The 119933-nt window shown below is 39.5% G+C and overlaps 4 protein-coding genes across 9 annotated transcripts; 3 read left to right on the top strand and 1 right to left on the bottom strand.

Annotated features, from left to right (window-relative positions):
• Positions 1–49314: 49314 nt before the first annotated feature.
• On the top strand, positions 49315–52446 carry LOC131251641 (uncharacterized). 3 transcript variants are annotated; one of them, XM_058252490.1, is made up of 4 exons: positions 49315–49729; positions 50593–50678; positions 51052–51125; positions 51222–52446. In XM_058252490.1, the coding sequence occupies exons 1-4, from the start codon at positions 49397–49399 to the stop codon at positions 51953–51955; spliced, it is 1227 nt and encodes a 408-aa protein (XP_058108473.1). In that variant the 5' UTR covers positions 49315–49396; the 3' UTR covers positions 51956–52446. The 3 variants fall into 3 exon arrangements, with proteins under 3 accessions (XP_058108473.1, XP_058108472.1, XP_058108474.1); XM_058252489.1 differs by having other exon boundaries at positions 51219–52446; XM_058252491.1 differs by having other exon boundaries at positions 51052–51129; positions 51229–52446.
• A 14937-nt stretch (positions 52447–67383) lies between these two features.
• LOC131251636 (probable cyclic nucleotide-gated ion channel 20, chloroplastic) lies at positions 67384–113607 on the bottom strand. 4 transcript variants are annotated; one of them, XM_058252486.1, is made up of 13 exons: positions 113457–113607; positions 111151–111679; positions 109767–109958; positions 108889–108987; positions 108109–108246; positions 106979–107227; positions 104622–104897; positions 79464–79609; positions 78991–79068; positions 78599–78728; positions 74644–74887; positions 68505–68665; positions 67384–67753 (listed from the first exon to the last, which is right to left on the bottom strand). In XM_058252486.1, the coding sequence occupies exons 2-13, from the start codon at positions 111661–111663 to the stop codon at positions 67649–67651; spliced, it is 2331 nt and encodes a 776-aa protein (XP_058108469.1). In that variant the 5' UTR covers positions 111664–111679; positions 113457–113607; the 3' UTR covers positions 67384–67648. The 4 variants fall into 4 exon arrangements, with proteins under 4 accessions (XP_058108469.1, XP_058108466.1, XP_058108467.1 ...); XM_058252483.1 differs by lacking the exon at positions 104622–104897 and having other exon boundaries at positions 113457–113606; XM_058252484.1 differs by lacking the exon at positions 104622–104897 and having other exon boundaries at positions 111151–111673; positions 113457–113500.
• LOC131251637 (uncharacterized) lies at positions 69600–72436 on the top strand. The gene is made up of 2 exons (XM_058252487.1): positions 69600–70868; positions 71169–72436. The coding sequence occupies exons 1-2, from the start codon at positions 70256–70258 to the stop codon at positions 71201–71203; spliced, it is 648 nt and encodes a 215-aa protein (XP_058108470.1). The 5' UTR covers positions 69600–70255; the 3' UTR covers positions 71204–72436.
• On the top strand, positions 92223–93012 carry LOC131251639 (uncharacterized). The gene is made up of 2 exons (XM_058252488.1): positions 92223–92620; positions 92888–93012. The coding sequence occupies exons 1-2, from the start codon at positions 92272–92274 to the stop codon at positions 92920–92922; spliced, it is 384 nt and encodes a 127-aa protein (XP_058108471.1). The 5' UTR covers positions 92223–92271; the 3' UTR covers positions 92923–93012.
• Positions 113608–119933: the final 6326 nt, after the last annotated feature.

The following is a 119933-nucleotide window of genomic DNA, read 5'->3' as shown; positions in this document are numbered from 1 at the left end:
AACGTGGAAAATGATGGACGGAGTGGATGTTACACATACATCATGGTGGGTCCCACAGAGCTTTTTGCTGCACCGGCTCCCTTGGAAATTCGTGTGGGTCATCCGAGCCCTTCGGCGCCCAACATATTGGATATGTGAAAAATCCACTCCGTCTATCGGATGAAAATTACTATTATATCCGTACATACAAAATATCATCCACAAAAAAACTAATATGGTCCACACCAATGGGATCAATATAAAATTTCGCATAAAACCTCTTAAGTTTGAGTACTGTGCCTAGCCTGAGTTTTGGATCAAGCTGATTTTCGTACATTACATTCATCCTGGCGGATCACACCTGATGAACGGATTTGATGATAGATACACATAAACGTATGGTTAGCCTCCTTTCCTAGTGTTCTCTGTGGTGTGGCCCACCTGAGTTTGTGGATTGGATGATTCTTGGCCCCGGGTCTTAGCAGCAAGGATCTTACCCGATGGATGGAGTGGATTTCACGTATAGGATGTGAACATGGTGGGCCGAAAAGAGTTTCGGCGTTTTGCCCGCAGGTGTTACCGAGGTTCCAATCGATCCCCTAAACTTGTGGTGATTGGACACTTCCACTCATGGGGCCCATGATAGATGGGCCACAGCACAGAACTTTGTGCAAGCCGGATGATCTTTACCATTCAACTGTGATTCGAGAAAGGATGATCTTTACCGTTCAACGGTGATGATCGGACAATATGCTAATTTTTATTTGAGGGTGCGTTAGGTTGTACCAAATATCACGATATTTCATGAAATTTATCTTGATAATTGATGCAACCAAACGTACCCCTAACCATCAATTACATGTCACCCAAAGAACAAAGGGATCCATCGAATTCAACGGACAAAAAATCATCAATCGGAAGTTAAATCATCCAATATTCAACTTATTATAAATTTGTTTTTGATATTTAAATTGATCTTCATGCATGATCAACCGGTTCAACAAATGTTTCTTATACTGGCCCATGTAGTGCAAAATTTAGAACTTTGATTGTTGAGATCATCATCTAAGAAGTAATCGATCTAGGGCTAACCTGTCTTGCATGCTGTTGTGTGATAAGAGGCAGCGTAGTCAATCAAAACCCATACACTCATTTTTAAAATCAAGTCGGTGCAATTAGGAGTTGTTTAGATGCTGTAAAATCCTTAAGTTGTAAAGGGATTATAAGTAATCAAATTGTAAGGGCTGTTTAGATACTTGCATTTGCTTGTAAACACTTGCATCTTTTAGCTATAATGAAACCTGGCAAAACCCATGTTTCATATTACAATTAAATTCCTTACAACATTATACGTAATAGAACACAATAGTTGATACACACTTGTGATGTGTGGGGTTGGCCGTATTGTGTACGGTACAGTCAATCTATCTATCATGTGCTTCTCTTTTTCAAAAAAAAAACTCAATTGATAATCAAATTGACTACACAAGTGTGAAGAATGGATTACCTTCCATCATTAAAAAAATAAAAAAATAAAAAAATGATAGATTACTTTTGGGCCCCATTGTGATGGGATGACAATGCATGCATGTTTTGATGCTCTCCTCGGGCCTAAAGAAATCAAGCCCTTTTTTATATGATTTGTCAATTTTCGTGGGATTTATTGCCCCTAACTCTGTAGGGTATTAATACATATTTTATACATTAGAAATGCATTACAAGTTACCCAAACATATAATCATAGCGCTTATATCATATTGACGGTTGAAAAAATGTTTATCTTTTATCTTCTTCTTTTGTTACATGCTCTTCCCTGTGTCAATTTTAGACCTACATTGACTAGTTGTCAGGTTGAGAGAGGTCAGGTGGAATTTGTAAGATTCCATCAGATTGACTATCAAAGTCCTTTTCAATTTCATTTTTATTATTTATAGTAAGTTTTAGTTCAATCATAACTCTTGATCCTTGGGGCTTTAGTTAGGAGTTGTGCCCAACAAGAAAATGGCTTAGAAAATTTAGGAGAATAACATGGTCAGGCCAAATTGGACACTTACTATTTTTTGCAGAAAACCATGAAGTATAGAAGGAATCATGACCGTTTATAAAATAATAAGATTACTATTTATAGTAAGTCATGAATTTTTGGGAGTTTGATTCTAAAAAATTTTCCAATGTTTGGTATCACTATTTAAAAGGGTTGTAAATCATCAATCAATTAATTTTTGAATTTCTTATAATTTATTTTTATTTTCTTATTTTTCCTCATGGACTTGAGGAATCTCTATGAGGAGTCTAGAGAAGCTCCGTGAATTCAAAGTAATTATCCCTTGAGAAAGACAGTGATCGACCTCATCACGTCCATCCCTGTGTCATTGACCCAACCCCGGCCGGCCTAAATTCATATATACATGTGTTCTATCTCATGAATATGGCATTCCAATCCTTGGTCATGTATACAGGCCATTGCTTGTGTATTTTGCTAAATTATATCCATGTGAGGCCCACTTGATCAACAGATAAGTAAGTAATATTCACTTAAGAAGTAGGGATTTGATCAATTTCCAGGTCAGGCTAGCTGGAGCTTGGGCTCAACCCATTTTTTTTCCAGGCCTGAACTTGGGCCTTGTGTGCTAGGTTCATGTCAGGCTTGAGCCTTGGGATTTGGGACTTGGGCTTATAGTGTTGTGGCCAAAACCCGACCCATTGAAACCCATAGTGGGATGCCAAAAATCAGACTATCCCATAATTAGGTGGGCCACAACATACCAAACAAAGCTCCAAATTCATGTGGTGGGCTACATTATGGCTGGATCGGCCAGATATGGGGGGTGTCTAACTTTCATGGTGGGGCAATCCTGCCGAACAGATTGGATGCCGTACGCAGACCAGACCACTCTACATGGGCCCCACATGCAAGACTTGTGGAATAAGCTTATTCTACAACCACTTGTTGAGAAACTGCCATCTAGTTTATTATATTAGAAATACACATTCAAGGATATTTAAAAAAAGAAAATTCCATTCAAGGAATCAACTCTCACATTCAAACCATGCATCATTGGATCTTGAATACAATTCCAATGATATGGCTGTATTTTCAAAACCCAAAATCAAAATGATGGTAATTATAGAACAGTACAACTAGAAGTAGCTACCATCGGATTCCAGTGTCGTTGTGTTGCTGCTATGGTTGTTGAAGTTGCATGGTTCATTTGGCTCAGCAGGCTAATGATGGGTGGATCCTTTACCATTCCAAAGCCTCTTCATCACCTTCTTCTTCTTCTTCATCATCATCAATAGCTTCTCCACATCTTCTCCATCCACCTCTTGTTGCTCATAAGATAATGATAATAGCCAACATTCTCATTGCCATTGTTATCATCCTTCCATGTAATAACCACAGCGAAGGAACGGTTGCGGACACTGCTCATTCTCTACCTTCTCTTTCACGATTATTGCTTCTTCTTAGACCAATTCTTTCCCGATATCATTTTGGGATTATCACTAGTCCCCTGAGAGATAAATACCAAGATTTTAGGCCGCTTTCTGTTTGGTTGAGAAAATCCTGAGCAACAGCGCACCTACAAAATCTAGGAATGGAGAGTGCTTTCGTGCAATAGAAACCAAGGAGTAAAAAAAAAAAAACATAATCTCACTAAACTCAGCTCATAGAACATCCAACCACTGCGATTCCCAGCCTCATCGCACGTCTCGGATCACTCGACCTTGGTTTGTCATACTTCACATTGGAAGCTCTCTCTCTCTCTCTCTCTCTCTCTCTCTCTCTCTCTCTCTCTCTCTCTCTCTCTCACCTAGGCATATTACAGCTCAGGCTAAGCTTCTATTGCTACCATGGACCTGTGGGGAGCTATCTCTCTCTCTCTCTCTCTCTCTCTCTCTCTCTCTCTCTCTCTCTCTCAATTTCAACTGCCAACATCCACGACGAGAAAGACAAGAAGGTGGGCATCTCTGCTTTAGAAAAATAGGGCACCTTGATGAGGAGGAGACAGAGAAGCATTACACCTAGGCGTATTACAGCTCAGGCTAAGCCTCTAGTGCTAACATGCACCTGTGGGGGTCAGCTAACCCACAAGCCAAGAAATGTCTGCGTCCAGTCATTTATTAACTGCATGGGCCATAGATAAATGAAAAGATAGATGCACGTATTGCTCATGATTATGATAAGCATGGCATCCTATGATGGTGCAAGGCCCACATGCATACATACATGCAATATCATGAAAAAGTTGGGATTTTGCTTTGGGTGAATGAAATTGCTGTGTTACCGCTTTTTCTATTAAAAAAATAATAGTAATAACAGAAAAAGATGCAAGGAAAATAGGCACTTTATCTGCATCTTACCGTAGTTGCTGTTGTGGATGCCTTCGTCAATCCTTGTTATCTTCTCTTTATCCTCTTTAACTAATGAGTCTTAAAAAAACATGAAATTTTAGAAGGAAAACACTGAGATTAGGTGTATGTAAGGTGTCGTTGCACCCATATGGAGAAATGTAAGAAAAAACCTACTAAACAAATAAAAAACAAACAACCAAATTAGGTATATGCCTGTAGATCAACCTCTCTTTATCCTCTTTTCCTTATGAGCCTTTAAAAACATGAATTAGAGAAGGAAAACACTGAGATTAGGTGTATGTGAGAGGTTTCGTTGCACCTGTATGGAGAAAGATAAGAAAAAATCCTAGTAAATAAATAAAAGAAAAACACCCAAATTAGGTTTATGCCTATAGATCAACCTCTCTTTATTTTCTTTTCCTTATGAGCCTTAAAAAACATGAATTAGAGGAGAACACCGAGATTAGGTGTATGTGAGAGGTTTTGTTGCACCTATATGGAGGAAGACAAGAAAAAAGCCTACTAAATAAACAAAGGAAAAACACCCAAATCAGGTGTATGCCTGTAGATAAATCTCTCTTTATCCTCTTTTCCTTATGAGCCTTAAAAAACATGAATTAGAGAAGGAAAACACCGAGATTAGGTGTATGTGAGAGGTTTCGTTGCGCCCATATGGAGAAAGATAAGAAAAAAGTATACTAAAGAAACAAAGGGAAAACACCCAAATCAGGTTTATGACTGTAGATTAATTTCTCTGTCCTCTTTTCCTTATGAGCATTTAAAAACATGAATTAGAGAAGGAAAACACTGAGATTAGGTGTATGTGAGAGGTTTCGTTGCACCCATATAGAGAAAGATAAAGAAAAAATCTTACTAAATAAATGAAAGAAAAACACCCAAATTAGGTTTATGCCTGTAGATCAACCTCTCTTTATTCTCTTTTCCTTATGAGCCTTAAAAAACATGAATTAGAGAAGGAAAACACCGAGTTTAGGTGTATGTGAGAGGTTTCGTTGCGCCCATATGGAGAAAGATAAGAAAAAAGTATACCAAATAAACAAAGGAAAAATACCCAAATCAAGTGTATGACTGTAGATTAATCTCTCTTTGTCCTCTTTTCCTTATGAGCCTTTAAAAACATGAATTAGAGAAGGAAAACACTAAGATTAGGTGTATGTGAGAGGTTTCGTTGCACCCATATGGAGAAAGTTAAGAAAAAAGCCTACTAAATAAATAAATAAAAAAAAACACACACAAATTAGGTTTATGCCTGTAGATCAACCTATCTTTATCCTCTTTTCCCTATGAGCCTTAAAAAAACATGAAATTAGAGAAGGAAAACACTGAGATTAGGTGTATGTAAGGAGGTTTCGTTGCACCCATATGGAGAAAGGTAAGAAAAAAGCCTACACCCAAATTAGATGTATGTCTGTAGATCAACCGTTGCACTGAGTTGGAGAATATGTAGGGATTCTATTTGAAGATGATTGGATTGCAAAGAGATAAAGTTGGTTTTAAGAGTATAAATTCCATTTCTTTTCAATTTGAATCTGTACAGGAGATCAGACAGTGTAGATCGATCTTCTTCTTCTACTCTTCCTTCATTGAATTGATGGAGAGTGAATTTATGGGGATGTTGAGAATGATATACTCTTTTTAAGTGCAATCCTCGCACTTCACTTCCTCTTTTGCTCTAGCTGCTTCTTTTGTTGTTGTTGTTGTTATTGCAGCTGTTTGTTTAAACTGTTATTGTTGTCGTTGTTGTTGTTGATGTTGTTGACCGGGCATTATGTTCGAAGGAAGGGTTACTCTTTCGTGTGTGTGAGAGAGAGAGAGAGAGGCTTTATTTTGTTGTGGTTGTTGCAGGCCGGATGTAAGGGAATTGATATTTCCACCCATCATGAGGGGTACTTTCGTCACGAAGTAAAAATGCAGATCTCTCCGCCTATTTGCACTCGTGATGTATTTTCCCTTCATCTGGTGCTGCCCACCGCACACGTGTGCTATGGTTTGGTCATCGATTGGCCACACGTGTTAGGTGAATTCATGCGGATAAATGCTATGGCCGATAACGTAAGGTCACGTTTTTCACACGCGTGGCCTTCCTGATGCACTGGAATTATCTACAACAGGTGTTTTCAGCAGCCGCGTACAACACCCAACTCTGCGGGTCCCAACATTTTTATATGTAAATCCACTCCGTCCATCATGTGTGGACCACTACTTTAACCGTAAATACAGAGTATTATCTAGCTACAAAATTTGAGATGGGCCGCAACAATTTCTAAAATCTATTTAAGTTTCTGCCATGTGCTCAACCTGAGTCTTGGATCAGGCTGATTTTTGCATCTTCACTTCGTCCTGGTGAATTACACCTGATTAACGGGTCTGATTAAACACATACATCATGATGACCCCACGCACAAATCTATGGTTAGCATCCTATCCCTGTTGTGTGGTCCACCTGAGTTGCAGATCAGGATTATTTTTATCCAACTTGACTAAAGTCGATAATAGAACCTGATGGACGGAGTGGATTTCACATGTACAACCAGTAGTCCCCTCACAGCTTGGGCGTCATAGAGGATTCCGGTCCTTACCTGATGCTCTGACCAGCCTTTTCCTCGGCACCTCACATTCCAAGTGGGGCCCACCTGATGAACCGTCCACAGCTCAGTGATTATGACACGTCGGCATTTGTTCGAGAGTAGATTAGTCAGCCGATGGTAAAAGAGATTACTGTGACGAAATTACCCAATTAGGGTCAAATATCACATTTGACTATTTGAGAGTGGAAATCTTCAAATGTCATTTTTTTTCTCTTCAATATAAAGGATGCAGGTACAGACTCCAGGATGTCGGGTCTCGGGTGGCACGTGTGAACCCCGACCGGATACCGGTAGTCGTAGGTGGATGCGTACGGACAATGCCAGGGTGGTGGAGAGGTAATATCTGGCAAGTACTATTGACAGGACATTCGCGCGCGTTAGCTTGAGAAGAGTGGCTGCAGGATTTTTGCCAGCATGCGAGCGTGTGAGAGATCCGTGTCATTCATCAAGTTAGACGTTTGTAAGGACACTCTGAAACAATGATCTGACTCGTACATTGATCAGATGGATCAAAGGGATAAGAAGAAATGGACGGCTACAAAAGCAAATCCAAGCAGTCTGCATTCAGCATCAATGCATGGCCCATCTGATGGATGAACGAACCTGATGCTTGGGCAATGAAAAATCTACGATGGAGACCAGCTGTTGAGTGGACCCATTTGGTACACTTGTCACGATTACCCACGTGTGGGATCGCTTGCTTTTTCGATTAAGGAGATGCGCGTCTTCTTGTAGATTCTTCGTTGGCCAATGCGGAGAACTCCTTTTCTTCTATCTATTTCGGTGGGACCCACTGTACAATATGCTGCGCTTCCCTTCCGAGGTCTCTTTTCGGTCCCCACAATCTCCTACGACTATCAAAGGACAGAAAAGCAATTCGACACGTGTCAACCTGGCAAGGGCGGGAGATATCTCAGTCGTGCTATAAGCTATCTCCTACCCAACGTCAGCTCATGAAAGAAAAATGAGGGCTCAGCCGTCAGGAAGGCCACGGATGTGCATTGAATGTGGACCGTTAATTTTATTTTATTTTTGGGGTAGGGCTGGCCCACCTGATGAGTGGAACAGGCTATGTGGCATCTATTTGTCAAGTCTGCACGTGTGCCAAGGTGCGTGTGGGACTAAGAAGCATTGTAAATCGATGTGCCGGTCGTGTAGTAGCTCATTTTGCTCAAGCTAGCGAATCTGTGCATTTTGGGCCAAGATTTCGCGATCTAGACCGTTGATTTCGTAGTCCCTACCGTGGAACACGGACATGGCGCATACATTTTCGAGATTGGAAGATTCTATTCCTTGGATCAGTGGCCAGCAAATAGACGGTGTAGGAGAAGTTCAATAGGACCAAGAAAAGAAATAGAAGGTCAGGATCTTTCAACGAGTGAGACTTTTAGGGCATATCCCGTCCGTCTCATATATATGGGGCCAATGGTTCTGCAATACATACCATAGATCTAATGGACCCCACCGTAGACGCAGATGCCTCAAAATCATCCCTTCAATCAGTGGCCGAATAATAGACATTCAACGGTCCAAGAATAAGTCCAAAGATTGGACAGCTCCCAATTCATGAAACTTTAGTGGTGCGACCCATTCCTGCTGGGCCCCACTAAATCAACGGTCTAATTTGATCTTACTCACTAAATCATATTGTGATCAGAGGACCCCGAATCGCATCGATCAATAACAGGTGAATTCCATAGGAGGATTGAGAAAATTAAGGAGCCATGATGCATCTGGACTTGAATGGTGTACTCATGTGCCAGCCAATGCAAGTGGGCCCCATGTTTCAGTGATCTAATCCATTAATCTGGCAAGCTCCATCATTGGAGATGGAATGCCCCAAGTTTCTCCAGTGATGGAAGATCCTAACCCTTAACTCAATTACCTATAAATGGGGCATTAAGAAAAGGAAATGCTTCGTGAGATTTTGTATTCTTTCTGATCCCAATGAAGCTACTTAACTTGTAATCCAAACCATCCAAATTGTGGGCCCCATATCTTATAATCCAAAATTTGACACTAAACAATGACCATGACCACCCAATTTCTAGGACATATTCAACATATAAGAATCGATCAAAGGAGATTTAGGACCCTTCAGTCGATCTGATTTAGAACATATCCCATTTTATGTGTGGCCCACAGTTTGGACGGTTTAGATTCGCATGAATACATGAGGGGGAGCAGAATGGCTATGTGCATGAACATGGATTGTTACACTCTACAATAGTGTTAATCCTTTTCTACTTGAAGATAAGCTTGACGGCCAAATGCTCTTCTAAGTCCTGGATTTTTGTAGGGGAGCTGGTGGAAGTGGGCTGGCTAGAAAACTAACATTGGCTCTTCTTTCCCTTTTTAATACAGGAATCTTCCCTACTTTATAAGAATATTAATCTTGTTTTGGTGGAAATATAAAGTATTTAAAACATTCAAGTCTATTCACATGGTACTCTACTGTTTTACCCTTTTCTTTTATTACTAGGTAAATTTCTACCTGCAGTAAAAAATATTTTATAATTAAATAATATTATTGAATTATAATAAAATTATGACAGAACCGTTATAGTTAACTGCTAATGCAAAAGCAAAAAAGATTTAAAAAGAATGTTTACCATTGTAACCTATAATATATAAGAAAAGAATGTTTGTCCTTTAAAGGTGTTAGCCCTTTTATAACATAATACTCATTTAATACTCATTGAGTATGATACCCACTGCTACAGATGATATGGACTATGAGATGTGCTGAGTTGGCACATGTTAGATGGTTGGTTGCGACGAGATTAAAACAGCTCATAACATGGATGGCACAAGTTTCGGATGGTATTCAACTTGAATTGCATGATCTTGCAAATATGGGATATGTAAACTATTAAGTCACTTGGATATTTATGCGTTACCCATTTCACTTTAATAAGGGTTTGGGAAGAATATTTACAAGTAATTTCAAAGGTAGATGTCCTTTGAGATTTTTGTGTGGTTAGCACAGTAGTCTCTGTTTTAACATTGTTGAATAAATAAATGGTTGTTTGGTCACTACTTCAGTCACTACCACATTATAATTGGCATCATAATGATGCTTCAATTGACGAGTTTTTTCGTCTCATTCCGTCCTGAATAAGAGCTTCATATTGGGATACATTTCTTATTAAATCACAGAAGTTGGCAAAATATGTTCTAATGAATTTTTTACCGAGTTTAGATTCTACACCATCCTAGGCCAGTTGTACAAATTCAACCTTAGTTGTGACTACTTTGCATTGGTTTTTTTTTCTTAACAATATAATTTTTGACCAATTCTTCAAGTAATTGCCGAAACTAGGAAATATTAGCCATAGAAATTTACCTGTCCTTGTAAAAGAAATGGGCATGAAACTTCTACTCCATTTCTTACCATATTTAAACAGAATTTCGTAACAAACTCAGAGTATCAAGCGAAAGCCATTACAGTTAACGAATGACCAAACAATTGCAACTTGTAATAGTCATTGTTAGTAAGTTCGCTACACTATGTGGTAAATCAACCTATATATTCTATAGCCAATTGGTTAGTATGACTTGTAAATAGTGTAAAATCGGATCAGTAATTCGTTGGTAAAGGATATTGTTGATCGATCCACTCAGGATAGGGTTTGTGATAAACATGAGTAGTGGTTCAACTAAGAACATGACTTACCACTTTTTGGACCATTTGAAAATTCTCGTCATGGTCGACCTGGTGAGGTTCAGCCACAAGAGGTATCTTAGGACGTATCGAATATTGTTTCCCGTTATAAAGTTGATTTCTAGGGAAAGGTAACCCTATAAGTACTTGATTCATAACCTCTTGAATGAAATTCATGTTATCTCGTTCAAATCGTCTGGCCTTAGTAGGAGAAGGAATCATCCATGCTTTTTATACTAGAGGAGGTGTATTCCATCATAAAATAGGTGTTACCAATATTGTCTATGCTGAAGCCAAATTTCCGACAAAGCCTGCTTCAATAACAGATTGAGGCATAGTTTGCTGATGAACAGAAGGCATCCTTTCAACAATGATGGTCATCATCCTATTCATACTCTCGGCGTAACTAATCATCCATCTGTTGAAGGTTTCGGCTTGATTTCACGCAACCTAGTCAACATTATCTCGAGAGGATTAGTCTGAGATGTAGATGCCTTGTTCGGATTGGAATAACTGGGTGTCGAGTTTGGCAACAACTCAGGTGCTGGGTATGCCTGTAATTCCTCCTTGATTAGTGGAGGTTTATGAGCGGTAGAAGTATTACGACCACATCTTTGACTCATGTTTGGCAACACAATGACACTAAATATATTTTTAACAATCAAATAGTTTGTTATCTTACCAGGCATGCCAAAATTTGTTCATTTTGCATGACCAATGCAAAATAAATATTTATGACATCCAAGTAGTTTTTAGTTCAACTAGGCGTGTCAAAACTTGTTCGACACTTTTCTTAGTTTGAGTTTTTGTGGTCATATATGGTACGTGTAGGCGTGCTAGAATTGACTGTATGGCTCGATTCCAACCAAAAAACTTGACCTTAAGTGCCATTATAGGCAAATACGACGACTATGATCATATATGACTAATATCTGAGCGAATTGATCGCCTATTCAACCACTCGCAAATTGTTTTAGAGAATTATTAGGCGATAGTCGGAAGGTAGGGTTCTTCCTCTGAAGATAGGTTTAGCTTTGTCTTTCGTCAAAAAAAAAAAAAAAAAAGACTTTTTATATATAGGTATCGTCAAACTATAAGGAAACACTAACAGTCAGTCCAGACATAACTATAAGAAACCTTTCTAAATAAAGAACTACTTGTGTTGAGAACAGATAAAATCCAACATATGGGCATAGACTTGTATTACAAATAATCGATTACCGCTATTCCTTAGATAGAGCTAAGGCTTGAAAGATTATGCTAAGATAAGATAAGATAACTTTGGTTGGATTTGTTGAATAAGTATGAGATTGTATACTTTATGAATTTTCTTTGTTATTTATGAACTTCTCTACTACATAGATACTCTGTATGTATTTTTTCTCTTTACTTCAACTATTACGGTAGCTAAATCGTTGCCATGTCGGTCTTCTAAATTCTTCTATTTCTTTATATTCTTCGATCCATTTCACTTCTCTAGGTTACTTTCCATATTTTGAACTTTTCAATAATGCCCATCATTAAATGGCGTGTACTGCCAACTCAGTGTCGACTGTGCTTCTATAATAATAATAAAAATATTCCTAATATCTTTACAGATTTTTCTGTACAATTCTCTAGGTACAACAGCACGTATCATTCTCAATTGGTTAATCCAGTGATGGCTAGAAATAGGCCAAAACTAGGGTACAACACATATATAACTCTGACCATCACTATCTGTAGAAGAATTTCTAACAATTAAAAAGTTCAATGGCTAAAGTTCAACTCTTAAAATCAGAAGTGAGGATCATTATTAGATTGTGACTATAGATTAAAAGCTTATTAATTTATTTTACTAAAGAGAACATGGCCTTTTCAAGTAGGTGGCAACACAAAATCGATCCTGAGTTCCTCTCCTAAGTATAGGAGAAAGGGTTGGTTATTGTTTGTCACTGTCCATTAGAGGTGTAGATGAGTCGAACCAAGTCGAGCTTGGCACAGCTCAACTCAGCTCGGCCACTAGTTGACCCGAGCTCAAACTCGGCTCGGCTCGGTCCTCGAGCTTGACTAGCCAGCTCGGCTCGGATCCGTCCGTAGCTCGAGCCAATTCGAGCCAAGATCGAGCATGTGCGGCATTTTCACAAACACGTAGATTGCACTTTTAATTTCTTACTATATGTAAAACAGTAGTAGCTGTTTACATATTTCATCAAATACCTTGTAGGCAATATCAAAATCAAGGAAAAAAAGGGTATTTGTTTCCTATACATACCTTCCTTGTCACCAGCCGACACTTCATTGAGTCATCTCATCAAACACTTGGTGAGCAACATCAATATCAAAGTAACCGAGTCACCGAACTAGTTTGATCTGAGTTCGATTCGAGTTGGGGTTCGAGTCAAGTCAGGCTCGGGCAAACTCAAACTCGGTTCGAAATTTTTTTAAGGTAAAAAAATCAGCTTGACTCGGCTCGAACTCAGTTTCGTACCAAGCTGAATTGAACTTTTTCTAGTCAATTGAGCGGGCTAACCGAGCTAACTCGGTTCGTGTGCAGCACTGCCGACCATCCAATTAACCTTAGTGTGGATGGGAAATGGTTTAAAACACACTGATCTGATGATCGTAGCCCTCCGATCAGACTCCTTTAAAGAGATAGGGTCCACTGGATGAATGATGAATAGAACTGCTTATTACAGGATAATACGTCGGGCTTTAACGGTTGGATTGAGGGTCATAGTCAGTGATCCAAACCGTTGATCTGACGAAATACAACAATGAAGATAGCTATCCATGTCTATATCAAAGATTTCGGTTCAAGCCTTACTACAAGCTCGCCAAATGTACGGACGTTTTAGATATAACTCATACCTCGTGATGGGACCCACATAACTTCTTGACGTCAAAGCCAGGTAGGGGGTGTGTGTCCGCTTCCCGATTTCTCACGGTACACATTGGCAACGGATATGGCATTGTCCTCAGTACCCTTAACGTACTGAGTAAACTCTGTGACGCTCAAAATGATTTATATGTTCTATCCACTCCGTCCATCCATTTTATCAGATAATTTTAGGGCTTGAAACCAAAAATGAGATATATCAAAATATCAAAAGGACCACACCACAGGAAATAGTGTGAATTGAACTTCTTCTGTTAAAAATTTCTTGGGGGCCACATAAGTTTTGGATCAAGCTTATATTTGTGTTTTTCCTTCATCAATGTCTGTATGATCTTATTAACGTGTTAGATGACAAATAAACATCAATGTGGGGCCTAGAAAGGTTTCAACGGTAGAAAACGTTATTACCAATGTTTCCTGTTGTATGATATACTTGAGATTTGAATTTGCTTCAATTCTACGATCAACCACTTAAATGATCTGGAAAAACGGATGAACGGTCTGGATAGACCACATACATTCACGGTGGGCCCATCTGAGTTTACTTAGTACGATAAGAGCGTACTGCAATTTCGCATAGTCTGGAGCAGAGCACCTAGTCATAGGGGTCAAATGGACGGTTAGTAAGAAAATGACCGACGGCTTAGTTCAACGGTCAAAATCAATGGCAACGTCATTTGATCCACATATTTTATGGGATATTCTTCATCTACCAAGTGTGCAGAAATTGGATGGTCTAGATTAGCTAAGCAGGAAAACCAATGATGAGTTGCCACCCTTGAGAGGGAAGAGTCTAAGACCATCTATCTTCTAATCTCTATTACAAATTTACAAGTAGCCCGTGTAACCAAAAGCTCTGTGGGGTCATTAGGCGATGGAAATGCTGACCATTGAAATCTTCCTAAAGACCACATCCAACCTGTTCATTAGGCGATTCCGAACAGGATGTATCAAAAAGACAAATATCATCCTGACCCAAAAATACTGCGGTCCCAAATACGGTTTCAATTGTGGGTGTTTAATCTCCACTGTCTCTTGAGATGTGGCCCACTAGAATTTAGGCTCGGCTACCCTTTTTTTTTAAATTACATTCTAAAATGATCTGAAAAAATGATGAATGGAGTGGATATCACCCGTACATCCAGGTGGGGCCCATGAAGCTATGGGTTACATGGGCTCCTTGTAACAGTGGTTAAACGCAACTCATCCAAGGACTCTGAGGGGCCACCGTAATGTATTGGTTTTATCCACGCCGTTCATCAATTTTTTCATGAAATACAAGTCCAAAATTTAGGCAGATCTAAGGCTCGAGTGGACCACACCTCAGGAAGGAGCGGTGACATTGACACCCACTGTTGAAACCTTCTTAGGACCCACAGTGATAGTTCATTGCCATCCAACCCATTCATAAGTTCATGTAAACCTGGATGAACGGAGAACACAAATATCAGCTTCATCCAAAGCTTCCATGGCCTAAAAAAATTTCAACACTAGGTATTTAATACCCACTGTGTGATCTGCTCGAACCTCAGAACTGCCTAACTTTTTTGCCTCATACACTAAAATAATATAGTAAAATAAATGTACGGTGTGGATACAACACATACATCACAGTGGCCCGCAGAGGATTGAGTAGTACGGGCAGGGATTGGTACTACCCACCAGTACCTAACTAGAGACCGACGCCCACTCTGCGGGGCCAACGTTATATATGTGTTTTATCCAGGTCGTCCATCCATTTTAAAATATTATTTCAGGCATAAGTTGAAGTAGGCAGGTTGAAATCTCAAGTAGACCACACTACATGAAGCAGCGGTGACAATGACTTCCCACGTTATTTCAGCCTATTAACGAGGTCACATGAACCTGAGTAAAGGGAAAACATAAATATCAGCTTAATCCAAAACTACTGTGGTCCGGAAGAGGGTTTGGGTAGGCGTTTAGTACACTCGGTTTGCTATAATGTTGTGTACTGAAGTATTCAAACTGCCTCATTATGGCCTCATCACCTAAATTGATTTATGGACGGCCTGGATAAAAGCCCCAGAGAGGACCGTTCCGTAGTACCCGAGTCGTACCCAAGTACTGCCCTCATCTGGACAAGATGGGCGATAATATCAATTGCTTATTGGGCTCGTTTTCACTTCGTACGAGTCTACGTGCCCTTATAAATAGGTTGGTGGCTCGATGTTCATAGTTAATATTTTTGGGCATTTCTTTTTGGTACAGTGGTGTATGAATAAAGGTGAAATGGTCCTAAAAATAGGAAGAAAAAAGAAAAAAACCAACGTGAGAAATCCTAAAATGACAAAAAAAAAAAAAAAAAAAACCAACGTGAAAAATCAATGAGATCATATCAAATCTCATCAAATATAGAATGTAATTTGTTATACCATATTCCTAATCATTCTTAGAAAATCTAATTGGAAAGATAACGGAAATATATCGTAGACTAAAGATCTTTAAGAATCATTAGAGTGTTTTTTTATGAAATCAGAGCTTACGAGTGCTTTTTCATGGAATCACAATTAACAAGATGATAAGATAGGGAGTGATTGAAAGGATTTCAAAAGCAAACTAAAGAGCTGATAGTCATCTAAAAGATAAACCAAGCAGTCGATAGTCATCCATGAGTCGATCAAGTGACTGATATTATCTAAGAGTTCAATCAAGTAATCGATAGTAATCCAAAAGGTAAACCAAGTGGTCAATAGTCATCCAGAAGATCGATCAAGTAACTAATAGTCATTCAAGAGCTCAATTAAGCAGTTGATAGTCATCTAGGATATCAATCAAGTGGTTAATAGTCATCTACGAGACAAACCAAGCAGCCGATAGTCATCTAAGAGGTCGACCAAGCGCTGATAATCATCCATGAGCTGGACTGAGCGACTAACTGGAATGTAGTCAATTCAGTAAAGAGGCCCGAAAAGGTTACTAGGACAGGTGACAAGTTTAAAAGGAAGTCTCCAGAAGGTAATGTAGTGCTGAAACGGTTACAACAATCGTCAGAACATGAGAAACATCCAAAAAATTAGTAGTGTCAAAATGATTATAGCAACAGTTAGAATATGAGAGTACCCAAATTGTCCAATTGAGGCTATAAATAGCAAAGGATTTCAACAAAGTAAATTGTCTCATACCAACCAAATCAAACCCAATATATTTTTCAATTATCCTTTCAATTACCAATCAGTTACATTTCTTAGTGTAATCACTCTACTTTTCTGCAAATTAATTACATTTCTTAGTATAATCTTTTACTTTTTACCTATTCTTTACATTCCATAGTGTAATCTGTGGCATTAATCAAGTACTTGATAATCTTAGCTATAATTTGGATTTATGCTCATACGTTGGATTCAATTCTCCATTCAAGAAGGTGTTTTGCAGTTACTCTTTCGCAACCGACTGTAAGGTTTCCTTTCCTGTTTCTCTTTTATTTGTATTAAAAAATTCTTTCGTATGGAAGGCAGATGTGTCACTTATCATAAGAGGACGGACTCTACCCTTTAAATATCAGATGATCCTATTTACATACTGAGCGAGTGGCTAAGTAGGCGACTGATCTCATTTGATCTTGGTCATATAGTATGTATTTGCCTATCTTGATGCTTATGGTCATAGTTGTTCGATTTGAATTGAGCGTAAATTCAATTACGGCACGCCCGCACTTATCATGTGACTAGAACTGAAAACCAAAGAAACATCCAATAGGTTTTTGGCACACCCGATGGGACCTTGTCAAACGGAATTATGAATTGAATGAGTAATCGAATTGCTGTGGTCAAACCTCCACATCAACTGCATCACCTCTAATTGAGAACGTGCCAGTTTAAGCGGCCCCAGAATCTTTAAATTTGAATAGTAGTCTGATACTCGGTACCGGAAATCAAGAAATGGCCTCGACCTCTCGAATCGTTTCTCCCAAATAGATAATGGTCGCACTCTGAGATGTACAACTGAGTATTCAGCATGTTCAAGAATATGGGAGAACTTAGACCGAGCAATTCCATATTTAAACTAAGAACACTAACAGATACATGGCTAGCTAGACTACGGCCATACGTCAGTTGATTGCTATGATAGTCAAGAGAATGTTTATGGCAACATAGTATAATGTTTAAAGAAGCTCTATCGGTAATTCTTTGTGATGGAACAAAATATCGCGATTCAGCCGCCACCTATGCCTCTCCTATAGCAGAACTCACCGCCAATTCTAGTTCAGGAGATACGGAATGCTTTGTTACCCATTGAATTCAGACAACCAGAGTGGGAGGATAGGAATTTCATTCATGAAGTTTGGAAATAGGATTTGCCGGAAGAAAAAATTTTCTAGCAATTTTCTAGGAACTCGTTGTTCCATGAGGGACATAACCGAGTAGGTCCTGATCCAATGCCAATGGTTGAACCTCAACAAGTGGATGGCGACAAAATCATGCAGATGGTTCAAGAGGTAGTAGGCCAAGTCCTCGGCCACAATACCATCCCAGTCTACCATACGTCATATCTCAAATGGATTAACCAACGACACCCATTGGATTGGAACACCCTTCCTGTTACGATCTAGGATTGGAGGAATGCTCTACCACCGGTCAAATTTAGGCAACCAGAACGGTATATCAAAAATTTTATCCGTGAAAAAGGAAACCGGGATATACCTATAGGGTAACCCTTCTGTGGGAATCCACCGTATTATGGAAGACAAAACCAAGTAGGTCCTGAATTACCTCTAATGGCTAAATCACACCATTTGAATCGTGACCAAATTATTCAAATGGTTCATGAAGTAGTAGGACAAGTTTACGGCCGTATTACTAACTGAGTCAACCATAAGCCTTATTCGGAATGGATTGATCGACAAATTTCATTGTCACGGCCGAATTTACCAGTTTTTCGATCCTGATGACTGAGTTTGACTAGGACGACCAAATTTGTCATTTTTTATCATGATAGCCGAGTTTGACCATAATGGCCGAATTTACTGGTTTTCGATCAAAATGGTCAAATTTACTGTTTTTTTTATCAATATGGCTGAATTCGGCCAAGTCAGCCAAAACTAATGTTTTCCAATCAAGATGGTCGAGTTCGACTAAGATGACCGAACTTGATGTTTATACACAGCCGAACAATGACATTTATTGCGCCAAACAATGAATTAACATCGTATTCACCTTTTGCCAAAGGCCAATCAATGTGGGGGACAATATTATGCTATATTCCTGATCGTTCTTAGGAAACCCAATTAGAAAGGACACTTGTTATAGCAAGAGAAATATATTGCAGGCTAAAGATATTCAAGGATGCTTAGAGTGTTTTTTTACAGAATCATAGATGACAAAATGACAAGATATGGAGCAATTGAGAGGAATTCAAAAGTAAACCAAACAGTTGATATTCATCCAGGAGGCAAACCAAGTAACCAATAGTCATCCAGGAGTTCGATCAAGTGGCTAATAGGAGCTTGATCAAATGGTCGATAGTTATCTAAGATGTCGATCAACTGGCTGATAATCATCCATGAGGCAAACCAAGCAGTCGATAGTCATACAGGAGGTCGACCTAGCGACCGATAGTAATCCAGGGGATCGATCAAGCGGCCGATAGTCATCTAAAAGCTTGACTGAGTGGCAAAGTAGAATACGGTCAAGTCAACAAGAGGCCCAAAGTGGTTACTAGGACATGTGATGAGTTTAGAAAGAACTCGTTAGAAGGTCATATAATGCTGAAACGGTTATAACAATCATTCGAACATGGGAAGCATACAAAAGATCACTAGTGCTGAAACGATTATAGCAACCATCGGAACGTAGGAAGTATCTAGATGGCCAAATTTAGGCTATAAATAGCAAATGATTTCAGCAAAGCAAAATGTCTCATACCAACCCAACCAAACCCAAACAATATTATCTTTCAATTATTTTTTTCAATTACCTGTCATTTACATTTCTTAGTGTAATCACTCTACTTTTCTACCAATCAATTACATTTCTTAGTGCAATCATTTACTCTTTGCTTACTATCTACATTCCATAGTGTAATCCGTAATAGTAATCAAGTAGCTAATAATCTTAGTTCTAATTTGGGTCTATGCTCATAGTTGGATTTAGTTCTCCATATAAGATGGAGCTTTGTAGTTGCTCTCTGTGACCAACTATAAGAATACATTTTTCGATCTTTTATCTGTATTTGAAAAGTCCTTTCATATGGAAGGCAAAGGTATAACCCATCATCAGAGAACGAGCCATAGCCTCTGAATATCGCCTGATCTTGTTTACATATTGAGCGACTGGCTGAATAGACGACCAATCTCATTTGATCTCGGTCACTGATGTAGAGCGGGTTGCAGACACTTTCATGACCAAGATGGACCAGAGAAGGCCTGATCAGAGGCAGAAGTGATTAGGACCATCAGAACCCTAATGCAGGGGTATCTCGCAAATCGGATGAGTTATTCGACGTACAATATATGATTTTGGGGTAGGAGAAGCTAATTTAGCCAACCAACCCTATGTCGGGTTACCCACGTTGAATTTGTGAGATTCCATTAGATTGACGGTCAAAAGTCTATTTTAATTTCATTTTTACTATTTATAATAAGTTTTAGTTCGATTATAACTCTTGATCCTTTGAGCTTTAGGAGTTATGTCCAACATGAAAAGGGCTTAGAAAATTTAGGAGAATAACGTGGTTAGGCCAAATTGAACACTTACTATTTTTAGCCAAAAACCATAAAGTCTAGTAGAAATCATGACCATTTATAAATAGTAAGTTTACTATTTATAGTAAGTTACATTTTTAGGGAGTTTGAGTTGGAGTTTAATAATGAAACTTCTTCCTAGGTTTGATATTACTGCTTAAAGGATTGTAAAATCCTTTTTACGATGAATCAATTTAATTTTGCTTTTATTAGAATTTATTTCTTTTATTCCTTTGTGGATTCAAGGAATCTCTATGAGGATTTTAGAGAACTCCGTAGATTTAGAGTAATTATTCCTTGAGGAAGATGGTGATTGACCCCATCACATCCTTCCCTGTGTTAATCATATACTATGTATCTACCTCAAATTCAATTTTGGCATGCTTGCACTTGCCATGCGATTAGAACCAGAAATCTAACATCGATATGATTTAGCTGCAGTTAAATCATGAGAAGTAAACATCCTAGTGAGCCCTAAGAAATTTTCAACAATAAGAATTTAATCCCCATTGCTTCATGTGGTGTGGTCCACTTAGCCTTTGATTTGCTTCCTTTTTGGTCTCATTCCCTAAAATATCTGTCAAAATAGATGGACGACATAGATAAAACATACAAATCATGACAGGCACCACATAGCCCTTAACATGATTGTTCATCTCAAGCCAGGTTTTAGTGTGATAATACCTGTGTAACACCTCTAACTTTTTAAATACTTGAGTACTAAAAGTCTTTAGATGTTACCCTTAAAAGTCTCTGGATGTTACCATTAGAATTTAATTTAGAATGTAACGACAGGGTAGTTTGGTGCGTGCACAGACACTTACAATCATATGTGTGTAAGTCTATCAATCTAGCTAATTTTAACCGTTCATCTACATTCTAACATAAATCTAACTGTCAATGTAACTTTTCATCAATGGAGCAAACCATTCAATCATTGATTCTTAAGATGGACCATCACATCATCATAAAAATCAATGTTATATGCAATTTAAGCACTTTAGACCCTGATCATCAATGGATTCAAATATTATATCATGATCCTGATAAATAGATGAATGATTTATATGGTTGAAATCAAATTCAAAGGGTTGGAAATACACCATTCATCATCCATATTTTTCTATGGTGTACACATCCCGATATAACTCTAAATCTTAAAAAATCTATTTTTAAGAACCTGATGGCTGTGAAAATTTGCTCGGTAAGCTAAATTGAGCAGTACGGTATCGATGTCAGGACCTGAATGATAAATCTACTGTTCATCATGTCCATAGCATACAGTTGGATGATCCAATACTAAGCAAGAATTTGACAATGCGATTGTAAGATCAACATATAAAATCTATCTAGACACTCCAAAAAGGACTCTTAGGACCGTTGATGAACAGTCCTGAAGCCTAGGATGGTTGATGATCAGTTCTGAAGTAATCTAGCCTTTGAAATTCAAGATTATCAATTGGATCTTAAAATCAACGGTTGATTTAGAATTTTAACCCATCTAACAGAGAGGTTGGCCATCAACCCATCCAATGTGGGCAATGGAGTGTCCTGATCGCTAATCGGCCCAGAGTTCATAGCTGAAAAGTCTACATGTGCACCAATGCACATGCACCCACGTGGCACTAGACGGGGGATTTTAAAATCCCAACTCCCGCGAAAAACGGCTCAACTTGAGCCCGTCTTCTTCATCACGGGAGTGGTTTAGATGGGGTCCAAGATTGATCCAACTGTGATCAGAGGGGCCCATTGTTGATCGATCTGAACCGTCCGTATTGTGGGATCCATCAAACCAATCATGTGCCACTAAATCCGCACGTGTATATGCATGTATGAGAAAAATCGGGACAGCATCTTCCCGCGTGCAATCTGCTTAAATAGAAACCAGAACTTTTGTTTTCATGCAGAGATGGAATTCGATACAAATTCGATAAGAAATCGACGCAATTCTTATCCATTTTTCCTATTTTAGAAACCCAACACAGCCACAAATCCAAGGAACCATCCTAGATTCATCCAGACCGCTCGTTTTAAAATCTTAGAGCGCAAGGAGCAAAAGACTGAATTCGATTAGTATTTCGCTGAGAATCTCAGTCGGTTGTGGCGGTGGAAACTGGGCGTTTCCAAGTTCAAACCCACCAATCGAATGTCGTTGAAGCTTCGAAAAACGGTGCCTACATCTCTTGATGAATCTGGACCGTCTCAGATCGAAGAAACGACTAACGAACCAAGATTTGTCGTCTTCCTCACCGAAAACTCGAAACCGTGCATTCCTTCCGAGTCCCATTTCGATATCTAGTACGCCCATCAGATAACAAACCAAGAAGAACATCAGGTCTGGCATCCATTGCTGGTCTTGAGTCGACTCGCTGAATCTAGTCATTCCACCACCTCCAGCATTGACTTCCATGTTTTGCAAAACTTAGATTTGTTAATTATTAGTTATTTTTATTAGTATTATTATTATTAGTAATTGTTATAGGTAAAAATGGACTAGCTAATGAGATAATGTCAGGTCGGACATCCGTATGCACCACGAGGTTGGCCAACAATTGATACAACAAAGAGCTTAGCTCCATCCCCAATCCGAGCAAGAAAGGAGATCGGCCTCGGCCTTCCGACAAGGTCTTCAGAGGCAGGTTGATAGATCGTTAACCTACACGACACCAAAAGGAGCTCGGCGGTTACTCGACAGAAGGACCCAGGTCGGCCGAGCTCCTCCTCGGAACAACTCTTTATCTCGGTCTCCCACTGCGCGCTTCTACTAGTTTCGACCTGGGATTGACTATCTAGGTCTTACTCGACTTACCCATTCGAGATCATAACCGAGGATCTAGGGAGATGATCGCAACATGGGTCTGTCCAAGATCTCCGTCGAAAATCTTAGAATATTATTGCGATACGTCAAGGATCTGAATCCCTTCACAATACTGCAACATCCTGGATTTTCACTGTTTTGGATTTCCAAATATCCTTAAAAATTTTTCTTATGTAATTAACTTATATTATCACTTACTGACTATTAGCACTCAATATTAGTTTATACATGAGTGGTACCAGTAAAGAACTGCATAGTCCAATTAATCAACCATAGGAAGCCAACGAATCCGCCCGATCACTTAAACATCGAATTTAGCCACATGATTTGCTCACGCAGAGCCTAAATCTAACCGACTTACCACTAATTAATCAAGACAATCATAACTAAGTTAAAAGATCTACTGAAAACTGAGTTAGATAAGGCTTGGATCTTGGCTAATGAAACAAATAAATCCCGTCACTCTTTTAGCTTAAAACCGACAGTTTAAAGTGATCAGTACCAAATCACCATTTTTAATAATTTTGAGTAGGTCATACTGTGAACTTATTTAATCCATACCTCAATAATTGTACCCAAGAAATCTCCCTACCCATTTTACTCCAAAAATGCCCAGATTTTCCGAACAAGCTATAAACCATCCATTAGTGGGCCATTAGCTCTGAAATTTTAGAGTAATGTCCACCCCACTGGGCTTGTGGTCCATCACGGACTATGGACTTTCATGATGCCTGAAAATGAGATTCTCGCGTCGTCCAGTCGGCACTTACCAAGTGCGACTCGCCATAATCTTGGACTGACACTTAAAACTCAAAATCACTGGCTCTTTTCTTTATATATTAATATGGGGCATTTTAGCTGTCAGATCTCTTCTAAATTTACGTTGAAGGCTGAAATTAATTCCCCACACTCGTCCACAGAATCTAGACCCCGATCGAGGGATGATGACCGTTGATCGCAAATTGAACCCGTGCGGTAAAACCTCGCGTCTGTTTGCCATCAAACTTTGTACAACCCTTCATCAGGCCATGGAGTATTTATCCTACCGATTTCATGGCTAAGGGGGCATCAGAGTGGCCACAACAACCAAAACAAGGCCCCATAGGGCCATTTGAAGATCGGACCCGTACGATAAAACCCCGCGTCCGTTTGCCTTCAAATTTTGTACAGCCCTTTATCGAGCCATAAGGCACCTACATTATAAATTTGCTGGCCAGGGGGGTGACAAGGGCAGTCCCAACAACCAAAGAGGGGCCCATAGGGCCATTGGAGGGATATTATAAAACTTAGGGCCAAGGGATCTAATTCTCAAAGTATATAGGACCCAACCCTCTCCCATTTGTTGATTTTCCTACAAGAGAAAAATTGAGAGAGAAAGGGAGAGAGAGAGAGAGAGAGAGAGGAGTAGGAGGAGAGAAAGGGCCCACCTTTATGTGCATGTGAGCTTGGTGCTTGGATTTTGGAGATCCCTACACCCTCACCTCTCATCTACCGGAAAACTTCATCGTATTCCGCCGTTAGAAGAGAAATTCCAACCCATCTAAGGTAATTTGGGATCTTAAACCCCATTTTTCTAAATTTTTACAACATGCATGTGTCTTATCCTCTGTTCTACGTAATGCAAGGCTCCAACACCTCGAGCTTACAGACCCGCCATCGTTAGGACTGCCTCAGTAACTTTCGACTAAGAATAGGTGCGGACCATTATCCTTAGGTGGCCAAGTACCAATTTTATGATAAATTTAATGATTGTAAATGTTAGAGTGATGTGCATGAGTGATTTGGAGAAAAACCTAGCTAGAAACCTACATAATAGGTCCACCAACATCCATACAACGACAAATTGATGTTTGATTGATTTTTAATTCGTTTGGGCATGAAATTAGTGTTGCATGTTTATCTCACATCTGATTCTTGCATGATCTTCCCTGTAGCATGTATGATTGCATTATTTCTTGATGTATTTATTCTGTATTATAAGTGATGTGTTTGCCCTTGGTCTCTTAGGTAATCCAACACCACACGCACACATGTTTGACTTATGCTATTAAGAGTAGTTGCATTTATTTTAATATCCTGAAATTTTATACTTAATGTATTGTTCGCATAATTCTACCTATACTAAAAGACGATCTCTTAATTGCTAGACGTGTTATTGAATACAACCCACTTTCTGGGTTGGTCAGGGCACTGAGATTTGTGAAGGTGGTTCCATTATTTGGACCGTCTTTTGACTAGTCCGACTGATTTGGGCGAACGCGAACGGGCGACGGTAGCAGGACTACATGGGTTGCTTGTACCCGATGTCGTGGGTTGCATTTCACCTGAACTTGGGCAGTCTAGTCCACTGACTGACCAACTATGTTTGTTAACCATATTTGCTCACGTCTATTTGGAACCTGGAACACCCTTCGCCCACTGACGCCCACTTACAACAGATGGAAACTGATCCACAGTTTCGTGAGTTGAGCATGGTGGAATAGGATACTGTGTTTAAGTTGTCGGCTTACGCTGGGGTAACGAGCCTCCCCATAGTGACCATGAGCGATCCCGCTTTCCAGCACTCCCCACGTGCTTGCAATCAGAGGTGGGGACCCCGATGGGATCAAGGATCTCGGGGTCCTGGCCTTGCGCGTTGAGGGGTCCGGCCCTCGCAAATGGATGAGGGCATTGATATCGTCGGGGTGTACCAGTTTCCCTACCTGTTGGATGAATGGAACTAACTAAATACTCAACTAACATTATTCATGCATTGCATTAGCTAGAATTTGACGACTCGGCAGTTGAGGTCGCAATGAAGGAGTGTTGGTCATGCGCGGCCATGAGACGAAGTCGCTGGAGGGAGTGTTATGGATGAGGTCATGCATCATACACAACTCATGCATACGCATTAACAAAGACTAGTTAGTGATTTATGAATGTGTGTTTTTCATTAAATTCATCATGGAGTTGTTATTTGATGTAACTTATGGCTGATGACACCCACTGAGTTAGGTACTCACTCCCACTCTGGGATGGTATTTTAAAATACCAACCAGACCCTTTACTAGATGCTGGTGAGGAGGAGCTCGACGAGCCGAGCGGTGTGACCATGGATGAGGAAGAGGAGCTTCCCTGCTTCCAGCTTATGGGTAGATCACCGTAGACTGTGCAAGTTGATTATGGGTTGTTAAGTTGTGAATCTAGCGCACCATTTATTTTGGACAATTTATTTTATAAATTTTTTTAGGCGACGCTTTGTGTGACCCGTTTGATATTCCTATAGACTTGTAGTTCTTAGTCGCATTTATTTCAGTAGATTAGTTGTGGTTGTGGTTTATATTCCAGCTGATTCCTTTATTGCTTATTTAAACTGATTTATGTACAAATCACCATAATTAGGATATAAGCGACACCCGAAAATTTGGAGGCCGAGTTCTTACACGGCCCTTGAAAATCCGGGGTGTTACTGATGGTATAAGAGTAATGGTTTGGATTAAATTGGGCTGTGGATTATGAACTCACCATAACGCATTCATTGACGCAGGAGGAAGCAATCAAACTTAGCGACACTTATAAGACCCTAAGAACAAGTCATCCGGCTAATCTGAACACTAAAGTCTTAGCCTAAGATTCAGGTATAGAAAGGACATAGGTCATAAGTAATGATCTAAACCACTTATAGTTGGGAATTCGAAGGTGGGAGGTAATACGACCCCATGTCAAGGAGTCGAGTGGATAAAGTAGCACGCGTTGCCCCAGACACGTGCATTGCACGTCCGATAAGTTGATCTGAGGTAGGACATACTCCCATTTCGGTTTTAACGAGCCGAGTCATCTTCACCTTAAGTTTGAGAGACTTCTGACCTACCTAGACCACTAAGTGAATGGCCGCTCGAATCCAAAAAGGGCCGCCATCAACTCTCTCTTCCAAATCCATTCTTTTTCCACGAGAAGTCCCCTCTCTAGGCTAATATTTCAAATCTCATTTCCTCCCAGGCCCATTAACCTTTAGAATCTCCCATTCCAACTCATCTCCTTCAAAAATCTCACATTCCACCACTTTATTCTTCTAATTTTTCTACATACTTTCATTTTAGACACAAATCCTAAAGCTCAAGGATGAAGAACTATAATTAAACAAAAATCTACTATAAATAGTAAAAATATAAGTAAAATGGACTTTTGACCATTAACCTGATGGAATCTTGTGAAATAACTATGTTATTTGAATAGAGTAGCTTTTCCTACCCCAAATTCATATATGGCACGTCAAATAACTCATTTTGGCTTGCGACATATGCATGTCGTAAGGTGTCCTCGCCCGAGGAGCTAGTTTTTGGAGGGGCCCCCGCCGGGCCGTCGTATGGTGACCCCCTTTTTGAGTCCAAATTCGTGTGGGACCCATTTTCTTTGCAACATAGGACCTTCAAACCTTATCTTCCCTCTTTTTTACTACATTTCATCCTTTCCAAACCCTTAGAAACCTCCCTACCCCCCAAAATCTTTAAACCATTCTTAGGAAACCACTCAAGCTCGTCACTCATTTCCAAAACCATCTTCTCCTACTTCACATTGGCCCTTTCCTTCTCCTCTATTTCACTCCATTTCCAAAACCCATCCTCAAACCCCATTCTCAAACACCACTTCCTCTCCAAACCCTTAAACCCATCTCTTCTTCTTCGCATCGACTCTCTCTCTTCAAGCCTCCACCCTCAACAACCCACCTCTCTTCTTCCTCACCTTCAACCAATCCTACAACGCTCAACTTCAAACCCATTCTCCAACATTCAATCCCCAAACCCACCTTTAAACAATTAATTCTCTTCTTCCTTCTATTCACATTACTCCAACCCAACTATTCCCCACACTACCAATCCATCTCTTGTCTCTAACTTCCAAAGGAACCCACCTCAAGCCGAGAAAGATGACTTTCCTTGCAACCACTCCATCCCCGTGGTCCTCCCCCTCATGGGAAAGAAACATGGCCGAGCCAGGAATGGTGAAGCAAGCATGATGCCGATCTAAGGGGGAGATCAAATCCTGAAGTTCAGTCCAAGAAGAGAAACGACCCCCAAATTTCATGGCATTATAACATTTCCGCAACTTCGAATTACCAGTGAACCAGACATGTCTTCATATATTAGAGTTTTAGAACTTTGTATCTTTTTAGAAATTGCTTCTAATCATGCTAGGAATCGTCTTGTATGATTAAATTAGATTATTTTTAGTATATTTTTATATTCAAAATAGTTTCTAGTATGGTTGGATTATAACTTCTTAGAATGATTGAATTTCATTGTTTAAGACCTTGTAAGTTTGTATTCGATGTGAACTTCGCTAAAATATTATGAGTTCCTAAAACTTTTCTTCCTTCCCTTTTTGCATCATTCTTAGCATCATCAGCCCTTCAAATCTCTGAGATATCTTAAAACTTTTGATTCTTCCTTTTTTCCGAAATCAACGAAATCGAAGTGTGATTTGCTCATAACCCACGCCCATAAGATTAAGATGACAATATACAGAAACATGTTTAGGCTATAAGAAGCCTTCCTAGGATAATCGTTTGACCATAGGTATCGTGGGAGATTTAAATCACTAAGTTAGACAAGAATTAAAATGAGAACTCTCTTGGACCAAGACCCAAAGGACGACCTTATAAATAGGAGATTTGAACTTTTCAATGATGGACATTCCCTAAACATTTAGATTGATCGGACTACGGAATTACGGAAGTATACAACTGCGAAGCATTCGTGACTTGACCCAATTCTCAATCCTGGGCGACTACCAATGGACTCACTGCTTTAACCGAGCAGAAGACCAGGATCCACATGGACGAAGAAGAGATACAATGAGCCTTCTACCCTAGTCAGGTAGATGATTGACGTATCGGGTTCAAGCCCACTGCAACTGTCTCTCCGTGTTGGTTGAACATTGAAAACAAATATTTTTACTCTAGATAGAAGGAAATCGTCATCATGAATTCAAATATTTAAGAATAAATAAATATATTGTAGTAAACCATTAGGGTAAAAAAGTTTTAAGGGGGGTACACTAAAATGAGTCAGACTAGCATAGATAGTATACACCCTACCACGCATATAAACTTGAAATCAATAAAACTTAGGCAAATGAAATAACAAAATCTTTACTTATTACTCTTAGGCAATTGCGGGGATGAAATTGTTTTTAAGGGGGGTAGATTGTAACGTCCTGGATTTTTCACTGTTTTGGATTTCCAAAAATCCTTAAATTTTTTTATGTAATTAACTTATATTATCACTTACTGACTATTAATACTCAATCTTAGTTTATACACAAGTGATACCAGTAAAGAACCGCACAAGTCTTATTAATCAACCGTAGGAAGCCAACGAATCCGCCCAATTACTTAAACATTGAATTTGGCTACATGATTTGCTCACACAGAGCCTAAATCTAACCGACCTACCACTGATTAATCAAGACAATCGTAACTAAATTAAAAGATCTACTCGAAGCCGAGTTAGATAAGGGTCGGATCTTAACTAATGGACCAAATCAACCACGTCACTCTTTTAGTCTAAAACCGATAGTTTAGAGTGATCAGGACCGAATCACCATTTTCACTAATTTTGAGTAGGTCATACTGTGAACTTATTTAATCCATACCTCAACAATTGCACCCAAGAAATCTCCCTACCCATTTTACTCTAGAAATGCCCAGATTTTCTGAACAAGCTATAGACCGCCCGTTAGTGGGCCACTAGCTCCGAAATTTTAGAGTAATGTCCACCCCACTGGGCTTGTAGTCCATCGCGAACTACGAACTTAGATGACACCTGAAAATGAGATTCTCGGGTCGTCAAATAGGTACTTGCTAAGTGCGACTCGCCATAATCTTGGACTGAGACTTAAAACTCAAAATCATTGGCTCTTTTCTTTATATATTAATATGGGGCATTTCAGCCATCGGATCTCTTCTAAATTTACACCGAAGACTGAAATTAATTCCCCACACTCGTCTGCAGAGTTTGGACCCTGATCAAGGGATGATGATTATTGATTGCAAATCGGACCCGTACGGTAAAACCCCACGTCCGTTTGCCGTCAAACTTTATATAACCCTTCATTGGGCCATGGAACATTTATCCTATAGATTTCATGGCCAAGGGGGCATTAGAGTGGCCACAACAACCAAAACTCGGCCCCACAGGGCCATTTGAAGATCAAACCCGTACGATAAAAGTCCACGTCCGTTTACCTTCAAATTTTGCATAGCCCTTCATCGAGCCATGGGGCACCTACACAACAAATTTAGTGGCCAGGGGGGTGACAGGGCAGCCCCAACAACCAAAGAGGGGTCCCACAGGGCCATTGGAGGGATATTATGAAATTTAGGGCTAAGGGATTTAATTCTTAAAGTATATATGACCTAACCCTCTCCCATTTGCTGATTTTCTAGCAAGAAAAAAACTGAGAGAGAAAGAGAGAGAGAGAGAGAGAGAGAGGAGTAGAAGGACAGAAAGGGCCCACCTTTATGTGCATGTGAGCTTGGTGCTTGGATTTTGGAGATCCCTACACCCTCACCTCTCCAATACCGAAAAACTTCATCGCATTCCGCCATTGGAAGAGAAATTCCAACCCATCTAAGGTAAGTTGAGATCTTAAACCCCATTTTCCTAAATTTTTGCAACATGTATGTGTCTTATCCTTCGTTCTACTCAATGCAGGGCCCCAACACCTCGAGCTTGCGGACCCGACATCTCTAGGACCACCTTAGTAACTTTCGACTAAGAATAGGTGCGAACCATTATCCTTAGGTGGCCAAGTACCAATTTTATGATAAATTTAATAATTGTAAATATTAAAGTGATGTGCATGAGTGATTTGGAGAAAAACCTAGCTAGAAACCTACATAATAGGTCCACCAACATCCATGTAATGATAAATTGATGTTTAATTGGTTTTCAATTTGTTTGGGTATGAAATTGGTGTTGCATGTTCATCTCACATCTGATTCTTACATAATCTTCCCTGTAACATGTATGATTGTATTATTTCTTAATGTATTTATTCTATACTTGCATTTCGCCTGAACTTGGGCGGTCTAGTCCACCGACTGACCAATTATGTTTGTTAACCATGTTTGTTCACACCTGTTTGGAACTTGGAACACTCCTCGCCCACTGACACCCACTGAAAACAGATGAAAAATGATCTACAGTCTCGTGAGCCGAGCATGGTGGAATGGGACACTGTGTCTGAGCTGTCGACCTATGCTTGGGTGACGAGCCTCCCCGTAGTGACCGCGAGTGATCCCCGTTTCTAGCACTCCCCACGTGCTTACAATTGGAGGTGGGGACCCTATGGGATCTAGGATCGCGGGATCCTGGCCTTACACATTGAGGGGTCTGACCCTCACAAATGGATGAGGACATTGATATCGTAGGGGTATACTAGTTTCCCCAACCTGTTGGATGAACGAAATTAACTAAATACTCGGCTAATATTATTTAGCATCGCATTAGCTAGGATTTGACGACTCGGCAGTTAAAGTCGTAATGAGGGAGTGTTGGTCATGTGCGGTCGTGAGACGAAGTCGCTTGAGAGAGTGTTGTGGGTGAGGTCATGCATCATACACAACTCAAACATATGCATTAACAAAGACTAGTTAGTGATTTATGAATGTGTACTTTTTATTAAATTCATCATATAATTGTTATTTGATGTAACTTATGACTGATGACACTCACTGAGTTAGGTACTCACTCCCACTCTGGGATGGTATTTTAAAACACCAAACAGACCATTTATTAGATGCAGGTGAGGCGGAGCTCGATGAGCCGAGCGGTGTGAGCATGGATGAGGAAGAGGAGCTTCCCTGCTTCCAGCTTATGGGTGGATCACCGTAAACTGTGCGGGTTAATTATGGGTTGTGGAGCTATGGATCTAGCGCACCATTTCTTTTAGACAATTTATTTTATAAATTTTTTGGACAATGCCTTGTGCGACCCGTTTGATATTCCTATAGACTTATAGTTCTTAGTCGCATTTATTTCAGTAGATTAGTTGTGGTTGTGGTTTATGTTTCAGTCGATTCGTTTATTGCTCATTTAAACTAATTTATGTATAAATCACCATAATTAGGATATAAGCGACACCTGAATATTAGAGACCAAGTTCCTACACGGCCCTTGAAAACCCAGGGTGTTATAAATACATCCCTACAAATTAGGGAGATCTCCCTTCATACCATCGTCTTCTCTCACTTATAAATAGGAGCATCCCTAATGGTAAAAGGTATGCACAATTCAACCCAGAAAACATTCCAAAACCTTACTTTCTATTAGACCTATCTTGCCTATCTGACTTTGGCATCGGAGGGTCCCCTCCGGCAGACAGGGTCTCCATTCTTATCTTTCTTTGTAGGTCCCAAGTGGTTTAAGAAGGACGTCCAGATTTCTGCATCAACATTTTGGCACCGTTTGTGGAAATGACATAGAAAGCCGTTCTCATCACCCACAAGGATTCAGCAATGGTGAAAAGGAGGAAGAAAGCCCAACCCACCACCATAATGCCCAGCCCTGTGCTGCCAGAACAGTTTGTGGATCATCGAGACTAATCTTTCCAACCTCAAGCTGATTCTACGCACGTGGGCCCAGCACAGCGATCTCGAAATTGGGGAGGTCGGCTCGTCTCTCTTAAACATCGAGTTGAAGTCCTGACTAGTAACCTCGATTAGATAAGGTGAATGCTGGAACGAGAAATTTCTCCCTCCCCCGACAAGGGGGTTGATGAAGTTATCGCTCGAGCAGTCACTGAAGTTTTTGCACCATCTTAGGCACCCGTCGGCTCCCAGAGGAATAGACAGGTCGACTAAGTACCAAGACGAACACCCTCCCACACTTCGGGCACAGCCGTGTTAGCTGCCTCCGACTTATGTTATGAGTTGGGGAAGAGAGGTGTGGCAAAGCTCCAGAAGTTAAGGCCAAGACAATAGCTAAGAATGAAGATCCCTAGAAGGTTGAGCTCAATGAACTATGAGATTAGATCGGTAACATGCGGCAGGCCTACCACGTACATGCTCTAACTTTAATGGAGGCTATGTTGAAGGAAACTGAGCTGTTGTTCACTACTGACATCATGCATGCTCAACTCCCTCCCAAATTCTGGATATTACAGTTCACTCCTTATTCTTGGACCACAGATCCAATCGAGCACTTGGAATCCTTCAGGGCATGGATAGAGATTTATGACGCATCAACTGCGGTTATGTGTCGGGCGTTACCACCCGGTGGGGATTCCCTAGGCATGTCCATGCCGTTTTGGCGGCAGAGGCTCCGGTCTATGCCCATTTTGGCGTGACCACGCCCCCTGGGCAGCAGCAATGTTGGGCATTGCCCGTTTTTCAGCGTGGGCACACCGTTTTGGCGATCCGAACTATCAAAACCTTACAACAGGCGTATCTCGCAAACTAGAATGAGTTACACGACATGCAATATATGATTTTTGAGGTAGGAGAAGCTACTGTAGCCAACAAACCTGGTTATTTGGTGATATTTCATCAGGTTGATGGTCGAAAATCCATTTTTACTATTTATAGTAAGTTTTAATTTGATTATAACTCTTCATCCTTTGAGCTTTTTGAATTGTGTCCAAAATAAAAAGTGCTTATAAAAATTAGGAGCATAACATGATCAAGCCAGATAGGACATTTACTATAAATAACAAATTCGCTATTTATATTAAGTTACAAAATTTAAGGACTTTGAGTTGGAGTTGGATTCTGAAACTTCTTACAAGGTTTGGTATCACTATTTAAAGGATTGTAAATTTGATCTTATTATCTACCATTGAATTTTTTATTTTATTTGGCGGCAGCACCGTTCTTCTTCGGAGATGGGTGTAGGGCAGGGAGTGAGTGATTCCAAGGCTAAGATGGACCGATGGGGCCCACTTCGAGGTGTAGGTGATCCGAGCCTTCAGATTTCAAAACAAACGTAACTCGCAACCCGGGATGGGTTATTAGACACATCAAATATGATTTTAGGGTAGGGTGATCTACTTTAGCCACCCAACCCCGCTACGCCGGGTTACTCACACCAGATTTGTGAATTCTTGTCTGATTACGGGTCGAAACACAGTTTAGTATTCTAAGACCCCGCCTCTACTACTATCGTAGCTACTCTCTCTCAATTTAATCCTTTCCAAGTTCAAATTCATGAGTTAAAAGCCCGATTACTCGAGATGACTAAGGGTTCGGTCCTAGGGTTTAACGTCGTTAAGTTTTAATGCTCCCATCTATATCAGCGAATGCATTATGATGAGTCTATTGCCCACGACCCAATTTAATTTCAAACTATTGCTCTGATACCAACCTGTAACGTCCTGAATTTCGAGGGTCAAGTAATACCCGACTCCTAAATTTTCGGGTGCCATTTATGCTTTACAAATTTAACTAATTTGGGTTTCATTTAATTGGTGTATGAGCATTTGAAAAAAATTAAATGGATCATACGGTGTAAACTGAAACCAACTAACTAAATTATAGCATGACTAACAAAATGATATGCATATACATAATGTAAGGGACCGCGTCCCGATAAAATACATATAATCCAAAAGATATACAAAATGGCCCTACCCTACAGTCCCATCACTGGCCCTAAGGTAACTATAGTGGCCCGCCTAGGAGCTGGAAATACGAAAGCTCCTCCTTCGAGTCTATGGATGCCTGATCCAGCACGTCAGACTCTATGATACCTGCATCTAAGATAGGGTCTGGTTGAAGTTTTAAAATACCGTCACAGAGTGGGAGTGAGTGATTAACTCAATGGTTCCATTAACAACAAGTTACATAAGCTATCGAATACACGTGCACAATTAATGAAAAGTAATTTTAAACATACAGTCCATATATACTTTTGTTAATGCACATGTATGGTATTATTATATAATGCATGCCCTCGCCATCCAAAACTCCCTCAAGCGACTCCATCTAAACATTCGCATATGACCAACATTCCCTCAATGCGACCTCGACTGCTGAGTCTCCAACCTAACTAATGCAATGCGACATTGATTATGTTAGCCGAGTGTTTAGTTATGTTTGTTCTTCCAACAAGATTGAGGAAACTGTGGCACTCTCACGAAATTAAGGCCCTAATCCGATCGCGAGGCCCAAGGCGGCCGTAGCGGCCTCATGCCTGGATCTTTGATCCGTTTAGGTTCGTCACTCCCAGCTGAACTCATATGAAAGGCGGGCTTATAAACTAAGTTGCTCGTGGTCACTACTGGGAGGCTCGTCACGCTAGCGCAGGCTGACACCTTGAGCATAGTATCCCATACCACCATGCTCGGCTCACGAGACTTGTGCATCGTATCATAGCGGTTGTAAGTGGGCGTTACAGGGGCGTTGGATATCTCAGGTTCAAACAAGAGTGATCATACATGGTGAACACCCATGGTTAGCCAACTAGTGGATTAATTTGGCTAACTTAGGTGAACTATGGCGCTATCGGCACTGGTTGCAAGCATCCCGTGTAATCCAACTACTATCGGTTGTCCATCTTCAGCCTAAATCGGTCGGATTGGCCTAGAGAAGTCGGTCCAATAAGGCTACCCTTGTAAATTTTTTCGATTTGCAGGCCAACCCAATCACCAATAGACTAAAATTCTATAGCATGCCACAAACAATTCTATTTAGGAATAGGCAACCAACTTAACAGTATTTCAGAATACTCTAGCTAATATGGGCAAACAAATAGGCATGCAAGTGCATTATTCAATCATCGCATAATTTATCACAATCGTCTAATTAGGTGCATGTATTAGGGGGAAAATATGGAACATGTGGGCATGAAATTTTGGTGAATTCGGTCTATTCTAGCATGCAATCAATAATCAGTAGCCATAAACAAAAATTTCACTTCATGGAGGACAATAAGCTTAAGGATTAATCACTAGTTAGCATGCAATTCATAATTTTCACTACACAATCATTATTTGAGATATAGGTTCGACAATTGGCAACCTAAAGGTAATGGTCCATACCTAGGGGTAGCCCACCAATTTTTCTAGCAATGCTCCTATGATTCCAGCCAAGTATTTGACGGATTGACACCCTGCGTCGCATATGTTAGCTTGTAAGGGCGCATGCAATAGCCCAAAAGGCTTAAATTTCAAAGGGGGTTAGGGGATTACCTCTCTATCATCGTTGGGCCACTCTTTACGGTGGGGCGCGGTTGCGGCTACGTTGCGGGCTAGTGGTGGTGGGAAAATTCTCCAAACATCTCTTCTCCTATGGCTCTTCTCCCCTCTTCTCCTCTCTCTCTTGTTGCAAATGAAAATTCGTATGAGAGTGAAATGATGAGAATTAAGGGCTATTTATAGTGCATGAATGTGTATGAATAGCCCTGGTGCCCCTTTTTTCCATTAGACTTGTTCTAGGGGAGGGTGTTTCTGACTTACAAGACCTCAACGGAGGCCGAGAAGCTCATCCGTAGTAGAGGGTAAGTGTCCTACCATCCCATGATAGACATCAAGCCTAACGAGACAAATATTATTCTATAGTTTCGAAACTAGTGGCCCACTAACAAGTGGTCTAGATCTTGTTCAAATAATCGGGACATTTCTGGAATAAATTAGGTATCAAAATTTCTCGTGTGCAATTATTAGGGTTTAGATTAACTATGTTCATAGTATGACCTATTCGCAATTAACGAAAATGGCGATTCAGTCATAATCACTTTAAACGATTGGTTCGTAAGCTAAATGGATAATTGGGTCACTTTGGTCTGCTAATTAAGATTTGAACCCTAGTTGTCTCGACTTTGGATAGATCTTTAATTTAGTTGTGGTCGTCTTGATTAGTCAGTGATAGGTTGGCTAAATTTGGGGCCTATGTGAACAATTCATGAGGTTAAACTTGAGGTTTAAATGATTAGGCGAATTTGTTGGCTTCCTACGATTGATTAATCAAATTTGTATAGTTCTTTACTGATACTGTCACGCCCCGAACTCGGAAACCGGGCTCACAAAATTCCCGATCGCCGAATCCGGCGCCGACAGCCTCCGTAGAACCCCATTTTCGGATCCCGGCACCCATTCACCAGGTTCCGATCCTGGGATACTACAAGGAGGATTTTAAGTCATCAGTCTGATTCATAATGAGCATAACAAAAGCATAACCCACAAACAATAACTACAAGAACACCACCACAAAATCCACTAAGATCAAAAACTTTTGAGTACAATGCGATAGAAAAGGAAAATACAATGTGATAAAAGAAACAAAACTCCAGAAGCTCGTCTGCACGGTCCAACTACGGCGAGACTATGGCTGCGACTGCGTCCTGGCGTCACCTGCACGCATCAATCGTGCATAAGCTTATGGAAAGCTTAGAGGGTGGTGTAAGTGTGTGCGCAATGTAGACGTACTCAAAATGCAAGGTCAGAGTGATGCGGAATCATGATGATGAGCACATGAATGCAATCAGCCGTACCAAGGCTATGCGGTGCAAGATATGAATGCTATCGGCCATAACACGGCCATGCGATGCAAGATGCAACTCAAGCATGCCAATCCTCAACATGTATCAGTACAGTTCTCATTCTGGATAATCACCGGGGTTCAATACACTCCAAATGGCACTGTCGCTCTCCTAGCCGCACAGTCCAAGTAAGCGTAAGAAACCTCACTATCCGCCTGATCAATAGTCTGCCAATACCTATCCGGCACGTCGATAGCGGACCCATTCGCGAGCTGGTCAAACTCAGCCTAGTATTGCCCCTACCCTCGGGCGAGTAAGGCCACACTCCTTTCCAACCGACCACGACACAGTGGGAGACGCGGCCTCCTGGTATTCGGCCCTCGTGCGCTCATATATCCACTCGGTCTCGACATTGGAGTCATCCTCTGGTACCATCGGGTTTAGGGATTTTCACCCAGGGACATCTATGGTGCCCGTATGCTAGAATCAAATATTTCCGGTCTCCAATCCTGCCATCCACGATGTATCTGTGGGGGCTATGGCCCTGATGTCGCTAGGGCATATAGTAACTATAATCACACAAATGCAAGTGCATGAGTCACATTATCAGTCATGCAACAGTCTGTATGTACCATGCACTTATATGGGGCAACTCCGCCTATCAGGGAGCCCATAAACAGTCTGCCCAAAGGCATATGCTATGATCGGTCACTCCTCACGTCAGGCATACATATGATGCGAATGATCATGAACCATGGATCTATACTAAACATGCATATAGGGATGGCTCTGCGTATCACATAAATGGGCCTAGACGGCCTGCAGAGTATAAATATGAACCTATCAGTGGCCTTAAGGAGTATGACAATGCGGACATTTAACCAACATTGTCCTTACAATGTGGACGTCAAACCAACATTGTTCCCAAGGCTTAGCCCGCCATAAAGCACCATTACACAAACTATAGGAAATCACACATTGCAATGGACTAATATACATCTCATTGGGCCTCGACCCATAGTTCTCAGATACATTAAATGGGCCATCTCCTATGGGCCTTATATAAATCAAGTGGGCCGCATTAGTGGGCCTTATGTACATTGCAATGGGTCATACTCCATGAGCCTTTGAAAACATCACAATGGGTCTCGTAACATGGCCCTTATATATATCAGAGTGGGCCTCATCATCGGGCCACCAATACGTCGAATGGGCCTAACCTCATGGGCCTTATATATATATCAAGGTGGGCCTCAATAATGGCCACAAATACACATCCCGGTGGGCCTCAACACCGGCCATATGGTTGAACAACTTGGATGTAACACTTGCATCATGGTGGGGCCCATATAGGCCCACCATCAAATATATATATATATATATATATATATATATATTATATATAATATTATTATATGTAGACATATACAATATTATATATAATAATAATATAATACAATATTATATATATATACACATATATATGTATATACATATATAGATATGTATGCCCACACACACACACTCACACACGTGCACACACACCCACATGCATACACACGTGCGAACGAACACGTGGACCCGAAAGGGTTTCAATGGTAGAGTTCAATTCACACTGTTTCTTGTGATGTGGGCCGCCGAGCGTTGGATTGGCCTATTCGAGGGGGGTCCATGTCAAATAGTGGCCCACCAAATGGACGGTGTGGATACGAAATATACATCATGGTGGGGCCCACGGATGGAGCCGTGGGTCCCTGCCTCTAGGCCGTCATTGCAGCAGCAACAGCGCTGCTGCTTTAAATATTTTTTTTTTTTTTTTTTTTTTGTTTTGGGGCCCACCGAGATGTGATTCACAATCCAGCCCATCCATTATGTGGGTCCCATCTAAATGACCGTACAGACCAAGTTTCAACGACATCCAAAACTCAGGTAGGCCCCACCAAGCGATTTTATATGTTTAGGCATGTATTTACATGTTTTTAAATGGTGTGGTCCACATGAGTTTCGTATGAGCCTGATTTTTGGTATGGACGGACGGTCCGCAGGGACCCATCAAATGCACGGTATTGATCTTCAAAATGCATCAAGGCGGGACCCACAGCTGGGGCCGTGAGCCCCAGCCCGTCCGTCCGTCAACCGTGAGGCAGGCAGCGCCTCTGGCGCTCTGACAGCAGCAGCATGCGCTGCTTCTTCTTTTTTTTTTTTTTGAAAAAAAAACGGATTTTTCGTGGTTTTCCACAGATGGGGCCCACATCAGAGAAATCCATCCCGTTCATTAGCTTCCATATCTCAAGACCATTCAAACGAGCCCGATATATAGCATGTTTTTAACGAATAAAAACATCAGAGCGGGTTTTAACGGTACATGTTACTGTTTCCCATGGTATGGCCCGTATGATTGTCAGATTAATCTTAACTTCTGTCTCAACGCCTAAAATGGTCTGGGAAGCGAAATGGACGGCTTGGATTATACATATACATCAAGGTGGGGCCTGCATGAGAGGCCCACCTCTCCCTTCCCTTTTTGTTATTTTTTTTTTTTGTTACAGCTCTGCTTGCAACGCTGGACGATTTCCAAATTCTCATCATTGTGGTGGGTCCCACGTAGACGTGGCCCACCGCTATATATGCATATACTTATAGTATATCTTATATTATATATATAAAATACATATTATACTATATATGTTATATATATATTATATAAAATATACACATATAAATATATACACACACATATATATATATATATATATGTATATAAAGATGCATTGGACCCATCCAAACAGTGGATGGTGTGGATCATCACCTGTAATAAAGTGGGCTACACCGTCTGATGTAGTTGGACGGAGTAGATGTAACACATATTGGTGGGATCCACACCATTACAAAGAAAGAAAGAGAGAGAGATAGAGAGAGAGATACACGGTGAGATAGAGGAACCCCGCCACTATGGGCCCTCTTGATAAAATCACATACATCCAAATGGGTCCCACCAACAAGTGGGCCTTAAAATTTAAAAAAAATGACAAATCACCCACCTTATCTTCCTTCTCCTTGCTCCTTTGGACTCCTTAGCTCCTTACCTTCACTTTTAATGGAGATTGATGAAAGATGAATGGTTGAGATTGGAGATGAGAGGGTGGGCCACACTTGAAGTTGAGAGGGAGTGTTGGATGAGTGAAATTTCTCATGGGATTTGGAAAATTTGCTAGAGAATGAGAGGGAGAGATAGAAATAATGGGTGGAGGGATGGGTGGAGTGATGGTTGTAAGAAAGAAGTGATGAGGGGTATGGTTTAGTTTGAAATTGGTGGAGAAGAGGGATGGTTGAGGTTGAAAATGAGAAAAGAGAAATGGTGAGGTGGAAAGATGGTGGACTTTTGGAAAAAGAGGGAATGGGTGAGGTACTTTGAGGTATGGTTGCATTTATGTTTAATTAGTGGGACTAATTGTGTAGAGATTCCCTCGAAATCCGCAACGCGCGGTGTTTCTTCGAAATAAACGCTGATCGGCATCTTCTTACCTGGGTATCGGTTCGGTGCGCAAGTCATGGCGTTGGAACCGCGGCGACGACGCGATCGTCAAGACATAAGTTTCAGATCGAGCCGACGTCGGTGCGCGGGACCTGGCTTAGGATCGTGCGCAAACACCGAATTCGGTGCGAAGGTTGCCGAAATTTTACCGAAAGGACCGCGGAAGCTAACGGAACAGTACGGATTAGGACACGGGTCTTACAGATACCACCTATGTATAGGCTTACATCGAATATCGATGGTCAGAAAGTGACAATGTAGGCTAGTTATATCGAAAATTTTTAAGGATTTTTGAAAATTCAAAATACTGAAAATTCAGAAAGTTATAGAAAATAAAAATAAATAAACAATCATTAGTCGCCCATACACAATGACCTTTGATTTTACTCGATACTAATATCAAGGAAAAATTGTAAAATTTATAGGGCCCACCATGATATGTGTCTGATCCAAGCTGTCCATTCATTTTAAAAGCTCGTTTTAGAGCATAAACTGAAAATCAAGGAAAATCCAAAGTGCAAGTGGACCACAACACAAGAAACTCAGGAATTAAACACACACCATTGAAAACTTCTTGTGGTCCACGGGAGTTTTGTATCCCACTGATATTTGTGTTTTCCCTTCATCTATGTCTGTGTGATCATATGAATAGGTTGGATCACAGATACAAATCAGCGTGGGACCCACAAATGGCTTTACATTTCAACTATGGATGTCAATTTCCCCTTGTTTGCTGCGATGCGGTTCACTTGAGCTTATAATCTACCAATGTTTTAACATAAGCCCTAAAATGATCTGAAAAAATAAATAGATGGCGTGAATCACATACATCATGGCAAAGATCCACAAATTTCAATGTGTCATTCCCACCAATATTTTCAAAAAATAAATTCTGAAAATTGGTGTGGAGTTACCTTTTGTATTTCCTCTCTTCCAAACAATGGAAAGAGGTTATAATTACCTATTTAGCACCATTTACAATGGTAAATACGAAAACAAACTGCCCCTAACTTCTTTTTCATGGGCACTTCTTTATTGAAATAGGATAGTTGGATTTTTTCAGTTTTAACCGTCCAATAAATATGTTGACCAATCAGATAATTAATCAAATGATTTTAATTTTTTGGTTCATAATACATCTAAACTGGAAAAAAAAATTCAGACAGTCTAATTCAAATTACTTGTACTTCACGTATGCAATTTCTAAGTAACTTACAAGTGCCTGCGTGTCATCATGCACACTCTGCAAGAGTATCAAAGCAGTGGATAAAACCGCTTTTTTTTTTTTTTTAGGGTCGGTTGTGAATAGAACTGAGCATCGGACCGAGTCAGACCGGATTCGGTCCAACCCGATTCGGTCCGAAATCTACGTGGCCGGATCCGAACCCAATTCGATCTGGCACCGAGTTCGAGACATCTGGCCTGAACCAATCCGTTGCATGATTGGCCTAACCCGAACCGAGTCCGACTCGGTCAGGGAAGCTGAGTCGAATCGAATTGGGTACAAATCGATTTTTTTAACGGTGAAAATCATAATCCTCGCTGCTATTTTCGGTGTGGTCCATTTGAGCTTTAGATATGATTCATTTTTTTCCAAATGCTTTAAAATGATCATGAAAAATTAATAAACGGTATGGATATAATAAATACATCATTGTGGGGCCCACGTAATGTGAATCTCATTTGAACCGTTCGTACAACTCGGAGCTCAAGGAGTATAGTTGTGTTGACGTGCACAACACGCTAGCAGTTGTTACGTGTTGTGCACGAAAGTGTCGTGCATGGTGTAACGTTAGCAAGTTCTATGGGTCTCATCATGGGGTATGTGTTATATCCAAACCGTCCATCCATATGACGAGCTCGTTTTAAGGCTTGAGATGAAAAATAAGACAAATCTAACTATCAAGTGGACCACACTTAAAAAAGTTGTGGTGATTGAATGTCTACCATTGAAAACCTTTTTGGATTAATTTGAAATTTGTTTTTCCTCTTAATACAGGCCTCTGTTACCTTATGAACAGATTGGATGAAAATAAATGTTATGGTGGGCCCTACGAATTGTTTAACGGTGAAAATCATTCTCAGCTGTTATTTGCGGTGTGGTCCAGATGATCTTTGGATATGATTCATTTTTTGGATAATGCTCTATTATAATATCTAAAAATATATGAACGGTGTAGATATGATAAATACATCACCGTGGGGCCATTTAACTTTGATCTCACCGTTCGTACAACTTGAAGCTCGAGGAGTGTCAGCGCTCATCTTCGCATGACACGTACCTACAGCTAGCTACTGCTAGCTTTGTGTGGTACACGGGCAAATCCTCTTATCGTAGTGAGTAAACTCTGTTAGGGCCCACCTTAAATGCATGTGGTTTATCCACGCCGTCCATTCATTTTTCCATATCATTTTAGTGGTTGAACCCAAAATGGATGAATATCTAAAGCTCAAGTGGACCATACCATAGGAAAAAGTAGAAATATTGATATGAACCACTCCGGATCCAGCCAGATCGAATCGGTCTGGTTCCATTCAGATCGGGTCGGTCCGGATTAACCACGACCCGATCTCGATCCGAAAACGGTCGGATCTAAAGGGCCCCTACTCGATCCGCACCGATCCAGGCCGTCGGTTTGGTTCGGAATGGATCGGATTGGGTTTGATCGGGTCGGATCCACTAGATCAGGTCAGATATGCCCAGCTCTAGTTGCGAATCACGAACCCCAAATGAGAAATGCGAAGTCTACTTGCGAAAGTATGTATAGTAAGCTACCCGCGGCATAAGTACAGCATGGGACACTTCTAAGATCCCATGTGCGAGATCCAGACCATTCATCTGGTGAGCGTCTGGCACATATGGCCTTTCCCCTAAATCAGGCCTTTATCGCCACATGTAGGTGGATGTGGTCCGTTGGTCGATCTTTTCTGCGGTTGATGGTCCAAGATTTTGTACATGTGTGATACATGTCATCTACGTATAGTCTTGATTGTGGTGAGAGTACACGCGCAGTGGATGCAAATGGCGATAACACACGTGTGCCCGCAATCCCAGCTCTAAACCTACACGCGCGCGAGTAAGTTTTAACGGGTCCCCAGCTGAGGGACCTCGGACGTGCGTGTCGTACTCCGTGGGCCCCACTAATAAATAAACGAATAGAAAAAGAAAAAATTCTCACCCCATTATTATTTCCATACTGGAATAATACGGTAGAGCCTGTGGTCCAGTACACAGTTGAGCCATCCATTTCATAAAGCACACCGCTGGATGATTTATAGACCGTCCATATTGTTTTCTCACTGCTGTGGATAGAAAATGCTAAAAATTCATAGATATCAGATGATCGTAGCAATCCGATCAGTGGCCTCCAATGTAACGAAAGAGAACAAAAGACTCAATGGTCAAAATATCAGTACAATAATGTGAAGAAAAATGATCCGATTAGATAGTGTAGCAGGTTTTATTTTCAGATATGAGTCATCGATCATAGGACCCACCAGATGGACAGCCACGATTGGAAAATAGCTATGCCACGTATACTACGCAGAGTTTGCTATACCATATTTCGGTTCATCGAGATCTACTGTATCACTCCTATCCGCTTTCGCGCAGGTATTTGTTGCTCTGGGAGAGTATGATAGATGATGCGCAGGCACTAACAATGTGTACAGGTCGCAAATGTAAACACAAATTCAACTGTCCAAATTGAGTGACCTATGTATAAGTCCATCGTCCAAATTTGTAATACTTTAACAATGCTAACCTCTGTTTTGTGGACCGTTTTCTGATCAATTTAGACCGTTGGCTTTTACTCAGATCAACCGTTCAATAAATGTCCACAAATCGGATAGTCATATCCATTAATCGACAAAATTCAAATCTTGACCATTAATCCATCTAAGCTCAAAATTCGACGGCTCAATTTGAGTTACTTTCATGTTACGTGTCCAATTTCTCAGTGGCTTCGTATCAACCATCACACTCTACCAGAGTATCAAAGCTTTATTCTCTCTCCCATCGCTTCTCCACCACTCTGGCATATTCCGTACCTGTTGACCGTCTGTTCCCATCATCCTGTGACAGTACCAGCCATGCCGCACGTGCCGACCGGCAATATCCGAGCTACGGCTGCTGCTGCGCGTGCGTTCTGCACCGCAACAAAAACACAATATTGAGTGGCCGACTCTAGTCTGTCGCGTTGGAGGGTCCAACGCATATCGATCCACTGCCTCAGCGCACATGACTACATGGACAAGCAATCCACCGTCCATCTGGAGGGACCTACAGTTGATGGTCAACATCAAGATAGCATTTTGATCCATCCATCCAATCCACCCGATTGGTGGACCTCTAATGAACGGTCCATATTTAACGGAGATTGCAAAGCGGCTAGAACTGATCAACTGGTGTTATTTTCAGAGACTAATTCAAGTCCACAGAATCCATCCATCCACCAAGTGGGCCCATCAGGGATTTACCCTCAATCGCGATGCAGCCAAAACCTCATAAAATAAAATAAAATAAGTATATTGATATTGACATCCACCCGACCCGAAAAATACACCCTTCCTTTTAAACATCCGGTAAGACAACAGTACAACTTTGTATTTTATATATTACCAAAAGTGAAAAAAAAAAGAGTGGTGGGATTGTCAGCATCCGACCTTTAAGTGGGTCACAGTGATTAGATCATATGGTTCAAAACCCACGTCCAATAAGGTGGGCCACAATGTACAAAACTAACGGACGGCTAAAACAAAATCTTCTAGCATCACACTGTAGTCCAAAGGAGTATAACGGTCAATTTCAGGCCGGGTGATCTACACGCCGTGGGCTACGGATGGACGACTCGGATCTCGCACAGATGTGCCATATTGACACGTGTGGCTGCGTGTGGGATGTGGGTAGACTCTTCAAACATTAGGGTGATGTAGTTATCAAACAATGAGAGGTTAAATAGTGACTTCCATCAATTAAAATAGACTTGAATGTGCTAGTTCACCACCGTTTTAAAATGGGGGCGAGTCAGGCGAATTTTCAACCGTCCATGTGTTGGCATTGTTTCAGAACTCAAACCATTAAAATTGATGACAAAATTGTTAATGGAACATAATCCAAAACTTACACCGAGTGGATGATAATTATAAGCATTGGTTTTGTCCTTGAAATTTAGGGCCAATTGCTATTTATTTTTAGCCATTTATTTTTTGGACATCAATTTAAGTTGCTAGGTTTGCTCTATTAGTGTTGTTTTAAGGCATGTTTGGATATCACTCATTCCCTCAAAATAATGCAAATGAAAAATGTTTTTAATTGACATGACAGTTTGAGATCTTTGGTTAGTAAAGAAAAGGACTCCTCGGCTTTATTTAATTTTTATTTTTTCATAATTTGGGTATTCCAAGTTAGTGGATTTCCAATCCTCATTTTTTTTGAGTTTTATAATCCCTTTCTTTTACTTTGGTTATCAATCCTCTACTTTTTATTACTGTTTTTCAAAGGTAGGAGAGTCTCACATGTAACATGTGCCACTAGCCTACTAATCTATCCTACACATGCCCCGTTAATGATATTTTTAGACAATTAGATTATCAACTACATTATTAAAAGTACATCAATAGTATGATCTAAGATGTCCAAACATTAGCTATGTAAATCAACCGTTAAGAAATGTTGGTTGCCCGAAACTAACCTTATGCTTGTAGTCCATCCAAGGCTTATAATTTCATTATTTTTTTACCAAAGTATATATTTCAATGGACTTATTAAAATCATTGTTCCAAACATTACATACATATATTAATTAGAGATAATAAAGTTGATTTAGCAATTAAATTCAAACTCCTATAAATATAATACATAATTTAAGTTTATAGCTATTTTTAGATTACAAGGTTTTTTAAATTCAAGGTGTCAAAAACAATTAGAGAATTCTAAATCCAAGAGATTTTCAATCCAGATATTCCAAATCCACAATGTCTAACTAGGCATAGGTGCTTGTTTGATATGCAAGAATCCTAATAAAATAACCTAAAATTTTAAACATGAGAAAAGGAGAATACCACATTTAAAGGAAATGATAGAAATTAAAATTTGATAACAAAAAGTAGCCGAGGAAAGAAAAAGATCACAAGAAAAAGGAAAATTTCATATCAAAGAAAATTTATGGAAAAAGGAAAAGATTTCACTTTCTTTCAAGTCAAGAGATGAAAAGATAATATTTTTTGATAAAATTTGTGAAAAAAGAAAATTAATTTTCTTAATTTTAACATCATTCACAAATAAGAGAGATGTCACATATATGGAAATCAATTTCATTTCCTTAATTAATTACTTTTTCTTTAATTATATCAATCCAAGCAAGCATTAAACAATATGTTTATTTAAGCACATGTAATTTCAATGAAAGTGTTCATATCAATCCAAGCAAATTTTAAATAATATGTTTATTTCAGTGCATATAATTTCAATGAAAATGGGAATGGTAAATGGTTAAAAAAATAATAATAAAGTGAGTTTTCATGAAAAGGTGAAAATATTAATTTCTTAAGTTTTAGTGAAGAAAATATAAATGACTCTTTTTAAAGAAATTTTGATGAAAAATAAAGCGATCTTCTCAACCCTCATCACTCACAAATAAGAAAAAAAAAAACCTTTGAATATATGAAAATTGATTTACTTAGATACTTTTTTAGGACTTATTTGAATATCACTAGATAAGTTACTTTTTCCACTTACTTATTTTAGATAAGTTTGGTTTATGATTTGTCATAAGTAACTTTTTAACTTAAAAATATTTAATCATTTCAATTAATTTTTTAGCTTTTATACTTTTCATAAGTTGTTGAAGAGAAGCATCAAGAGAGATGAAAGAGAGGAGATGCTGCTATGTTGTTTACCAAATATACTTGTCTTTTTAATAAGTAGAAACTAAGATAAGTTACTTGTAACATAAGTAACTTATCTTAAGCAACTTACTATTCAAACACTCCTTATTTTCACCAATTTAAATAGTTAGGATTTTAGTTTAAGGAGTTCACTAATTTTATAAGTGGAATCCCAAATGAGTAGACAATAATCATATTATTTCTTACGCTTGAAAATTGTGAATACGGAAAAATGTAACAATTAATTACTTGTTGAAATCCATAGTTTTGCTTGTATATCAAACATGTAAAAATGTTTTCTCATTCATATTTGCTTTCCTTTTTTTAGGAATTGAATAAGCCTAAGTAACCAATATCCCACAATATAAGATTTTCACTTCTATTCAAGCATATCCTTAAATTTAATAAAATTTATAAAAATAATTATTATTTAAATGTTAACTCATTTTTTTTGTTCCACTTGATATTCATGTATCTAAATTTTGATATAGAGAAAAACTCTAATACCTTAATAGAGTGCATTGGGTATAGAGTTGTCAATAGGCCAAGCTTGAGCTAGAGTATCAAGCTTGAGGGCAAGGCTCAAGTTTAAAATTCAAGCTTGTTTCTCAATTGGGCTAAGTTCGGGCTAAGTTCATGCAATGTATAACAACGGTCCATTAAAATAGCCCCACCAATTAGAGTTTACAAGGGCAATTTTATAACATACACAATATATACGAGTCCTCATTATACTCATGTTCCAGCAGGTCCAAATCATGCCCCCCATTTCTTTCTACACTCTAATGGGACCAATCGTCGGATTCAAGCCTGGCGGAATATAAGCATTTAATTTCAGCCTGGGACTGAATTATTTTAACTTGTCACAAGCTAGGCTTATGTCGAACAATGTCGACTAAGCTTGAGCACAGCTTGACCCGGACCTAACCCGTTGACACCTCTATTAGATGATATATACATTAAAACTTAAAAAATTCTATACTTAGGATATAAGTAATTTAAATAAATCCCAATGAAGGATGCTAGTTTAGATTTATCAGGAACCAAACATTATAGTTATCTGATTATCAGCCGATTAAATCTGTACCCATTTATTGGATGGATAAAATTGAAAAAATATCATTTCTTATTTCAACAAATAAGTGTCCATTAATCAATCAGAGGTCTGGATTATCTAACAAACCTAACTTTTTAGCCTCTCTTTGGCTCAATTTGAGCAAATATCCCCATATTTACTTGCCTGTGTATGAAGAATCACACCCAACCAGAGCATCAACTAATCCCATACTATTTGATTTCTCATAATAGCCACACATGAGTGCCACGTGTGAGGAAGATGAGTCACCATCATTTTTAAAATGGTGGCAAACTATCACAGAAACCAACCCATAAAAACACAACAAAAGAAGAGAGAGCTTTAGGGGTTTTGCACTCTCCCAAATCCGGCCTGCAACATCAAACAAACAACCCTCTCTCTCCCCCCCTCTCTCTCTCTCTCTCCCTCTTCAATCCATACATGAGGATTCGAAAGAGATCCTTGTTTCCTCTCCCTCCTCTCTCTCATCCCATCTCTCTCTTAAACCCCTCATCAAAGACTCCAGGCCAACAACCACAACAAAAGAAAGAAACAACAACAACAGCAGCAACGACAGCAAAAGGAAGAGAAGAAAAGGAAAGAAAACAAGTTCAAGGACTGCACTTGAAAGGGGATCATTCCAAACATGTCCATTCCAAAGAAGAAGAAGAATACGTGGATCGATCTGAGCCGTCTGATCTTCGTCTTACAATAGTAAAGAAGAGAAACGGATGCATTTCATCTTATTTTCTTATGCCCCCAAATCCTCATCAGGTTGAGATTATCTCTCTTTTTATTTAAATTAATTTCTTTATTTTCCATAACTAGCTTCTCTCTTTTAATCGGCACCCACCGGCTCATGATAGCGGATCCCCCTTCTTTCTCCAACTGAGTGCAACAAATCCATATCCAGGCATACACCCAATCTCTGTGTATGTTTTTGTTATGCCGTTGGCTTTCCCCCTCTTTTCTCTACATGGGTGCAGCGATCTATCTCCTGACATACACCCAATCTCAGTGTTTATCTCTGATTTCATGGGATTTTCTCCTCTTTTCTCCAACTGGGTGCAATGATTCATCTCCACACATACACCCAATCTCGGTGTTTTTTTCTCAAATTTCATTGGCTTTCCTTCTATTTTCTCCAAATGCAACGATTCATCTCCTTACATACACCCAATTGCATTAGCTTTCCACCTCTTTCCTCCAAATGCAACGATCGATCTCCAGACATACACCCAATCTCAGTGTTTTTCTGTGATTTCATGGGCTTTCCACCTCTCTTCTTCAAGTGGGTGCAACGATCCATCTCCAGGCAAACACCCAATCTGGGTATTTTTCTGTGATTTCATTGGCTTTCCACCTCTCTTCTCCAAATGCAACGATCAATCGCCAGACATACATCCAATCTCTGTGTTTTTCTGCGATTTCATGGGCTTTCCACTTCTTTTCTCCAAGTGGGTGCAACGATCCATCTTCAAACATACAGCCAATCTGTGTGTTTTCTTCTGATTTCATGGGCTTTCTTTTCTTCAACTGGGTGCAACGATCCATCTCCCGACATACACCCAATCTGGGTGTTTTTCTTTTCCTTATTTCATGGGTTTTTTCTTTTCTTTTTTTAATTCATATTTCAGACCTTGGAAGGAAAAGAAGAGAAAGGAGAGGATGATGAAGAGAGATTGAGTGCCGTCCACAACCACAACAACAACAACAGTAAGAGGTAAGTAAAGTCACCATTTTCCTCTCTCTCTCTCTCTCTCTCTCTCTCTCTCTCTCTATTTTTCTATAGTAAAAGCGGTAACACAGCCATTTCATTCACCCAATGCAATTTCCTGACTTTTCTTCTTATTGCATGTATGTGGGCCTTCTCTACCCACATAAGATGCCATGACTATTATCATCCATACACGCATACAACCCAACTTCTCTTTTATCTTTTATATATATAGTTATATGAAATAAATATAAATAAATAGATAAAAATAGATTCATGAGGATGGTTCTTGGCTTGTGGGTTAACTAAACATGAGGTGCATCTTAGCACTGAGAGGCTGGTCTGATCTGTAATACGCCCTTGGTGTAATGTGTAACAGTTGGGGTGCAGAAACTGCTGCTGGGTATATGCTTCCTCCCTCTTCTTCTTCTTCTTCTTCTTCTCTTCATCCAGGTATGTTATCTTCTTGAAGCAAATACACCCATCTTCTTGTTATGGCTGTTTCTATTGTTGTCTCTTCTTTTCTTATTGGGGTCATGGCAATAGTAGTTGGGAGATGGTTTGGAGGGGAGAAAGAGGTTGCATTGAAGAAAAGGCGAGAGAGCGATGGCAATGAAGAGGAAGAAAAGGAGATGATGGTGAAAGAGAAGAAGAAGGTGAAGACTAGTAAGAAGATGAAGAAGAACTTGAATGAAAATGAAAACAGTGAGAAGGATGAAGAAGAAGAAGAAAAAGATGAGGTTGTTAGTGATGGTGGTTTTGCAAAGAAGAGAGGGTGTGGCAATGGCAGTAATAGCAGCATCGTCGGCGGTAGTGTAATGGAGGGCTCGAGGTGTAGCCGTGTGAATGGGAGGGGCTGGCGTTGTTGCCAGCAGACGCTCGTCGGCTACGCTCTCTGCGAGCACCATCTTGGTAAGGGAAGGCTGAGGAGCATGACTAGCGTCCGCAGTCGTTCGTCTGCGATAGTTGCTTCACCAAAGTGTCGCGATAACAACAACAACGACGACGACGATGATGATGACAATGATATTGGGTTATTGTTGTTGTCGTATGAGCAAAGGGAGGAGGAGCAGAATCAAGACGAAGAAGAAGAGGAGGAGGAGAAGCTGATGATAATAAAGGAGAAGAAGAAGAAGAGAAGGAAGAGAATTGGGATGGTGAAGGCTCGATCCATTAGTAGCTTGCTCGGCCAAACGCCACATGCAGCTTCAACCACAACCACAACCACAGCAACGACGACGACGACGACAACCAACGATATCAGCAACAATGTGGTGGTATGAATGGATGAAAATGATTTCTATTTCTATTTTTTATGGAGTGGGAATTCGCCACCGTCTGTCATTTTCAAGTTGTGGTTTGATCATCCGCCATGCACGTTGCATGCATATAGAGCAATCTGGATCATTCAAATCTTGGGTCCCATTATCATTGGTTATTGTCAAAAATCTCAATGATTGGATTATCGTAACCATCCGATAGTGCCCGTTGGATCTGGACCAGTGGCCATTTCAGGTACAACCGTCCATTCGATACCCAACAATTTGATGGTTAGGATTGCTTAATCAATGCAACCTTAGGCCCCACTATTTGGACAGTCGAGATTTCCATACATGCCACGGTTATGGTGGATGAGTTTCAACCATTTTGTAAATGGTGGTGGACTATTACACTAGTTGAGAGTGTCTTGCTACCAGCATTTTGGCATTTGGATGGTGAAGATATAGACAATTCCTTGAAGTTTGTATTCAAACCGTTTCTTGTTTTATTTTTATTCGTGGGTCTAAATGCAATTTGTAAGGACACGAAAGGAATATTGATTTTTAAGAGGGGTCCCAAGCCGTGCATCAGGTGGGTCCCACTTTCCAGATGACGTGGCCCAAAATCTGGCCGCCCAAATTTATCAGGTCGGCCATATGTACGTTGAGAAATGCCAACGGTCACCATGCAAAGTGCTTGTGAGCCGCTTGATCAATGGGACGGAACTTGGTATTTGGGCCAGGTCATTTACGTGGTGGGGCCCACCTAGTGCACGCCAGGGTGGCATGTTTAGTATAAGAATCGTGGGAAATCTTCCAGTCCTCTCAGAGCACTGTAAGTTATAGTGCTCCTAGTTGCATCTGGACACTTGGATGGTACAATCAATTCATCTAGACCGTTCACTAGCTCCAACGGACGTTCCAGTATTACCATAAAAAAATTTCATTGATCTGACAAATATTAACCATTTGATCAATGAGTTTTAATATTGACGGTCAAGATCATTTACACGAAAACAGGTCAAATCAACAATTTGGTCAATCCATTTATTAGGGTCCATCATAGGTTGCTTATGAACCTAAAGACTCACTTTTGTTAGGCAATCACAACCATCCAATCCTTGTCTCACCAAAAGGATGGCTATAGAAAATAAAGCCAAATTAAGGATGGATTGCATCATCTGATCAGTCTAATTTTTGAATGGTAGTACATGAAATATAATATGGACTTGATGGGCGGTTCAGATCAATCCATTGGACTGTCCGAGTGAATCCATGGAACTAGGAGTACTGCAAGTTATAGTGCCCTGAGAGGACTGAAGTCTCTCCACAGTTATTATTATTTTGGACTAAAATGCCCTTGTGCCTGTGGAGGAGATTAATCAGGCCTTACAGATTCCATGGTGGGATCACATGATGTGCATGTATCCAATGAAGAAGGGGTGTTGGTGGTGATAATGGTAGCAACCGTTTTCCACACGACAAACTAAGGGTGTTTTGGTAATTTTGATTTTCCTCATTTATATTTTACATTTTTATTATTTTAATTTTAATTTTATTATTTTATTTTAATTTTTATGTTTCCAGTGGTGGGAGGAGGGTTGTCCTGGCTTTGTACTAAATAAGTAGTGGTTGTTTTTCCTTTTGTTTTTTGTGGGGCTGTTTGGCCGTTACATGAGCCATGCTTAATTACGTTTTGACCCTTTTGAATTAACATTTGCACCCCCACTTTTGATGCATCCACCCCTTTTATTTTACTTGGGTATGATTGAGAATGGTGTTTGGCTGCACCAAATATCATGATATTTCATGATTAAGCATTCTATTTTGGTGCAACCAAACACAACTATTTTGGGAATTGTACGGTGAAATTCCTTGGAAAGTCAGATTTTACCAAATAATTTTTCTACCAACCGCGATTACCAGGAAGTCCTCATTGAGGAGAGAAATTACTTAAACACCCTCATTGTAGTTTTCTTTTAAAAAGGAGTGAGCTTAGAATTGTGGGGCCCAAGAGTCATGTGTTTCCATGAGGTATGTTTCTGGCATCTAACTCATCCAACAAATGCACCCTACCATGATTACTAGAAGTTTCAAATCTCTGATAAATCAAATGATAAGATAGGCTAAACCGTAAAAATAAATATATAAGATTCAAAAACATATAAATTCATGGATGGCCCATGAGATGATTCAATGGGAATCCCATTGCCTGATGGCCAGGTTACAATGCCTCTGGTGAGATGACATGGTAGGATTTGATTGGCTATGTGCTACGATCAAAGATAGAGACTTTTGGCTACTTACCCAATGCCAGCAAACGTATGTTTTATAGTGCAGTTCATCCATTTTTATAGCTCCTTTTAGGGCATAGCCCATAATTGAGGCAGATCCAAATCTCAAGTAGACCACACCATAGGAAAATAATGTTGATCGAATGTCCACCATTAAAAACTTCATGAGGCCCATCGTGATGTTTATTTACCATCTAAGTTATTGATAAGGTTACAACATCTTAGATGAAGAGAAAACACATATATTAACTGGATCCTTACTCTTGCTCGAGTGGTAGACTCATAGGAGTTTCAACTCCCGTCAAGGGTTCGAGTACCCATAGGTGGTGAAATTCCACTAGCGCGAGTGTGTGGGGTGTGTGTGCGTGTGTAAAAATAAAAAAATAAAAAAATGGATCCAAAACTTATGTGGCCTCAAGAAGTTTTCAATGTAAGCAGTCAATTCTCTATCATTTCCCGTGGCATGGTCCACTTGAGATTTGGATATGCCTCATTTTTAGGACCATGCCCTAAAATGAGCTGGTAAGATGGATGGACAACGTGGAGAAAACACATCCAACATGCATCATAGGGCACAAAGAGCTTTGACGCCAACTATTTGGTTAGCGTCCCTTTCAAACATGCTTTACGTGGTGTTTTCTAATAGTGTTATGTGGCACAATCAAATCCTACTGCATTGGACCACTACAAATATCCCTGGTAATGGGATTACCAAGGACTTTGCATCTGATTAAATGGGTTAGATTTTGAGGGAGTGAACATATTTAGATTGATTGGAAATGTTAATATTCTCTGATATTATCTTCCTCTTCGGCTCATCGATACCGATAACACTTGTAGCGATACCGATAATGCTAGTAGTATCGAAAATTCTAGGTATTATCAATGTATTGCTAAGTATCACCAGCATATCAATATCACTAATGTAATTGTCAATATTTTTAACTATATAAACCCTAGGTGTCGCTTGTATTGCCAATGCATTAATATTACCAATGTATTGTCAATATTTTTGACTATATAAATTTTAGGTAATGCTTATATCATAAGTGTATCGACAATATTTAATAATATATATCGCCAATGTGTTGATATCATCAGAATTTTATTTATTAGATTTATTTTTTTCATGAGCACATAGTTGTATGTAGTGTTCAATTTGTCATTGATACTTTTAATAATATCTCGATATTATTGATATCGCAACATGCATGATATTGAAACCACAATCTTTCGTTTCCCTTCTAATTATTAATGATTTCTAGGTGAAATATCATGTGTTATTGATATTTTGCAATATTGATGGATGTTTGGATGAAAGGTTGGATGGTTAAATAGGATGGATGGGATGGGATGATTGGATTGATTTCTTACAACAACACACGCTTTTAAGGTTCCATTACATCTTCTGGAGTTTCGTAAAAAATTCCACCACTTTTCCCATATTTCCCCGCATTTCTGGTTAGCACCGATATTATTGGCGATATCGATATTGTTTCTGTATCCCTAGTCAGCGAAACTTGTAGCGATACCGATACTTCGAACACTAGTGGAATGTTATATAGGAATTTGAATTTAGGAGTCGATTAGGTTTTATCCTAAATTTGGGAGTGGATTTGGTGTGTTACCCGGCTAACATGACAGTAGGTATTACCTTGACTGTATGGGGCCTGCCTTGATGAATTTGTTGCATATGGACGTTGTCCATCCATTTTTACATCTTATTTTAGAACTTGATCCAAAATATTAAGCATATCCAAATCTTAGTAGACCACACTATTAGAAATTGCATTAAAAGCTTATTGTGGCCATAAAAGTTTTGGATCCAGCTGATCTTTGTATATTCCCTTCATCCATTTCTGTCTAACCTTATGAACAAGTTAGATGACAAATAAATATTATGATGTGCCCTAAGTAGTTTCTAATGGTAGGCTTTCAATCACCATTGTTTCCTAAGGTGTGGTCCACCTGCTATTTGAATTTGCTTAAGTTGTGGAAACACGTACTAGAAGATCCGAAAAAACGGATGGTCAGTTTAAATATATAAAATATTCATCAAAGTGGCCCCCATAGTCAGCCTAACACCTAATTCGCTTTCTAACTTTACTGCCTTTTAAAGGGAAACACTAGACCAGCTGTATTTCAGTACCTTCACCCCTGTAAAATGCATTTCTCTAGAGCTTAGTTTGGTTAAAAGCATTTCTCCATAGTTACGTTTGGCGGAGGTAGATCCGAATCTCAAGTGTACAACACTGAAAACTACATCTCAGGTGTACAACACCACTAAAAACTACATTAAAACCTTATGTTGGCCATAAAAGTTTTGGATCAAGCTGCTCTTTGTATTTTATCTTGGTTTAGGTCTGTCTAACCTTATGCAACAGGTTAGATGGCAAATAAACATTATGGTGTGCCCTATGTGGGCCCCAGGTAGTTTTGAACGGTGGCATTCAATCACATTGTTTCCTGTGGTGTGGTCCACCTGAGATTTAGATCTGCTTAAGTTTTGAAAACACATTCTAAAATGATATGGAAAAACGGATGGACGGTGTGGATATATAACATATTCATCAAGGTGGGCCCGTGGTGAGCGTAACACCTAATTTGCTCTCCCGCATCAGTTATTTTTAAAGGAAAAAACTAACCCAGCGATATTTTTGTACTTTCACCCCTGTAAAAAGCATTTCTTGCGAGTTTCTTATGGTAAAAAGCGTTTCTCTATAGTTACGTCTGGTAGAGTATTGTTTGGTAAAATGCAAATTTCAAAGAAATTTTAAGGTAAAAATTCTTTTATATTATTATTATTATTATTTTTTAATTTTTTTTCTGAGCCAGGAGAATATGCACATTGGCCCAGGTTTTCTGTCTGTGCCAGAAAGATCACCATAAATGGTGCACATTCAATTGAAAACTGACCAAAGACCTGTGGTAAGGATCTTCCATCCTGAGAGATTTTTTGATGGACGGTCCATCCATGACGGTGCCAACAGATGAACGGTCTGGATCACCGGAAGATAGGCTGCACTTGATCAGCAGAATATATTGTGCACATCCTAGATAATTCCTCCTCCCCATATAATGTTTCTTTCGTAACAACGGCTCACATTTTCCCGGAGGAATGATATGATCCTAGAGCAGAGGACAGTGTCTTCAGGTTTTCAGTTAAAGTGGGGCCGAGGTTCGTTGATTTGATGGGCCACCGTGAATGGACCATGGCCCCCACAAAAATTTACCTAATTGGAAGATCTAGCTCAATCTTGAATCTTTGTTGAATGTGGATGGTTGTCTGTTTCTTTTAACGAACTCTGTCTTCATGCCACAAGATGATAGCTTAGGTTGTCCATCTATATGTTGGGAATCCACAAAAGCAAATTTTAAATTCAAATCACATGATATTAAGCAAACATAAATAAAATAATCACAAAACATATACGGTTTTTATGTCAAAAAATTCTTGTGGGAAAAAATCACAGCATAAAGTGACAACAAATACACTATGGTAAACAATGTACAAGGAACAGATAGACTTAATGATACAAGAAAAACCCCAAAAATCTTACAAAACTTTAGCTTTGATCTCCCTTTACTCACAACGGCTCTAAAACCGTTCTCGATTTCCTAATTCCCTATTACAAACCCTTAGATATAGTTACAACCAAATTAGAAAAATAAAATTCATAATTCCGTAAAACTGTGCAAGTCAGACGATGGGAACTTTGATAAGATCGAGTGCCATCGACTACCTCTTGATGCGATCGAAGCCATATCCTTGATCAAATCGATTTGGACCCAAAAACTGTCCAGCGAGCAAAAGCCAAAAATTTGGAGTTTTTCGATTGGATTGACTGGGTCTTCGATCAAATTGAAGTGTGATGTTTATGACTGATTTATGACATCTGTTAACAATCTCCACCATCTCATCAATCAACATTGATCACAGCTTCAAGCTTTCTCTCTAATCGCCTTCATCATAACTTCACTATCGTTGTTGCTTCTCGTGCACACTTCGTCTTCATAAATTTTTTGCTAGACACAGAGAAGTTGAACAGAATTAAAACTTCTCTACATGAACCACCTTTGTCAACATATTTGCCGAATTCACGCTCATGCGAATCTTCTTGAAAGTGACACCGCCTTCCTCAAGCACTTGTCGGATAAAATAATGATAAACATCAATATGTTTAGTTCTAAAATGGTAAACTAAATTCTTCACCAAATTGATCGCACTTTCCTTGTCACAATTAACCGGCATAACCTCTTATAGAATCATGAATTAGTTCATCATTCCTCGCAATCAAACACCTTCCTTGAATGCTTTCATCACCGTCATATACTCGGTTTTGGTTGTGAAAAGTGCAACCAAAGACTGAAGCTTCGACAACCAACAGATCAGTCCTCCTACTAATACAAACGAATAACTGGAAGTTAACCTTATGTTGTCCACATTGCCTATGTACTCTGAATCAATATAGCCTATCACAAGCAGGACTCTATAATGATTACAGGAGTGATTTATACATGCTTTTGTGTGTTGAGAGTCAATTTGAGAGAGAGAGAGAGAGAGAGAGAGAGAGAGAGAGAGAGTAAATCAAAGGTGTTGTCGGCTAAGTTGCTAACTTGATAGGTATGACTCTCTTTATAACGTCTTTCTATTGTGCATGGTAGAAGCTGAAAAGAAGAAGAATAAACTAGAATAAATGAAAGAAAAAAAAAAGAACTAGAAAAGAAAGAACGAGATTATGAGAAGAAAACTTAAAGAAAAAGAGCACGAGTAACAACTGAATCTGTCTACTGAGTTGACCAGTTCTACCTTGAGATCAGTCCTACCTTGTTGAGTTTGGATTAGTCCCTAATCAATCAACCCTTCCCATAACACCTCCAAGATATGAACTATTTAGATAAGTAATCATCCAAGGCATTTATTAATCTCCTCGTTATCAACCAAGATGAACAGGTGGCATTAGTATTAAATTTGGGTTCATTCGCCTAATCTAACCATGCATCATCTGATCATTCGTATCTAGACCAAGTAGGTGATCTTTCCAGTTGAAAACCCTACACTAGCATGTAGATTGGTTTGATTATTTGTTACGTATTAAATTTTATTTTATTTTTTTTGTTATTAGCTATGGATTATTTTATTTGATTTTTTGTTACATAATATATAAATAATTTATATGAGTTATTAATTAACTTCATTTTATTATCGTCACATGTTTAGATTGTAATTATTTCATTATTATTACATGATATAGAATACATTTAAATATATGGGTGCTCTGCCCTAAGAGGATCACCATGTCATTTCTTTACAGGTGTTCTGCCCTAAAGGATCACTATGTTATTTATTTACTGGTGTTTTGTCCCAGAGAGAATCATTATGCTATTTTGTTTTGCATGCTCTACCCAAAGTCATTCTCGAAAGGATCAGCATGATACAGGTGCTCTACCTAGGGTCATTTGCAAAAGGATCGACACGGGTGTTCTGTCATGTATTATTTCGTAAAAGATCACATGGGTGCTCTACCCTAAATATTTACTCTAAAAGTCTATTCATCGTTGTTTTGTCAAGGGTCATTCCTTAAAAGGATAAACATTAGTACTCTTCCAAGGGTCATTTCTTGAAAGGATCAACACACACGAGTGCTCTACCGTAGATTGAACCAAAAAGAATCTTGGATGATTGTCTTATCTTATTTTGTTATTATAAATGCCAAATCGTTATTATTGCTATGTAAAATGCTAATTCAATATTTGTAATTGATCATGTTTATTTTATTGAGTTATATTGATGTTATTGTAAAATTTTAAAATTTGAAAATAATGTGACCCCATGAGCCATCACACTCACACCAACTTAGATTGTCTTGCAGGGTTTGTGTATACAGTTGGGCAAGATTAAAGACTTCCCCTTCTATTTATTTGACAACTAATTGAATTTCAATGTATTTTTTATTAGTTGTTTTTTAATATCAATGTGATTAAATATTCAATAATTGATTAGTTGACATTTATATAATGACAATGATTATTTTCCTTTTAGTTGCTATGATTACCATGGAAATGTATGGAAATTACATGGGTTGCGATGTATATTTTTTTTAAATATAAATCACGGTCTTGGAATTCAGGTTCGGGCCCAGCCAACTCAGGTACTAAATTTTGGGGCGTGATATTATCTCCCTCAACTGATGGTACATGAAAGTAAGCATTACAACCAAGATCTCGCAACCCTGAGTAATCAATTTTATGATCATTCCACACTTCTTCTGAAATTTTACAACCGATCGGCATAGATGATAACCGATTCACTAAGTAACAAGCCATGTTAACGGCCTCAGTCCATCGCTGCTTGCCTAACGTAACGTTGCTTAACATGCTTCGAGCTCTCTCTAAGAGAGTGTGATTCATCTATTCTACTACACCACTCTGCTCTGGTGTATGTTTGACTGTGTTATGTCATATAATCCATTCATTTTTACAAAACTAATTAAATTCATTAAAAGTGAATTTACCTCTATTATCTATTCTCAAAACTTTCAATTTCCGCCCTGACTATTTTTCCATAACCGCCTTCTACACTTTGAAGGAGATAAAAATGTCGGATTTCTACTTCATGAAGTACACCCAAACATTTTTAAAATAATCATCTATAAATGATACAAAGAATGAACTCCCCTCTAAAAACAACGGGCGAAGGCCCCTATACATCAAAATGCACATAATCTAAAATACATTTATTAACATATTTTCCAGACTTAAAAGATAACCTTGATTGTTTACCAAATATACATTACTCATCTATATTCAAATCAATGCTTTTAAATGCAAGAATCAAGGAATGATTAGAAAGTACCTTCATGCCACGCTCGCTCATCTAGATTAGACATGCATGTCATACATGTGCTGTTGTGGAATCCGTTGTAAACGTTACAACTCCACTGGATACGGTATTCTCGATCAACGTATAAAGGTTATTTTATCGTGCCTTCATCATTATGAGTGCCCCTTTTGAAATATTTAGGACACGATCAAAATCGGTGAATTTACACCCAATTGCCTCAAGAGTTCCAAGAGAGATCATATTCTTCCATGAGTCAGGAACGTATCTTACATCGGTCAGGATGCGTTCCATCCTATCAGACATCTTAATGTGCACCGATCTAATTCAAACGACCTTACAAGCAACATCATTACCCATAAACACCTAGCCACCATCACGCTCATTATATGTGGTGAACCAATCCCGATGCGAGGTCATATGGTAGGATGCTCCCATATTCAAAATCCACTCATCACTAAGTTAGTTGGATTTGGATGTGGTTAGAACATCACTAGTGTCCACATCCTCACTCGACTCTGTTACATTGGCCTCTTTCAACACTTCATCTGCAGTATATCCCTTTTGGGCTTTAGGATTCTGGTAATCCTTCTTCATATGCCCTATTTTCCACAATTCTAATAGTTCATCTTCTCCTTGCCCTCTAGACTTGGACTGTGAATACAAAAAAATACTCTTCTCCTACTCTGAATTCCTTCTCCTAGCTACCAACGCATCTGTAGAGGAAATTGCGCTACTGTCCTTCTTTCTCAGCACCCTCGACTGAAGGGCTGAGATGACAGTCTCAACATCAATGATCTCTTTACCGTGACACATAGTGTCTACAAAGTTATCGTTAGACTGTAAGAAAGTTCAAAAAAATTTAAGGTTTGATATTCCTCGGCTATCTTCACTTCCACGCTCGTCAATTTACAAAGGATCTGATTGAACGCACTGATGTGTTCATTAATATCAGACCCCTCCATCATATTTAGATTATAGAATTGTTTTTTCAGATATAAACGATTCGACAACAATTTCTTCATGTACAAGCTATCTAACTTCTTTCAAAGTTCTACGGTGGTCTTTTGATTTAGGACATTATAAAGTATATTATCCAACAAATATAGTTAGATCGAGGTTTTCATTCTTTCATCCAATTCTTCCCACTCTTCGTCGCTCATAAACGTTGGACGCTTCTCAACACCAAGAAGTGCATGTTGCAATCCTTGCTAAACTAGGAGGCACTTCATCTTCACCTTCCATAATTTGAAGTTGTTTTTCCCGATAAACTTATTTGTTTCATACTTTACGTTTGATCTCTTAATCGTCATAATGTCAATCCAAACTCAAATCTCAATGTTAGCTCTGATACCGCTTGTTCGGAATCTGCTGAATCAAACCCCAAATTCAGACCACACGAGATTAAGCAAACGTAAACAAAGTAATCGCAAAGCACATACGATTTTTATGTGGAAAAACCACAACACAAAGTGACAACGAATCTGCTATAATAACCAATGTACAAGATATTGATGGACTTACCATTCTAAGAAAAACCAACCTTACCTTTGATCTCCCTTTACTCACAATAACCTTAAAACCATTCTTAATACTTTAATTCCATATTACAAACTCTTAAATAGAATTAAAACCGAATTAAGAAACAAAAAGTCACAATTTCGCAAAACTGTGTAAGTTGGTTGATGTAAACTTCCATCAGATTGGCTGCCATCAACCCCCTTGATGGGATAAAGTCATCCTTGATTGGATCCATTTGGACCCAAAAACTATTCAGTGATCAAAAGCCAAAAATCAGGAGTTTTCCATTCAGATCGAACTACCTTATTTCTAAATTATTTAAGACATCTGTCAACACTATACTATAGTAGGACATTATGTCAACGGTCTGGATTACTGAATTACAGTTTTGCTTAAGAGGAGTCTGTATCATTATCGTGTGGGGTCCTCTATTAATGGGCCTTAATCCATCGGTAGGTTCGTTGCCATTGAAAGTATTCGTGATCTATCCACCGTGTGTTGTGAGACCTGTAATGCATTATGTGAAAATGTTGCTCATTTGATCCATCAGCTGTGAGAACTTAGCACGTGCAAATTGAATGGGACCATATTTCATCCTCCGCATGTGTGACCATATGTATTTTATATTTTCTTATAGATTCGTGCATGTAAGGTACATATAAATCCCAAGTCACTACAATTTTTAGCATTGGCCCACCAACGATGGGCATCCTATCAATTGTCGATGTATATTGATTATCATATCCACCAATTTTTCTAAATTGAGGCCGGTTCCACTACAAAGGTTTGCATTTTAAGTTAATCTACAACACGAAGTGAGGGACCCACCTTGATGTGTGCATGCAATCTAATCCATTCATCATTTCTGCTCCCTCGATATTAGGTTTTCCTTGCAACAACAACAACAACAACAACAAAAAAGGATCATGCTGATCCAAAACTCAAGTGAATGGGATGCCACTATTAAAAACCTTTCAAATGGTGTGTGGTCCACCCACTCAGTTGTGTATGCCATCCAACCTATTTAGAACATGTGAATGTTGGGTTTTTTTACCCATGAGCCTTCTCATTTAAGTTGTACGTGGGCTATCATCAAACTCGCATGTGAACTTCTAACATTGACACATATATCACCTTTCATACTTTCACTTCATTATCACTTTACAATATGTGGGCCAGGCCTTAATCATGGACCCTACTTGACGGTTGTAAAGATCCATTGTTGGATTTGTTTTCCTAAACCTTTTAGATAGAAATCCTTCTTACACAAAACATTAATATGTGCAATGACCCAATCACATATGTATGCCATTCTAAATCACGTGAATCACATTAAGGGCCCGTTTGGATCTTAAGTTGTTTAAGATAAGTACTTATTCCACAAGTAACTTATCTTAGTTTCTACTTATTCAAAAGATAAGTATGTTTGGTAAACAACTTACTTATCATCTTCTCCTCCCATTCGACTCTCTCATGCCTCTCTTCAACAACGTGTGAAAAGTAGAAAAGCTAAAAAAAATTAACTAAAGTGATTAAGTAATTTTAAGTAAAAAAGTTACTTATAAATAATCATAAACTAAACTTACTTATCTATTGCTATAAGTAGAAAAATTAACTTATTTAGTGGTATCCAAAGTAGGGCTGAAAGTCGGGTTGGGTTGGGTTGGGTTGGGTTGGTGCTCAACCTTAGCTCAACCCAAGGTTCCCATACCTCAACCCTAACCCAACCCAACCTCAGGTTGGGAATTCTCAACCCAAGCGGGCATAGTCGGGTTGGTCCGGTTGTTTGGGTGGATACATACTAATATTTCCATTATTACAGTAGTCTATTATATTTCAATACACATCTTATTTTTTGTACCTATGATTTTATTAATTATATATGTAATTATATATTGTAAAGAACTTTATTTTTTCTAAACAAACAAGATAAAATATAGGATAATTACTCCTTTAAAAATCATGTTATGTAGCACACAATCTATAGCTTGAGTCATCGGAAATGACGTGGACCAAGACTTAATGGCAGTAGAATTTCCTGTGCCTTCAACACAGACGATCCTCATTCAATTATAATTTATAGCTTATATATCGATAGGTTCGGGTTAGGTCGAGCAGCCTGAGACCTCAACTCGAATCCAACCCAAGTTTTATCGAACTGGTGTTTGTATAGCCTAAGCCCGAAATGGAACCCGATACATCCTGCCCGAACCCAACCCAATGTTGAGTCGGTCACGGATCGGTCAGGTTGAACCCGCCCGACTTTCAGCCCTAATCCAAACTGCCCTAAGTGTAATGGCCAATCAAGAAGATAATGGAGTAGCATGACTAGTCCTCAAGTCTAACGACATTTGAATAAGTTGCAAGTAAGTTTACGCTCCTCACATCCTAATCCACGCGCATTACGGTTCTAAATGATATTTACATGGACAGGAAACATCAAGGATATTATATTTCTTGTGACATTGGCTTATCCACATACACAAGTTCTAATATAATATTTATTTAGGACTTCAGTCCATTAGTTTTGATCATTCATTCTATAGTATATAACCCAGTGGGCCCCACACATTTGATGAAATCAATTTTCTCATTTCAATCAATGGAAAACAATGTCTAACAACATATTCAAGTTGTGATTCAGCCTTCTGATGCACATATGCTAATAAGGCCCACCTGTGTTTTGGATTGGCCTGATTATTGGGTGAGGGGGAACACAAGGGACACACATGATGTGTGGCTTGGATGTCATGCACACATCAAAGTGGACCCCACACATTGTATTGTTGGTTAATCTTTAACTTACTCACCAAGCTTTATGAGAATTAAATGGTGAGTGCCATTTTTCCCGCTAAGTACACACCTCTTGTGGAGGACATCCCAACCGTGAAAAGGGGTAGACCCCACATTTGTGTCTTCAGTTAGACTCGTTGATTCCAATGGTAGTCAGCTAAAGAGTGTAACGTGAGAGTGACCTGGTTGAATGGAAGCAAATTATCAAAGAGGGGACCGGAATTTCAACACGCAAAACACCCAACCTCTGTGGGGCCCATCATATTGTATATGTAAAATCCACTCCATCCATCAGGTGAGATGTCTTATATTCACCGTACATACAATAGATCAGCCAGACAGAAAACTTAAGCGGGCCACAGCAATTCAAAATTACTCCTAAAACCACTAATTTCAGGTGATGTGGCCACCTCGATCAGGCTGATTTTTGTATCTACTCTTATAATAGTCCACCGCCATTGTAGGTGACCGTACAAATTGTTATAATAGTTTACCCGCATTGCTAAATCTTTTCTTATAAAGTATAATAGTTCATCACTGTTTTGGACATTGTCTGAAACTCAGCGAGTCATCCCAAGACTCGCCCGAGTTGACTCAGTTCGGCCAAAAAACTGGGTCCATAATACACTTGTTTTACTCACTCTCGTGTTCAGGCCCAAAAAGGCAAAAACCATGTTGGTGCACTTTCAAATAACATATCTTGATACTTCAGCTGTAAAAAACAATATAAATCCATAGATAACTCATACAAGAATTCTCCATCGTTCATTGGTAGGGTACAAGAGAGACGTTCCATCTTTGAATAAGCATTTTCTCAGCTTAAGAAACCGCACTGCCGTGGCCACCTTTTGGTGATCTAAACCGTCCACATAATGAGCTCAAGAAACTGCACTTGCGACAGCCAGTTTTTGGTAATCTAAACCGTCTACATAATGGGCCCCATTGCAGATGGAGGGTACCCCAAAAATTTCCCCCTTTGGAATATTTGAAGACCCAAAACGTCTGATCAGGCTCTGTTAAGCATTTTTTTTTTTGGAAGAGGAATTTTATTTATAATCAGCCAAAGATGTACAATCTTTTAGGCGGGAACCAACAAAAAGGATCGAGCCTCGCCTATCCTATACCCAGAAACAACTATGGCTATGGAAAAAAAAAAAAAAAACCGGACTATCTACAAGGAAAACTGCCCAAACAGGGGTCAGCGGGGGACCAATTAAGAAAATCTGAGAATACCAATCCCCACATTGTCGAGGACCAAAGAACCCCTGATGGTTCTCGGAAGGTCTGCCCGGGAGGTGTAGAGGCGGTTGGCTCGCCCCTCACTAGCCAATTTAGCCAAAGCATCCACCACCGAGTTTTCTTCACGGAAGATGTGACAAAAGGAGAGGTTGAGAGGATGAGTCAACTGATGAATGACTCCCATTGAGTACCAGATATTCCATGGGCAAGGTGCCGAGGGGTCACAAGCTGTTAAGCATAATTAAAAACTCGAAACTTGACTCAATGTTCAGCTGAGTCAGGTTGACTCAAAGACTCGGACAAGTCTTTACTTGACTCAACTCGATATGTAATTAATTTAACCATTTTTATAAATATTTTTACATAGTTGTATAAGGATAGAAGATTATAAAATAATAAAGAAATAAATAGCGGAGCTCAGGATACTCTATGAAGAACTTGGTACAATCGTCGTACCATTGATTAAAAGGAAAAAAAGGAAAAACGTTTTTCAAGCGAGTGAATTGGTTTGAGTTGCCACGAGTTACCGAGTCATTGAGCCGACTCAACAAGTCGAGACTCAGTCACTCTCCCAATCGAGTTTCACCGAGTCGTATCCCTGAGTTTTAGAACTATTCTGTTAAATGTGGAGCATTAGTCATAATTTTCATCAGATGGCTGCAAGCATCTAATAAGGGTTGATAACAAAGCACATCCAATCTATATGATGGGACACACCAGATCAAGTGTGGGGTTGCCAATAGTTGGGTCCCACTTCTGTTGGGAAAAACAGAAAAATACCATTCATTTCAATCACAATAGGCAACCATTAGATATAATTCAACCATCGATCCACATCGATGTTTTTGTGGTACAATAATTGTAATAGAGATGAAAACTTGCTTAGATACAACTATGTAGCAGATAAGTGGACCCCTTATAAAGGGGCCAATCATTGAGATCAATGATACAATTACATACATGTTTTTCCATGGAAAATAGGATATTACATATATAAATTACTAGGAAGGTTATAGCCTGATGGGATTATCAAGTGGAGGTTTGCTGCTCGCTCCCTGACTCAGATGCTTCTTGTATCTCCATGCTACATGAATGCAACTTGCTGTGTCTTCTCTCCAATCTGGCAATTCGTACCTGCAAAAGAGGCATAACAATTGTTATAGACTATTCATATGTTGGGCCCCACGGTTGATGATCCTAAATGCTTGATTGCCCCCCAATCTGATTGGCCTCTGTTAAGTGTGGATCATTGGTTGTAATTGTCAATTTTCATTGGATGGCTAGGTTTATATGATAGGTGACATTATATGGTCCATCAAGTAAACTGCCTACTGAAAGGTGGCCCACCTGAACTTTTTCAATGAGGGATTATAAGGTCTCAAAAGTACATTTTGCTTATGCACAAGACTTGTTGCACTTGAGAAAACGGGTTTGCGATCCAAACTACTGATATGATGGGCCCTACTAAAATCTCCAATATTGGAAGATCCTCACCCTTTGATCCTTGGATCATACCCCTAAACTACCTGTTTGTAGGATACTACTCAATGGTTAGAATCTTCCGATCTAAATAACTGTTGAGGCATCCCCCATCCATGGTGAGGCCTAGCAGATAAATGGTTTGAATACCCCGAACCATGGCCCACGTATGGAGTCCTACATGCGTCCTGTGCATTAGCAAATTTTAATACCTTGTCAAAGTTGAGAAACCTAAAACACATGGTGCAAACAGCTTGGGGATGCAGGCCTTGATCCTGTAAGGCAGTAATTGGTTTTTTTAGGGTCCATCATGGCATAAAAATAACACTTATAAGCATGACCCTCCCCTGGCTGCATGATTTTGTAGGGCTATCCTAAAACCATATGAGATGAGATTATGTATAACCTTATGGCCCCTAATACGTGGGCTCGGCAAGAATGGTGCAAAAGTGGTGGCGACTTCTTTCAGATCTTCAGCTCGCAGCACAAAGGCTACCACATTTGTTAAACACTTCACAGTCCTGTTAGAAAGTAACTGCTGTCCCGATAACCTGATTTTCTTTCCATCTGAAATAAATAAATAAACAAACAAACAAATAAATAAAGATTGTGTTTTCAACCTCAAAACAGCAAGAACTTGATTGGTAAATTCATAGTAATGAAAAACAATCTATGGGCACAAGCTGACAAAGCAATAAAATATGAAGACTCTAAATCATGGTTCTAAATATCTTCCAAAACTGAGTCGACTCAGCCAAGTTGTCTCGGTTTAGATGGGCAATGAAGTAAGTCACCAAACTGGAACGTGACTGAAGCAGTCCGAAACAATAAATTGGGGAAGTTGGTATGGTTGCAGTTTCCAAGCAAGCCGCACGCTGAAATCACTATTTAAAACTATAATTATCTTAGCAAAGGCCTAGTTAACAAAGATTTCTACATTTGGTTACCTATTTTCCACCAACCAAAATGAACAATGAATTGGTTACAAGCAAGGGGGCCATACATTTAGAGGAAATATACAACACTCGATTGAGCATTTGCTTGGCTAAGTGAACTGCATCATGTTAGACAGGCCACATGCCTTGCCTTGTATAGCCGATTCTATAGATAGACAATGTATAAATAGGAGATTTTGTATTTATCATTTTACCTTGTATAGTCGTTGTAAAACTCTTAAATTCAACCCTTCAAGGTTGTCTCAAATAAAGAAAAGCAAAGGAGAATCATTTTTCTCAAGCCTTCATTGTTTTGCCTTGTTTACATGGTATCAGAGCAATACCGATCCTAATCCGGCATCTTCTTAATCACCGGCACCACCGTTTGTCAGATCCGGTACTCCCCTGTCAGATCCGACCCTCACGAAGCTCGTCCGGCAACTGTCTGCTGCATCAACAGCCCTGTCCGGCCCTGCATCTGGCCCCGCGCACACCCCTACTTCACATCCGATCATCCTCAATCTCTGTCCGACTATTCTCAGGCCCGTCCGATTACACCCCTGCTGTCTGATCACGTCCGCGCGCATCCTATCACGTCCGATCACGCCCTACTGACCCGTCCGATCACGTCCTCCGCCTCATCCGATCACCCTCTACTGCGCACGACCTGCTGCACAAGTCCCTGCCTCATCCGATCACCCTCTGCGCATGCTCCTGCCTCTGCACTGCGCACAATCCCTGCCTCTGGTGCTGTTGCTGTTCTATTTCTATCCCTACAACCGGCTCTCCTGCTGCAAGGTAACTTCTTCCTTGGCGTGGTTTATCTTATTTCCAACGTATGGAAAAAGACTCCCGTACAGAGGCCCCACGATGTAGTTTCAATGGCACCAACTACAGTCTATGGGCCATCTACTTTCAGAGTTTTCTCAAGGGTCATGGTTTGTGGGGATTAATTGATGGATCTGTTACTATCCCCGCTTCCACCGATGCCGACAAAAAGGCTGATTGGGAAATGAAAAATGGACGAATTATTACCTGGATTTTTGATTCGGTCGATCGAACAATAGCTGTTGGCCTCACGCCACATCGCACTGCTAAGGCTATGTGGGATCATCTCTAGACAATATATCAACAGAGTAATGCGGCTCAGTTATACCGCCTGGAACAGGATCTGGTTCACCTTACTTAGGGTGAAAAAAGTATTCAAACTTTCTACTCTACAATGGTTACAATTTGGACAGAGATGGCTATGATGGATCCAGAATTCCCAAATGACTTTAAAATATTCCACACAATGCGCGAGAGTGCGCAAGTTAGACAGTTTCTTATGAAACTGTGTCCGGAATTTGAGCATTGCAGGGCTGCTCTTCTGAACCGTAGCACCACTCCAATGAATTCGGTTGTTAATGATTTATTAGCCGACGAACAACGACTGCAGGTACTCTCTCAGGGGATATCTCAGGGACCATCTAACTTGACACTTACTGTATCCACCTCTGCACCAAACCGTGGTTCCATTACTTTGATTTGTCGCGGCAGTAACAAAGTAAGACATGTCGTCGCTCAGTGCAAAGATTGGTGCGCGTATTGTCGAAGGATTGGTCATGGTATTCAGGACTGTCGTTCACGTGCCTACGCATCTTCATTCGGCCATAGATGTGGTGGTCGATGTCGTGGCCATGGTCGTGCTCTTTCTGTTACTTCTGCGACTACTTCTTCCGAGCCTTCTGTTAGTGATATTGCATCCACTGGTTCTGTTGAAGGTCTTTCCTCACCTTTAACTCCTGCGATGCTCCAGCAGATCGTGCAGGCCCTTTCTGCGGCTGGTATGTCAGGTATCACCTCATCTTCTCAATGGTTCTTCGATTCCAGTGCTTTAAATCATATGACTAGTGATGTATCACATCTCTACAATACTCGTCCCTACATTGGCAATCAAACTATTTCTACTGCAGATGGCACTAAACTACTCATACAGTCCGTTGGTTCCTTAACTTTCTCTCCTTCTGACCATCGCTAGTTTACCCTTGGTGATGTGTTTCATATCCCTAAACTCCTCAAATTTAATTTCTGTTGGTCAACTTACATCCAATAACTGTTTGGCCATCTTTCTTCCAAATTGTTGTTTTGTGCAGGATCTGGCAACGGGGAAGGTACTTGGGAAAGGTAGGCGGCATGGATGTTTGTACGTACTAGACTTTCACCCATTCGTTACTCCAGCTCGTTGTTTCTTCTCTCCTTCTTCGTCGGATATTTGTTCGGCAAATAAAATGTGGAAACTCTTGGCACTTTCGCCTGGGTCATCCACATTCTGATCGTTTGATTCAGCTATTTTCTTCTGGCATGTTAGGGAATATTTATCTTAATAAAAGTGATTTGGATTATTCTTGTTCTTCCTGTTGCCTTTCAAAAAGTAAGTGTATTCCCTTTCCTCTAAGTACTACAAAATCATCATATATGTTTGAACTAGTGCATACAGATGTCTGGAGTCCTTCACCAATTATGTCTCTCTGGACTACGATATTATGTTATATTCATTGATGATTTCACCCGTTACACCTGGATTTACTTTTTGCACTCTAAGTCACAGGTGTTTGAAAAATTCAAAATATTTCATTCTATGGTAGACACTCAATTTCGAGTAAAAATTCAAACTCTCCGCTCTGACTCAGGGGGAGAGTATCTCTCCACAAATTTTCGTACATATCTTCAGGGTCATGGGATTACTCATCAGACTACCTGTTCTGATACTCCACAACAGAATGGGGTGGCTGAACGCAAAAATTGTCATATTGTTGACACTACCAATACCTTAATGACAGCTATGAGTGTTCCTCGTTCCTTCTGGGCGGAAGCTATGATGCATTCAGTCTACTTGATTAATCGGTTGCCAACCACAGTTCTGAATAGTAAATCTCCCTACTTTGTTCTCACCGGTTCTCTTCCTACATATTCCACATTTCGTGTTTTTGGTTGTGTATGTTATGTTCATCTGGCATCACGTGAACGTAACAAACTTTCCCCAAAATCAGTAAAATGTATGTATTTGGGATTTGGAGAAACTCAGAAGGGTTTTCGTTGCTATGACCCGGTCTCTCGTCGTGTACGGGTATCACGACATGTTGTTTTTCTTGAGCATATTGCCTTCCATTCATCTGGTCCTCCTTCGCCCACACCAGACTCTCCTGGTCTTACTATTTTTCCTGACATTCCGGTTGCATCGAGTCCACCTTCTTGTCCATTGCAGGTTTATTCACGACGACCACGTACAGATCCATCACCTACTACTCTCCCTACTGTACCTATAACCGATCCAGATCCTATCTTGGCACGTCGTTCCACTCGTGAACATCGACAGCCTGATCGCTTGATATACTCTATGACTGCCATGAATACTGCCATGAATACTACCCTTGATACTGTATCTATTCCTACTTCATATCATCAGGCAGCCAGTCATGATTGTTGGAAGAAGGCTATGGCAGAAGAACTTGTAGCATTGGATGATAACTATACGTGGGACATTGTTACTCAACCCCCTGACCACCAATTAATTGGCAGTAAATGGATTTATTCTGTGAAGCTCAAGTCTGACCGATCATTGGATCGATACAAAGCTCGGCTTGTCGCTCAGGGATACAAACAGGAACACGGAATTGATTATGATGAGACATTCGCTCCTGTGGCCAAGATGAAAACTGTTCGCACTCTTCTGGCAGTTTCATCAGTTCGCTCTTGGCCTCTCACTCAGATGGACGGGAAAAATGTTTTTCTTCATGGAGACCTGCAAGAAACAGTATATTTGAAACCTCCTCCTGGTTCTTTAATCCCTGCCGATAAAGTCTGTCGCCTGAAAAAAGCTCTATACGGTCTTAAACAGGCCCCTCAGGCATGGTTCCAACGTTTTCATATTGTTATAGGAGCTGGCTTTACTCAAAGTGGTCATGATCCATCCTTATTCTTACACACCTCTGAGCATGGAATCGTCATTGTTCTCGTTTATGTTGATGACCTACTTCTGACTGGTAGCGATGATACTGGCATCTCGGCATTAAAGGATGTTCTGAAGTCATCCTTCAAGATGAAGGACCTGGGTCATCTAACATACTTTCTTGGACTTAAATTTTCGCATTCTATACGTGGAATCCTGGTCAGCCAACATAAATATGCCAAGGATCTTCTCGCCTTGGCCTCCTTAACGGATCAGAAGACAGTTCAAACTCCCTTGGAACTTAACGTTCAATATGGCCGTAACGATGGTGAACTCCTTGCAGATCCCACATTATACCGCCGTTTGGTTGGGAGTCTGGGTTACTTAACAATGACTCGTCCTAATATTACCTATGGGTCCAAGTTGTCAGCTAATTTGTTTCTGCTCCTCGAAATCTTCATATGACTGCAGTATTGCGCATCTTACGGTACATACGTGGAACTCTGGATCGATCTATATTCTTCTCCTCCACGGCCTCTCTGGATCTTCGTGCTTATTCAGATACTGACTGGGCCGGTTGTACTCTCATCTACAGATCTACCACTGGCTATTGTGTTTTTCTTGGCACTTCTCTCATCTCTTGGAAGTGTAAGAAGCAGGTCACTGTTTCCAAATCAAGTACGGAGGCCGAGTATAGAGCAATGTCAGCAGCTTGTAGTGAAATTATCTGGTTACATGGACTTTTTCTGACTTGGGCGTTCATCTACAAGATCCTACTCCACTCCATGTAGATAATCTGAGTGCCATTCAGATTGCCTCTAATCCGGTTTTCCATGAATGGACAAAGCATATTGAAGTTGACTGTCACTTCATCCACGAGAAGTTTCGGTCTCGGCTCATTTCGCTACCACATGTCGCTTCCCATGATCAGATTGCCGACATTCTCACGAAGTCCCTCACTTCTCCACGCTACTCATTTTTAGTTAGCAAACTATTACTTGTCGATGACCCGCATTTGTTTGAAAGGGGGATGTTAGATAGGCCACATGCCTTGCCTTGTATAGCCGATTCTATAGCTAGACAATGTATAAATACAAGATTTTGTATTTATCATTTTACCTTGTATAGTCGTTGTAGAACTCTATAAATTCAACCCTTCAGGGTTGTCTCAAATACAGAAAAGCAAAGGAGAATCATTTTCCTCAAAGCCTTCATTGTTTTGCCTTGTTTACACATCAATGGGGTCTGACCATAATCCAATCATTGATATGGTGGACCCCATGATTTTCCATACCTCAAAACCTTCCCAATTTGGGCAATCCTAACTGCTGGATCGAGCCCCATCAAAATGGACCTTTGTGGTAATTTTCCATTTCCATCAGATGGCTAGGATCACCTATAGGATAGATATTTGGGATAGTCCATTGGTCAATCAGTCAGTTAACTGAAGGTGGACCCCAGATGTACCAGTATTGGGTAGAACAAATATTGCAGTTTTGCTCGATCGGACATCATATATCTCATATGCTAATTAATGAATCACAAACACTTGCCAAGTCTCCAAAAATTTTCGGATCACTGATTTGGAGTTGGAGTTAGTACTAGTTTTAAATTTAAAGATCTACTCTACCTTAAGCAGTGCAATAAAAGAACAAATAAGATGGACATTGAGCACATACTTCCATTCACTGAAGAATGCTCAAGACACCATGTGAGTAGCTCCTGCCCACAAACGTCACCTTCTAACAAGGGGGTTGGATTTCCATCTCTAACACTCTCCATTTTTCCTCGGACAATGAAAACCATCTTGTCAATTGGAGCTCCTTGATACAGTACCTTGCTTCCTTGTATATACAGTTTTTGCTTCAATCTTTCATAGATAGCATCTAAGATGGGATCCTCCATTTCTGTGAAAATACACACCTGCAAATCAATATGGTTTTAGGTTCTTTGAACAAGTAGGAGGGTTTGGAAAAATGCCACCAAAAAGATGCACATTCTGATTTTGTGATACATGACTTGTACAAGAACATAACCAATCGCATTTAACTTGATTTGTTTCCATTTTCATGGTTTAGGCCAGAAACGAGCATGCTAGGATATTATGAACTCTCATGCACATGAACTATTACTCACAGATATCTTACAAGCAATGAGCAGAAAGGATAAATGGAGGCATAAAACCCAAAGAGAATATTGAGTTGGGAGCACCCATATACAGATAAAAATGATATGCCTGGTCTCGGGTTTGCATTTATTTGTGATCTCATTCAGTGGGCCCTTGTGATACAATGCGAGTTTGTATCTTTCTAATAAGGCACTAAATTAGGAAAATTCATGATGTTATGTCCAATGCATTGTTTGTCATCGAATACATAACAAGACTTTATCACAGGAACCACTTAAACCATGATTAAATATGGTTTGAAAAATCATCCGATGCAACTCAGTAACTGTCCGAGTTATATCGATTTCAGTCCAAATGAAATGAGTCCTCACACTTATATGGACGATATGCCTTGTCTCCAGGTGAGTCACACTCCGAACCCACTACTTAAATCCATGGCTTAAACACAATGCACTTAGTCGTAAGTTTGTAGAACCATGTTCCAAATCAAAAGACATTGTGGCAATGAGTGGTAGTGTGAAGGAATCGTACAAGCATTGATGAAGAAGATGGTTCATAATTTGCACACCCAAAAAAGCTGGATTGGACCCATGGATCAATTATCATCACTGAACCACAATGAGCAAGCTTTAAATGCTATGGCTCAAAAATCAGATTATTATTAGGCAAGGTATTCCGTTACGTTACAGTAGTAATGGTCATACACAATGGTAATTGTGGTAACAATTATGCCTAACGGAAAAAAATTGCATGGGACAGTCTGGTATGGGGTTGAAACTTTTTTTTTTTGTGTGTGTGTGAAAAAAAAAAGTTGTAATGGCCATTACAGCCCATGTGGTAACAGTTACCATGATGGAATACCTTGTTATTGAGTGAAGTTATTTGCGCATTGCCTAATACAGCTATTTGGGATTAGCAAAAGTCAAAATGGGGAAGTCTCATGATCACTTGTCAAAAGTTTGGTGACTTGCTGTCCACCTGACATCAACCACCCCCTTTATCAGCTAGCTAGCACGTTGCTACCAGGCTGTTTAAACTATGACCAGGCAGTGTCACATCCATGTGAATGGTAACGAGTTATGGACCTATAACAGGCCAATGGGAAGTTTTCATTATCCATGACATCAATGATACATCAGTAACTTGAATTATTTCATAATTGGGGTTAATATATGGTATTGCAATGTTTCACTAAACAAAGCCATCATATTACAGGGGTGCAACTCAGGCAGGTTGGGTCAGTTTGAGGGTCAACCCAAGCCCAACCTCAACCTCAAGAGAACCCAACCCAACCCATATTCCAACCAGAGGTGCCCAACCCAAATTCTTCTATGCTCAACCCTAAACTGGCCCAATCTGACCTGATTCAACAAAACCCAACTCAAACATGTGATTATTCCCAACCCTACCCTAACTGAAAATTTCAAACCTAACCCAACCCGATTCCAAATCAAGTTGCAGTTTCCTAACCCTAACCCCAATAGAGGACCCTGACAACCCGACACAACCTGTCCCAAACTCGGGTTGGGTCACTTGGGTTTAAGTTGACCTGAAAGAAATTGCAGCCCTATCAAATTGTAGTAAATACCTAAGCTAGTAGTTATCTGACATTCTAATAGAATAATAAAGAATATGTTGAATATGAAATCAATCTAACAAATCTACAACACCAAGACATACCAACAAATAGAGGTTAAAGAAAGTGTTTTGGTTACTTCTACTGACTAGAAATCAAATCCGAGTGGTGGTGACATGGGATTCCATACAGAGTAATGTTGAATATTAACATGTAGAGAAAACCGCAAACAAGATAATATGTACAGTTGTATGTGTCAATAATCATGTACATATATGTTTTTTATTGACAATATATTAGCAACGTGAGTACTACAATTAACATGAAGTTTAATCATCATCATCATCACAGCCTTGTTCCACCAATTTGGGTTGGCTTTTATGAAGCATGTTTCCCGAATGATTCCTATTCAAGACCCAATTCTCGATAAGCTTACAAGCCTCTATATTGATGCTTCCCATCTTCTAAGAACTTTGGGGATCGCAACTTCCACCTCTTATTCAACCTTTTCATCATGGACTTGCTAACTCCTTAGCTTACTTGTCCATGCGGCACTCCTACAATGCTTCAATGCTACTCAAGCTATTTTACCACCCACTTGTGCACAACCCAAATGCTATGCACCGCACCTGTTAGAGTGTTAGAGAACACGAGAATGAATAGGACAGCTCTGTATTGCTCTATAGAGAGAATATTACTCTAAGGAGTGATCCCAAATATTGACAACACGCCTATATAGGATTACAAACTCTCCATACACCTTACTTGAATAGCTAGTGTGCGATGCGACATCCATCCAATGGCCAAGAACACTCTAGAAAGCTTCTGAATAATTCACACAAACATGGCTACAAAACTTAACAGAGAACTCCAAAACCTTCTAGAGATCTCTACAAAACTCTACCATGATCTAGCCTGTTATAGAATTCCCTACACTCTTCTACCATGTACAAGCCTCTCTCTATATGTACAAGTAGATACAAAAATGGCCAAGTACCTGGATTAGCTTACATCCCCTTGACACCATACTCCCACCCAACTGCAAGCATCTACGTTCAATGTTTATGTGGTATTTGTGATATGAACAATTGTAGAGAAGGTTTAGTCACTAATCTTTCCTCCACTTCATTTGTCTTTTACAGTTGAGCAGGGTGAAATTATCCGTGATGAGAAAAAAAAAATCCACATCGAAAAAATTGCTTCCATGACGACATACTTCTAGTGTATAGCTGATCAAAGTTTAAATTTGATTCCTTTTTTCAATAAGCACTGTTGGTTGTTTATAAGATGCAAGGTGTAGGTAGGACCTGCATCTAGTGGGAGAGGAACTACTTAAACATCTCGAGAAAAAGATGGATGTGATATGCCCATGTACTGAAACATCTTGCTTTTATAAAGACAGGCTACATTCAGAAGACGAGGATTTAGTTATTCCAGTCATCAAGAATGAAAAACCATGCAAAACCAACAGATTCACAACAGCATGCTCTAAAGTTCCCTTTCTTGAAAAATTTAAAGAGATGGCAGTGTATGATTCTTTGTTGGTACTTTGGTATGGAGCTACAGAACTAGAAAAAGAGAGTTTTGGTAAGTTCATATGCACCTCTAAACAGGATCTTCCCATGCATCAAGTGGAACCCTCTATGTAGATGAACTGGCTCAAAAGTTAGGCTGGCCACTCAGCAGTTTTGCAGGATATATGCAACGAATGTGGACCATTAACAATTTCTTTCAGATCATTTGTTGTTTTAAAAAAAAGTGGGGGTTACATGGCGAATGGATGCACACAATCTTTAACACCTGCATAATGCATGGACTGGATGCCCCATGCATATGTGGTCACATGAAAACTTGGTGGAACTTTGAGAACAACATCTCTTTTGTTGCTATGAGGATAATAAAAGCTGCAACAAGAAGTTTGAATGCTCACTTTCTTGAGAAATTTAAAGAGGTGGCGGCGTATGTCTTTCTGTAGATCCTCCGGTAAATTCTCCATTAGCGCTTCTTCATTTACACCACGATGGGCGACCCAGTTAAAAATTTCAGATAGTCTTACTTGCCTACATGACCTCAAAATTGGTTAGCACCATAGTTGTATGACATCATACACAAAATGGAACCAAAAAAAAAAAAACAGAAAAAAGCAAAAATGGTATAGTAAAATATTGAGGGGTTGCATCTCTAACATTGATATTCATGACAAACCAAGTAATCCTTGTAGATTAAATTTTAGCAAAATATACAATAGGGAAACCTTGAGAAAGAAAAATTCAATGAAATTTAGAAACCAAAGTTTTGATATACAGAAGGAAAATGTGGTACCTTCTCAAGTCTTCTGGCAACTGTCGATGGCTCATCCACTTTTCAACATCACGACACCTTAGTTGCATTTCTAGTGTCCTTGAGAAACAAATGAGTGCAAGTACCAAATATAGAGGTCCAAATTAAATAATAATAATAATAATAAGAAGAATAAAAACATAAAACCAAAGAAAAAGTGCATACTGTTAGTCATAGATTATATATTTGAGACCATTGGACATGAAGTGGTCAGAAACACCATGCAGTTTTTATTCATATATGTGTGGCCCACTTGATAAGTCAACTGTCTGACTTTTGGTTTTGGGCCAGGTCAACCACACAGCACGACCATCTGATGAAGCATCTCTGATGTCACACATGCATGCTGGGTTGGCATGTGAGGCTGCATGTGGGCTTGGCATAGATATAATTAATGATTGAACAATTAAAGAGAGGAACAACAACATGAAATTCTTGGTGAATAACTTTTGTACCTCCGTCCAAGTGATTGTAAAAAAGTCTGCATATTTCCAATGACCAAAGCAAAAAGAAACAGGCCCAGTCCAATAATGCACATAGTGAATACAACTTCCCCAATAAAGAAGCTGGGCACTTGGTTTCCTGCTAGAGTGCTGATTTGCTGTGGCATTACCATCATCATGAAAAGATAATGTCATTAAGAGTTTTGATGAAATCTCAAGGCATTTATATAAAAATAACATTATGATGCCATAAAATTTCTATGAATGACTCAACATCAAAGATACATTAAAAAGAAAGGAGAAATTTTATATCGACAAATTCCATAGTATAGTCATGGTGGAAGAAAGTACGAAGTATGTCTTCATGAAAGAAGGAATTTCTCTTCCCAAGGAAAAACAAATAACAAAGATAGTTTGCAAATACGCTTTTGGAATATGCCAAATAGAATTAAAAATATGACATGGACAACAATATTAAAGGTAAGCTAAAAAGTTGTTTGCACATAATGTGAAAAGAGGGAAAATTTGAATTTCAAATGCTCATAGTTCCTACCAACTTTCTTTTTGGATTGTGGGAGAATATGTGTTGGATATGGGCCCATGAGGCCCACCTATGGGCAACCACTAGTGGGTGGGTCCCACAAGATTTCCATTCCAACCCTTCTCTCAAAATTCCCTCCAAGATTTTGAATTTGAGTTTTAAATTCAAGATTAAAATTCAATTTCAAAACAGGGGTAGGGTGAGATTGGTTGAGATAGGATGACTCTTCCCTCATCCAAACTCATCAATCTGTCTCTTATAAAAAAGGGAGGGATCCCTCGTACCATCCCAAGTTCTTGAAACGATACTCCCAGAGAGAAAATATAGAAGGAGAGTTTTAGTACCCATTGTCCATTTGGCCCGCCCCATAGACAATTCAACCCATTGATCATAATCCAAGGGCCATCTTAACCATAGAATCAGAGGGGTGATAAGGACCCTCTTTGCTCCCATAGTAGTTAGGTGGACCTCCGGCCTTTTAAAGTCCATCTTCTGCTTTTATAAAGGTCCAAGGATTGTAAAGACCGTCAGATCCATTTGGGCCGGACTTTCAGTGGTATCAGAGCGACATCAGACGGATCTCCAATTTAGATGGAAAAATTGCAACGACGTAAGTGTTTACCCCTTTCCTAAAATTTTATTATTTGATATCCTTTTATTTTAAATAAATATGATCATCATCTCCATCTCTATATAAAACCATTATGTGAGGATGTGTGGTAAATAATGAAATCGATCATTGCACTATCTCGAGGGCAGCAAATGACGAAGAATGGGATTGTTGAAAATGAGAGAGAGTAGATTTGGAGGGGGGGTAGCAGCCAAGCTTGTTGCCTGCCTTGGAGGGTGTCACGCTTACAGCCAGTCGCATCCCTCTCTCATTTCTCCATCTCTCTCTTCTTCCCCATTTTCCCTTCGCTACCACTGTAAGCAGGGGCAGCACTACGACTGTCGTGGTTGCTGATCTCATCCCTGATTTCTCTCTCTCTCTCTCTCTCTCTCTCTCTCTCTCTCTCTCTCTCTCTCTCTCTCTCTCTCTCTCTGTGTGTGTGTGTGTGTGTGTATCATCCCATCTCTGTCACTCTCTTTCCATCTCATTCTTTAAAGGTTAGCCATTGGCTGCTACCTGCTAACCGCAGCTGGCAGCCATGGCTGACCAAATCGAGATGGGTTTGATGACGGAGAAGAAGAAAGATGAGATTTTTGGGGTTGAAGATGGGCCTGATTACTTGATCCAGATAAGCTGCAACTGCTAGCATAGGCCAAAGAGGTTAGGTTGTTCTTCTATTGAAAAAGCAAAGAGAAGATGAAGATGAAAGGAGAAGGTGCGCTTGGGCTTGAATCATGGGGTAAGTGGATGGGCTTGTTTTGAGTGCAAATTGAATGGATTAAGCTTCTACTTTAGGCCCATAACCCTGAAAGTCATTGGGCCCCATGAAGTGAAGATTGTGGATAGCCAACATTACTATCCAAGTGTTGTCCACAACCCCATTAATGAAGTGGGCCCAAATATGGGCTCAGGTTCACTAACCCTTAAATGGCTTTAATAATGATCATGTTGATTCCATTCCATCCCATTTTTGGGACATAATGTGGGGGCCACCTTAAGTTGTCCATAGGGTATCTAGACAATGCATATGGCTCCACATTTGTGCCCAAATCGAAATGCGCTCGCTTGAAAACTTAACTCTTCTTAAAAAGGATTAAGTCTATCTTTATAAGGGCCATTAATCGGCCATTTGTGACTGATTTAGGTCAAGTATAGGGAAGTGATTTATGATTTTTCAGCAAGATCTAATCAATCGTGTGGTCCATTTTTGTAATTAATGGTCCAAATATCATGTGATGATGATCATCAATGGATTAAAATAAAACACATATAATAATAAAATTTTGGACTAGATCATCTTGATTATGGAATTTGATATCATGATCATGACCATATATGTGACAATATTATGTGGGCCATACATTTTGGGATTAAAATAAAAGGCATATAATAATAAAATTTTGGACTAGATCATCTTGATTATGGAATTTGATATCATGATCATGACCATATATGTGACAATATTATGTGGGCCATACATTTTGGGATTAAAATAAAAGGCATATAATAATAAAATTTTGGACCAAATCATCTTGATTATGGAATTTGATATCATGATCATTACCATATATGTGACAATATTATGTGGGCCATACATTTTGGGATTTGATGACCAAAATGTGTAACCCTACGTGTTCCTTGATAGTAAAGTGTGTGCGTGCATGCATGGGAATGAAAGTCCCTCTTTATAGCTATTCTATCACTATTGCTAATAAGTTCGCTAATGATTCGAACCATCGTCAACCGTGATGAACATTGATGATTGGATCTATCATCAATGGCGATAATTGGATCCATCACGAACAGTGATAATCAATGGTGATGATCAGTTCCGTTATTCAACTTAGCATTATTTTTCATTGATTCTTATAACAAGACCATTATATGTATAATAATTAGGCCTGATATGCTAGATCAATGCCCCCTTTATCATTAGAAAACTGAAACTTAGTGCTAGGATTTTTCCTATGTTTAAGGTTGTGCATAACCCAAGTGGGAGCTCTTCTCATCTATCAAATGATGCATGCAACCAAAATGGAGGGTTGTATAGGTTACGCAAATAGATTATCGTAGAAGCATCTTATTCATCTTACTTTAGGAAACTTGATTGATCTGCATCGCCTATTCGGGTATGTGGATTTTCAAATCTCATCTAAGATTGATTAGTTACTTCTGTAACTTCAAAATTTGCATAAGTAGAAATGCTGATGTTATACATTAGATCGTAACCAAGTAATAATACTTTTTTGCAATGTAGAGATAGCCACCAAAGCATTAATTGCTAAACAACTCAAGGGTAAAAAATTTGATGGCAATAACTATGAAGACCGGTCTCACATCATAAGATGGCTTTTAGATGAGGACGACATTTTACACACTTTGGACAATGCTCAAGAGGATCCATTAATGGTTGAAAATGAAAAGTTAACAAAACATAGAGCCGCAATGAAGCATTGCAACAAGTGGCATAAGCAAAATTGTTAAGCAGGTAATGTCATTATTAGCACCATGCACAAGGAGCTCATACCTACATATGAGGTGCAAGAGACCGCTAAAGGAATCTAGCATGTACCAGCTATTGCCTATGGACAAAAATCAAATGCACGAGTTAGGGCAATGGGACTAGAGTTCTAGGCGTATAGGATGTTAGTCGTTTGCTCCATTAAGGATCATATCCACAAAACGTAGCACACGATAGGTGCACAAAAATCAAAGACACGAGTTAGGGCAATGGAACTGGAATTTTAAAAGTATAGGATGTCAATCGACTGCTCCATTAAGGATCATATCCACAAAATATAGCAAATGAAAAGTACCCTTAGGAACATTAGATGAAAATTGATGGAGAATCAAAAGCTAATCATAATGCATTGTTCCTTGCCCAAGTCATGGGCCCCAATCAGAAGGATTCTAAACCATAATGATTCAATCACAATGTTCAAAGACTTTTGTGGCTACCTGATACATGAGGTTGAAATGAATGTAATTCAACCAGGTGAAGCAAAGGCCCTTGTAGCAATCTCACAAGTGGAAGACTAACAGGAAATGATTCAAAGCTCACAAGAAGGCAAAGAAGAGATAACAACTAGTCTCAAAAAGGGAAAATGAAAGAAAAAGTAGAAAGCGTCTAACATAACCTGCTTTGTCTGCAGAAACTCCGACCACTATGCTCGACGGTGCACCAACAAAAAGATGGTAATTCCTTAGTCACTTTATACTTTCACTTCATACTTTGTTTGCAAGTGTTTGTTTTAATATCTTTTCTATTGATACTCTATGTAACGAATATATTTTAGATTCAGGCACAACAAAAGCATGTGACGAGATCGTGGAGGACAAGGAATTTCGGCATGTAGCCTTGGGGAGCTACAACGTTACATAGGGAGTAACGCCATTAAAGAATGCTAGGGATTAGCGTATATAGTCTCCATACGCACATAGAGTGATCGATAATTCTCTGTGATACCCTTTATGCACCGAGCATACGTCGGAGTTTAATTTCTCTTTGTAGGTTTTTAATAAATGGTTTTGATATTCCTTTTTGCAGAACTCTAGTTTTATTAAGACTGAATAACCTCATTTTTACATGTAGTTTAGTTTTAGATTTATTTGTTCTGGACTAGAATGTGATGATGCACCCATTGCTTTATCTAGTATGTCAAATGAATCGGTTTTATCTAAATTTGAAAAATGATATTCAAGGTTAAGTCACATTGGAAAAGATTGTACAAGATTGACTTGTTCTGCATTGTTAGTTTTTTTTTTTTTTCAGAATCGATATGCCATTTCATGAACACTGTATGTCTAGGAAAACTTCTAACAAACATTTTCCCAAAGCGGTTACGTCTAAGGGTTCACCGGTAATGATTTATTCAGCTATTTGTAGACCCCTGAATGTACATGCCATAAATGAATGCCAATACATTGTCACTTTCATTGACGATTACTTGCACTTTGAAAGTGTGTCTCATCTCACATAAATCTCAAGTTCTCGACCGCTTTCTTAAATACAAAGTTGAAGTACAAAATCGGCTAGAAAAAATATCAAAATCCGTATATCTGATAGAGGTGACAAGTATATATTTGAAACATTCAAATTATATTGTGAATGCATTGGCATTGTCCGACAATACACAATGACTTATACTCCACAACAAAATGGAGTTGCAGAAAGAAGGAATAGGATGTTGTTGGACATAGATCGATGACAACACATACCAATCTCTAACACATTCTAGGGAGACATGTTGCTTACAACTGTCTATATTTTTAATAGAGTCCCATCTAAATACGTTCCTATAACCTCATATGAGATGTGGACTAGGAGGATTCCTTCTCTAGCCAACCTATGCCCTTGGGATCTTGGGAATATATTTTATTGCATGCATTCATAAAAGTACAGTTAATAGTAAAACCATTGAGTGCATATTCATAAGGTACCCCATACACTAAAAGGGATATGTTTTAGTTTATGAGACCGTGGAGGATGAACTAAGATAAAATCTTAGGACGTGACCTTTATAAAAAAAATTTAAAAAAAAATGCCATTAGGATCTTTGGGAAATATTTTGTTGCATGTTCTCAATAGAAGTAAACTTAATAATAAAACCATTGAGTGCATATTTATAAGGTACCCCATGCACTAAAATGGATACATTCTAGTTTATGAGGACCATGGAAGATGAACTAAGAATCTCATGATGTGACCTTCGTCGAAGACAGATTTCCCAACCGAAAGAAGCAAGAAGTTAAGATAGAACTCTTTGAAATCCTTGATGTATCTCAAGAGAATGAGAGCTCCGCTTCTCACAATGGCAATACTTCCATAGTTCGTCAGGATATAGAGAGTGAAATATACTCTTACATTGTGATTTATGATGATGAACCTGATTCTTATCAAGATACATTGTTGTATCCAAATTTGACTAATTGGGTAACTATCATGGACGAAGAGGCCATCTCCATAAAAAACAATAAAGTTTGGAAACTTGTAAATTTACCTTCCAATCGCAAAGCAATAGGCAACAAAATGGGTACAACAGACAAGTACAAAGCACAGTTAGTTGCTAAAGGTTTCGCTAAAAAAGAAGGCGTTAATTACAATGAGATTTTTTCACCTGTTGCAAAATTCTCATCAATAAGCATAATTTTGTCTATTGTCGCAAATTTAGACTTAGAATTGTATTAGATGAATGTAAAGATTACATTCTTAAATAGTGATTTAGATGAAAAAATATACATGCAACAAATGTAGGATATGTGAACAAAGAAAACCCAAAGAAGGTCCGCAAACTATAGAAATCTATTTATGAGGTTCCACTTAACCATCACCACCTTCAGATTCACAATGAGTCAAGAAGATCATTATGTATATGTGAAGTGATGTAGAAGATTTTTTCTAATACCATCTCTATATTTATACACTATCCTATTGGTTGGTAATAACATGTGATTATTAAAGATGACTAAAGTTACCTTTTCTCGAACTGGCTCGAGTGGGGTGGCCTGTGGGATGCAGGGGCACACTCGGGGTGTGTGGCCCGCATAACCCATGGATTTCCCGTGGAGGCGGGTTGATGGGGACATCACGTGCACACGCGCGCTCACACCACTACCCCTACGCATGTACATACGCAAAAGGAGGACCCCACCATCGATCTGGCTCAATAAAGACATCCAGGAAGAGCCTCCTAGCTAAAAGACAAGTTTTGGTTCAAAAAAAGTGGGCCCGATAGTCAAGAAAAGCCTATCATGGGATCTCATGATCATGGCCCACTCGTCGGATTGATTTCATATTTTAGGTTTTGCTTATTGTTATTATTTAAAACATTGTGAACGCTTTACATTTCTCTATTTGGTTTTCATTTTAGTTTGCTTCATCGCCAAGTAATAGGTTGTGCACATGGTGCAAGTTTTTGTGGTATAGGATTTTTTTTTAAATAAGTACCCCTTGTAGCTTTTTTCATGGATGGAAGATTAATAAAAATTCTGCGTTTTCCTACTCTCTGAGTTGTGAAGCCTAATTGGGTGCAAAGCCCTCCCTTCATCGAAGGGTTAACTATCGTGGTGCGAAGCCACATCTATCCCGATTCGCCCCCATCCATCGCCATCTCTACTACCCATCTTCTACCATCCCTTCTTCTCATCTCACCCCATCATCTACACTTCGAATCAATCATCTATTGTAGCAATTCTCCTCCCCACATCAGAATTTCAGAATCTGGCCCTACAGGAGGGTTGAAACTTCGGCGGAGCACCACGCACAAACCGTACATCGGATCGAGCTGAGATTTGGGGGTTTTGGAGTCAATCCCTGGCCGACCAAGGCCAAGGTGGCATTTTTCTGAATAGTGGGCCCCACACACGTGCGGCCGGGATCACACGCACGTGCGTCTGGGCCATTGTTGTTGTCCATGCGTGCAGTACTTCTCTAGTTCGTCTCTCTCCTCTCTTTCACTCCGCTTTCACCCAAAATCCCTAAACCTAACCCTAAATTACTCAAATCTCCAATTTTATGCCCATTTTCTTACCCTAGGGTTCCTCGAATTGGAATTTCTGAATCCCTTGGATTAGGGACTGATTACTATGCATGTGTGGATGATTATTTCTTATCTTTGAGTATCGTTTGGTTCATAATTTTTATTGATCCAGCCCTATCATGTGTAGGCCTGGACCCGCATAGATTCCCCTTAATTGAATGTTTGGACTTTCATGTGAGATATGGAATTTGTGTAATTGTTTTTGAACTAACGTGATCTTAAGCCTGAAATCTCGCATATCATATTTAATTTTCATGTCCTGCTTCAAATTTGGTATCAAAGCTTAGGGTTCTTGTAAGGGAATTCATTACATGTTTAAGGTTTGGTTGTTTATGTCCATTACGCATCAATTCTCATCATATATGGCTGTTTAGAGGTCCATAAACCCTAACAAAAGCTGCTGAAATTTTCTGTTATCCCCTCATTTGAATTATTTTAGAAATTAACTTAGTTTTCTATTTCTAGGTTTAGAAACTTTCCTTTTCTGTTTTTTAGAAACTAATTTTTAAAAAACTTTCTTAATCTGTTTTTAGAAACTAATTTCCTTTCCTTTTTCTTTTTTAGAAACTAGTTTACTTTCCTTTTTCTTTTTTAGAAACTAACTTACTTTCTATTTTTAGAAACTTTCCTTTTTCTTTTTCTTTAGAAACTAGGTTGTTTTTTTTAGAAACTCTTCTAATTTGTTTTTTTGTAGAAGCTTTCCTAATTTGTTTCTTTAAAAACTTTCCTAATTTGTTTTTAGAAACTTTCCTCTTTCATTTTTAGAAACTAGGTTGCTTTTCTTTAGAAACTTTCCTAATTTGGTTTTTTAGAAACTTTCCTAATTTGTTTTCTATAGAAACTTTTCTAATTTGCTTTTTATAGAAATTTTCCTAATTTGTTTTTCTTGGAAACTTTCCTTTTTCGTGTTTAGAAACTAGGTTGCTTTTTTTTTAGAACCTTTCCTAACTTGTTTTAAAAACTTTCCTTTTTCGTTTTTAGAAACTAGGTTGTTCCTTTTAAAAATTAAAAAATAAAAAAAATAAAAAAAAATCTTATATTTTGACAACTATATTGCTAAATTTTGGTTGGCACCCTGCACTAAACATGGAACAATTGGAAGAGTCACTAAACAAGTTGTCCCAAAAGTTGGAGTTTATGATCAAGCGCTTAGAAATGGACCAATACTTAGAGCAACTTGATGTGCGCATTACTCGACTAATGACCATCGCTAGGACAAACCCCACCATTGGGGTAGATGTCCCATCTCAAGCAATGGAGTTGGTGAAGGAATCAATTATGGGTGTGCATCCGTGCACCCACCCCATGAGAGACATCAAGATCACTATTTTGAGGAGTACGACATGTGCGGCCTTGTGGCTGGAGAGAGTGCACCAGACGCTAGTGTAGAGTTACCCACTGAGGCCATTCCGATAATGGATGAGTTACATGATGTCTTTCCTGATGATCTACCGGATGAGTCTCCCCCTAGGAGGGATATAGAGCACACCAGAACATAGGACACCGTAATACCTACAGCCGAGTTTGCGTTTAATAGTTCTGTCGATAGGTCCACAGGTCTCAGTCCTTATGAAGTCGTTACTGTTTATAAACCTAGGAAACCTATTGATCTTGTCATTATGTCATTGTCCCATAGGGTGTCAGAGCCTGCGGAGTCTTTTGTGCATCACATTCATTCATGGCATCAAGAAATCAGGCAGAAGATCACTACTAGTAATGAACATTACAAATTTTCTGTAAACCAACATAAACGTTTCAAAGAATTCAATATTGGGAACTCTGTGATAGTCTACATCTGGCCCGAACGGTACCCTCTGGGGGCCGTTTGTAAGTTACACGCGCGTAGCGCTGGATCCTTCAAAATTATAAAACGAAACGGTGTCAATGCGTATGAGGTAGATCTTCCACCTTCTATGGGAATTAGTTTCACATTCAACGTGGAGGATCTAGTTACTTTTCAGGGGACCACTAATACTTTGTCCGGCCCTTCACCTACCCATCCTCATTCCTCATATTTATCTCTTGAACCATGGCCCCTTCCCGACCCATTTTCCCAGCCTCTACCTCTCATACCCACTCTTCCTGACCTTTCTTCCCAGTCTCTGCCCCTCATACCTACCCTTCCCGACCCATTTTCCCAACCTCTACATCTCATACCTACCCGTCCCAACCCATTTTTCCAACCTCTACCTCCCATACCTACCCGTCCCGACCCATTTTTCCAGCCTCTACGTCTCATACCTACCCTTCCCAACCCATTTTTCCAGCCTCTACCTCCCATACCTACCTATCCCGACCCATCTTCCCAGCCTCTACCTCATGTACATATCCTTACTGACCCATTTTCCCAACCTCTACTTCTCATACCTCACACCCAAAAAAGAAATAGAGGATATCCTGGACCATCAGATAGTTTCAACGTCGAACGGCGGGTTTCAGAAGTACCTGATTAAATGGAAGTCACGCCCATCTTCAGACAGCACGTGGCTCACTGAGGAGGAGCTTCAGAGACTTGATCCTGACATCCTGGAGCGGTTCAGGAGTTTTATTTCGCCAGTGACGAAATCTTCGCAGCCAAGGAAAATTGATGGGGAAATCACGTGCACACGTGCACTCACACCACCACCCCTACGCACGTACATACGCAAAAGGACCCCACCATCGATCTGGTTCGATGACGACATCCAGGGAGGGCCTCCTAGCTAGAAGACAAGTTTTGATTCTAAAAAAGTGGGCCCGATAGTCAAGAAAAGCCCATCATAGATCTCATGATCGTGGCCCACTTGTCGGATTGATTTCATATTTTAGGTTTTGCTTATTATTATTATTTAAAACATCGTGAACGCTTTAAATTTCTCTGTTTGGTTTTTATTTTAGTTTACTTCATCGCCAAGTAATAAGTTGCGCACATGGTGCGAGTTTTTGGAGTATAGGGTTTTCTTATAAATAGGCACCCCTTGTAGCTTTTTTCATGGATGGAAGATTAATAAAAATTCTGCGTTTTCCTACTCTCTGAGTTGTGAAGCCTAATTGGGTGCGAAGCCCTCCCTTCATCGAAGGGTTAACTACTGTGGTGCGAAGCCACATCTATCCCAATTCACCCCCATCCATCGTCATCTTTACTACCCATCTTCTATCATCCCTTCTTCTCATCTCACCCCATCATCTACACTTCGAATCAATCATCTATTGCGGCAATTCTCCTCCCTACATCAGAATTTCAAAATCTGGCCCTACAGGAGGGCTGAAACTTCGGCGGAGCACCACGCATAAACCGTACATCGGATCAAGTTGAGATTTGGGGGTTTTAGAGTCAATCCCTGGCCGACCAGGGCCAAAGTGGCATTTTTCTGAATAGTAGGCCCCACACACGTGCAGCCGGGATCACACACACGTGCGTCTGGGCCATTGTTGTTGTCCATGCGTGCGGTACTTCTCTGGCTCGTCTCTCTCCTCTCTTTCACTCCGCTTTCACCCAAAATTTCTAAATCTAACCCTAAATTACTCAAATCTCCAATTTTAAGCCCCTTCTCTTACCCTAGGGTTCCCTGAATTGGAATTTCTGAATCCCTTGGATTAGAGACTGATTACTATGCATGTGTGGATGATTATTTCTTATCTTTGAGTATCGTTTGGTTCATAATTTTTATTGAGCCAACCATATCATGTGTAGGCCTGGACCCACATAGATCCCCTTAATTGAATGTTTGGACTTTCATGTGGGATATGGAATTTGTGTAATTGTTTCTGAACTAACGTGATCTTAAGCCTGAAATCTCGCATATCATATTTAATTTTCATGTCCTGCATCACGGGTGGCTCGTGTGAGGCAAAGCCCATGGATTTGGGGCCCACGAGAGGGTGGAACCCATGGATTTGGGGCCCACGGGTAGGTTTCAGCAAAGGACCTAACCAATGGATTTGGAGCCTGGGCTATGAGATAAAGGAATTAATTCGCCATGCTCTAACAGTTCGAGCTTTTAGAGCAAGTGGTTAATTGTCCTGCATCAAATTGGTATCAGAGTGGGAGGTCTCGTGTTCGAGACTCCTCACCGAGGGTGATTAATGTGGGGGCATTTTCACACCGGGCTCGAGTGGGGTGGCCTGTGGGATATAGGGGCACACTTGGGGTGAGTGGCCCGCATAACCTATGGATTTGGGGCCTGTGGAGGCGGGTGGCTCATGTGAGGCAGAGCCCATGGATTTGGGGCCCACGGGGAGGTTTCTGCAGAGGACCTAACCCATGGATTTGGAGCCTGGGCTATGAGATAAAGGGATTAATTCGCCATGCTCTAACAGTTCGAGCTTTTAGAGCAAGTGGTTAATTGTCCTGCATCATTTGAGATTAAAGATCTTAGTAAGGTCAGCTTTATTCTCAGGGTAAAAATCATCAGGGACCAACCTAGGAGATTATTGGGTTTGTCTTAGGATATCTGCATACAAAAGATCTTAAAGCAGTTCAAGATGAAAAATTCAAAAGCTATTGAAACTCCTATGAAGAAAACTACCAAGCTAGATAGGTAATCATGTCTTCAAACTAATGCTAAGAAATCAACTATGTTGTTAGTACCTTATGTGAGTGCAATAGCATGCTTAATTTATGTCATGCTTTGCACCAGATCAGATATTAGTTATGCAACTGGCATAGTCAGCCATTACAAGAGTAACCTAGGACAGTCTCAATGGCAAGCCATCAAACATATATTTTGCCATCTCAACGGAACCAACCTAATGTTGTGTTATAATTGATAAATCTCAAGCTTAAATGATATTCTGATGATGTTGCCTGATGTAATGACACCGATGAGGGAAAGTCTACTTCAGGATTTATATTCTTGCTCGGAAGGGGATCCATCTCATGGTTAAGTAAGAAACAGACATCCACAACCCTTTTATCTACGAGGCAGAGTACATTGCATGTTGTGTTATTGTTGAGTATGTATGAGTTCACATATTCTTACAAGGTCTAGGTGTTGTACCGGGTATTCATGAAGCTATATCGTTGAGGATAGACAACACTTCTGCTATTAACTTGGCGAATGACCCCAAACGGTTATTAATGATTTATTGGCTGAGGAACAACGATTGAAAGTTCTCTCTCTTCCTTCCTCAACTCCGGGATCATCTAATATGGTGCTTGCTGTGTCCACCACTGCACCTACACGTGGTTCCACTCCTTTGACTTGTCACGACTGCAACAAGGTGGGTCATGTCGTCGCTCAATGCAAAAAATTGTATGCTTATTGTCGACGGATTGGTCATGGTATTCAGGACTGCCGTACACGTGCCTATGCATCTTCTTTCAGCCGTGGACGTGGTGGTCGTAGTCGTACTCTTTCTGCTATTGCTGCCACTATTTCTTCCGAGCCGTCTGTTAGTGATACTGCATCTACTGTTTCTGCTGAAGGTCTTTCATCACCTTTGACTCCTGCGATGCTCCAGCAACTCATTCAGGCCCTTTCTGCAGCCGATATGTCAAGTATATCCCCATCTTCTATATGGCTCTTCGATTCGAGTGCTTCCACTCATTTGACTAGTGCTGTATCCCATCTTCGTGACATTCGTCCCTACACCGGAAATCAAGCCATTTCTACTACGGATGGCACTAGACTACCCATTCAGTCCATTGAATCATTGACTTTCTCTCCTTCTGCCTATCGCCAGTTCACCCTTCGTGATGCGTTTCATGTCCCTAACATCCAATAACTGTTTAGTCATATTTCTTCCCAACTGTTGTTTTGTGCAGGATCTGGCAACGGGGAAGGTACTTGGGATGGGTAGGCGGCATGGTCGTCTGTACGTGCTTGACTTTAATCCCTCTGTCACTTCGGCTCATTGTTTCTTTTCTCCATCTTCATCAGATATTTGTTCGACAAATAAATTGTGGAAACTATAGCACTTTTACCTGGGTCATCCACATTCTGATCAGTTAATTCAGTTATTTTCTTCTAGCATGTTAAGGAACGTTTCTCTTAATAAAAAAAGATTTGGATTATTCTTGTTTATCTTGTTGTCTTTCAAAAAGTAAGTGTATTTTTTTTCCTCTAAGTACTACAAAATCATCTTCTATGTTTGAACTAGTGCATACAGATGTCTAGGGTCCTTCACCAATTATGTCTCTCTCTAGGTTACGATACTATGTTATATTCATTGATGATTTCACACGTTACACCTAGATTTACTTTCTGCACTCGAAGTCACAGGTTTTTGAAAAATTCAAGATATTTCACTCTATGGTGGAGACTCAATTTCTAGTTCCAGTTCAAACTCTCCGCTCTGACTCAGGGGGGGAATATCTCTCAACAGATTTTCGTACATTTCTTCAGGGTCGTGGGATTATTCATCAGACCACCTGTTCTGATACTTCACAACAAAACGGGGTGGCTAAACGAAAAAATTGTCATATTGTTGAAACTGCCAACACTCTGATGACAGCTATGAGTGTTCGTCGTTCTTTCTGGACGGAAGCAATGTTACATTCGGTCTACTTGATTAACCGGATGCCAACCAACGTTCTGAACAGTAAATCTTCATACTTTGTTCTTAACGGCTTACCTCTTGCATATTCCGCATTTCATGTTTTTGGTTGTGTCTGTTATGTTCACCTGGCTTCACGTAAGCGTAACAAACCATCTCCAAAATCGATCAAATGTATGTACTTGAGATTTAGAGAAACTCAGAAAGGTTTTCGATGTTATGATCCGGTTTCTCGTCGTATTCGGGTTTCACAACATGTTGTTTTTCTTGAACATGTTGCCTTTCATTGATCTCTTCCTCCTCTGCACGCCCCAAAATCTCCTGGTTTAACCACCTTTCCTGATATTCCTTTTGCCTTGAGTACTCTCTCTCGTCCGGTGCAGGTTTACTCGCGTCGACCACGTACAGTTCCACCACCTATTACTTAACCCAAACCTAATATACCTATTGCAAATCTTGAACCTACCTCGATACGTCGTTCCGCTCGTGTACATCGAGCGCCTGATCGCTTGATATGCTCTATGTCTGCCATGAATGCTACTCTGGATACTGTTGGAAGAAGGCTATGGCAGAAGAACTTGCAGCATTGGATGATAATTAGACGTGAGACATTGTCACTTGATCCACTGACCAACAACTAATTGGTAGCAAATGGATTTATTCTGTCAAGTTCAAGTCTGATGGATCATTGAATCGATACAAGGCTCGACTTGTCGCTCAGGGATACAAATAGGAATATGGAATTGATTATGATGAGACATTCGCTCCCGTGGCCAAGATAAAAACTGTTCGTACTCTTCTGGCAATCTTCCGTTCACTCTTGGCCACTTGCTCAGATGGATGTGAAAAATGTTTTTCTTCATAGAGACCTCCAAGAAACAGTATATTTGAAACCTCCTCCTGGCTCTTTAATCCCTGACAATACGGTATGTCGCCTAAAGAAAGCCCTGTATGGCCTCAAACAGGCACCTCGGGCATGGTTCCAACACTTTCACGATGTTGTTACAGGTGTTGGCTTTACTCAAAGTAGTCATGACCCATCCTTATTTTTGCGCACCACTGCTCGCGGAATTGTCATTGTTCTCGTCTATGTTGATGACCTACTTCTGACTGGTAGCGATGCTACTGGCATCTCGGCTTTAAAGGAAGTTTTGCAATCATCCTTCAAGATGAAAGACCTCGGCCATCTAACATACTTTCTTGGGCTTGAAATTTCACGTTCTAAACGTGGGATCCTGGTCAGCTAGCGTAAATATACTAAGGATCTTCTCGCCTTGGCATCATTGACGGATCAGAAGACAGTTCAGACTCTCTTAGAACTTAACGTTCAATATGGCCGTGACGATGGTGATCTCCTTACACAGCCCAACTTATACCGCCGTTTGGTTAGAAGTCTGGTTTACTTAACTATGACTCGCCCTGATATTGCCTACGCTATCCAAGTCGTCAGTCAGTTTATTTCTGCTCCTCGGACTTTTCATATGACTGCGGTGTTGCGTATCCTACGGTACTTACGTGGAACTCTAGATCGATCACTGTTCTTCTCTTCCACAGCGACTCTGAACCTTAGTGCTTATTCGGATGCTGATTAGGCCGGTTGCGCTCTCACACGAAGATCTACCACTGGCTACTGTGTTTTTCTTGGCACTTCTCTCATCTCTTGGAAGTGTAAAAAGCAGGCCACTGTTTCCAAATCGAGCACAGAAGCAGAGTATCGGGCAATGTCCGCTGCGTGTAGTGAGCTTGTCTAGTTACGTGGACTTCTTTCCGACTTGGGCATTCCTCTACAGAATCTTACTCCACTCCATGTCGATAATCTAAGTGCCATTCAGATTGCCTCTAACCCGGTTTTTTATGAACGGACGAAGCATATTGAAGTTGACTGTCACTTTATCCACGAGAAATTTCAGTCTGGGCTCATTTCTCTTCCACATGTTGCATCCCATGATCAGATTGCTGACATTCTCACCAAGTCCCTCACTTCTGCACGTCACTCATTTCTAGTTGGCAAACTATTACTTGTCGATGACCAGCATTAGTTTGAGGGGGGATGTTAGACAAGCTCACATGCCTTGTATACCTAGTATACCTTGTATAGTTCGTTTCCATAGGTAGAGGATTCTGATTTTATTATTTTCCTTGTATAGATGACTGTAATCTATATATATTCAACCCCTTTGGGTTGTCTTAAATACAGAAAATCTTTCAGCTCCTCTCTGTTTTCAGACCAACTATGTATAAGAGAGGTATAATCGGGGTGTTCATATATTAAGGTATGGACTGCCCTCTATTATGAAGAATAAAGAATGGGGATACGAGTGATGAGACGTCATATTCGCCTTTAATCCTAAGAGATTAAAGATGAGACTAATTAAGTCAAAACAACATAATTGCTCTATTACTCTTCTATGTGACTGATGTTATGGCCTAAACAAAAGACAGGTCGTGAAGATATGAGATGAGTCAGACCTCATGTGTGACCACCTGCGTATTATATATCTGACATGTGCCTAGTATTGTCTACTTTACAGCATGAATTACAACCACGATTGGAACCTTTTACGTACAGATTGCTTTGATTCAATCTAATCATTGCAACATGCAAGTAGCCAGTCCCATGGATGACTCTTTTCATCCGTAGTTATACTCCTATTATGTACAGGAGGATGAGATTAAGTCTCTACTTCAGAAGGGTCCTTAGATTGGCTAGACTTGGTTATGCTAGAAAAAACAACTTGGTCGATTTTAAATTATGCATCTGCATGAGGAAAATCCTATGACAACTATACCAAGTTTCTAGAACTATTAATACATACTTGAAAACTTATTTGCCGACATTATCAAGTTTTTGACAGTTTTTTTTTACAAATTATATTCTTGTTAAAAGTATATGTATTATAGTATTACTTTAAATGATTCAAATCGATGTTTGTAAAAAACCGAGTTTTCTGAATGACTCGATAGATTGGATATGTGCATATCTCAGCCGAATGCTCCAGATTAGGAGTCAATTCCATCCGGTGTGGTTATGCAAACTAGGACAAGCATTGCAAAGCTTGGGTTCGTGAGTGGTAGTTAGGTGGTCGTTTGTACTCAAAAACCTATGAGAATACATTGTTTCAACCGGTTCCACGCCATGATTCTTATGAACTCGATCCTTGGTTTTGGTTATTATAAGGCAAGCTAGACAAACGTTCTATATTGTGCCCATCCTATGATGCGATTGAGTGGAAGATGTTAGATATGAGCCAGTGGGCCCACTTGTGGGCAACCACTATTGGGTGGGTCCCACATGTTTTTTGCTCTGACCATTCTTAAAATTTCGACCGATGTTTTAAATTCAAGAATAAAATTCAATTTCAAAACAGGGATAAGGTGAGGTTGGTTGAGACGGGATAACTTCTCCCTCATCCAAATTCCTCAATCCTTCCCTTATAAAAAGGAGAGGGAATCCCTCATACTATCCCAATATCTCAAAATGATATTGTCAGAGAGAAGATAGGAAAGGAGAGTTTTAGTAACCATTGTCCATCTGGCCCGCCCATAGACGATCCAACCGATTGGTTGTAATCCAATTTTCATCTTAACCATAGAATCAAATGGATGATAAGACCCTCTCTACTACTATAATGGTTAGGCGGACCTTTGGCTTTTATTATATTCATCTTAGGCTTTTGCGAATGTCCCTAAATCGTGTGGACGTCAGATCCTATAAGCCCATCCATCTAAGCCAACTTCCAATGTGTGCACACCAACTCTCTACGCTTGCTCTTAAAGGTAAAGGCTCGGAATGTCCCCAAAATGAGAATGGAATGAAATTTGTAGAGATACATGCATCGTCCTACAAAAGTGGAACCGTTGAGTGCATCCCGCAAATTGCGGTGTGTTGACATAGTGACAAAGGCATACTGGAATCGTAGAGCCTTTTAAGTCAAACCTGGAGTTGCCACTAGCCTTTTTCATGTATAATTCAAGGATCAACTAGAACTCTTGTTTTTTACCCAAGAATCAAGGGAGTGATTCTCTTGATTTTCGAGGACATAACTCCAATATGGCCTATTCACCAAGTTCATGGGTAAAGACCACAGTTGTGGAGTAGCCGAGTATGAAAGATGTTAGGCACCCTACTCCATCCGAAATACAATGGTCTTTGCTCGAGTAGAATGAGATTCCCTCAATTGGAATTTCAACAAATGAAAAATTTTTAAAAAAAAAAAAAAATTTTAAAAATAAAGAAAAGAGAGAAAATTGAAGGGCTAGAAGAAGAATTGAGAAAGAGAGTGAGAGACATGTGGCAAAGGACCCATGTCTTGATCTTCTTCTCCTTGTGAATTTGATGGATTTGTCTTCTCTTTAAGTTAGGCTTGACTTAGATTGAAGCTCCTTAAAGGTTCTTCAGGATCTTACAATGCGAAGGGCCTTGCTTTGCTGCTTTTTGGAGAGACGATGAAGGAAAAAGAACAAAAGAACCCTTCTTCTATCCAAAGTGTTGTAGTATTTCTTTCTTAAATTTGATTATGTGAGCCCTTGTTCCAAGTTGAGCCTCATTAAGATGCTCTATCTTGAGGGGGAGTGTTGAAATGATACAACTGGGCTAAGTTGAATAGGTTTTATTCATGTTGAATAAGCAAATAGCTTAGGGTCGAATAATGTATCAAACAGGCCTAAGCCTGCCATAGAGGCTCAATAGGGCTAATGCGTATTGTACATTGTTTTAAAGACTATAAAAGAGGAGGCTTAGGTTTGGTACTCACAACCAAACCCTCTCTCCTTTGCGATTCTCTCCCTCTTCATCTCTTTCCCCCCTCTCCTTCTCCGTCTCCCTTCATTTACTTTCTTTTCTGATCAAGCCCTCTCTACTTGAGCATATTGTTCAAAGTATCTCCGATATTATCTATATCTCCAGCTCCGCGATACCGATAACACTAGCAATGATACACTAGTAGTATCAGAAATTCTAGGTGTCCACTACATATTGCAAAGTATCGCCAATGTATCAATCTCACCAATGTACTGCCAATATTTTCGATTATGTAAATACCAGGTATCGCTTATATCGCTAATATTTTCAAAATTGTAAATTCTAGATGTCGCTTTTATCACCAGTGTATCGGCGATATTTTGATAACATCACCAATGTATCAATATCACACAAAAAATTGTTTATCGAAAAAAAAAATCCATTTCAAAATTTTTATGGGTGCTTGATTGTATGATAAAATGCATGTTTGTGTGTGTGTATGCATGCATGGATGGGTGGATGAATGTGTATGTGTCTATGTGCACACATGCATGGATAGATGAATGTGTATATGTGTCTATGTGCACACATGCACAGATGGATGGATGGATCATGCATATGTTTTTGTATGTATGTATGTGCATGCATGGATGGATCTACCATTTTCCTCACGTTTCCCCAATGTCTCCCTATGTTAACGATACATGCTTTTTGGTCCCATTGAAGGGAAATTATTATTTAATTCCTAAATATGGATCTTTCAACTATTATTTGATTCTTAAATATGCAAATATGTTATTTTAGCATCTCCTGAAGTTTCACTAAAAAATTCCACTATTTTCCCCATGTTTCCCGAATGTTTCCTCGCATTTCTAGGAATCTACGATAAAAATATTGTTCCATATCCCCGACCAGCAAAACTTGTGGTGATACCGATACTTCGTACATTGCCTGAGAATGTCAACATGCCCCAAAAGCCGGACATGTTAAATAGTGCCATCCGTTGATCGTCGATCAACTATGGGCCATTCACATGGCCAATGTGCAAGGCACACTCAGGTAGAGAGGGGCTGATTGGTAGAGAAAGAAAATGAAGAGAAAGGGGGAGAGAGAGAGAGAGAGAGAGAGAGAGAGAGAGAGAGAGAGACTTGCAAAGGAGAGAGGTTTTGGTTGTGAGTACCAAACCCTAGCCTCATATTATTTAATAGTTTTTAAAACCGTGTACAATACATGTCAGCCTTATTGGGACTCCATGGTGGCTTAGGCTCATTGATAGATTATTCAACTATAAGCTATTTGTTTATTATCCAATGAAACCTATTCAACTTATCCTAGTTGTATCCTTTCAATATTTCCCCTCAAGCTGGAGCATCCTAATAAGACTCGGCTTGGGACAAGGACTCACATAATCAAATTTAAGAAAAAAATGCTCTAACAGAAAGAAATACTCTAACACAAAGGTTTCCGAAGCCTTGGCTCACCACTCCAAGGAGTAAAGTTATACTCTTTGGCTTTGGTAAAGAAGTAGCTTCCTAAGCTCTTAGCCCTTGCTCAAGCTCACCTTCTTCTCCATTATGAATTATCGAAATTTTCTAAGTATGGGAGTTTGGATCCTAGAGGGAGCTATAGGGCTTAGAATTTTTGAGAAGTAAGATCCCTCTCTTGTAGCAAGAAGCCTCTATTTATAGAGGAGAGGGATCATATGATTTTAATATGAAGAGAAGTTGGGGGTGTTCTAAAGGGTAGGAAGATGGACAATGATTGACAAGTGGCATGATCTTGGATGCTAGTGGGGTGGTTTGGGTGTAAATTTAGGAAACTCGATTAGGATTTAGTGAAGATTCTAGGAGGCTTCTAAGGCTTTGGGATTAAGTGGCTAGGATTGAGACACTTGGAGGCATCTAATGGCTTGGGGAGGGGTAGTTTTGTGTCTTTACTAATAAAGTTAGGGGGGGGGGGGGGGGGGGGGGTGGGGTAGTTTTGTAAAAGATGGTAGCTTAGGGATGAAAACCAAGAGGAGCTGAAAGCTTTTTCTATATTTAAGACAACCCAATGGGGTTGAATATATAGAGATTACAACCATCTATACAAGGAAAACAATAAACTCAGAACCCTCTACCTATGGAAATAAACTATACAAGGTATACTAGTTATACAAGGTATGTGAGCTGTCTAACATCTCCCCTCAAAGTAATGCTGGTCATCGACAAGTAATAGTTTGCCAACTAGAAAAGAGTGACGTGTAGAAGTGAGAGACTTGGTGAGAATGTCAGCAATCTGATCATGGGATGCAACATGTGAAAGAGAAATGAGCCCAAACTAAAATTTCTCGCGGATAAAGTGACAGTCAACTTTAATATGCTTCGTCCGTTCATGAAAAACCGGGTTAGAGGCAATCTGAATGGCACTGAGATTATCGACATGGAGTGGAGTAGGATTCTGTAGAGGAATGCCCAAGTCTGAAAGAAGTCCACGTAACCAGACGAGCTCACTACACGCAGCAGACATCGCCCGATACTCGGCTTCTGTGCTCGATTTGAAAATAGTGGCCTGCTTCTTACACTTCCAAGAGATGGGAGAAGTGCCGAGAAAGACACAGTATCTAGTGGTAGATCTTCGTGTGAGAGCGCAACCGGCCCAATCAGCATCTGAATAAGCACGAAGGTCCAGAGTTGCCATGGAGGAGGAGAACAGGGATCGATTTAGAGTTCCATGAAGATACCGTAGGATGTACAACACCACAGTCATATGAAGAGTCTGAGGAGCAGAAACAAACTGACTGACGACTTGGACAGCGTAGGCAATATCAGGGCGAGTCATAGTTAAGTAAACCAGACTCCCAACCAAATGACGGTATAAGTCGGGTTGTGCAAGTAGATCACCATTGTCACGGCCATAGTGAACGTTAAGTTCTAAGGGAGTCTGAACTGTCTTCTGATCCGTCAATGATGCCAAAGCGAGAAGATCCTTTAAATATTTACGCTGGCTGACCAGGATCCCATGGTTGGAACGTGAAAATTCAAGTCCAAGAAAGTATGTTAAATGGCCGAGGTCTTTCATCTTGAAGGATGATTGCAGAACTTCCTTTAAAGTCGAAATGTCAGTAGCATCGCTACCAGTCAGAAGGAGGTCGTCAACATAGACCAGAACAATGACAATTCCGTGAGCAGTGGTGCGCAAAAATAAGGATGGGTCATGACCACTTTGAGTAAAGTCAGCACCTGTAACAACATCGTAAAAGCGTTGGAACCATGCCCGAGGTGCCTGTTTGAGGCCGTATAGGGTTTTCTTTAGGCGACATACCTTATTGTCACAAGGGCAGAGGAGCAGGAGCACTGGATCAGATCTGGACGAGCAGAAGAGCAGAAAGGCAGGAGCACTAGATCGGACGAGCAGAGGGGCCGGACGAGCTCAGGTGCGCCGAATCTGGACGAGCAGAGGGTCAGGAGCGCTGGATCTGGACGAGCAGGGGCCGGAAAACACAGGGGAGCAGAGGGGCAGAGGGGTCGGACGAGCAGAGGCGGTCGGATCTGACAGGTGGTGCCGGTTTTGGATCAGTGAAGCTCTGATACCATGAAAACCAAGAGGAGCTAAAAGCTTTTTCTGTATTTGAGACAACCCAATGGGGTTGAATATATAGAGATTACAACCATTTATACAAGGAAAACAATAAACTCAAAATCCTCTACCTATGGAAATAAACTATACAAGGTATACTAGTTATACAAGGTATGTGAGCTGTCTAACAAGGGAAAACAAAGGCTGAAGGTATTTTGGTAAAAAGTGGGTCAAAGGGTCAAGTAAAATGGAATCTAGGTTTTGGATTTCTTTGCAAGGACATGGATGCCATTTTCAAAATTGTTTTTTCTACTCACAGTCCAACTTTTTTTTTTCAACTGCATCGAGGTGTTTAGATATCGGATTTAGGTGATATATAGCTCTACGGAAAGGGGGCTTGATGGGATAACTAATTATTCTGGTTTGGGGGGAAATTTCCTAGGCATTAGGGAGACGTAGGATCCACCAATTAGGTAAATTTTGATTATGCAATTGCAACTGTCAGCAGATCTCACACGTTGCCCAATATTTCTATCAATACTTTCGCACCCCCATATCAGATTGAGCTAAAATTAGGCTCATTGGAAAGTTAATTTGATGGAATACAATATGGACATATGGATCAAAGAATTTGAATTCCGAAAACTCAAGAAATTAGAACTTTTAAGTTGGAATAGTATTAGGCGTTGAACGTGCAAAAACTCTTCCGAGTCAAAGGCCCATTTTCTGTGGTCACATCCTTGGAACATGGAAAACTTTTCCATGCCCAGAGAATTTTCCAAAAAAATGTGTGTGGGGCCCCAACCATGGTCAGGCTAGGTCCCACGCCTGCTCTAATGATCTTGGAGTTCCTATCTTTTAAGTTTTGGATGAGATTTTGGGGTTATGGTTTTGGGGCTTAGTCTTGGGCTTGAGGATGGGGTGGGCGTAGATTTGGCTTGAGCATGGATTCGAGTTTAGGTTTGGGCTTCCAAACTTAAATTATGCTAACTTTTCACCTTGATACAATGCAAAACTCTCTCTAAGATGAATGAGTTAATTAGCCTAAGCACTCTATTGAGTGGGGTGTCTACACAATGGCAAGATGTTTTAAATGGCCCACCCACAAAATTGCCAAAAACTAGAATGGATTGGACATTGTAATCTCATTCTCATTTTTGGCAGTAGATGCATGGTCCCACCACATTTGGTAGCCAAACATTTTTAGTGACAAGATAACAGAAACTTTATTGATCCAAAAGCATTGGAGCAAGTGAACCAAGTTCCCAATACAAAGACCCTTATTAGCCTCATTCCTGACAAGGTTAAACAAAATGTTTAGCTTGCAAGCAAGGGTCCTGATTTCATCAAACACAAAAACCAAATCCTACAGGTCATCTCCTGTTTTCTTAGCACGATTGATTACACAATAAGATTCATCTTTGACAATAACTTCCCCAGAAACTTTGAACTGAAAATGCAAAGGGTCTCTCATTAGGAGATTTCTACCTTCCGCACATTTCTGGGGAGAGTGGCCTAAAAAAGCCATTTTGCACATCACAGAACTTTTCCCTCCCTTGCCTCTTGGTATGGTTGAGAGGGTTGAACTTTATTCTATTTAATCAGTGAAAATGACAATGGTTGGCTCCTTCCTAGAAGGTGGGACACATTCATGAGAAATCAACATCTTAGACTCGATTCTTCTTAGTGGTCATGATGATGGAACTTTTTATGGCATGTGTACTATTGGAATGTTCTTCTTCACAGTTCAGGTGAAAACGGTTAAATATCCAATGGTTATGATATGGGCAAAATTGGTTGGTTAGGATATTGAAAACTTTGCATGTGTGGTCTTCTAGAAATTTATTTTTATGGCTTAATTACAGATGGAAATGGTCAAGTATTAGAAGGCTAGGATCTGGGTCAATGCAATGACTGCCAACATGTCAAAATTTGAACAGTTGGGATCTGGGGCAACACACCAAGAGGGGTGGGTCCATTTGGGCCAATGCAAGTAATGGGTCCCACGTGGGGGGTGGACCATCCCATCCTAGCCTTCCAATGTGGAACCGTTTACATAGTCCACCCGTTTACAATGTTGATTCCAAGAAAAAGTCCCAAACAACAGAAAATAGAAAAGAAGAAAGTTCCCAGGAAAATATTGTAAACTCTCAAACAAGTAAAATTATTTTACTTGGAAAGTAACTTAAAATGAAAATGGCACTTCCTCTCCTTTTATTTTCCAAGCTCCCGAATAGGGCCTTAGATCTTTTCCACAATTCGAAAAAGTGATATTGGATGAATCACGTGGACCTCAATAAGAAAAACTTACAGTTTCCTTTATTTAAAAATGGTTACATAATGGCCGTTATCAAATGGTAGTGGTGGTGCCCGCTGCATGATATGATGTCATAACGCCAGTTTTTTTAAAGGCCTTTAACGGGCCATAATGAGCCAATATGGGGGCAATATGGGGCTGATACATTCTTTCTGATAAAAAATTTTGATCGTTAGAGGGCCTTAATGGCCATCACGGTTCGTATCAAACAGCCATAAGGCTGGCCATTCCACACTGTTATTATTATTATTATTATTTTCTTTCCACACTGTTAGTGAATACCTTGGTTTCCTTAATTTAACAAAACCAAAATTTCGTAGACTACAACCAAAGTCTTAAAGTAGAAAGGATCCAAAGGAAAGGCAGATGTGGGAAGTATAGGAGTACCTGGAAACCCCAAAATAAAGAATACATATATCTTGTAACAATACTTTGCTCTGTAGAAATAAGAACGACTAGTTGATAAATTCCATAAGAGAAATGACCGCTATCAGTAACAAAGCAATCATTCACGTTCTCGTTGGTTCGCCACAACATCCAAGCATCAGCATGTGATAGACTGAAGTCTTGGATATTTTCCCCATCCCTGCCGCAGTCTATGAATATTTTACAATCTTTAATTTTGCCATTGGAGCAGACATCTCTAAGGCACTGACTTACCCTCTGAGACAAGTTTGCAAAGTGTTAAAATTAAAATCACATCTATCTCTCTGCATGCATAATAACAAAAACAAATGGCAAACTGTACATCAAATCAAATCAATGTTGAAAAACTATAGAGTAAAATCAAAGATATAAAATACTGACACAAAGGAATCATATTGTAACACATTCCTAAACAAAAACAGGATAGGAGTCTGACAAATCAAAGTGAAATGTGGAATTTTATGCATCACCTTCAAGGGTTCATGGAAATTGCATTAATTTTGTATGAAGAAATACATTCTTCATGACCCTTTTACACAATTGCAAAAATGATACAAGATTCATGCAATGATATGTTCTCCGTCAACATATTCTTCAACTGAAAACACAGGTAAACACTGTCAAACCATTGCATAGAAATGGTTTGATATGTTGTATTGCTCATTAAGACCCCATGAAGAAACACATTCTTCACATCCATTTGAAAAGGCATCCCAATGATGAGATGAACTATTTAAGATGAGAAAAAGCGGTGTAATTTGAACCTCCATGGGAATGTAGATAATTCAATGAAATTATTATTGCACCTGTCTCTTTGCATCACTAATATCTACACCAACAATACTAAATTGATTTATTCCTCCGTTAGAAACTATACAATGAATATAATTACAGAGACTACTATAAAGTACACCTAGGCACAAAGAATGAATAAAAATAAGAACCAAGCATCGCATGTATTTTCTATTAGGGAGCCTCGAATTCCATGTTACTATGTTACAATCCTATCGTTCCAGCGAGCTTCATGATGGAAGGGCCGCCCTTTATAATCTTTGCTGGAGAGGGTCCTGGGGGGCAATTTTGTCATGTAAAAACCACATGGTTTCCTTGTTTGGGTGAAACTTTTGTATTGGAGTTTTTTGTTGGGTTTGAATAAGAATCTTTCTTTTTGTTCCCAATTTAATTAGGGTTTGAGAACACTATATATGAAGTGTTCACAGCTTTTACTCGTAATCTTCATATGGTTAAATCAACTTCGATCGTCTTCACCCATGGTCATAGTCACTTTCATGACGAACCACGTAAATTCTCACGTTCTGTTATTTTCCTTATTGCTTTCATGTTTTTCAACCCTATGATTGTGAGTTTCATAATATTTCATACCTATTCAAATAAACATGAACATCAAAGCCAACAAAGGTGGAGAGGAATGATATGATTGTTGGCATGAGAATATGAAAAGTGTTTTCGGGTCTCAAGTTTATACAACTGTGCACATGGTTTGGTGATCCAGGCCAGTCATCTAACGGGGTCCCAACATGCACCGAAATTTTCCCACATTGGAAGATCCTAGTTAATCGATCTTAGACCCATTTTCCAAGGAATGTGGATTGTTTATTTACTTTTAACCATCCATGGAAGACCAATTGAAGGTTCACAATCATCCTATTTGGGCTTTTCCGGGCATGGATCATCCACAACGGAGCCCATCTGGTTAACAGTCTAGACCATAGGAACATGGCCTCCACTTTTAGGAGCTAAAGACCCAAGGATACCACTTTGAAAGAGATTTTGCAAACACCATTTCATGGGTCTCCTTTGGTTATTATCCGTGGAAGTTGGCCTTTTTCTTTTCTTTTCTTGAGGAAGCGGTGCATCTTTGCCAGACCCAGGTGGTCAGATTTGAGCATGTCCCCAGGAAAGCTAATGCCAAGGCAGATGAACTTACTAAAGCAGGTCCTGACTCCTGACAGAGTATCACTTTATCTTGAAAACAGAAGAAGCTTCGCTCCTAGATAAGTTGTGTATCTTCTTCTGTTTTGTTCCAAACTCTCTCTCTCTCTCTCTCTCTCTCTCTCTCTCTCTCTCTCTCTCTCACACACACACACACACACTCACACACACACACAATAGAAGCAGGAACACTAGTTAGAAGGATCTTGCAACTAAGAACTGGCTAGTCATCATCATCTAAGCCTCATCCCAACCACTTGGGTTTGGCTACATGAATCCCATTCTGCCATCCACTCTATCGAGGAACATATTCTCACTTCAACTGCAGTAACCAGGTATTAATATTGCAGAAAGATTTCACCAACCTGTACTCCAAGGCGATACCAAAACGATCCCACGACATGTGGGGCCACTACGAATATCAAAAGATTAATGACAACGTTTATCAATGCTGACTTGAATATGAAGCCACTAGCAGATTGACCCGCAATCAATGGTAGAAATCTCATTATCTTTAGAATATACTGGAGACCAACCGCAGCAGGTATAAGATTCTCTGCATAATTCACCAATGATGATCCCAAGTACTTGGGGAAGACCGCCCATGTCATGATCTTCATACCAAGGATAACAAAAGTTAGTAGAGCATAAGAAAAATATTAGGACATTTTCTCAAAATCGACTACTCAGTAAGTGGACCTACCTTGGAGATGACCCAGTCCAAAAATAGGCTGTTCCACTCATCAAAGATGCTGCAAGTGCACACTTAATGTAGACAGTTGGTTCCTTTTTATACCGTCCACTGCTTTCTAACAATAATGGGCAACCTGATGAGCTGACCAGCCCAATTTTCAGACCAGGTCTTCTAAACTCTGAGATCCACCTGATGAATGGCTCAGATGTTCCACATATGTAGTAAATTCATTATATCAAACAAAAAGATAATTATTACTTATTAGTGAACCACAATGAAGGATAAAGCATAAAGGAACTATGAGCTTGTTTGAATTGGTGGAATCCAAGAAGTAGATTTGGAAAGGAAAACATCACATCTAAGAAATACCATGGATGACATCATCCGTATAAAAGAATCCTAAAAGGTTGTTTGTTGTAGTTTCCCTGATTACAAGGAAATGTAGAAAGGACAATGGCCAATGACATCATCCGTATAAAAGAATCCTAAAAAGGTTGTTTGTTGTAGTTTCCCTGATTACAAGGAAATGTAGAAAGGACAATGGCGAAAAAGTGAAACTCGTCTCTTAAAATTTGTAGAAATGAGGACTATCAATTTTTTTGGAGGAAATGAAAAAGTTTTTTTTGGAGGAAAACCATGGAAATGAATCCTGTTTTCCATAGCGTATTTTATTGTCACCAAAGACAGAAAATGTCGCATCAATGGAAAATGATTTCTTTTCCACGGTAGAAAACTTGGTTCCATCAATCCAAACAAGCCCTAATAGAAAATATGACCGTATTACCCAAGGAAAAACCATACCTGATTTAGTGGTAATACAACAAAAATATCAAGTAGAAAGTAGCCGGACAGGTAATGAAGAGCAATTTTTTTAGGGTGATCGACTAAATCTCTGACACCCACCACTCTTGATTCGGGAGCAAAGTAAGCCAACCTAAACTGCAGCCCACAAGTCATTGCATGTTTTTTATGAGATCTTCATTGTATATATAATGAATTGGAACTAGAAAATTCAATCCAAATTTCATCAATGCAAGTTGTGGTGTGTTTGTGTAGCCCATAGGGAGCTGAAATGTAGCATTAATTCAAGTAGAGGCTGTGAAGTAACTACTTGGGTCTGGAGATGAGCACTCCGTAAACTGGCAAATCATGCTTCTGAGATCAGACTGATGGTTTGACACCATAGTACCAAGTGGCCCACCCTATGACTGGATTGTGCCTGTTATTAGACCACCACACACACATAGCGGGGTCCACTTGATGAACAACTGGGATCTCAACAAACTAACAACTTTGGCGCATTTGAGGTGTTTTCCACTTTTCCAGACCAGTACATTGTACAGATTCAATACTTGCAATCAAGTACAGTGGTAGAACTGAAATGTCACAATACAAATGATAAAGATAATTCCATCACTAAAATCATCATCATCATCTAAGCATTAACCCAATTAATTGGGGTCAGCTACACGAATCTTGTTCCACTATTCCACTCTATCAAGGGCCATAACTTCAGTTAGACCCCTAAATCATTAACGAATTCCGGAAAAAAAAAATTGATAATAAGTGACCGTGGCTTACCTGTAGAAGCATGTGAAGTAGGTAGATGAAATCAGTAAAGCTTCTCACAATCACAATTGCATTTGCAAAGGACCAATTAAACTGAATACACTTGTTTCCCTGTTGTAAAAATAAAATTAAATAGTTAAAGATATGGAAGGAAAAGGGACATATAACTAAAAATCCATGCAGCAGAGTAGTGCTCTAAATGGACTGTGCTATAGCCCATTGGGCTTTGGGGCCTAGCCTGCTATAGGCTGGATCGGTCCTCAACTTTTGACCTGTGGGTTCAGCCTGGACTTGATTTCGAGGCCCACAAAATGAACAGGCAGGGCCCAGGTCGCCATTGAAGGATCCTAGCTAGCAATGGTAATCATGCATTATATGCAGCTATGAATATGAATGTATAAAACTTCAGCTAAACCTCCAGGTACTCCATGGGTCTAAACAAAAAACCAGAAGAATAATATGATACTCGCCCCAAGGATTTGCACAACATACTCAAGTTTTCAATTTGTACAGGTGGGCCCAGAGTTTAGTGATCCAGACTGCTAGTCCCAAAATATCTCTTGGAGTGAATAGTTTTTGTTGCCACCTCTCTAATAGAGATGCAACCCACTACTAGGGGTGCAATTTGGGCGGGTTGGGTCAGGTTGAGGATCAACCCAAACCCGATCCGAACTAAAAAAGACCCAACCCACAACCCGTATCTTATATGCTTTGGTCTGGCTGATCGGGCCTCCAATACTGATATTCAAAACTTTGCTGAGAAACTTAAAAAGCACATACACATATACCCAGTAATACAATTTTTCATCATCCATTCAAGGTAAAGATGTGAAATTTTTAAATGCAATCTGAATTGTATGCCACTAACATGGAAGAGAACAAAATTATACCTTTTGCACGGACAATAGGAAGAAAAACAATGGATCCACGAAAAGCGCCACCAAGCAAGAAAGGACAAAAAAAATGTTCCATTGTTGAACAACCTTGGTATGAGGATTCATGATGCCAGGAATACATCTTTTTACAGAGGAAAATGATTTTTGCGCCCAGCCTTTGGCATCCCCATAAAGTGCATTATGTAACTGTATAAAATAATCAAACACATTCTCATAAGGTATAAGCCCACTCCATGAATGTGTGAAGATAAAACCAATATCAGTAGGATGAAAAATGTGATGGCTACCTGAAAGAGTGAGATTTAGAGTTCTACTCCTTACATGTGCCAATGTGGCATGCATGAGTGAGATCAGGGTCATTCATTTGGTGGACCCACTGTGTAGTGTTGTCGCCCAAAAATAAGGCTAGTCAGGATATTATGTATTGTAAGAAATGGAAAGCTTAAAACATGACCAATTTTCCACATTAAATGTACGTGTGTGGCCCACCTGGCGAACAGACTGGACTGAGTTTTCGGCCACAACAAATAAACAGCTGAGACACCTGCCCAGAATAATGCACATGCTCACAAAGTGTGGTGGAAACAACATGAGATCGATATTGGTATTGGATACTTAGGGATACTCGTGGGAAATACTTAACTGAATCCTGTTTTACTAGAAAGTCATTTATGAAAGTCTAAAAATTTCTCAATCTCACATAATATATTGCATGTATTGTAAAAATCATAAGTAATAATTTCATTAATTTTTGCATGCTTACAGATTAAAAACAATACCTGAAATATTTCATTATATAGCTAAATATAAGTGCCTTGTTACAAGATGAATACATGCATTCATACTGCTGGATTATCTAGGCAATGGAGAATTTTATCTGTGAGAGTACAAAAAGGGTAACTGCGTACTGAATATATATAATGCATACTTAAATAGGTAGTCTTATGTGTAGTATCATAGATACAGCTAGGAGGATGTAAAAAATATGTATTGGCATTTTCATAATGTTGGAGTGTTAAAGTCCCTTGATATAAATTGATACACCATCCTCTAACGGCTCGAGTTTTTAGAGCAAGTGGTTGTTTGACATGGTATCAAAGTGGAAGGTCAAGTGTTCAAATCCCCGAACTAGCAAATATGCCACCGAAATATATTCTCCCATGGGGGGCCGTTTATCGTGTGAGTTGAGTGTTCCTCCACCCTTGCCCAATATGTTCCCTTAATATGCATTGATACATTGAATTTAATCACAATAAACTATCTCTAACAAAGCACTCGGTTTGATGTCTTTCGAAGAATCAAAATCACTACCTCAGCATATTAAAAAGCATAAACAACTCGATAAGAAGAACGCCCTCAGCAAAGGGAAGAAAATCACCTTAGTTTCAGAAGCTGAAGCCTTGTTATATTTCTTATGTGCTGCCTTGAAATCATAATTTGTCGGGCATGTGGTGCACAAAGGATCATTGCATCTACCCAATTGCCCAGACTTCAATAAATGCTCATTCTTTCCAACAAAGCTGTTGCTCTTCCACCCAATGTCTGTTTGGCCCGTTTCTATAACAAATTCCTTGACAGCCGTTGTTTTTCCACCCAATGTCCCACTCATAGGCTGAGAAAAGTTCCCGGACTTCGTATGGCTAGATAAAGCACCATTCATGGGCATAGACAGGGCCTGTTTTTTGCCATTCAAAGGACTAGTATAAGATAGAGTGCTATTTTCACTTCCATAGGGTCCCATGGAATTCCTAGCGGCCATTGACCCACATGACACACTCCGAGTAGTACGCTTAGTGTTAAACCTTTTTAATGGGACCTCCATGGAATCATTGGATAGTTGAGAACAAGTATCCAATAGAATCGGTACCTCATCATCCGAATCACCAGCCATTTCTCAAGCACTAGAACTGCAATAAAACACAAAATCACAAGTCTATGACAGTAAGCAGAAGGTGTCGGAATACAACTCCTTATATTATTCATGTTACTCATGATCTGAAACAAGCTTCTTACCACAAAGTATAAAGTGTGAATTTGCAGTCGAACAGTATACCGGGGTGTTTCCAGTTCCCACGACAGACAGTACACACAACCCCAAAACATGGTTGAGATGAAATGGAAACTTCCTGTTCTCATCTCAATAGTCATTTCAGGTTGAAAAATGGGAAAACAGATGCCCACTTAATGCATGTTCTATTTCCTCACCACCCCAAACACCATGCATATAGAGTATGTATTGGGTGCGTTTGGGTTCCCCATGGGATTGGATTGCTATTATTTGTCTAATAAAGTAGAACTAACTGAATTGTGATTTCCTTCATTAGCATTAAACTCAACCATTGCCAACAAATCTGATTCAATTTCCTTATAAAACCATTTAGAGCCTACCCAAAATTCATCAACTCAAAACTGAGATGAGTAAACTCAGATCAGATGAATTGCAAGTTGGGTCAACTCACTTTGTAGACTCGGTCTAATCAACATAAATAGTAAAAATAAAAATAAATAAATAAACAAGAAGAAAATGTTTGGCTTGTGTTTCGTTGCACCAAATATCATAAAATTCTGTACCAAATAGACTGATTCGCATGTGATTTCCTTAATTAGCATTCAGACTATCCATTGCCAATAACTCCGATTCAATTTCCTTACAAAACCATTCAAAGCCTACCAAATATTCATCAACTCAAAACTCAGCTGAGTCAGCTCAGACAAATTGAAAGTCAGGTCCTGCTTTTGTAGACTGTTAAACCAACATAAATAGGAAAAAAATGAAAAGGTTTAGGGTGTGTTTGGTTGCACCAAACATCATGAAATATCATGAAACTTTGCACTAAGTTAGATTAATCACAGAATACGGTGCAACCAAACGGACCCTTATTCTGCAATCACAGATGGGGTCATTCAACTAACTATCCAACAACTCTGATTCAATTTCCTTGCAAAATCATTCAGAGCCTACCCAAAATTCATGGAGTCAACTCAAAACTGAGCTGAGTCAACTAATATCAGATGAATTACAAGTCGGGTCAACTCACTTTGTAGACTCAGTTTAACCAGCATAAATAGAAAATAAAAAAAATTAGGATGCATTTGGTTGCACAAAATATCATGAAATTCTGCAACAAATTAGACTGATGAATCACGAAATATGGTGCAACCAAACGCACCCGTATTCCAGAAATCCTTTCTAAAGATGTATTTGGCCACTCACAACCTTTTTACCAGTTTTCTGCTATTGGGAATTGATACCTACATCCAGCCCAACTGAATTTTCACACCCATTTCCTCACTTTGGGAATTGGAACAGCACACCAATTGCCTATTCATTTCCCAAAAAATGGCAAGTGTGTGATTGGCGCAGGCGTAAAAAGCCTCTCCATTTACTTAATATAGTCGAAAACCGAGTTGAATTGGGTTTCAGATTTTCAAACTACGGTTCGTAGACTTCAGTTGGATGGAATTGGAGAATTGGGTTTGTCTGAATACTCTAAAAAACCAAGAACGAGAAGAAGCAAGCTGAAAGAGAAGATAGTCTATAAGAATGATTTGTTTTAGCAATACGTAAACATTTTCTGTGTAGTTGCTACTGTAACCACAGAGAAAAACATGTACTTGTCTATCAAAAAAAAAAATGTATCTATAAATGTCATGAACACATGAATTTCAATATAACAAACATACCCAGCAATTTGAACTTGCAAAAATCGTGGCCTCTCTCTCTCTATCGAAGTGAACGAATGCAATACATCACAAAGAAGGGGTCAGTTCAAGGAGATGAAAGTCGTGAAGGGCCGCGGATCCCTACTATAGTTCACCACCATTTTCTAGAAATGGTGGTGTCTGTCTGGTGACTCTTCAGCTGTACACATGCATTGTTGTACGGTGATCCAGACCTCACCAATTCAATCGTGGATGTAGCATGGCCTCTCTCTCTCTCTCTCTTTCAGAGAATCCATAACATCATAAAGAAGCGGTCAATTGAAGTTTCTACAATTGGACTCTTTTATTCCAATCACCCCTTTTTTTTTCTCGCAATTTTGAAGTGCCATTAACGCAGAAACGTTACTTTTGCTATTTGGAATTTGCATATTGACGGTGCACCACACCTGATGAGTGGTATGGATCTCCACAATTTCAAATGCATGAATATATACAACCTTTTACATTTAACCATCTTTTAATAGGTCATCAATTGGGCAGTTGTGATTGCTTTATCAGTATAATTTTATATAGACACTCCATCCGCAATGGGCTCCACAATTTGATTACTGTAGATAGTATTGAATGCTCTAGATAGTCGTGCATAAGAGTTATATATTGAGCCACTAGCATTTTTTAAATTGGAGCTGAGACGATTGGACTGATTGTTGCCAAATGTGGAAGTCTAGTGAATGGGAGTGGATTAGATATGACCCTAAGGGTCTGTTTGGGCGGTGGGATTAGAAGGGATTAGATGGGATGGGATTCAAAAAAAGTAATTATTACCCATGCAAGGGCTTGTCCCCTGTTGCCATGGGATAAGATTAATGTCATACTTTGTTGATAATACGGTGGTACATTGAATGGATATACCCACCATCATTTGAAATTACTGACAATAACACACATGTTATATCTAAACTGTTCATTTGTTTTGTAACCTCATTTTATGGCATGGGCCTAAAAATGAGGTAGATCCAAAACTCATGTGGCCCTAAAGTAGTTTTCAACGGTAAATATTCAATCCCCGTTGCTTTCTATGGTGGAGTCCACTTGAGCATTAGATTTACCTGATTTTTTGGCCCATGCTCTAAAATAATCTCGATAAATGGGTGGACAGTGTGGATATAGCCCACCCATCATGGTGGGACCTACAACAACTTGCTAACATTGAGTGAAATTGGCATGGAACCCAATGCAATTCTATTTAATGTAATTCCAAGCTTTTCCATTTTTTCCAAACATGGAGTGGAATTGGCACAGGACCAGATGAATCCCATCCCACCTAATCCGTTCTAATCCCACCGCCCAAACAGACCCTAATGGTATGAGCCCACCTTAATGAATATGTTTCTTATCCATGCCGTCCATCCATTTTTACATCTCATTTTAGGACTTAAGTTCAAAAATTAAGTAGATCCAAATCTCAAGTGAACTACACTATTGAAAACCATAGTGATTGACCATTAAAAACTTAATGTGAGTCAATAAAGCTTTGCATTAAGCTGATATTTAAAATTTTCCTTTATTTAGGTCTGTTTGACCTTATCATCAGGTTGGATAGAAAATAAATATTAAGGTGGCCTCTAGGTAGTTTTTAATGGTCGGCATTCAACCACCATTGTTTATGTGGTATGGTCCACTTGAGTTTTGGATTTCCTTAATTTTTTGGAACATTTTCAAAAATAATCTTCAAAATAGGGATGAACGGTGCAGATGTATAACACATTTACCAAGGTAGGCGACGTGGCCAACTAACGTATTCCCTAAGTAACACATAACCCGCTTTGACGGAAGGCCTGGGTGGCAAAATTCTACCATGTATTTTATTCATGTGGTCGTAATATTATTTCATGGTAGTAAAAACACAACGACCAAAAAACAAAAACAATATATAGAGATGCTCATACACAACTGGTTGTACCATTCACATTCAAATTGGTCCAACTAACTTTGCATTAAATGACAATATATATATATATATATATATATATATATATATATATATATATATATATATATATATATACACACACACACACACATGTAAGAAAATGTGCTTAGAATCTCTAGGTGTTCGCCCACATTGGTGCGCTTAGCGCCTTTAACTAAAATAGGAACTTCCAATAAAATTTTATGTACTAAAAATTAGTAAATAATCACCATCATTGGAACCACACATATAATTAGAATTTATATTATTGAAATAGATTTTCAGCAACTCACTTATCTTGTAAATAAATATTATATCATTGATAAAAAAAAAAAAAAATCTTTGATATGCTTCCATAGGACCCAATCCAGTGAACGAACTAGATGTGTTAAACATGCGGGGCATCGCTCCAGTATATCACACATTTAGAACTCATATAGTCATCCCACTTTATTTAGAAACAGCCATCCTCTGCATCTCCCACCTCATTTAATGCACTACTCTCCATCTTTAATTATTTCTGAGCACGTGGTTTGGCTATAGTCGCTGCCAGTAGCCCGGTGGCTCGTGGTCGGTGCTCTGTGCTATATGGCCCCACCATGAAGTATGTGTTTTATCCATGCCGTCCATCCATTTTTACATATCATTTTAGGTTTTGATCCCAAAAATGAAGAAACGTAAATCTCAGGTGGACCATACCACAAGAAATCAGTAGTGATGGAATACACACCATTAAAATCCTCATAAGGCACACTGTCATATTTATTTGACATCTAATCTGTTGATTACGTCATGCAGACCTAAATAAAGGGAAAAAACAAAGATCAGTTTGATCCAAGACTTTTATGGCCCCCGTGAATTTTTTAATGGTGGAAGTTCAATCAACACTTTTTCCTGTGATGTGGTCCACTTGAAATTGGAATATACCTCTTTTTGTGTATCATAACATAAAACTATATGGAAAAATAGATGAATAGAATGGATGAAACAAATACATCATGGTGAGGCCCATGGAGCACTGACCATAGCCATTGGCAAGTGGCAGGGTCACTAGTAATCCGCTCTCCATCTTTACAGCGCTGGAACCTCCAACCCCGCATGGAGTTGATTAGGTGCAACCCTGTTCAAGCAAAATAGGGTGCATCCCTTACCGTGGGACTCACTTTGATGTATGTATTATATATCCATGCAATCCAACCATATTTTCAGTTCATTTTATAATAATATTCAAAAAATGAAATAGATATAAATCTCAGGTCGACCACACCATAGGAAACAATGGTGATTAGCCATTAGAAGCATTTTGTGAACCACAAATTTTTTGGATCAAGAATTTTTTTATAATTATTATTTCACTTTCACATGATCTAGGTTTTCATAATTTTATCAATATGTTAAGTGGAAATTAAACACTAAAGTGGGCCTTAGGAAGTTTTTAATGATAAATGTTCAATATCAAATATTTCTTATCGTGTGGTAGTCCTAAGAAATTTATTTTCTCACTTTTTGAAATCTTGCTGTGACATGACCTGAAGATATGGACCAATGGCATGGATATACAATACATATACTAAGGTGACCCCATAGTGAAGGATGTACCATATTGCGTGAGGACCATGCCACACCTATATTCGTTGGTATTTTTTTTTCGCAAACGCCCCCTTTTCTCGAAATGATGCGCGGGGAGGGCCCTTTTCTCGGAGCCAACAGGGGTACAGGGAGGCTAACATTGATTTTTTATAAGGCCTACCGTGTGATGTGTATATAAGATCCCCTCCGACCATCAGATTTTTAATCTCATTCTAGTTAAAGAGTCTAAGTATCAATGCGATATTTGATTCAAGTAGGCCACACAAATAGAACAGTTGATGCAAAGATGTACCCCCTTAATTTTTATAGGGCCCACATTTATCGTTATGTGAAATCCACTCCAGCCGTTAGAGGCCACACAAAAATCCATGTGTGGTACTAAAATATCATGCTTACATGTGATTCAAATAGGCCCCATCAAAGGAATTATTTTGAGTGGTGAGATTTTTTGTTACACTATTTTCAATTATGTGGTCCACTTGAATAATGGATGGCGCTAATTTTTGGACCCGAAGTTTAACATGAGGTGACACACATGATGACCAGAGAAAATTTCATGTTAACACCATGGTATGTCTCATGACTTTTGATCTCTTTTTAATAAGATCCTATTAAAAGTCACCGACGTCTCTCTTTCTAAGCATTAATTAGCATTAATTAATCAAACTAGTTGGATGGTGTGTGTGTGTGTGTGTGTGTGTGTGTATATATATATGCTCACACACAACTAGTTGGACCGTGCACTTTGGTCCAACTATCTATACATTTAAAGAAAAAATAAAATAAAAATATTGGATGCTAATTAATGCTAAGAAGGGGGCGTTTGCTTCACATTAGCCTTTTAAGAGGTCATTTGAAAATGATCTCTTACTTGGGTGGGCTCCACAGTGGTGTTAATGTAACATTCACCTTGACCATCACATGTGTCACCTCATGTTAGATCTAAGAACTAAATATCAACTCCAACGATGGTTCAAGTGGACTTCACAATTGGAAATAGTATTTTTTAAAAAAAAGCTCACCTTTTAAAATAATTCTTTTCATAAGGCACACTTAGATCAAGTATGGACCTAATTTTTTAGTTCAATGCCTAGCTTTTAACGTGGCATCTAATGATTGGAATGGATTTCACTTACTCATGATCGTGTCTGTAAAAATCAAAAGTAGATGTCTATCCCTCTACTGTTCTATAGGTGTGTCTTACATAAATCAAAAGTCAGCCTGATATTTTGTCTCTAGATGTAGAATAAGATCATACAACTGATGGTCCCAATGGATCTCACATGCACATCAAGACATCATGGTGGGCCTAATAAAAATAAGGTTAGACATTCCTCTTCTACTGTTAAGCTTCTTCAAAATATAAAGAGTGGATTAAGTTCAATCTCAAGTGGACCACACCACAAGAAAACAATATATATATATATATATATATATATATATATCTGTGTGTGTGTACAACTAGTTGGACCATTTAAATTGGTCCAACTAGCTATGCATTGAATGCTAAAATTTCTATTTTCATTCACATGCAATGCACCATATGTAAAGATATGTGACACTGAGTTTTATATAGCATGTTGGGAATTATGTGTCATAGATCCAACCCGTTTATTAAATAAAGTACACTAATAAAATTTTATGCAGTAAAATTTAGTAAATTTTCATCACCATTAAAGCCACACATGTAACTTGAATCTAAATTGTTGGAGTAGATTTCTAACTGTTCACTTTTCTTATAGAGTATATCGTACTACTGGTAATATATATATATGTGTGTGTGTGTGTGTGTGTGTGTGTGTATTCTCATATGCTTACAATGGACCATATCTAATTAACAGACCAGATCTGCAAGATATGTGGCGCATCACCCAAATATATAATATGTGTATAGCTTCTTCCAATTACTTTATTCGTAAACACTCCGTCTCCTCTTTTCTCACTTATCATTGAGCCTCTTTTTCCTTATTTAATGCTCTCGTTTAGCCACATGGTCAATGCTCTGTGGGCCCCACCATTACGTATGTGTTTCATCCATTCTGTTCATCCATTTTTACCAATCATTTTAGGGCTTTATACCAAAAATGAGAGATATATAAATATCAGGTGGACCACACCACAGGAAAACAATAGTCATTGTATATCCACCATTTAAATCCTCCTCAGGTCCACTGTACCGTTTATTTGACATCCAATCTGTTGATTAGCTCGTACAGACCCAGATGAAGGGCAAAAACTAATATCATCTTGATCCAAAACTTTTATGGCCCCCAAATTTTTTAATGGTCAACGTTAATTCATCACTGTTTTCTGTGAGATTGAGATATACCTCATTTTTGGTATCATACCATAAAATAATCTAGAAAAATAGACATACGGCATGGATGAGACACATATATCATGGTATGGCCCACTGAGAACCGACCATTGGCTGACAGGGGGGCAGTCGATCCGTTTCCCTTCTTCGCCAGCATTGATGCTAGCTGGTTAGCTACAGAACTCAGCGAGTCCCGCTACTGAAGGAAGCGGATTTCCTGCGAAAGGCTTTCGCAGGAAGTTCCTCCGCAAGGATTTTGGGTGGGGCCTACTACGCTGTTTGTGAGATATCCAACCCGTCCATCCGTTTTTCAATAACATTTTAAAATATGCAACAAAAAATTAGGAAGATCCAAAATTCAACTGGGCCATACAAGATGAAACAGTGGGAAAAGGAATTCCTACCGTTGAAACCTTCTTAGGCTCCACCTTAATGTTTATATGCCATACAAACCGTTTATTAGGTCATTTTTAGTGGGATGAATTGAAAAAACCGAAAACTTAGACCGATACAAACCTTTCGTAGCCATATAAATATTTCAACGGTGGTCACAAAATCCCTAATATTTCCTCTTGTGTGGACCATTTTAGCTTTGGATCCACTTTATTTTCTGTAAAAT

Source organism: Magnolia sinica, chromosome 7, assembly GCF_029962835.1.
Source record: "Magnolia sinica isolate HGM2019 chromosome 7, MsV1, whole genome shotgun sequence".
NCBI lineage: Eukaryota > Viridiplantae > Streptophyta > Magnoliopsida > Magnoliales > Magnoliaceae > Magnolia > Magnolia sinica.
The sequence above is the reverse complement of the archived record's forward strand: the minus strand, read 5'-3'. Positions and strand labels throughout refer to the sequence as shown.

Bases quoted from the DNA above. Each gene is read 5' to 3' on its own strand.
- LOC131251641 (XM_058252489.1), top strand. From the start codon at position 49,397: ATGAGGATTCGAAAGAGATCCTTGTTTCCTCTCCCTCCTCTCTCTCAT. The intron at 49,730-50,592 runs GTTGAGATTATC...TTCATATTTCAG, and splicing joins TGCCCCCAAATCCTCATCAG to ACCTTGGAAGGAAAAGAAGA. The intron at 50,679-51,051 runs GTAAGTAAAGTC...AATGTGTAACAG, and splicing joins AACAACAACAACAGTAAGAG to TTGGGGTGCAGAAACTGCTG.
- LOC131251637 (XM_058252487.1), top strand. From the start codon at position 70,256: ATGGTTACAATTTGGACAGAGATGGCTATGATGGATCCAGAATTCCCA. The intron at 70,869-71,168 runs GTATCACCTCAT...TGTTTTGTGCAG, and splicing joins TTCTGCGGCTGGTATGTCAG to GATCTGGCAACGGGGAAGGT.
- LOC131251639 (XM_058252488.1), top strand. From the start codon at position 92,272: ATGGTGCTTGCTGTGTCCACCACTGCACCTACACGTGGTTCCACTCCT. The intron at 92,621-92,887 runs GTATATCCCCAT...TGTTTTGTGCAG, and splicing joins TTCTGCAGCCGATATGTCAA to GATCTGGCAACGGGGAAGGT.
- LOC131251636 (XM_058252486.1), bottom strand. From the start codon at position 111,663: ATGGCTGGTGATTCGGATGATGAGGTACCGATTCTATTGGATACTTGT. The intron at 104,898-106,978 runs GTTGGTGAAATC...AACTTGTCTCAG, and splicing joins GGTATCGCCTTGGAGTACAG to AGGGTAAGTCAGTGCCTTAG. The intron at 79,610-104,621 runs GTACTCCTATAC...GTAATGCCACAG, and splicing joins CTTTATTTTGGGGTTTCCAG to CAAATCAGCACTCTAGCAGG.